The sequence below is a fragment of the Pelodiscus sinensis genome, unplaced genomic scaffold (assembly GCF_049634645.1).
Source record: "Pelodiscus sinensis isolate JC-2024 unplaced genomic scaffold, ASM4963464v1 ctg34, whole genome shotgun sequence".
NCBI classification, from domain to species: domain Eukaryota; kingdom Metazoa; phylum Chordata; order Testudines; family Trionychidae; genus Pelodiscus; species Pelodiscus sinensis.
This window is the reverse complement of record NW_027465849.1, coordinates 4,001,428-4,107,218: the sequence shown is the minus strand read 5'-3', so window position 1 is coordinate 4,107,218 and position 105,791 is coordinate 4,001,428. Positions and strand designations below refer to the sequence as shown.

Below are 105,791 nucleotides of genomic sequence, written 5' to 3'. Positions count from 1 at the left end.
CCTCATCGGCAAAGTGGTTTCCTACTGACACGGGATTCGTTTGTTTGGTGTGAGCCCTGCAGTGAATAACTGCAATTTTTTGAGGGGCTCGAATGGCTTGCAATAATTCAGCTATTTCCTTCCCGTGACCCCGAGGAAGTAATAAATCCTCTCTCTTTCCAAATGGCTCCAGTAGCATGACACACGCCGAAGGCATATTTAGAGTCAGTATAAATGTTAACCCTTTTTCCTTTAGCATACAAACAGGCAGCTGTTAGAGCTTGCAATTCGGCTGACTAAGCGCTTGTCCCAGGTGACAAGGGTTTTCCTATTAATACTGTATGTCCATCTGTAACTGCATACCCAGAATGTCAAACTCCATCCCGAACAACGGCAGATTCATCAACAAACAAGTCTAATTCCGGATCAGATAGAGGAACCTCAGTAAGATCAGGTCGCGGAGTGGATACCTGATCCAGGCAATTATGTACTTGTTCCTGACCCTCCTCAAGGGGTAGTAGGGAAGCCGGGTTTAAATTTGCACATTTATTTAAGGTAACGCCATGAGTCATTAACAGAGTTACCTCATACTTAGACAGCCTCTGGTGAGTTAAATGTTGGTGCTGCCGAGAGTTCAACAAGCTGGCTACAGCATGTGGAGTGTGAACAGTTAGAGGGTGTCCCAAAACAATTTCTTGAGCCTTTTCTACTAATAGTGCAGCCTCTGCCACATTTCTAAGGCAGCCTGGGTGTCCCTTAGCCACCAGGTCCGATTGTCCTGAAAGGTATGCAACAGGCCTAGGAGCCAAGTATCAGAGGGGTAGCCGTGTTAGTCTGAATCTGCAAAAGCGACGAGGAGTCCTGTGGCACCTTATAGACTAACTGAAGTGTAGGAGCATAAGCTTTCGTGGGCAAAGACCCACTTCGTCAGATGCATTCGTCACATGCATCTGACGAAATGGGTCTTTGCCCACGAAGGCCTAGGAGCATTTCCAAAAGATTGTGTTAGTACTCCAGATGCCACTCCCTTTACCTTATGGACATACAAGTCAAAAGGCTTGCTGTAATTGGGGATGAGAGATTCCTTTAGTGCTTTAAAAGCTCTTATTTGCTCAGAGTTGGGATGTAACGGCTCTTTAGCCTCCTCCCTTGTTAGTTCATGCAAGGGTTTTAGCAATTTTCCAGTTGAAATAATCCAAGGGCAACAAAATCCAGTCATGCCAATAAAGCCCCGTATACCCTGCTTCGTGGTGGGAAACGAGATATTAACCATGGCTTCAATCCGCTTAGGATCCAGACTACGTATTCCAGGACCCAATGTATACCCGAGGTACTTTACCTCCTGTTGGGCCCGCTGTAATTTTGTGGGGCTGACTTTATGGCCTTTGAGTGCCTGCTGATTAAGTAAATAGACAGAGTCCCGCTTATTATTCTCTTGAAGCCACCAAAATGTCATTAACATAGGTCACCAAAGTAGAGGCAGTCGGCAACTGGACATCCTTTAAATCTTCTGCTGAAACCCTGGCAAACACACCCGGTGCTTCCACATAACCTCGGGGCATTCTAGTCCAAGTGAGTTGTCCCTTTCCTGGCTGTACTGGGGATCCCCCAAGTAAATGCAAAAAGATACTGTTTTTCTGGGGCAACCAGTACAGAAAAGAAAGCGTTCCTTAAGTCCATACATGTAAACCATTCCGCTTCCGGCGGTACCATTGCCAAAATAGTGCTTGGGTTCGGTACTACAGGATGTTCTGGAATCACATACTGATTGATAAGTCTTAAATCCTGCACCATTCTATAGACAGGTTTTCCATCAGGGCCAGGCTGTGGGTTTTTTTACAGCTAGAATGGGGGTGTTACAAGGAGAGATGCACGGCACTAAAACTCCTCTCTTCTTAAGATCCTGTACAAGGGATTCAAGTCCTTGTAGAGCCTCGATTTTAAGAGGGTATTGTCTCTGAGCAGGGGGAGGCATAGTGCTCTTCACAACCGGATTTAAAGGTGAGGCAGATTTTACCAGGCCCACGTCATGTTTCCCTCCCCACACTATAGGGTTCATTTCATTTTGAACTCGGAGGGGAAGTATTTCACAGTTGCTGCCGGCGAGTTGTGTCAGCAAATAAGCTTTTTCCACCAGGAATCAAAGGGAAATACTTTCGGGAGTACAAATAATTTGTGCATGCAGTTTACACAACAAATCTCTTCCCGGTAGATTTACCGGACTGTTCATTAACAGGAAAGAGTGCTGAACAGAAATAGGACCCAATGTAGCCATACAAGCATTAGTCATGACATGACGTGCAGGCTTACCAGTGACTCCCACTACATGTTTTTCCACTTCACCCTTCGGTGCCGCTCCCTCAGATATAGCCGAATGAGAGGATCCCATATCCACTAATAATTCAACAGTCTTTTGTCCTAATTTAAGGGGAACCACTGGAAATTGCGCATCACACTTAAGCTGTATTATTCCGGCCTCATAAACCTCAGGATCCTAGGAGAGCGGCGCCTCCCTTCATTCATGATCCACAGAGAACTGACCCATCATCTCAGGCTTGTAATTAGATTTTGGTCTGAACGGGCATTCCCTTTTCCAGTGTCCTACCTCACCACAATAGTGGCACGCATTGCAGCCAGGGTCCATACTACCTCCGCGTCCTCGTCCTCTAGCTACTCCACCCCTTCCCCTTCCAATAGGTCCTCCCCAGTTCCCGCGACTCCACCCGCGGCCCCCTCCTCTGCCTCCCGACAGGGCCACTGCCAACAGCGACGCTTGATCCCTCATATCCTTCTGTTTTTCCTTCCTTCTCTTTTTCTTTTTCTTCTCCTCTCTTCCGTTGTAAACCTGTGTCGCAATGCTAACCATTTCGGGTAAGCTTTTCCCTTGCATCCCGTCCGGGTGTTCCCTAAACCTTCTTGCAATATCCTCCGCACACTGTGCCATAAAAATTATTTTTATCATTTCTTTTCCAGAGTCTGGCTTAGGATCCAAGTTACTATGTTTTCTAATTTTATTAGTCAATCGCATACAAAAATCGGAGGGGTGCTCATCAGGGAGTTGGACACAAGCAGTAACCTCACCCCAGTTAGGGGTAACCTCTCCCGCTGCCCTTAGCCCATGCAAAATAGCTTGTCGATAACGACTTAAACTTTCCTTTCCCCCAGCTTCATTCGGATTCCAATTGGGCTCAGAGGTGGGCATGGTTCCCCAAGCTTGGTCCTGGTAATATGCTGCAGCTTTTTCTTTAACCGTTTGACATTCATCCTCGGTTAGGAGGATATCCAACAGCTGATTCACATCTGCCCATATTGGTAGATAGACAGAGAAAATGGTTCGAAACGTTCTCGGGATTGTCCTGAAGGCATGGCATAGAACGCTGCCAATTAAGTAAATCTGTTGTTGTGAACGCAATATGGGTAAACACCATTTGAGCTTGTCCATTACTCTGGGGAACAGGGTAGGCTCGCAAAGGAAGCATGAAACTGCCTGGCGGGTCCCCAGAAGACCCCTCAAAGAAGCTCTCCTCCTTACTCTCCTTCCCACCTCCCTGAACATGTCTTTGACTCTGCCACCTCGGTACGCAAAGGGGAAGATACTCCTCATTTTCTGGCTGTGTTTCCGGGACATAGGGTGGGGGAGATTTGCTAGATTCTTCCATACAGACGGCTTCAAAGGCCGTTGGCCCCTCTTTTGGCTTATAATTATACCAAACAAACAAATAATCCATTTGTCCCGGTCTAAGATTGACCAGTATATCTCTTAAGGAATTCATCCTTTCTGCGGAAAAGGTTCCGCACCCTGGCCAGTCTTTAGTCGGGGACAAATGGGCAGTAAAGGAAGGCCATTGAATTTGACATAAATTTCTCATTTTTGACTTAGCTAAACCGGTTGTTCCAGAGATACCCTTCCAATCTCTGAGTATCAGGGACAACGGGGCGTCCCCCGGGCATTTACTGCCAACTTCTCCCATTTTCAACGGTCAAGGGACTCGAATCCCGACCTCTCAATACCGAGCGCTCGCTTACCTTTTCAGGGATTCGAACCCTGAAGACCTAGATCCTACACAACGGGTAGGTTGACGTTGCTGGATTTCTATGGCTGGTTCACAGGACACGCCTTATCACCGACGCAGGGATCAGGCCACCGGGCAAGGATCCTCAAAAGCCGGAGGATGTGTGCTGCATTGCTTGGAAGTCTGATCCCGCGCTGGAGAGTCAGACAGGTCCCATCTGGGGTGCCAAATTTGTCGGGGACTCGAACCCTGATGGCTTCGGTTTGTTGTCTGACCGCAAAGAGACAGGCAACACCAGCAAGGTCCAATCACAAAGCTCTTTATTGAAGAGTGTACACGACAATAGAGAGCGACCCGTCTTCACTGAGAACCAGCCACGATTTCAATAACAAGTAGGTTTATATAGACAGTTCCGTCGCGTCATAGACTATTCACCCAAGCAACCCACCCCCCTCTTATCAGTCAGAAACTTTTAGTATTCATGCATTTCTAGCCAACTATACACTGTGGCCTTAAGCAATTCATAATGCCTCGGCAACTTTCTTATCTGCACAGGAGACAAGCACCAGAAAACAGGGAGACAGGGAGTTAAGAACAGGCAGAGAACAGAAACAGGGAGTTTAGGGAGTTTTCTTATCAGTTCTCCAAACAAGCCGTTCCCCCAGCACAGCAGGTACAAGAATGCAGCTTTCCACTGATCGCACCTTTTGCAGCTTAAGCAAGTATCTAAAATACACCCCTGCTAAAGTCATGTCTCCAGTTCTGCTCAGGGCCTACCCAGAAACCTTTGTTAGCCTCTTTTCGGTCTGTTTTAGCATAACCGCTCTAGGCCCAATTTTCTGAGGCCTCACATGAACAACTGTGTCCTTCTTCCCATGTGCGGCATGATTGTGTAGTGTTACTAGATGTGCCCAATACACTGGGGTAGGTTCATTGATTAGGGTTATTCTTATGGGGCTGGGGGGAAAGTTAACAATTCTATCCGTGTGCGGCTTGTGCTTACTGGTGCTCTCATATGGAGCTGAATTCTCCCTGCTGCCAATTCCCCCTCCCATTGGAGCTCTCCTGCAGGGGGTAGGTTCTCAGGACGGGGTGCTTCCCACCTTAGCAAGACACACAGACACGCACCCCCACTTACAGCACGCCTGAGAGGACTGGGTCATCAGCACTCACACGCTGACCCCTCATATGTCCCTGGACTCAGCAGGCTGCTTTCACAGCGATGCCAAACTGCACCCTCCTGTGCCTTTGGACTCAGAGGGCTGGATTAAACAGCACTTTAACCTGCCATCCTCATATGCCCCCAGGTCCAGCACTTCCCTATCCCCACTTTCACACCACAATCATTCGCTGGTAAACCACGCTATGATCAAACCCCACAGGATGTTTGGGGCCCTACAAGGATCTTTAGCTTGGGTACAAGAAGGGTTGTTGCAGAGCGAATGGGGAAGCCCAAACAACACCCCTGAGGGAGAATGATCAAAGACAAAGAAAAAGTGAGAGACGCATCCTGCTTACAACGAAAGTGATTTATTTCTGGGTAGTGAAAATATATATACGAGGAGCCAAACACACAAAACAGTTACAATATTAAATCTAAATTGGAACTGATTACAAATGTTAGGGCTTGCTAACCATAGAACAGTTCACACAGGGCAGGGTCGGGAGACTATGCTTAGAGAGAGGTAGTGGCGGGGGGCGGGGGGAGAGAGAGACCTCACTGGTAGAAAAAAAACTGCTTCCCCAGTAAAAAAGTTTGGCCAGGCCGCTCTTGCTATAGTGGGCTGCAGTATTCCCTGGGTGAAACCGGCCGCACCCTTCCTGCATACCATTGCCTTTAGAAAAAGGGAAGGTGTGAAAAGGGGAAAATAGCTTCAGACTCTCCCACCTGTCACCTTGGCCTGAGAACTGCGGGGCTTACCTGGTCGCATGAAACCTGCACAGTTTCCACCCAACTCCTGGGACACAGACCCCCCACTTGGTGACCATTGGGCCATACATGGTAATATACAAGCGCAGAAAAGCGATGTGCAGATTTGCGGATAAATACCATCACACAGTTCGCTCTAGGAGGTCTTCGCAACACACGTACCACCGTGCGTGTGCCTTCCCGTATACTCCAAAGCGCTGCCGGCCTGATCAACCGACCAGCCACCTCCCCCGACTCTCGGGCGTAACCAAAGCCTTTGCAACTGAACCGGTATCTTTGAAATGTTCCGTGTGCTGTGTACGTTGGTATGTAGGATTTGATTTTCTTTGTTGTATAAGCTTAGTGTTGTAGTTGTTTTGGGTAGTACATAGAGTTTGTAGTTATTTAATTAGTGTAGCTGGATATTGTTAGAATAGAGACTATTCCCCTTGCCATTCCCATCCTTATATCTCTGACACATATAACTAGAAATCGTAGAATAAATATAATAAATACTGTAAATTCATCACTGTCATAAATAAATAGCCTTTATTTGCTAAAACTGTCCACATGGTTCTGTCTTTCCCCCCTTGGGTATGCATCATCGGACCTGTGATTCTCGCGACACTCACCTCTCCGTTGAGCTTACACTAATCGGGGTTCCCAGGTGGTGATGGGAGCCGGGGGTCCAGAGGGCAGGAGACAAGCAGAGCAGAGCCCCCAGCACGATCAGGCAGGAGATGAAGATGTCTCAATGGAACGGACACAGTTTAAATCCAGGTATCAGAGCAGTTTTTCTTGGGCACGGGTAGGAGTTTTTGTAGGTTCAGGACAATAGTTGGAGGAGGACACTGGATTTGTTTCTGGGTAAACAGAGGTGAGACAATAGACTGATCACCCCTGGCTGTGGGTGATGCTCCTTGAAGGAGCTCACAAAGCAACTAGGCAGTTTCAGTTTTTGGATGTCAATAGGATCCATGACTAGAATGGGTCTGATCATGACTAATTTGGGTGTGAGCAGGCCTGGGTTCATTAGCATCTGGAGCAGAGATTTTCCATCAGGCCGTGCTTCTCTGCTTTCGGTATCCCAGAGTTCAGTGCGGATCCTGCTTTGCAAGAACTGGTCTCCATGCTGGATGCTAATGGAGATGTCTCTAGGTTCTGTCTTCCATGTAGAGGAGGCTGGACTGTTTTCTTAATTCTATCCCCCTTGTCTGGAGTAGTTTAGCTGGGTCTTCCCCGGCCTTTCCATTGCTTTGTCTGTGATTTCAAGCAGAGGCCTGGGGGAGAGGGTTTGTTTTCCATGAGTGCCACTCCCTGCCTTCCCAAGAGCACAGGGCTGGCAGCGGCGAGGAGTCCTGTGGCACCTTATTGTCAGCCGACGGTCAGGGCAGTGTGTATGTACTATACACCCAAGACTTCAACTGCTGGGACCGGGGTCCCTTGCAGCAGGCAACCTGGAGGAGGTTGACAGGCGCCCAATAAGTTTACAGGGAGAGCTTATAACACCTTGGATTTCAGCTGCTAGAATTCGTAATTCCTTCGTAGCGGGCAGCCTTAGGGAAAGACTGAAAGGTGCCCCAGTGGATCTGCCACCTGGGAGTGACACAAATCCAAACGCCCAAGCTCTCCCTATATCTGTCCCTTAAGACCGGCTGAAGTTCTTTTAAATTGTGCCTGGTTCTGTTTCAGCAACTGAAGGAGTCAGGTTAAAGCTTAAACAGTTACAGGTTTATTGAGGAAGCTTATAAATCATATGGTTGCAATGGCTATTCTATTTCTTAACTGCTGGCAAATATATATGTATATATAGATCTTAAAAAAAAATGGTTACAAAGAAAAATAAAGATAGGAAATAGAAAATAATGGTACCAAATGACAGCTTAATCTTTAAAGAGCTCTATTCTATGCATGCACTAAAACAAAAGGACACATACAGGTACAATTTTTACCCCCTTCTGCGTCGCTCGGTCCTAGCGTGTCAGGCCAGGATCGGTCCCTCAATTCCTCAAAAAGACAAAAATACGAGGTGGGCGTCCCCGTGGAACCTCGGGAGGTCAAACACCTAACCCGACCAGCAGGTAGAGGGTAGAATGACACTCAAAAGTGAGTGCGCTGCTGTACCCACCTTTATACCCATTGGGTCACGTATTTCTCTTTCTTATCTGTGATGCCAAATGGTGCTGGTCTGTCTTTTGTGACACCAGTTCTTACAAGGGAGTTGTGAACTTAATTTACACTTGTAAGAGAGAGTTGAGAGGATTAAATTGGAAGTACTGGGCATTCTTTTCTCGGTGGGGCATTCCTCTCCCAGGGACGGCTGTGTGTGTTCGTATCAACATGGGTGCCAGCCGGGCACTTCTTGCAGCCTTGAGCTCAGCTTATTGCCTTAATCGTTACTCAGAGTCAGAGAAAAACTCGCATATCCTGATCTCGCATCAAAGCAGATCAAAGCTTAATGGCTATGCTGATTTTCCTTATTGTTCCTTCTCTGCCCTGTATACAGACATCTCAGAGGGCAAGCAAGCTTGATGTGACAAGGGGGAGGGGTCTGTCTGGCTACACTTATAGACTAGCAGAAGTGTTGGAGCATAAGCTTTCGTGGGCAAAGACCCACTTTGTCAGATGCATCAGGTCTATAAGGTGCCGTAGGACTCCTCACCGCTGGGAGGGGTTGCAAGTGCATTGGAGGATAGGATTAAAATTCAAAATGACCTTTACAAACCGGAGAAGTGGCCTGAGGTTAATAGGATGAGGTCCAATGAGGACAAATGCAAAGTGCTCCACTTAGGAGGAACAACCCGTTTCACACACACAGCATGAGAAGCGACTGTCTAGGCGGGGTACTGCAGAAAGCGATCTAGGGTCATAGTGGACTATAAGCTAAATATGAGTCAAGTGTGACACTGTTGCAAAAAAAACCCAACAAAACACATCATTGTGGGATGCATTAACAGGAATGTCATGAGCCAGGCATGAGAAGTCATTCTGCTGCTCTACTATAAGCTGATGAGGCCCCAGTTAGAGTATTGTGTCTATTTCTGGGCACCACATTTCAGAAAAGATGTGGAGGAATTGGAGATGGTCGCGAGAAGAGCAACAAGAATGATGAAAGGCGAAGAAAACATGAGCTGTGAGGGGAGATTGAAAGAATTGGGCTTGTTTAGTTTAGAAAAGAGAAGGAGAGGGGACATGATTGTAGTTTTCAAGTACCTAAAAGGGTGTTACAGGGAGGAGGGAGAAAAATTGTGTTCCTTGGCCTCTGAGGACAGGACAAGAAGCAACGGGCTTCAATTACAGCAAGGGAGGTTGAGGTTGGACATTAGGTAAAACTTCCTAACTGTCAGGGTGGTGAAACACTGGAATAAATTGCCTCAGGGGGTTGTGGAATCTCTATCCCTGGAGATATTTAAGAGCAGGTTGGACAGGCATCTAGCAGGGATGCTCTAGATCAGCAGCCTTTCCGAAGTGGCGGAAGATTTAACGTATTCACTTCTGTTTACGGGTCAGCCTGCTGGTGATACTTTTTAAAGTCCGTAATCGTCCTGCCTGCAGCAGCTTCGTTCACAAATAAAGTAAGATGAAGATCTAACCGTTCAGGGTGCTCCTTGGCCTGGCTGGGTTCTCCGATCTCGGACTCGTAGTTTGATGCTTTAAGCAGCACACAACTGAGTCAGGGCTTGGTAACCGACAGCAGGACACAGTGGCCACGGGCCCATCCCCATCTCCAACCCGCCTGCCCGCAGCTCCAATCCTAGGCGGCAGCAACCAGCCTGACCTCAGCTTCAACACCCTCCCCAACCCTGGCAACAACCCGCCCGGCTGAAGCTTCAACCCCCTGGCAGCAACCCGTTAGTTTGCGGCCAGTGGTGCAGTTTGGGTTTATGGTGTGGTTTGGGCTGATATGTGCTTTAATAGTTAAATACCTGGACTGTTGTGAAGCCAAAACAAAAAAGTCATCACTATAATGGTCTCCTGTTGATATGCCTTTTGGAAGTTCAATTCCTGGACTATCATTGCTCATTCAAAGTGCTGTCCTATGGGTGGAAATTGGGTAATTGTTGCATTTTATTAATATCAGCAGAACTGACTTGAATGGGGCCTGCGTGTTGTGTAGTCTTGCCTTGATCTCTGTAGTCTTGCCTTCATGTGTATTCATGCCTGTCCGTGTGAAAGAAGCTATTTGCATATATTTGCATGTATATGCAACCACACTTCAGTTGTGGCCTTCGGTATGTGCTGGGAGTATCATTGTGGCCCCCCGGGCTTCCAAAGTTGAGTAGCCTTGGTCTAGGTTTACTACGTCCACCGCTCCATCTTGCCCCTACTCACTTGCACTGCTCCCTTTGAAACATCACCTATGCTCTTGGGCCCAGTTTGAAGGCCCCCGCCCACCGGGGCTGACCGCACCCTGTTTAGGGTGTTGGCCAAGAGGTGTGCATTGCCAAAAGTCAGTGGGAACACGGCCGCTATGTTACAAGAGCTGTATTTGTCTGTAATGATTCAGGGCTAGACGTGAATTAATAACCGTGCTTCTGTGTATTGTTCCTTGTGCTTCTGCAGACAAAAGCTGGGGCAGACAGGAGAGTGCAGAGCGCGTGCAAAAGACCCATCAGCAGAGGATAAAAGTCAGGGGGGAGAAGAGGCTGAAGTCCTTCAACACACTTCTACAGATGTGTGCTCGTCTCTCTCCCCCCCATCCTCGGCCGCTGATGCGGAACCATTTTCCATGTCCTCCCCAAACTCTTTCCGCAGGTTCCTTCCAACTTTCCAGAGCATCTTGGCAACCCAGTCACTCCCCCCTTTCAGACAGCTTCCAAAACGCTAGCTGCACTGACACACCCCTATGACAGCCGCCACTGTCCTGTACCACTACCTCCGTTCACCCCGCCTTTTGTGTGTCCTCACTGCTGTTTAATAATGACAAGCTCTCCAAAAGATAACCAGTCTTTACTTTGTGTCCTCCCTGAAGCGATTGAAGCTGGTAGCAAAACAGATCAATGCAGGTAATCATTTGCTTATCCGAAATCCCACTCCAGGTGCACCACTGGTGTTAGGCAAAATAAGAAAACTCAAATAATGAATCACAGCAGGTAGCTGAAAAGAAATACACATTACTGGGGCTCATTATTAAAATGCTCTCTCAAAGCCTCCCTGAGTCAAATCACCCTCCACGGTACCCCTATAAAAGCCCTGGTATCAGGCTGCTCAAAATCATATAACCATAGAGCTGGAAGAGACCTCAGGAGTCATCAAGTCCAGCCCCCTGCCCAAGGCAGGACCAATCCCAACTAAATCAACCCGGCCAGGGCTTCATCAAGCCAGGACTTAAAAACCTCTAGGGATGGAGATTCCACCACCTCCCTAGGGAACCCATTCCAGTGCTTCCCCACCCTCCTAGGGAAATAGTTTTTCCAAATATCCAACCTGGACCTCTCCCACCACAATTTGAGACCATTGCTCCTTGTTCTGCCATCCGTCACTACTGAGAACAGCCTCTCTCCATCCTCTTTGGAACCTCCCTTCAGGAAGTTGCAGGCTGCTCTCAAATCCCCCCTCACTGGTCTCTTCTGCAGACTAAACAAACCCAGATCCCTCAGTCTCTCCTCATAAGTCATATGCTCCAGCCCCCTCATCATTTTGGTCTCCCTCCGCTGGACCCTCTCCAATGCGTCCACATCCTTCCTGTAGTGGGGGGCCCAGAACTGGACACAATACTCCAGATGTGGCCTCACCAGAGCCGAATAAAGGGGAATAATCACTTCCCTAGAGCTGCTGGCAATGCTCCTCCTAATGCACCCTAAAATGCCGTTAGCCTTCTTGGCTACAAGGGCACACATCAGTCAGGCTCCTGTCTCTCTGCCCCTCCCCCAGGCACATTTCGCCACCCTCAGCATCGCAAAGATCATGGGGTGTGCAGCAGGCAGCTATCCCCATGGGAATGTTTTCCTCACTTGGATCCAACCTGCCACAAAGGCGTCACCAGGGAGCTTTTAATCTGCCAAAGGCACTTTCCAAGGTCAGGCTGCACCTGCTCAGCCTTCTGTAGAAGGGCTCCTTGCTGCTTTCCAGATTTCCTGTGTTAGGTTTCACGAGCCGAGGGGAGTAAATGGTATGCAGGATCTCCCGGAATCACAGTGGGCATTTCAACATCCCCAACCAGAGTCTTCTAGTCTGGAAAGACAGAATCTGCTTGCAGCTTTCTCCTGCAGGCAGTGTTCCTGAAGACATACCCTCCCGAACCACCCCGCATCGATGTCGGTGAAACACCCGCGGCGATCCACAAGTGCCTGCAATGCCATGACGAAGTACCCCAGGTGGCCGAGAGCCTCTATCGCCCCGGAACAGTCAGCGAATCCTGTTCCCGCAGAACCCATCCAATATTTCACACACACTGCCAAGAGTCACGGTCCTCGTAGGAAGATGAGACGAACGGCTCTGCACGCTGGTGTGAATGCGGCCCTCCTTCTAAACTGACTGAAAGGAGTCTGGAATCGCCAGCTTCCACACTACGACCACCAGCAGCTTTTCCGGCAAGAGATCAGCTCTTATCTTCATGTTGCTGCACCACGGGGTCAAGCTGAGCACCACACACAGTTCCAGGAAGGCAGCTTCCTGCAGCTGAAAGTTCTGCCGCCACAGCTGGTCACAGGCGGCGGGTAACTGCAGATGACGGGGGTGGGGAGGGGGAAGGGAATTACTGCCACAGTCAGCTTCCCGGTGTCTGCGGAGGCTCCTTCCAGCAACACCCTCATGTTCCCAGTGTAACCTTGGGTGGGCGAGACTTCACTGCCCTTCTCCAGTGCCTAAAAAAACCTCCCACTCCCACGGCCATACAGTACTGGAGACCCAGCGTTCAGTCTGGAAGGAGTTTCAGCAAAGATTGCTTGGTGTCAGCCTCCCTACATTCAAGTTCCAAAAGAAACTAAAGAAATGGATTTAATTAAATAACTGGATAACATCTTACGAAGAAACAAATCATCTAATGCTTACAACAGAGCCCAGCTATGTCATCCCCCAGAGATAATGTCCATTGTTACTGGAAACATAAGTCAAAAGAAAAGTAAAAGTAAAAGTTGAACAGTTCAGTTCACACACACACAGAAAGAAGAGACGGAGAGGTCCCGAAAGCTCAGATTTAGTTCACCAAAGCCTCAGCTTGTGCCTCTGACCGTCAAATCTGCCCCACATGCTGAGTCTGAACCGTCGCTCCACGTGCTTGTAGGGAATCCTCAGTTGAAGTCCAGGCAGCCTCTTCCTCTGCTGTGGATTGGGTTGCCAGATGGTTTAACAAAAAATACTAACACCCCCACCCCCCGCCAAAAAACAGGAAAAAAGGGAGAGACCAAAGTTGTTGAGCAAAAAAAAAAAAGAAAAGGGGAGGGGCGCTGCGCCTTTAAGAATATGTCTAGACTACATGCCTCTGTCGTCAGAGGCATGTAGATTAGGCTACCCGGCATAGGGAAATGAAGCCTCAATTTAAATAATCGCAGCTTCATTTAAATTAAAATGGCTACCGCGCTCTGCCGACCAGCTGATGATCAGCTGTTTGTCGGCAGATCGGGAAACCAGGTTTACCTGTGCCGGTCGACAAAGGCTTCCTTGTCGACCGCGGCGCGTCTAGACTGCCCTGCTCCCCCGCTCCCTGTGCCCCTCTGGCTCTGCGCTGCCCGTTCCCCACGCCGCCCCTGCACTCCGCTCCCCTGCACCCTGGTCCTCCTGCTCTCCCTGTTCCCTGCAACTCTCTGGCTCTGTGCCACCCTTGCTCCCCGCTCCCCCCGATCCCTGTGCCCCTCTGGCTCTGCACTGCCCATTCCCCACGCCGCCCCTGCACTCCGCTCCCCTGCACCCTGGTCCTCCTGCTCTCCCTGTTCCCTGCGACTCTCTGGCTCTGTGCCACCCTTGCTCCCCGCTCCCCCCGATCCCTGTGCCCCTCTGGCTCTGCACTGCCTGTTCCCCGTGCCACCCCTGCACCCTGGTCCCCGCGTCCCTCTGGCTCTGTGCCCCTCTGCACCCTGCAGCCCCTTTTCGCTGCACCCCTCTGGGTCTGTGCTCCCCATTTCCTGGTCTGCCCTGGACCCCGATCCCTCTGCCCCTCCCATTCCCCGCGTCCCATTCCCCGTGCCTCCCCTGCACCCCGCACTCTGCTCCCCCCACTCCCCGCGCCCCTTTGGCTCTGTGCCTCCCATTCCCCACGGTGAACCCTGCTCCCCCTGTTCCCTACGCCCCTCTGGCTCTGCGCTGTCCCTGCACCCTGTTCCCCCTGTGGGTCGTGAGTGAGGGGTGCTTGTCCATAGGGAGTGGCTGGACAGGGCAGGTAAAACGCTGTTGTGACCCAGCAGCAAGCAAAAGGGGCGGGGGAGTTTACTTGAAGTGCCTTTGCCTTTCTGTTCCTCCGTTAGTCACTATTCATCTTCTCTGAAAGTCTACAGAATTGTTGGGTGTGAGTGGAGGATGTCTACATGGCACCAAATCTTGCTCTAAAACGCTATTCCGACACATCCCTTAATCCTCGTGGCACGAGGGTTACAGGGACGTCGGAATAGCGAGCCTATTATTGCAAAATCAATTTTGAAGTAACAGGCTACTTCCAAAGATGTGGAATAGCTATTTTGGGATCGCGCCCCCGAAATCACACCGCCGTCTAGACGGACCCTGAGGGTATGTCTGCCCAGCGGTGTTATTTCAAAATAACACAGAGCACATCTACAGAGCAAGCCCGTTATTTCAAAATAAAATTTGAAATAACGGGCTTCGTACGCCGACTCCTGCAACCCTTGCTGTGCGAGGGGAAAGGGAAGTTGCGGGGAAGAAGGTTTGGTTTCAAAATCACAGCTATGCAGGCAGCGCCAAAAGTCAAAGTAAGCAATTTCGACTCGCACTATGCAATTAGCGAAGCTTAAGTTGCGTCGCTTATTTCAAGGTTAGCCCTGCTGTGTAGACGCGCTCGGAGGGGTCCCAGGGTTGTTTCAATTGCCGGACAAAGATCTATTCTGGTTGTAGTGGACATAATGGAATGACCCAAGTGGTTTCAACAGTAGGCTCACAAGTGAGAGACTGGCGGTGGAGAACCTAGTAGGAAAAGTAGCCACCAGCCTCCCGACGTAGATCCGGCGCATCTCGGAAGCTACTTTCCGAAGTCCATCAAGCCGACTGCAGTAATTTTAAGTCCACGGCCAAGGACTGCGTGTGAGAAAGCCAGCGGGTTTTCCTGGGCTGGACTGATCTGAACTGGTCATGGGCGCTGGGTGGACCCCTGGCTGGAGGAGACTGGCCCCTCAACCTGCCCCTTTGGGGAAAAGGCAGCAGAGAATTCTATGGGGAGAATGTTGCGTGGGGAGCAGAGACTCAAGCAGTGTCAGAGCAGGCAAGACGCTACAGGGTGCTGGGCTGCAGGGGGCTCGGTAGGGGGCGCTGCTTCTCATCAGCGCAGCACTAGGGGGCGCTGTCTGGTCCAGCTTGACCATCATTTCCAGTGCACTCCCCCCCTTCCCCCCCCCCACACATTATACCATGGCACTAGCCGGGGCCTGGCCACCCCATCTCCAGCCAACGGGCCCATCTGGCCCGGCGTCCCGCCTGCCATGCTGGCTGCTTTGCAGGGAGTTCAGGACACGCCCGTGGTGACAGAGAGACCCAGCTGCCCCCAGAGGGAGCCTCCGGCTGTCCTGTCAGAGAGGGGTCTGTGGCTGAGCGGCAGTTTTGCTCCCTGCCCAAGTCCATTAGCGGGGTGGGGGGAGAGTCACTGCCCCTGTGAGCAGCTTCCATCCCTCCCCCGGCAACCCCTGCAGGAGCTGCAGCCCCAGAGCCCCAATTTCATGCATCTCCAGAGCAGGGACATCCTGGGCCTCCCCCTGGGAAAAGCCCCTGGCTCTGCAGCTCCCACAGGGGCAGGGACCCTTCGGCCCCGAATCTCCCGCAGCCGCTGCTCCCCACAGCTGGCAAAGCCCCTCATGACGCTGTCCCAGCTCCCTGGGCCCGTGGCGCTCTGCGGGGCCCAGGGCTTGGGGCAGAGCCTGGCTCTGAGTATCCTCTCGTGCAGGGGAACCCCCCCCCCAAAGCATCTGGCCCGGGCAGGGCTGGGAGCAGGGACATGGGGGCGCTGGGCTCCCACCACTCAGTCAGTTCGGATTTGGTGTGAGAGGGGGCAGGTGCAGCTCCCTCGGTCGCCCGGCCCCAGGCCGGGGAGGGGAACTAGGCCTCTGGCCACCCGGCTCCCGCTTGGCTGTTCCCCTGCACACCAGCAGGCAACGTTTCCCCCAGTTCAGACAGCCCCCCCCCGGGGGCTCACGGACGGAGGGTTTGGGCAAGTTTCTCTCCTGATTAAAAAAGAACCAGGAGGTGAGTGATGCAGGGGCCAGCCCTGCCCCATTGGCGTCTGTCTGTCCTGCCCCTACCTTGCCCCATTGGCGTCTGTCTGTCCTGCCCCTACCTTGCCCCATTAGTGTCTGTCTGTCCTGCCCCTACCCTGCCCCATTGGCGTCTGTCTGTCCTGCCCCTACCTTGCCCCATTGGCGTCTGTCTGTCCTGCCCCTACCTTGCCCATTGGCGTCTGTCTGTCCTGCCCCCACCTTGCCCCATTGGCGTCTGTCTGTCCTGCCCCTACCTTGCCCCATTGGCGTCTGTCTGTCCTGCTCCCACCCTGCCCCATTGGCGTCTGTCTGTCCTGCCCCTACCTTGCCCCATTGGCGTCTGTCTGTCCTGCTCCCACCCTGCCCATTGGCGTCTGTCTGTCCTGCCCCTACCTTGCCCCATTGGCGTCTGTCTGTCCTGCCCCAACCCGTTGGTGTCTGTCTGTCTGTCCTGCCCCCACCTTGCCCCGTTGGTGTCTGTCTGTCTGTCCTGCTCCCACCCTGCCCCATTGGCGTCTGTCTGTCCTGCCCCTACCTTGCCCTGTTGGTGTCTGCCTGTCCTGCCCCCACCTTGCCCCATTGGCGTCTGTCTGTCCTGCCCCACCTTGCCCTGTTGGTGTCTGCCTGTCCTGCCCCCACCTTGCCCTGTTGGTATCTGTCTGTCCTGCCCCAACCCGTTGGTGTCTGTCTGTCTGTCCTGCCCCCACCTTGCCCCGTTGGTGTCTGTCTGTCTGTCCTGCTCCCACCCCTGCCCCATTGGCGTCTGTCTGTCCTGCCCCTACCTTGCCCTGTTGGTGTCTGCCTGTCCTGCCCCACCTTGCCCCATTGGCGTCTGTCTGTCCTGCCCCCACCTTGCCCTGTTGGTGTCTGCCTGTCCTGCCCCCACCTTGCCCTGTTGGTATCTGTCTGTCCTGCCCCAACCCGTTGGTGTCTGTCTGTCTGTCCTGCCCCCACCTTGCCCTGTTGGTGTCTGTCTATCCTGCCCCCCACCCTGCCTTGTTGGTGTCTGTCTATCCTGCCCCCACCCTGCCTTGTTGGTGTCTGTCTGTCTGTCCAGTCCCTGGGTGTCCAGAGACAGCCCCGTCCTCACAGCCCTGGGAAACATGGAGCAGGGTGAGCTGGGCATTTCAGCTCTGCCGCCTCTGTGAGCCACCTCGTCAGACTCTGATCTCGGAGTCCCCCCGGACTGCGCTGGAGGCTTGGCTGGGGTCTCATCTTGCTCCTCCCACGGTGAATCCAGATGAACTCTTGCATCAGCTCTGGATTCTGGGTTTATTCTGGGTCCTCCACAGCCGGGCGTGGGACACTCTGTGACCTGGGGAACCGTGGTGGAGGGTGTCAATGAGAGTCTGCAGTGAAGGTTAGAATTTGGTTTCCTTTTCCCTCCCTCTACCCCACCATCCTGCATGGTAACATCCCCCCACGCCCACCCCCCACCAATACTCACCCCACCCCACCCCCCCTCCGCCCGGCCAGCCAGCAGCCTGGAAAGGAGACGGCTCGTTAGGGGCCAGATCACAGAGCAACTGGATCCCACAGATCTCAGATCCACCCCCTCCCCTGACATATGCCTCAGTCCCCCCCCCCCCCCCCCCGATGGGCACACACCCTGGTCTCAGATCCACCCCACATGGGCACACGCCCTGGTCTCAGGCCCCTCAATGGGCACACGCCCTGGCTGTCTCCAATACTCACAGAGGAGGAGGACAGTGGGAGCAGACGCCATGACAGGGCAGTGGGGGCCCCTCAGTGGTCCCACCAATGCCCCGGTGCCCAGCTGCACCCTGTCCGAGTAAGAGCGGAATGAGGAACCGCACTGGGGCTGCAGCTCCAGAAAGCCGGCGAGTCGCTCGGCCCCTTTCTTCCCCGTCAGATGGTTTCTCTGCAACCTCCAGGCCAAATCTACAGTGGGCAGAGCAAAGCCAGAGCCCTGCAGCACCCAGCAAACCACATCCCCCCGTAGCCGCCTGCTCCCTCCTGCAGCACCGCCCAGTGTCCGGAGGGGCCCAGGCTGCCCTGGCCTGTCTAGCCTGTTTGCAGCCACAATGCTGAGCAGAGACGGCACCCCCCCCCCAGTCACCGCTTCCCTCCCTCCAAACACCTCTCTCCCACAGCAGGGCTGAGATTCCTTCCTGACCCGGCTGGGTAGGACTCAGTGTCCGCCCTGGAGCATGAGGGTGAAGCAACTCAGCCAGCCTCCTTCCCAGCGTGCATGACAGCAGATGCTCCTCTTAGCCCAGTGGTACAAGACAGAGGCAGGCCAGATGGGCGGGGGCTTGTAGTTTCCAGTTCCCACAAGGCCCTGAATCAAACCCTGACAGGAAGCCAGCGATGGACAATGGCTCCTCATTCCTGAGTCCTCTCACCTTGTGTTCAATAGGCCGGGCAGAGCTCCTGTGGTCAGAGGCAGCAGAGATCCCTGCAACATCCAGAAAACTGTGGGATCCTCAGCCTGGCCAAGTGTCATGTAGTTCTCAGCTTGTCTGTCTGCAGGAGGGTGGACCGGGGGGGAGGGGAGGGTCACGTGCCGTGCACCCTGCAGCCGGGGGCCGAGGCACCGGGCTGGGAGCCAGGAGAACCCTGGGGCTGGTCTGCGGGTCCACTGACCCCTGCACCTATTTCCACACAGATCCCCCTGGGTTACCGTCCCGGCTCCAACCCGGCGGACGAGCCACGTGGGGAAAACTGACCGGCGGGCTTTGCCGGGGGGAGTCGGCAGCAGCCGGGGCCGGGTTCCGTGTCAGAGTCCCTCCTGCCAACGCAACAGAACCGGCCCGAGGCCCCAGCCAGTCACCGGGGGAAAGTCGAGTCCCGCGGGGGCGCCTCGCGGCGTCTGTGTGTCCCGCTCGCGAGCTCTGAGCCGGTCCAGAGCAGAGACCCCGTCCCGCTGCCGCTATGGAGCGCCAGGGCCTTCCCCGCGTCCTCGTCTTCCGCTGCCACCTGCCTCCTCGTCCAATTGCGCCCGAGACTCCCCCAGTGACTGCAGCTCCTGGGGGCCCCCAGGAACGCTGCTGTCCCGTGGCAGGTCTGAGCCTCACCCCGACCCACCCATTCCAGCCTGGGCAGATCTCCGTGAACAGGGGAGGGGGCAGAGCCCACCCCTCAGCCTTCCCCACCCTCTGTCATTCCTCACAGGGATCCTGCCCCCACGCCCACCCCCCCCCCCCCCCCCCGGCGCAGCGTGTCCGGTTCAAACAAGGGAGCCCCGCAGCCAGGTCGGGCTACGCACTCGGTAACCCCCAGGACGGCTGCATCATTTTTAACTAGGGATGTAAAATGTCAGCTAACTAGTTAAACGTTACGTTTAGCGGGTTAGCCACTTAACCGCAATCCCTGGTTGGGGCACCGTTAACCAGTTAAGCATCACCCGGTAAGGGTGATCCCTACCCGTTCATCGGTTACATTCCTATTTTAAACAGTGACCCTTTAATCCACAGACACCTTTTAGCACAATTTCAAAAGAACCGTTGATATTAGCCATCAGAAGAATGACTAGAAAGTCCAGAAGACACGAGCTAGGAGGGAAGACTGAAAGAGCGGGATTTGTTTTGTTTGGAAAAGAGAAGGAGAGGGGACGTGAGAGCAGCTTTCAAGTATCTAAAAGGGAGTTGTGATAGAAATGTAGCCGTGTTAGTCTGGGGTAGCTGAAGCAAAATGCAGGACAATGTAGCACTTTAAAGACTAACAAGATGGTTTATTAGATGATGAGCTTTCCTGGGCCAGACCCACTTCCTCAGATCAAAAAAGGGAGTTGAGAGGAGGGAGAGAAATTGTTCTCCTTGGCCTCTGATGGCAGGACAAGCAGCAAGGAGCTTAAACTGCAGCAAGGGAGGTTTAGGGTGGACACTAGGAAAAACTTCCTGCCTGTCGGGGTGGTGAAACACTGGAATCAATTGCCCCAGGGAGGGGGGGGGGTTGTGGAGTCTCCACCTGTGACGTAGTGGGGGGGCTGTACACGCTTATGGGTCTGGATCCTGTCTGGTTGAATTCACTGGTTGCTGTGGGTTGTGGGTGACCCCTACTGGTCTGTGTCTGTGAGCACTGGCAGGGGTTTGAACAAAGGAAGGGGCGTGACTAGCTGGGGGGGTGAGTGTTCTGTGGGGTGTGACTAGCTGGGGGGGTGAGTGTTCTGTGGGGTGTGACTAGCTGGGGGGATGAGTGTTCTGTGTTTTGGAGAAGGGGCAGTGTCAGCATGGAGCAAGCAGATCCAAACCAGTCTAGGGGGTTCAGGGGCCTGTGAACCCCTTCCCCCCAAGGGGCTGTCGGCCTCTCCCCCTGCGCCTCCATTGAGCCTGAGCTGTGCTGTTTCTTGGAGAAGCAATAAACCCACGTTTACGCCACTGGCTGGCGGAGCGTCACATCTGGCTGCGGACGGGGGCTCCCCGACGCGCCGTCACACCCCCACTGCAGATACTGAAGAGCTGGTTGGACAGACACCTGTCAGGGATGGTGTACGTGGATGGTGCCTGGTCCGGCGGTGCGGGCAGCGGACGGGACTTGATGACCCCCCGAGGTCCCTTCCAATTCTATGACTCTATGAGAAATAACCACTGGCCGGCCGCGGGCTCTACATTTTGTGGAATGGCTCTGGCGACCCCTGCTGGCCACTCGCTCTGCGTCCCCCCCCCCCCCCCCCCTTCCCCTCCTCTGTGTTTTTAGATACCTCAGTTGCTTAACCACTTAAAACAGGGGTGGGGAACCTCTGGCCCCCGACTTGCCTGACTCTGGCCCGCGTGGCTCGGGGCTCCCCCCTTCCCAGCACTGGAGGGCTGGAGCGCTGGGTCCCCCCTGCAGGAGGGGAGCCCCGAGCCACGCGGGCCGGAGTCAGGCAAGCAGGGACTGGATCTGATCAACGGGGGGGGGGGGGGGAGGGGGCAAAGTGGCTGCCAGTTCCTACCCCCCGCACACCGGCTGGGGAAACGTCATGGCAGTAATCGCGGCCAACGGGAGCAGCGGGAGGCGGTGCCTAGGAATGGCCAGGGAACTCGGAGCCACGTGCATCCCTGGGGAGCTGCACCAGGTAAGTCCCCCCCCCCACCATCTAGACCCTGCACCCCCAGACCACTCCTGCACCCTCCCTCCCACCCAGACTCCACATCCCAAGCCCCTTCCCATACACTGAACCCCTCATTTTTGGCCCCGCCCCAAAACCCAGGGGCCCCCCTAAACGTGTGAGGGGGCTGTGGGCAGTGTCTTTCTGCTTCTCAGGGGCCACATGACTGAGGTGGGTTTTTTTTTTTTTTTTTGCTTCTCACTCCTGTGCGATCCCCAGCTGAGTTTTCTGTGGGTCGGGGCCCCCAACCCCATCCCTGGCTTAAAACATTCCCGGTACCTCGCCGGAGGCAGCGGCAGAGTCACGCAACAAATGCACTGGACCGAGAATCCCTCCCTGCCTTTCCTGGCCCCAGCGCGGCCGCCCTCCTGCCGCCGCTTCAGCGGCAGAGTGGCCAGCCAGGGGCTGCAGCCAGCCTGCCCATTTCTAACCGTCAGCCCGTGGTTGGGTGGTGCCGGGCTCTGCCTATCCGGGGATCGCGCCATTCCACCCCCATCGCCTGCCCGGGGCAGCGGGTTACCTCAGCCTCCGGGGCGGGGGTGGAGACTCCGTTGCCATGGGTGGGCATTTTAGTTATCCCTTCGCCACCCGCCGCGAGGCCTGGGGTGACAGAGGCTCAGACCGTAGAGGGGGAGGACTGGGAAGTGGCAGGCGTGATGGGGACCCTGATTTCAGTCATGGGGGGAGGGATGTGTGGCACCCTGGGCCACGGGGTCTTGGCCACGGAGGCAGGGGGCAGCACCCAGCACGGGGGGCCCCGATCTCAGCCAGGAAGGCCGGGGCGATGCCCCATGCAGCAGGGGCCCCGATCTCGGTCCAGGGGCAGCCCAGCGTGACGGGGGCCCTGCCTCGGTCCAGGCACTAACCGTGGGAACGTGACAATAACGGTGCGGGGGGGACACAAGCTGCCAGTCACCGGAAACACCCCCCCCGGGGGGCATCACGCTCTTTATTGAGGCCCAGTCCCCGGGCCGTATGAGGGGCTGGGCTGTGTAATCCCAGGAGGTGCCGGGCAGCAGGGAAGCCCCACACTGGCGGCCCCAGAGGCTGGTGACATGGTACCATCCCTCTCGCCATGGTAGCTCCCCTGCCTGCCTGCGGGGGGGGGGGGGGCGCAGTTCGACCAACTGCCCCAGGAACCAGGCTGGCCCCCACTGGGCTCCTCCAGGACCCCTCTGCGCCAAGACACGTTTGCTGCGTCCTTTGCCCTGGAGACACAGGACCCAGCCTGGATCCCAGGGCAGCCATAACCCGGGGGGGGGGGGGGGGCACGGTGGTGGGAGAGACTGGGATAGCCCAGGCTGGGGGGAAGGGGAGGGGGTGGGGGGTCCCAGCAGAGGGGGAGCTGGGGAGCTGGCCAGAGGGGCTGGGATAGCCCAGGGTGGAGAGGATGATGTGGGGGGGGGGGGGCATGGGGGATGGAGAAGACAGAGGGCTGGCTTGGACAGGAGAGGGGTGATTGGTGGGCAGGAGCCGAAGGACTGGGAGGGAGGGGATGGGGCACACTGGGCTGTGGGGGCTGTGGGGGAGGATCCCAGCGGGGGAAGACGGGGAGTGTCCATGCAGTGGAGGGGACAGTGGCTCCACCTTCCTTTAGTTGCCTGCGGACCCACAACAGCCTGTGAGGGGAGAGAGGACCCTGTTAGCTGCACCCCTGAGAACCTCCCCTTTTTGGATAGCAGGGCTCCCAACCCCCCCTCCCTGAGAGCGGGGCGGCTCAGCCCTGCTCCTCCCACCAGGGGCCTGGCCAGACCCCAGCCCTCCCCTGAGCGTGGGGAGCCGTGAGAGGGCACCAAGCATGCAACAGACTGGGGGGGGGGGGGACTTTCCCCCAAACAACGCCTGGAGGCTGGGCTGCAGTGGGAGGTGGCAGAAATCAAGGGGATGGCATTGCAGGGGGGTGCAGGTACCCTATCGGACTGCTGGGTTCTCTCCCTGGCTCTGGGAGGGGAGTGAGGTCTAGTGGTTAGAGGGGGGAGGGGCCTGCGATGTAGGAATCTGTAGCATGGCTCCATCCCCACCCGAGCACCCACTCACCAGCCTCAGCCTCGCCGGCGTCTCTCCTCCCAGCAGGCCTGGGCGACGAAGAGCAGAGCCAGCAGCAGAACAGCGGCCCCCAGACTCAGCCGCAGCGCGTTGATCCGGCTGCAATCGGTCCCCCCCGACTGTGAGCCTGGGGGGCGGGATAAATACCTGGCTAGAGATCGGCCGTCGCCACTAGTGTCCCATGGCGGGTGGGGGAAAAAAGGGAGAGGGGAGAGAACCCAGGTGTCCTGCTCCCCCCCCCCCCCAGGCTCAGACCCCCTAGACTCCCACACCCATCCCAGAGCTGGGTACACTCAGCCCGTCTCCCCCCCCCCCCCACATGCCTTCTCCATCTGCTAGAAGCCGCCGGTCCAGCCGCTCCCTCACCTTCAGTCCACACCTCTGTGTCGTTGACAGCCAGGTCCCCACGGCTGCCCGGAGCCTCCCGCCCGTATTGGCAGCTGAAGGCCTCGTGGGGGCCCAGGGCCTGCTCTTCCGGGAGATCGAAGCTGGCCGGCTCGCCGTCCCCACTGGCTGCGATCCAGCCCAGGGGCTCGGGGTCCCCGACTCTGTACAGGAGGAACCAGCCGCCCGGGCCGTCGGGGACGGAGCAATTCACCCGGAGCGTCCTGGCCACGTCCACAAACCGCTCCCAGGGGCTGGGAACATCTGGAAGAGCCGAGAGCCCCCATGAGACGCTGCTGCCTCTCCGCGTGGCCCTGTCGGGACCCGACCCGAACCGGGTCACTGGTCTGCAGGAGGGGCTTCCAGCCACGGAGCCCACGGGGCCACCCCACAATGCACCGGGGGCATCGCCCACCCTCCCTGGCTCGCCCTGCCGAGCACCCACAATGCACCGGGGGCATCACCCACCCTCCCTCGCTCGCCCTGCCAAGCACCCACAATGCACCGGGGGCATCACCCACCCTCCCTCGTTCGCCCTGCCGAGCACCCACAATGCACCGGGGGCATCACCCACCCTCCCTCGTTCGCCCTGCCGAGCACCCACAATGCACCTGGGGCATCACCCACCCTCCCTCGCTCGCCCTGCCGAGCACCCACAATGCACCGGGGGCATCGCCCACCCTCCCTCGTTCGCCCTGCCGAGCACCCACAATGCACCGGGGGCATCGCCCACCCTCCCTCGCTCACCCTGCCGAGCACCCACAATGCACCGGGGGCATCGCCCACCCTCCCTCGCTCGCCCTGCCGAGCACCCACAATGCACTGGGGGTATTAGCCTTCCACATTCCTCCAGCCAACCCCCATTTCCTCCATCCCTCCATTTTTCCTCGTCTACCCCCTCCCCGTCCATCCCTGCCTCCCTCCCTCCATCCACAAACTCTCCCGCCTGTGCCCCATTCCCTGACCCCCCGAGCCAACCAGTCGCTCTCCTGGGGTCGGGTGGGAGCTGGCGCCCCCTAAAGGGAGGGGCCCGGTGTCCCACCCCCGCATACCTGTGACCCTGAGCTCCAGGGGGTCGCTGGCGTTGGACCAGACGAAGGGCTCGTGGACGGTGTGATAGTAGCAGGTGTATCTCCCCGTGTCGGTGGCGCTGGCATTGGCCAGGTGAAACTCGGCGGTGGGGGGGTCCCCGCGGGGCGCCCGCTCGGTCCGGAACTCCCGCGCCTGGTACAGCACGAAGCTCATGCCCGCATACGGGGCCCAGCACCGGATCGTCCAGGTCTGGCCAGCCATGACCCCCGCACCAGGGCTGACGGCAATGGACGGCTTGGGGTAACGATCCGGCCCTGGCGCTGGGGAAAGCAGCGTGTCAGGATGAGCTCCTAGGTACCCCGAGCTGCAGGTGGGGGGCAGTGGGGAGACCCTGGTATCCCCCACCTGGGTCAGCCCCATGGGGCCATCTACCCCGGTATCCTGCTCCCTCCCTGCCCCCAGGATCAGACCCTCGGACTCACCGCTGGTGATGTTGGCAGGGTCGCTGAGCGGAGACTCCACCCGCCCCCCGGCCGCATCCCGGTTCCAGTAGCCGCAGCGGTACTGCTCGCCGGGGCCAGTAGCGGGCAGCAGGAAGGTGACCTCCGAGCCCTGCACGGGGGCCCGCTGCTCAGCCACAGAGCCCGGTGCGCCCTCTCGGTGCAGGGTGAACCAGCCGCGGCGGAGCGGCTGCGGGACGGAGCAGCGCAGCCGGACCCCCCCCTCCACACCTGGGGTCGGGTCCCAGATCAGCGATGGTTTGGGCAGGGCTGGAGACAGAGAGCAGGGCGGGGAGTAGTGAGGCCTCTGGGTGACCCCGAAACAAGCCTCCCTTTTCTCCTCCCCCTCCCCCCCGCAATCTGCCAGCTACACCCCCTTCCTGCTCTGGATTCCCCTCACCCCGCCCCACACACACCCCTCCAGCCCTACCCCTCACAACCTGCACCTTTCCTTCATTCCTCCACCCAACCGAGGGGCCTCCATGAATCCCGGGGGTCACCCCCCCTTTATAGAAGAGTTTCAATGGCCTGTTTAGCCCTCATCTGTTCTGACAGAAATAGAACCCAGGCATCCTAGCTCCCAGCCACCACCACCCCCCCCCACCACTAGACCCAACTACCCTCCCACAGCCAGGGGTAGACTCCTGGTGTCTGGGCTCCCAACCCTCCCGCGCCAGCCCCCTTCCCAGCTGTGGGGCTGGATGCTGATGGGGGGCCGGGGCAGCGGCACTCACCAACAGTCAAGAGGAGGACTGGCAAAGTCACGGCCATGCTGAGCAGCAGCCGGGCTAGCGATAGGGAAGTAGCAGGGATGGGACAAGGCACCCAGGGCAAACCCTGCCCTAGGAAATGAGCCACCAGCCACGATGGAAAAACCTCCACTTCCCATTCTGAAGGGGGCCAAACAGTGTGGGGGGGGGGGGGGAGGAAAGTGACAAGGCTGCTGCACTTCTATTAGGTGCATTACGGTAGTGCCAACCAAACTGGGCCCCCTCATGTCAGTCACCACCCGGGCCACCCTCCCACTGAGCTCTGGGTCCCCCCCAAAAGCTGCACAGACACCCCCCTCCCCCACTGAGCTGGGGGCCCCGTCACGCTGGACGCTCCTTAGGGCTCACAAAGGAAACTGAGGCACGGAGCAATTCAGAGATTTGCCCAGGAGCACATGGGATGAAGTGGGGGAGGGGTGTGGCACCAGGAACGGGACCCAGGTATCCTGAGCCGCAGCCCTGTGCCTTACCAAGCCTTAGGCTGCCATGCACGAGGCCAGCCAGCCAGCCAGCCCCGGGAGGGGAGTGGAGGGGAGTGGTTGGAGCAGGGGAGCTGAGTGCCAGGGCTTCTGGGGTCTCTTCCCAGGTGAGGCAGAGCAGTGGGGACTAGTGGTAAGAATGGAGGGGGAGGGGGCTCGGACACCGGGGTTATTTTTCTGGCCCTGGAAAAGCAGTGGAGTCTAGTGATGAGAGCAGGGGGACTGGGCACCAGGATTCCAGGTGCTCTGGGAAGGGAGTGGGGGCTAGTGGTTAGAGTGGGAAGGGGCTTGGGGCCTGGACTCCAGGTTTCTCTCCCCAGCCCTGGGAGGGCAGTGGAGGCTAGTGGTTAGAGCAGGGAGGAGGGCCGGGGCTGGGGGCCAAGACTCCAGGTTTCTCTCCCCAGCCCTGGGAGGGCAGTGGGGGCTAGTGGTTAGAGCAGGGACGGGGGCTGGGGGCCAAGACTCCAGGTTTCTCTCCCCAGCCCTGGGAGGGCAGTGGGGGCTAGTGGTTAGAGCAGGGAGGAGGGCCGGGGCTGGGGGCCAAGACTCCAGGTTTCTCTCCCCAGCCGTGGGAGGGCAGTGGGGGCTAGTGGTTAGAGCAGGGAGGAGGGCCGGGGCTGGGGGCCAAGACTCCAGGTTTCTCTCCCCAGCCCTGGGAGGGCAGTGGGGGCTAGTGGTTAGAGCAGGGACGGGGGCTGGGGGCCAAGACTCCAGGTTTCTCTCCCCAGCCCTGGGAGGGCAGTGGGGGCTAGTGGTTAGAGCAGGGCCGGGGGCTGGGGGCCAAGACTCCAGGTTTCTCTCCCCAGCCCTGGGAGGGCAGTGGGGGCTAGTGGTTAGAGCAGGGACGGGGGCTGGGGGCCAAGACTCCAGGTTTCTCTCCCCAGCCCTGGGAGGGCAGTGGGGGCTAGTGGTTAGAGGGGCTGTCTCCAGGAGTCCTGTGCCCAAGGCTGGGTGCCCCCCAGCGGGCTCAGAAAGTCCCGGCTGACTCAGAGGAAACAGCTGCGTGATGGGGGGGGCCGGGGTTCCCCCCGTGGGGGGAGGGGCTCACGACTGCCCCAGCCCCCGGGGCTCAGGTTTTGGGGGGAGGGGAACCCCCCAGGCGCCCCCACCCCGCGCAGGCCCAGGGCGGGTCTGGGAGCAGGGCGCCCGGTCCCCCCCCCCCCCCCCCCGGCTGTGGGCGGGCCCGGGGCGGGCGGACACTACAAGTCCCAGGCTGCCCGGCCCGGCGCTTCCTGCCGGGGCGGCGTGAAGATGGCGGCGCTGAGCAGTGAGCGTCTCCTTGGGGCTGCCCCGGCGGGGGGGGAAGGGAGCTGTGCTGGGGGGGCTGCTCCAGCTGGGGGGGGAAGGGAGCTGTGCTGGGGGGGCTGCTCCACCTGGGGGGGAAGGGAGCTGTGCTGGGGGGGGCTGCTCCAGCTGGGGGGGAAGGGAGCTGTGCTGGGGGGGCTGCTCCAGCTGGGGGGGAAGGGAGCTGTGCTGGGGGGGCTGCTCCACCTGGGGGGGAAGGGAGCTGTGCTGGGGGGGCTGCTCCACCTGGGGGAGAAGGGAGCTGTGCTGGGGGGGCTGCTCCACCTGGGGGAGAAGGGAGCTGTGCTGGGGGGGCTGCTCCACCTGGGGGGGGAAGGGAGCTGTGCTGGGGGGGCTGCTCCACCTGGGGGGGGAAGGGAGCTGTGCAGGGGGGGCTGCTCCAGCTGGGGGGGAAGGGAGCTGTGCTGGGGGGGCTGCTCCACCTGGGGGGGGAAGGGAACTGTGCTGGGGGGGCTGCTCCACCTGGGGGGGGAAGGGAGCTGTGCTGGGGGGGCTGCTCCACCTGGGGGGGGAAGGGAGCTGTGCTGGGGGGGCTGCTCCACCTGGGGGGGAAGGGAGCTGTGCTGGGGGGGCTGCTCCACCTGGGGGGGGAAGGGAGCTGTGCTGGGGGGGCTGCTCCAGCTGGGGGGGAAGGGAGCTGTGCTGGGGGGGCTGCTCCAGCTGGGGGGGAAGGGAGCTGTGCTGGGGGGGGCTGCTCCACCTGGGGGGGAAGGGAGCTGTGCTGGGGGGGCTGCTCCACCTGGGGGGGAAGGGAGCTGTGCTGGGGGGGCTGCTCCACCTGGGGGGGGAAGGGAGCTGTGCTGGGGGGGCTGCTCCACCTGGGGGAGAAGGGAGCTGTGCTGGGGGGGCTGCTCCACCTGGGGGAGAAGGGAGCTGTGCTGGGGGGGGCTGCTCCACCTGGGGGGGGAAGGGAGCTGTGCTGGGGGGGGCTGCTCCACCTGGGGGGGGAAGGGAGCTGTGCTGGGGGGGGCTGCTCCACCTGGGGGGGGAAGGGAGCTGTGCTGGGGGGGGCTGCTCCACCTGGGGGGGGAAGGGAGCTGTGCTGGGGGGGGCTGCTCCACCTGGGGGGGGAAGGGAGCTGTGCTGGGGGGGGCTGCTCCACCTGGGGGGGGAAGGGAGCTGTGCTGGGGGGGGCTGCTCCAGCTGGGGGGGAAGGGAGCTGTGCTGGGGGGGCTGCTCCAGCTGGGGGGGAAGGGAGCTGTGCTGGGGGGGGCTGCTCCAGCTGGGGGGGAAGGGAGCTGTGCTGGGGGGGGCTGCTCCACCTGGGGGGGAAGGGAGCTGTGCTGGGGGGGGCTGCTCCACCTGGGGGGGAAGGGAGCTGTGCTGGGGGGGGCTGCTCCACCTGGGGGGGAAGGGAGCTGTGCTGGGGGGGGCTGCTCCAGCTGGGGGGGAAGGGAGCTGTGCTGGGGGGGGCTGCTCCACCTGGGGGGGGAAGGGAGCTGTGCTGGGGGGGGCTGCTCCACCTGGGGGGGGAAGGGAGCTGTGCTGGGGGGGGCTGCTCCACCTGGGGGGGGAAGGGAGCTGTGCTGGGGGGGGCTGCTCCAGCTGGGGGGGAAGGGAGCTGTGCAGGGGGGGCTGCTCCAGCTGGGGGGGAAGGGAGCTGTGCTGGGGGGGCTGCTCCAGCTGGGGGGGAAGGGAGCTGTGCAGGGGGGGCTGCTCCAGCTGGGGGGGAAGGGAGCTGTGCGGGGGGGGGCTGCTCCACCTGGGGGGGAAGGGAGCTGTGCGGGGGGGGCTGCTCCACCTGGGGGGGAAGGGAGCTGTGCGGGGGGGGCTGCTCCAAAGAAACGGGATCCCTGCAGAGGGAGCTGGGGAAGCACTGATCTAGGGGAGGGGGGAGGGTTTTGGTGGGGGCCAGGTCTGGGGGGGGGGCTGAGAGTACCAGGGAAGCTGTATGGAGAGGGGGCAAGGAGAGCGCTCAGAGGGGGGAGGGCAGAGGTCAGCCCAGATTGTGCCTCCCCCCCACCCAGAGCCAGGTGGGGTTCAGCCACCAGGGCCGCAGCGGGGTAGGGGGGAATTAACCCTTGGTGCTCCCTTCGGCCCACCAGAGATTGGCGCCTTCCTGAAGAACAGCTGGGACAAGGAGCCCGTCCTCACAGTCTCCGTCGCCATTGGCATCCTGGGTGAGTAGGTCCTGCTCCTCCACCTGCCCCACAGCCGCCTCCTCCCTGCTCTTCCTGGCACCTCCCACCTCTGTGGGGCTGCGCTGATGCTATCCCTGCCCCTCTCCCTGCAGCCCTCGTGGTGCCACTGATCAGCCCCTACTCGAAGTACTCAGGGATGATCAACCGAGCAACTCCCTACATCTACCCAGGTGAGGGCTTGTGGGGGGGCGGGGGGGCATGGGCTTTGACCCACCTCACCAGCTGAAGGACTCCTGGTGTCAAGGGAGAGCACCCCCTGCTGATCCCTCCCCCACAGTGCCCCTTGGGGCAATGGGCCAGCCCAGGCTGGCAAGGGAGAGAGCCCCATCCTGCCCCCTGCAACAGGCCCCTGGGAGCCACATGTCTCACCTGCTGGCCCTCATGGCTGCAACTTCAGGGTGCTCCTTAGGCTGGGCTGAACGCAGTGGGGTACTGACCCCTAGGAAAGGGGGTGAGCCCCAGCTGACTTAAGTGCATCTTCATGTCACATCATCCCTTGGGGGAGCCCCCTAAAACCCTCTAAGCCTTCTCTGCCTCTGTCCCCAGTGCCTGTGCGAGATGATGGCAACATGCCCGACATCCCTTCCCATCCCTGCGACAAGGAGGGGCCCAGTCTGGAGTGGCTGAAGAAGCTGTGACGCATCCCAGGCTGCGGAGGGAACCTTCCCCCAGGGCCGGGTCAGCATGCTGCCCCCTGCCTGCTACAGGTGGTTCGGTTCTCTCGGCCTCCCCCTCCTTCCTGTGGCTGTAATAAAGAATTTGACTCAAGGAGCAAGCGTGTCCTCTGCTGCCCCCTGCTGGAGGGACAGTGCTCTGCTGGCTACCAGCAGGTGCCCCTCCGCTGCCCCCTGCTGGAGGGACAGTACTCTGCTGGCTCCCTGCAGGTGCCCCTCCATTGCCCCCTGCTGGAGGGACAGTGCTCTGCTGGCTCTCTGCAGGTGCCCCTCCATTGCCCCCTGCTGGAGGGACAGTGCTCTGCTGGCTCCCAGCAGGTGCCCCTCTACTGCCCCCTGCTGGAGGGACAGTGCTCTGCTGGCTCTCTGCAGGTGCCCCTCCATTGCCCCCTGCTGGAGGGACAGTGCTCTGCTGGCTCTCTGCAGGTGCCCCTCCATTGCCTCCTGCTGGAGGGACAGTGCTCTGCTGGCTCTCTGCAGGTGCCCCTCCATTGCCCCCTGCTGGAGGGACAGTGCTCTGCTGGCTCCCTGCAGGTGCCCCTCCATTGCCCCCTGCTGGAGGGACAGTACTCTGCTGGCTCCCTGCAGGTGCCCCTCTAGTGCCCCCTGCTGGAGGGACAGTGCTCTACTGGCTCCATGCAGGTACCCCTCTAGTGCCCCCTGCTGGAGGGACAGTGCTCTACTGGCTCCATGCAGGTGCCCCTCTACTGCCCCCTGCTGGAGGGACAGTGCTCTACTGGCTCTGTCCTCTCTGCAGGGATTCATTGTGTTGAAGGGGCGGGAGAGACGTTTGGGACAAAGGACAGGGCCCAGGCCCTGCCCTCACTCTCCACATCCCTGCAGCTCAGGCAGAATTACCAAAGCTTTGCTCTGATTTTTGAGGGGGGAAGAGCAGTAGAGAATTAGGGACAAGGACTAGAACGCAGGCACCCTGATTCCATTTATTACTTTTTGCGGGGGGAGGGGAGTATGGCACAACAATTCTAGACCAACCTCCCCTCTGAGGGGGGAGAAGCCAGGAGTCCTTCCTACCCAGCCCAGGTGTTCAACACCCCTCCCCTCAGTTCAGCAGAGTCCTCTCGGTATCAGGGCACCCAGACCACAATCCCGAGCAGTCTGGTGTGTGACCAGCTCAGCACGGCACTTGCAAGCCTGATGCCAGCTGCCCAGGAGCCATTTTACCCCTGTGGGGACGCTCCCCTTGTCCCAGCCTGCACTTGCTGTCAATCCTGCAGCACAGTGCGCTGGTGTAGAAGGGGTTAACCCCTCCAGTCCGCAGGGGGGGGAACCCCTCCTGGTTTAACTCCTTGAGAGACAGAGGGTCAGTTCCTGGAAGGCTCAGTCGAAATCAGCACAGGGCCCAGGGCTGGAGAACTTGGGGTAATGGAGGAGTTTGTCCCGGGGCGGAGGCCAGCTGGGGCCAAGTATGGTGTCTTGGTCGCAGGGGAACTCGTCCTCGCTTTTGAGCTGGAAGGAGGGGAAAAGGTCAGAACTGCCAGTACCCCACTCCCAAGTCATAGGCCCAGGTATCCTGCCCCCTCCCCATATCAGCCTCACGGGCCTGGAGAAGCTGCCACCCACCCGCATCAGCCCCACAGGCCCGGAGATCCTGCCACCCACCTGCATCAGCCCCATGGGCCTGGAGATCCTGTCCCCTACCCACTTCAGCCCCATAGGCCTGGAGATCCTGCCCCTCACCCGCATCACCCCATGGGGTCCATCTAGCTGCCTTCCCAGCAGCGAGGGGACTGTTCCGTACCTGTGAGGGGAAGTCATCCATGGAGAGGAGGGCAGGGGGTGGCCGCCTGCCCCGCGGCTCCTTGTCCTCCCGCCCATGCCGCCGCCGCTTCTTCCCGACGGGGGTCTCCACCTGGGAGGGGCTCTTGGGCTCTGGGCCAGCTGGAGGGGGACCAGGGAAACGCCGGGGGGTCTCCTTCTCTGGAGGCTCATTCTCAGTGTTGCCAGGGGTGGGGGCTTCTGTGCTGGGGCTGCCTTCGTCCTGGGGAGGGGGACAGAGCTGTTGAGGGGGTCCTGCTCTGGGCTCTCCAGAGCGGGGTAACTAACAGGCCAGCTTCTGGCAGCTCCAAAACAGGGTCTCCTCTGCTTCAGGAGGAACCCCTCGTGGGGAGAGGAGTGCCTACCTCTAGGACAAAGGTGAGCTGGCTCTGTCTATAGTCATCGCCATAGGAATCCAGGACCCTCATAAGGAATCTGTAAGGGAGACAAAGAGAGACACAGGCTGGGATCAGGGCCCCGCTGGGATCAGGGCCCCGACGGAGTCACTGAGCATGGTGCACCAGGCTCTTACTTCCTCTCCTGCTTGAGCCGTCGCGTGATCTTCTGCACGTGGTGGAGCCTGTTCAACACCCTCTCGTTGACCTGGAACCAGGGACACAGACGCATTAGGCCACTGACTCACCCCAGGCCAGAACCCTCCCCCCCAGCACCTCACCTGCCCCAACCGCAGCACCTCATCAGGGGTTGCCCCACGAGTGAGGTGAGTCTTGGGGGACTTCAGGGGGGTGTGAGATGCAGTTCACCCCCTCCACCAGGGGTGAAGAATCATTTCTGATGGGAGGGCAACGCCAAGATTTTGGAAAGTGGTCGAGGGTCACACTCTTCCTGGATATTAATGAAGGAGGTGAGGGGTCTAGGGTGCAGAAGGGAGCTTGGGATAAGGGACTGGGGTTCAGGAGGGAGACTGGAGTCTGGGATGCAGTTGGGGTGAAGGAAGCAGTTATAACGTAGGGCAGGGGACTGGGATGCAGGATTTTGAGATGTGACCTAGGCTAGGAGGGGATTGTGTGGGGCAGGAGATTGCGGTGCCAGATCTAAGAGGGGGTATGGGTGCAGGAGGGGGCAGAGGGCTGGGGAAGGGAGAGGCTGGAGTATGAGAGGCAGGCTATGGCTGAAGGTGGCTCGCTGCTCCATGGGCTCAGCAGTTTTTTGGTTAGCGTGAGCTCTAATGAGGCTCCTGAGGTCGGAGTGCCACTGCCCTCCACGTGACTGTAACAATCTTGGCTCAAAGCCCGGTGAGAGGCCATTTGAAGACTCAGCATGCGGATCAGCGCGATCATGGCCAACACCCGGCAGCGTTACGTGCAGTGAGCTGAGACCACCACAGACGTGTTTCCGAGCTAAGTCTGGGGAACAGTTAGACCAGGTTCTCAAAGACCAGGGGAAGGGGATGCCCCAGCTCGGTGTCAATGAAGCCGCCGGGGCAGCACCTAGCAAGTGGCCAGTCTTGGGCAAGAAAGGTGGCAGAGACAGAGACCAGACCTACACTACAGACCCTGATGAATGTAACTCGGGGGCTGTGGGGGGTAAGTCCGTCTCTTCAGCCGTTTGAGATTGCCACTCCATGCTGCCTCCCCACCTGCTCGATCTCCTTGCAGCGCCGGGTCAGTGCCTGGATCTTCCGGCGGCCCAGCTCACGCTGCCGCTGCTGGCTCTCCTCCTCCTCCTCCTCTTGCAGGTTGTCCCCGCTCAGCCCCCCATCCACGAACTCCACCTCCGTCTCCAGCTCGCTCTCCAGGATGTTCCCTCCGAAGAGCGGGGGCAACGCCAGCTCCGAGCCCGGGGGCACCGAGAACTCCTCAAAGCCCACTCCGGCCATGGTGCTGGAGGAGCAGGGCAACAGTGAAACAGGGGAGGGGGATGGGGAAACCATGGGTCTCCCCCCCCACCAAAGAAACCACCACTGCCCTGCTGCTAACTCCCCATGGACCCATTCTCCCACTGTTAACGCCCCCCATGGATCCATCCCCCCACTGGTATCCAACCCCCGCACTGGTAACCCCCCCATGGACCCATCCCCACCACTGCTAACCCCCCGTGGATCCATCCCCCCACTGGTATCCAACCTCCCACTGCTAACCCCCATGGATCCATCCCCCCACTGGTATCCAACCTCCCACTGCTAACCCCCATGGATCCATCCCCCCACTGGTATCCAACCTCCCACTGCTAACCCCCATGGATCCATCCCCCCACTGGTATCCAACCTCCCACTGCTAACCCCCATGGATCCATCCCCCCACGGGTATCCAACCCCCCCCATGGCCCCATCCCCCCACGGGTATCCAACCCCCCCCCATGGCCCCATCCCCCCACTGGTATCCAACCCCCCCCCATGGCCCCATCCCCCCACGGGTATCCAACCCCCCCCATGGCCCCATCCCCCCACGGGTATCCAACCCCCCCCATGGCCCCATCCCCCCACTGGTATCCAACCCCCCCCCCCATGGCCCCATCCCCCCACTGGTATCCAACCCCCCCCCCATGGCCCCATCCCCCCACTGGTATCCAACCCCCCCCCCCATGGCCCCATCCCCCCACTGCTGACAGCCCCAGACACTTCCCTGCCCGGGGGGGGGGGGGAGCTAAGCGCCGAGGTGCTCACCTGCCTGCAGGCGCAGCGAGCCGGGCGCGCGCTGATGACGCCACGAGCGGGGCGGGACAAGGGGCCGGCTAAAGGCATCGGCCGCGAGCCCCGGAGGGGGGAGGTGACGTCATCCGCGCGGGCCGGAAGTGACGCGCCTCGCCTCGCCTCGCCTCGCGGGGAGCCCAGATCGCAGCCGAGGGGGAGGAGCGCGAGCCGGTAACGGGCCGCCCCGGTTCCTTCCTGTCTGTGTCCCTCCGTGTGCGGAATGAATTTTGTGCTTTGCACGGCGGCCTGTGCGGGTGCGCACCACCCGTAGGAGCAGGCCAGCTGCGAGCCCCCGGGGGGGGCAGGGGGGAGCCCCGGGGAGTCCGGGGGGGGGGGCGGGGGGAGCCCCGGGGAGGCGGGGTTGGAGTCCGGGGGGGGGGCAGGGGGGAGCCCCGGGGAGGCGGGGTTGGAGTCCGGGGGGGGGTCGCCATAGGGACCTGGGCCGCAGCCCCCCCAGGCTCCCCTCCCCTCTGCTCTGGCCCCAGGCCTGAAGGATGTCTCTGGCGGACGAGCTGCTGGCCGACCTGGAGGAGGCGGCGGAGGAGGAGGAGAACTTTGTGGACGAGGAAGATGAGCCGGCCATCGAAGACGTGCAGGAGGAGATGCAGCTGGACCTCAGCGTGGACTCGGTCAAGAGCATCGCCAAGCTCTGGGACAGCAAGATGGTGAGAGACGGAGCCTTTCCCCTCTCGGGGGGCGGCTGCCATCCCGCCCCGGGGCAGGGACTGGCTGGCTTGGGAGGATGGTGGGGGAATGAGAGATGGGGCCTCTTTTCTCTCTTTGGGGTGTGGGGGTCAGTCCTGATTCCGAGGGGAGAGCACCTCCTGCTGCCCTACTCGCTTCGCCTTTTCTCAGTACGAAAGAGCCTGTTGTGTTTTCTCTCGGCAGTTTGCGGAGATCATGGTGAAGATTGAGGAGTATATCAGCAAACAGTCCAAAGCCACAGAAGGTACCGGGGGTGGGGGAGATGGGAGGGAATCCCTTGGAATCCAACATCATAGTGCTTATATGTCAGCACTGTCTATGGGGACAGAAAACCCCCTACTGAGCCCTCAACCCTGCTCCACAGCACCCCTAGCATCCTGTAGGACACTGGGATCATCCCTGACTGCCAGGGGGAGAGGGCCCCCTGCTGAGCCTCCACCCCATCTCCTGAAGCACAGTGCCCCTTAGCACTGCACAGGGCATTGAACCCAGCCCTGACTTAGCTGAGAGCAGTCCCTGCTGAGTGCTCCCCCTCCCCCAGCTCCCTGCAGCACTGCACCCCCAGTACCTCAAACAGCCCCGGTGCATTCTCCCCTCAGTGATGGGGCCAGTGGAAGCAGCTCCGGAGTATCGGGTCATCGTTGATGCCAATAACCTGACAGTGGAGATCGAGAATGAACTGAGTGAGTAGGTGCCTTGAGGCGGGTGTTGCCATAAGAGAAATTTGTGGGGTGAGGAGCCAGTGTATTGGGGGGGGGGGGAGGGCTCCATCCCCTTTGGCTGGTGCTCCCTGCGATGGATTCACTCAGAGAGATCCCCTTGACACGGTCACTTGATGTGCTGAAATACCACTGGGCCCACCTGCCCTGTGGGACACCCCACCACCCTGTCCTGCTGAGCTAGGCCGTCTGGTCTCCTCCAGTGTTGGCATAGGGGCGGGGTCACGGCCCACAGCAGAACAACACAGGCACTAAGATCACATCAGCTCTGGGAAGACTCAGTCACAAGAACTTGCCACAGCCCCAGATAAAACTTTATATGGAGTAAGATGGGTTTATGCAGAGCAAGCTCATAAGTTGTTTGCCCCCTTTATCAATGAAAGAGAAATGTGCAGCGGTTATATCCCCCTCCTGCCAGTATTTACACTGGGTTTATTAATACACAAAATGATTTTACAAAGTATGAGAAGTAGGATTTGAGTTGTTGTTGCAAGTGATAGCAGACAGATCAAAGGAAGTTACTAAGCAAAATGGGTCAGCTAAGCCTAATACTCTTAAGAAACTTGTTACATTCACTCTTACCCTAACAGTCATCCTAATCCTCTTTTCTCACAAGCTGGGAAGCCTCCCAACTTGGGCCTAATCCTTCCTCCTGTGGTGAGCCATTTTTGGGGGCAAGAAGGGGTGTCCTGAGGACTGCCAGCCACTCTGTTTGATTTCCTGCCTTTATATCCTTTTTGCCAAAGGCAGGAACCCTTTGTGTTCAGTTTAATTTTTTTCACACTTCCCATAGAGAAGTACAGCATGCAAAATGGGTTCTGGCATTCGGTGGCCTGGCCCCATGCCTTGGCAGGACCAACCATAGTCCAGGCTTACAAGAAAACCAAGACTATTCCCAGCTTGTGCTGAGTTCTAGGCCATTAAGTTCCTCGAATACTACTCCCGGCCCTCCTTTAGCATGTCTAGATTAGTAAACAGGTTTATACCTCACATTTCTAAGTTCAAATGCAGGAATGGTGCAGGCACACAATTGGAATACAGGCAGTCCCCGGGTTATGTACAAGATAGGGACTGTAGGATTGTTCTTAAGTTGAACAATGGTCTCCCTGGTCTGCCGTGGTGGGGGGGCGCTAGCTTCGCGTCTCCCTGGTCTGCTGGGGGGAAGCAGCTAGTGCGGGGTTGCCTCACCCCGTTTGTAAGTAGGGATCCGATGTAAGTCGGATCCATGTAACCCGGGGACTGCCTGTATACACATTCAGCGGATTGTTCCTCTTCTAGTATCTTACAAGATGTATTTTGCATTAAGCATCTTCCAGTTATGCATATTCATAAGCATATTTCCATAAAGAATATGGGGTGCAATGTCCCACTTCAAGTCTCTCATTGTGTGAGCCCATGGGAGCATGGACTGGTCCCCAGTTGGGGAGAGGAGCCGTGCTCCTTTCTTCTGGCTGTTTGCAGGGGCAGCTGCATCTCCAGCCATCGGGCCCTCGATCTCTTCTCAGCCTCGACATCAGAGCTCAGAAAGTCCAGGGTCTTGGTCTTCCACCCTGCCCAGAGCACCTGCGCCCCTTTCCCAGTCAGTGAGGGCTTGGGTGAAATGGTCCTGTTCGTCATCTCAGCCCCAGCCCACCTATGTCACTGGAGGTTAGGCAGCACCTCAGCCTTGCTCAGGGAGGAAGGCTGCTGGTCCAGGGCCCCTCAGTGGGGGGCTGTGCCCCTTGTGGGGCTGGGACTGGCCGCTTCAAACAAGCGGGAAGTTCTCTGGCCTGCCTTGTGCGGGTCACATCTGATGAACTCCAGGCCCCTTCTGCGAGCCTACAGAGCACCTGCCCCTGTAGGGATGCGCTCCTGGCAGACCCAGCTGTGCGGCCTCTCCTTGCTCTGACTTGGAATGAGAAGCCAAAACTTCCATTTTGGGGCTTTGAGCTTGTGAGAGCCGAGAACAGGCAGCGGAAGGGTGAATTCTGCTGGAAAGGCAGACTGCGTGGCCTTGTGGTTAGAGCAAGTGGGAGCTAGGTTTATTCCCAGCTGTGCCGCTGGCCTCCTGGGAAACCATGTGCCGGGCTCTGTGCCTCTGTTTCCCCACCTGTGAAATGGAGATAAAGAAGGGCGGAGCAGTTCAGTGCCTAGAGATGGCGTTGGTGAGCTAGCCAGAGGGGGTAATCCCCAGTGCTCGTCTACATACAGCCACACAGGACCTGGGTGCTAGACCGAGCTGCTCTGCAAGTCTGGGGCCTTCTGTAACAGAAGTCAAAGACCCCCCCCCCCCCCCCCCCAGGAGGATTTTCAGGGCTGCACCCCCAATTTTCATCTGCCCCAGTAACTAACCGGGTGAGGTGTCTTCCCCTCCCCCTTCGTGTCCCATCAGACATCATCCACAAGTTCATCCGGGATAAGTACTCCAAGCGATTCCCCGAGCTGGAGTCCCTGGTCCCCAACGCCCTGGATTACATCCGCACGGTCAAGGTGTGTGCTGCTCCTGCCCGGCAGAGGGACGAGGGACTGGCAGTGCTGGATGGAAGGGGGGCAGAGGGGTGCTGGGGGACAGGGAGGGGTTGGGGGTGGGCACAGCGGGAGGAGAGCAAGGTAGGACCTGATGGTCTGGGGGAAGCGAGCACTGAACAGCCACACACTTGGGGGGTCCCTTGGCCATACAGACCTCACTCTATCAGGAGCTGGGCAGTGGCAGGTCCTGAGGGTCTGGGTAGCCAGGCTGGGGAGGGGGAGGAGCCAGTAGGTACGGAAGAGCCAGAGGGGAGGGGGTAGCTGGATTGGGGGGTGGGCACTAGGGGTCTGGGTGACATGGTGGTAGCCAGGAGGCGGCAGGCTCTGGCTGGGGACCGGCTGCCCTGTCTCCCCCCACCCTGCTGACTGATCCCCCTCCCCCCACCCCATCTGTGTCTGCATCCCCCCCCCCCCCCCCCCCCGCAGGAGCTGGGCAACAGCCTGGACAAGTGCAAGAACAACGAGAACGTGCAGCAGATCCTGACGAACGCCACCATCATGGTGGTCAGCGTCACGGCCTCCACCACGCAAGGGTACGCTGGCCCCGGCCCCCTTCCCTGGTCCCCACCCTGCTGCGGGGGGGGGGGGGGGGTGCCAGGCTCTGGGGACCCTCCTTCCCTCACCCTGCTGGGTGGGGGGGCATGGCCAGCTGCGGTACCTCCCCTTCCCCAGTTCTCTCCCCCCACCCTCCTTCCATGGGGGGAGGGGGCTTTGATCCTGCCCACTGTGCCGGCAGTGAGGCTCTGGGCTGCAGGTCTCCCTTCCCCTCCCTCCTTCTGTTCTTTCTATCTCTGGCTGCTCCTGCACCTGGGTCCCCATACACAGGGACTGGCCACCGGATTGTCGGGTGGGGGGCCAGGAGACGTGACTGCCGGACTCTGGCCCTGGCTTTCAGCGGCTTTCTCCCCTCCTACCTCTGAGGGTCTCTGCTGCCGGGTCTGTGCCTGGGAGCCCAGGGGGCTGCTTGACAGGTCTGGCAGGAGGAGCCTTAGGCTGGGGAAGGGGAAGACGGACCATGTACATGCACCACCCCAGAAGCCCGGGGAGGAGGGGCTTTGGCTGGGCCCACTGGGGACACAGAACTGCCTGCCCTGCACCGGGGGCCCTGTCACGGCCCAGGCTGGGTGCCGGGGTCTGCAGAGCCCCCAGGAGGCCAGACGCGGGGGGGTTACCTGTCGTCCATGCCCCGCAGGCAGCAGCTGACGGAGGAGGAGCTGGAACGCATCGAGGAAGCCTGTGACATGGCCCTGGAGCTCAACCAATCCAAGCACCGCATCTACGAGTACGTGGAGTCCCGCATGTCCTTCATCGCCCCCAACCTGTCCATCATCGTCGGCGCCTCCACTGCTGCCAAGGTCATGGGTGAGGGGCCGCGTCCGACAGGGCCGGGAGAAGGGGCACGGGACCTGGATCCTCGGGGGGGGGGCGGGGGGACTGCTTCCCATCCAGCATCAGGGTTTTGATTGGCTGGTTTGGGGGGCAGGGAATGGGGCGCACCGCTCTAGGGGGCGCTAGCTCCTGTCCTGCCCCACGGCGGGGATGGCTCTGGCTGGGGGCAGCGAATGGGGCACGAGGCCTCTCTCTTCTAGAGGGTACCGGCACCCGGGCAGAGCTGGGTCCTCCCCCTGCGGTGCCAGGCAGCGGGTGTCTAACTCTGCCTGTCCAACGCGCAGGCATCGCCGGGGGCCTCACCAACCTCTCCAAGATGCCGGCCTGCAACATTATGCTCCTGGGAGCCCAGCGCAGGACCCTCTCCGGCTTCTCCAGCACCTCGGTGCTGCCCCACACCGGCTACATCTACCACAGCGACATCGTGCAGTCCCTGCCCCCGGTATGGACTCTCTGCCCCGTCCCCTGGCTTCCAGCTCCCTGACGCTGCTCCATCCCCCCTGGACTCCCTGCCTGGCCTCACTCCCGGTTCTGGCCCCCTGCATCCCAGCAGCCTGACGCCCGTGTCTCCGCGCATCCCAGGGCGCCGATTCCCCTCTGCATCTCCCTGCGGTGCGCTCTGGCTTGGACCACCCCGACTCCTCCGTCCCCCTGCTCTGCCCCAAGGGTCTCAGCGCCCTGGTTCTTCTGTCCCCCTTGATGCCAGCGCCCCGGTGCCCTCCCCCAGGCTCTGTCTCCCAGCACTCTGACCCCCCCCCCCTTCTCTTTCCCCAGGACCTGCGGAGGAAGGCTGCTCGTCTGGTGGCTGCCAAGTGCACGCTGGCGGCTCGGGTCGACAGCTTCCACGAGAGCCAGGAGGGGAAGGTGGGTATCAAAGCGACGAGTGTGGGGGGCGGCTGGGAGCGCTAGTGGGGCCAAGGGGTAAGAGCAGCCCCCTCCATGTGGGACCTGCCCCCCCTCCCCCAACTTGCTTTGGTTGTGCCCTCCCTGTGCCCAGGGCAGGGTGGCGGCCGCCTGGCTAGTTCATCCCTCCCCTTTCCTCCCCCGGCAGGTGGGCTACGAGCTCAAGGAGGAGATTGAGCGGAAGTTTGACAAGTGGCAGGAGCCTCCCCCTGTGAAGCAGGTGAAGCCCCTGCCAGCCCCCCTGGACGGCCAGCGGAAGAAACGAGGAGGCCGCAGGTGAGAGGATCGAGTGGGAGGCCTCCCGGGGGCACTGGCACCGGGGCGGGCTGGCTGGAAGGTGGGGGATGGGGCTTAAGGCCTCTCCTCTCTAGGGGGTGCCCCAGTCCCAGAATTCAACCTAAGTGCTGGGCGCCGCAGTCGCCCCAGGACTGATCCACTGGCCATTCCCTCCCAGGTATCGGAAGATGAAGGAGCGACTGGGGCTCACGGAGATCCGGAAACAGGCCAACAGGATGAGCTTCGGGGAGGTGAGTGTCCCCCGACCTTCCTCCGCCTCCCCACAGAGCTGCCTCTGAGCCAAGGTTCTGTCCCCGGCTCTGGGAGGGCAGTGGGATCTAGCGGTTAGTGCTGGAGGGGCGGGGGGGCAGGAGGCCTGCCTCCCAATGCCCAGCTCGCCTCGGGTTATGGTGGTTCGGGCTCGTCCGTGCAGGCACGTGGGTGACAAGGCAGCTGATAGCTGGGCCTGGCGTGTTGCCTGTGGGTGCTCGTCGGGGCCTTCGGGCGGTGCCGACCCGTACTCGCTGGGGGGGTGCGAGTCCCCTCCTCCAATGGAGCTGGTGGTCCCCCTCGGCAGTGCAACGAGGGCGCTTTGAGCTCTTGTTTATCGTCCATCCTTGTGTGATGTCCCCTCTCCCCCCAGATCGAGGAAGACGCCTACCAAGAGGACTTGGGCTTCAGCCTCGGCCACCTGGGCAAGTCGGGCAGCGGCCGGGTGCGGCAGACACAAGTCAACGAGGCCACTAAAGCCCGGATCTCCAAGACCTTACAGGTAGCGAGCAGCGGGGGGTGGAGCTGTGGGGGCTGGGTCCCCCCTCAGGCCCGCGGGTTCCACGCTACTGTGGCTCTGGAGCTGATCCCCCTGATCCAGCCCGGCGGCCGCATGGCGCTGATCAGAGCCCTGTCCCATCCGGACCCAGTAGAGACCCCTCTCCCCACCCCTGCACCGCTGCTGCACTAACCCCCTGCCCCTCCGCCTCCGACCAGCGCACGCTGCAGAAGCAGAGCATGGTGTACGGCGGGAAGTCGACAATCCGGGACCGCTCCTCCGGCACCGCCTCCAGCGTGGCCTTCACTCCGCTCCAGGTAAGCCCCGCAGTGGCCTCCTGCCCCCCAGGCCAGAGCCCTGCTTGCTGCCATTGATCTGGGCTCACAGGAAGAGTTGGGGGGAGGCAAAATTGATGTAGCCTTTGACACCCCCCTCCCCAACATCTCTGCATGAATGAGGGGAAATAAATTGCTCAAGAGCGGGGGGAGAACACACCTTTCTGGCCCCTTTCCTGAGGTATCCGGGTGCTGGCAGCTGAGGGCTCTTGCAGCTCTCGTTCCATCTAAACGCTCGTCTCCCCGGGAGAACCACTTCCTCTCCTAAACTGCACTGAAATGCAGCTGGTAAAAGCCTCCCCCCGCAGCACCCGGTCACTGTAGGAGCAGCCTTCCCGCCCACCCCCGAGGGGCCGCGTCTCTGTGCCCGGCATGCAGGGCACGTCTGAGCCCCTTGCCTCTCCGTTTCAGGGGCTGGAGATCGTGAACCCGCAGGCGGCGGAGAAGAAGGTGGCGGAGGCCAATCAGAAATACTTCTCCAGCATGGCGGAGTTCGTAAAGGTGAAGAGCGAGAAAAGCGGCATCCTGTCCAGCACATGAGCCTCGGCCAGAGCCCCGCCGAGCTGGGAAGCAGCAGGAAATGGCGGCGCTTTCGCTCGAACTTCTTCGCTCAGCCCGACCCAGCCCTTCCAGCTGCGCGGAAGCTGGGCTGAGTCAACCTGCTGGCCCCTGAACATGGGGGTGGACCGACAGCGGGGCTCAGCGCAGGCTTGGGAGCTCTGAGAGTGAGTTGGGTGGGGGTCCCTTGCGGCGTTAACTGTCTAATGTGTGAGATACACCTGTTACCTGTGTATATATTAGCAGGGGGGTGCAGCAGAGGAACGGAGGGTACAAGTCAAGAAGAGGGCTGACATGACATGGGGAGGGGGGGCATTTAGGGGGTGATTCTCTGTCTCTTTTTAACTTTGTTTTTGGAAGAATTAAACAGGCTACAGCCAAGTGTCTCTGGTTCTCCTGAAAGTGCAGGGAAGAGAATGAGCGGGTGGGGCCGGGTGCGGGGAGGCCTTTGCGCGTGGAGCTGTATGTTCTTATAGTGGGCATGACCCTGCAGCCCCATTCAGCACAGGCGGAAGTGGGCTGAAGCAGTGCCCTGACAGCAGGTGCCTGTCCCCCTGGATGCTGCCTACCCCGTCACCAAGATTGGGGGGCCCTTTGAAGGGCAGAGCGGCCTGGGCCCAGAAGAGGAAGCTAGGGGGCCCCCCAGGACAGCTACAGTGACCAAGGCAGCCTGCTGTGGGCTGCCCAGCCAGTCCCTGAGGGAGGGGGCCAGGGTAGCGGCATGGCCATAGGGCCAATGGGTGCTTGTCCTCAAGGGTGTAGTCTAAAGAGTTTCAGCCTAGTGGAAACTGAGGGTAGGGTGCTGCCCAAGATCACCTGGGGGAGGGGAGCCCAGGTCTAGGGAGTCCCTGGACAGAGCCCTCCCCCCTGATGCCACAGATGGGGGTGGGGACTAGTGTAGCGTCACATTTTTCATGTGCAGAATGGGGCATGTCACTGTCAAGCTGATGCCTGCACCGGAGCACATCACCAACCCCACTCTGTACATGGAGAGCGGGGGTGGGTTGAGTGTGGGAGGAGGCTCAGGTGGGGCGGAGGGTGACTGAGAATGCAGTCAGGGCTGGTGCTGGGGGAGGGGAGGATGCTTCCCCCCCCCCCCCCCCCTCCGCTGCTGTGTCAGCTGTACCATAGGGCTGGAGTGGGGCTGCCAGCCAGAAGTGCCTCTTCCCTACAGCAGGTCTGAGACCCTGTGCAAGGCTCGCTGGGGCGCGTGGGGCTATGCAGCACAGGGGGAACGCAGTTGGGGACCCCTGCTGCAGCTGCTGTCCTTGGCTCTCACTGTTTTGGGGGTCATGCTGATTCCTGACTGCAGGAACAGGTGTGTGGCTGGTGGGGGTTGGCTCTTGCTCCTACCTCTGGGAGAGGATTTGAGGGCCACTGGTTGGAATTGGGGGAGGAGAGAGGAGGGGTGTGGGAATCAGGCTGGGAGCTGCTTTTCTGAAAGGGAAGGGGCATCCAGCGTTGCCATTAGCCCAGATCAGTCACCTAGGGCTTAGGCCACCGGGGCATAGGAGCAGTGGCCCCTTGTCCTATGGACGTGACTGGTGCTGTTTTAGCCTGACCCCCTTACCCCCTACACCTGTGTTATAGCACTCTGATGCCATTCAAAGGAGCACGTTTATTTTAGGGATTCAGAGGGGGAACTGAGTGAATCTGTAACAGGAAAAAGTTAAACAAATCGTCTAGTCGCACCTTAACGACCCACAACACATGTGGACAGGAGCGGGGTCTGAGCATCCCCACCCTGCCGGCCAAGGCCTTTGCCCTCCTGGGGTACAGGGGCAGTCCCCCTTGTATGGAAACTCCACCGCCCCGCTGTGCACACATACTACTGCCCTAGTCTGCCTCTCCCCCTGCCCCTCGCCCAGGGCTGGGGGCTGCTCTTGGCCTAGCCCGGCCAGGATCCCCATCCCATCCCCAAGGCAAGGGCTCCTGTGCTGTGGCATATACCCTTGCACACACACTCCCCCCCTCCAGGGTGCCTGGGGGGGGTGGTCACAGCAGCCCTTAAGGCCTGGTCCCTATAACTCAATATTGCCCAGAAGGGGGGAGGGGCTTTGCCAGGCCTTCAACTGAATTGGCTCCTTAGGATTTGAGTGACAACCACGGTGGACCAATGACCCGTTTGTTTTAACTCCGCCTCCCCGTTGCACTCTACTATAGTTGGTTCGTCGCCCGTCGTCTCAGCCAATCAGCGTCTGGCGAATCCACTAACCCGCCTCCCCTGCTTCGGCGGTTCGCTGCGATCGAGCAAGCCGCCCTCCCCGCCTAAGCCAATCAGCTAGGAGAGCGGCTTTATGGGCGGCCCTGCCGACTAATGGGGGAGACCGCACTTCAACGCGAACCGCCGCTTGCTTCCTTTTCCCTTGGGGGCGTGCCTCCCTTAGGCCACGCCCCGCACAGCCAATAAACGGGGAGGATAGCTGACGGGTGCGTGCCGAGGCCAATAGAAAGGAAGCTGCCAAGTGATTGACGGACCGAGGTGTAGGCAGTCCCCTCTGTGGCCGCGCCCTCCGCTCCTTCCACCAATAGGAGACCACAGCGGCGTAACGAGCGTTCCGCAGACCCAATGGGATGCGGCCGAGGGGGCGGGGCACTGCCCCGGGGCGGAGAGGCGGACGGAGGCAGCTGGCCGCCATCTTGGATGCCGCGGAGCCCGAGAGACGGCGGCGAGTGGGGGGAGGGGGTCGCGACCCGGCGGATCGGCGGCAGCATCGCGACAGGCGGCCCGCGAGCGGGGGGAGGGGACCGATCCCCGGGGCCCGGCCGGCCCGCAGGAGCCTCCGGTGAGGGGGGCCGGGGGGAGGGGCTATAGGGGCTGATGGGGGAGGGGCTATAGGGGCTGATGGGGGAGGGGCTATAGGGGCCGGGGATCTTGAGAAGGGGATGCGATGGAGGTCGCGGCTATAGGGGCGGGGAGGATCCGTGGGGGAGGGGCTATAGGGGCTGGAGGTTCCATAGGGGAGGGGGGGCTGGAGGATCGGTGGGGGAGGGGCTATAGGGGCTGGAGGTTCCATAGGGGAGGGGCTGGAGGCTCTGTGGGGGAGGGGCTATAGGGGCTGGAGGTTCCATAGGGGAGGGGGGGCTGGAGGCTCTGTGGGGGAGGGGCTATAGGGGCTGGAGGTTCCATAGGGGAGGGAGGGCTGGAGGATCGGTGGGGGAGGGGCTATAGGGGCTGGAGGATCCATAGGGGAGGGGTATAGCCGGCGAGGGGCTCTAAGGGCAGGGAGGAGCTGTGGGGCAGAGGTCTGGGGATATTTGGGGAGGGCTATAGGGGGCTGGGGGAGCTATAGGGGAGGTGGCTGTAGCGGTCTGGGGAGAACCTGTAGGGGGAGGGTCCCTGGGATCCGGCGTGAGAGGGGGGCCGTAGGGTCCATGCCAGGAGGTATTGGGATGCGATGGGGGGGGGGCACAGTGAGCAAGGCGGGAGGGAAAGGGGAAGGTGTGTTGCAGCGGGGAGAGGGGGCAGCGCTGGAGGTTCCTGGGGGTGAGGTGTTGCTGGGGCTGTAGGGGACGCACCGCTGTTGGGAAGTTGTACGGCAGTTCAGCAGAGGAGACTGGAGCAAGGGATCAGGGGTGTCTATCAGGACACCTAGGTTCCCCTCCCCCCTCACACAGGTTTGTCACTGGAGTCATTTCAGGGCACAGCACCCTCATGGACCATGGATGGGATTGTGTGTGTTGGGGGGGGGGGGTACAACCCTGGCCATGATGCCCGGAGGACAGGATGCCCATGAGAATTGTCCCTAAACCCCTCCATTGACCCTCCCTCCACTCCGCAGGGAGCTTGTCCCAGGAGCTTGCACCAGGGCAGGGAGGGGGGTGTCTGGAGAAACAGGCAATTGCTCACGTCTGCTCCTAGCCAGTTCTGGGGTTTATTTGCAGTGGCTGAAGCCCTGTATCCCATTCTAAGGCTGGCCAGTCCAGGGCCCTGGAGGGGTGAGACCTCCTGTCCATTTCTTACTCCCACCAGCCGCTCCCTCACTCTGGGACCATATCAGAGGTGGCACCCAGTCTAGAGGGCAGCCTCCCTTCCCCCAACCTCCTTTAGGGCTAAAACCTACAAGGCCTGTCCAACTCTTCTTCTCCTGACCTTCCCATCCACACCGGCCTCAAGGGATTTGATTTTGAGGCTCCCTCCCTGGGCATTTGCATCCCTCCTGGGGAGCCAGGACCCCAGCTTCAGAGCAGCAGCTAAACCCTTTTCCTTTTGGAAGCAGTCTGTGATTTTGGGCTTTCAGAGGCTGCCAGGCCACAGCCCCTTCCAAAAGCCTGCGCTTCCTTCGGGAGAACCGGCCTGTGGGTCTTCAAGTGACTTGAACCAAATAGCTGGTTTCTAGGAGGCTTACAGCCTGTTTTAAAGAGGTAGCCTCAGTCTGATCAATTTTGGGGCTTGCCTGGCTAGGGGGAAAGTGAGTGGGTAGCTTCCCCGATGGGCCCCTACCTCAGCTGTGTTGGAATCCCTCTGCAGGCCAGTTTCATCGGGTCTCCAAAGGATCTAAATCACTTTCCAGAGGCACCACCTGATGCTGCTCCCCCACGTGGCTCGACAGCTAACGTGTTTTCCTCATGCCAGTCACAGGGCAGGGTCTCTCTGCACCGTACAGACACAGGACAGCCCCTGCCCCACAGGGTGGGCAGCTTTACAGGCTTACTGAGGGAGGGTGGGGTACTTATGGGTAAGGTAGGGGATGGGGATGCCCTTTGCCAGCTTGCTTGCTGGGATTCACCAGGGTGCTGCAGTTTTCAGCGGGACATGGAGGCTGAGGTTCTCCCTAGGTCCTTGGGTGGAATGCCAGACCCCCAGGAAAAGCAGTGAGCAAATGCCTCCACAGTACCAGTCCGAGAGCCCCCTGCCCCTCACAACCGCAGTCCAGAAGCCCAGCTCCCACGCCTAAGCAAAGGGGCGGCAGGATGGAATCTAAAATGAGCAAATTTGTTCATGCCACTTGGTGCGTGATGGGCAGCGTGTGGCGTAACTGGAGGGAAGTGTAGGCTAGTGGTTAGAGCAGAGGCTGGGAGTCAGAACTCCTGGGTTCTCTGCCTGGCCTCTGGGAGGGAAGTGGAGGCCAGTAGCTAGAGCAGGAGGAAATGGGAGGGAACTCACACATTCTACTCCAGCCCCCTTTGTGCCCTGAGGTACAACCCCTCCCCAGCTTAGTTATGCCTCAGTTTCCCCCATCTGCAAAGCAGGCCTAGTAACACTCACCTCTCTCCATAAGCCTTGTACAAAGGGTACCCCCCCTGTACTGTTATTCTCCCCCAGAGCCTAGTCCCTGAGTCTTTATAACCTGGTCCTTTCCCAGCATCCCTTGCTGCAGTGCAGGTTGTGGTGGGGGGAGGGGCTCTCATGCTGCCTCCCAGTCATGTGTCTCTTTCACCTGTGTAGGAGCCACCCCCTTGCAGGCCCTAGACAGCCAGGGCACCTGTAGGTAAGCCAGAGCCCCTGGGCCTCTTGCTTTTGGGGGGCACAGGGGCTAATCAGTAGCCACGTGGGATGGTGGGAGGCACGTGCAGGGGCCCCTGGGGAGGGCTGCTGGGATCCTGGGGGCAGCTGGGGGTGGATCAGTGCCAGAGGGGCAGCAGGTCCCAGCAGCTTCCTCTGTGCGGCTTAACAAAGAGGAGGCTCGGGGCGGGGGAGGGGGGGGTGACTGTTCTCCGCCTGTGACACCCCCATGGGGAGCGAACAGCAGGCACCCGCCTCCCCAAGGCCCTGGCTGGGATTGGAAATAAAGGGCTGGTTATTACTGGGGGGAGGAAATGAATCCCTGGAAGGATTGGCTGGGGCGGGGCTGGCTTCTCCCTCAGTGGCAATTAGCCAATCGGGCCAGGCTGTGTGCCCTGGGGGGCAGAGGAGGTGATCCTTTGGGGAGCTGGCTGACAACTGTCCCCTTAAGCCTCGCGGGGGGTGTCAGATTAAGGGGCACGGCCAGCACCCTGAGGCCTCCCAGGTGTTGTTCAAAAGCAAAGGGCAGGACCCCAGGCCTCGGGGAGGGTCTGTGGTGTGTAAACCCCTCCGCCGGGGACGAGGAAGTGAAACTGAGGGAGCTGGTAATGGCCAGGCCCCCCAGGGAGGATAAACAGCCCCCCAGGGAGGATAAACAGCCCCCCTGTGAATCACCTGCCCCCCAGCTAGGGCACTGCTGGGGTGAGGGGCCCACGAGAGACATGGGCAGGGCGTATTGTGCTGGGGCTGTTCTCTGCTTCCCCCTGCCCCGGGCCCATAGGGAGCAGATCAGGGGCCTGGCTGAGCACCCGGCCCTGGGGCTGTTCTGCTTCCCCCCAGCCCCGGGCCCATAGGGAGCAGATCAGGGGCCTGGCTGAGCACCCGGCCCTGGGGCTGTTCTCTGTGCCCCACGGGCTGGAGAGTATCGTGAACTGCTCTGGGGCAGCTCTGACTCGCTCTGGGGGGCAGCAACTCACAATCCAAGGCAGGAAAGTGGCTTCAAGCTGCCGCCCCTACCTAAGAATCAGCCCTCAGGTAGGAAGTGGCCCAGGAAAAACAAGCACCGGCCCCACCTCTACCTCCTTCTGCCCAGCCACAGACGGAAGGGAGGAGGGTCCGGGCTAGCCAGGAGGCTGACCCAGCCCTGTCTCTGCGCTGTGTGAACACACGGGCTCAGACATCCCCCTGCCCCCCAGTCGCCCCCAGGGTAGCTGGTCCTGAGAGCCGGGCTGGCTCAGCTCAGACTCCAGTGTGATCGGTTGGGGACTAGCAGCCAGCCCCCCCGAACCCTGCTCTGGCCTCTGCCCCCCGCCTCTGGGCAGCTCACGAGCCGTGTTCCCTTGAAGCCAGTCCCAGGGCCACCAGCTGCCACCCCCTGGTGTGGGGCCTGGAGTAGGGCCAGGAAGGGATGGTAACCTGCAGGCCCCTGGTTGGCCAGGCCTCTGCCAGGCCAGCCACATGGTCCTCCAAGCCCACTGTTCCTGGCTTGTCTGGAAGGCTGCGGTGTGGGGCTGTGTGCACAGCGCTGCCCCCTGCTGGCGTGGGGTGGGGGTGAGCGTGTGGCTGTGTGCACAGCGCTGCCCCCTGCTGGTGGGGGGGAGTGAGTGTGTGCGTGTGCACAGCGCTGCCCCCTGCTGGCGTGGGGTGGGGGTGAGCGTGTGGCTGTGTGCACAGCGCTGCCCCCTGCTGGTGTGGGGGGGGGTGAGTGTGTGGCTGTGTGCGCGGTGCTGCCCCCTGCTGGTGTGTGGGGGATGAGTTTGTGGCTGTGTGCGTGGCGCTGCCCCCTGCTGGTCAGTGGGGGGATGCGCATGTGGCTGTGTGTGCAGCGCTGCCCCCTGCTGGTGGGGGGGATGAGTGTGTGGCTGTGTGCGCAGCGCTGCCCCCTGCTGGTGGGGGGGATGAGTGTGTGGCTGTGTGCGCAGCGCTGCCCCCTGCTGGTGGGGGGATGCGCATGTGGCTGTGTGCGCAGCGCTGCCCCCTGCTGGTGGGGGGATGCGCATGTGGCTGTGTGCGCAGCGCTGCCCCCTGCTGGTGGGGGGATGCGCATGTGGCTGTGTGCGCAGCGCTGCCCCCTGCTGGTGGGGGGATGCGCATGTGGCTGTGTGCGCAGCGCTGCCCCCTGCTGGTGGGGGGATGCGCATGTGGCTGTGTGCGCAGCGCTGCCCCCAGCTGGTCAGTGGGGGGATGCGCGTGTGGCTGTGCGCAGCGCTGCCCCCTGCTGGTGGGGGTGTGAATTAACAGCTGTAGTAAGGGCTAGGAGGAGGGCCTGGCTGGCTCCGGGGCAGGGCAGTGGGGGGGGTGGCTGGTTGCTGGCCGAGGACACGTTGCCATAAGCCCTGCTTGCCGTTCCCTGCAGCGTTGGAGCTTTCTGAAGCATGAGGAGAGCCCCTCGCCAGTGACCGAACATGGCTGACAAGAGGAAATTGCAAGGTAGGGCGGCTCTCCCCTCCGGCTGCCCCCCACCCTTCTTGGGTGTGAAGTGGGCGCATGTGGCAGGGGGCAAAGAGAGAGGGGCCTCTTCCCCCTCCCTGTGTGTGTTCCCTGCCTTGTGAGAGCCGCAGTGGCGGGGCTGCCTTAGAGCGGGGGGCCTGGGCACCAGGACTCCCGGGTTCTCTCCCTGGCCCCGAGGAGAGTGGTGTGTAGTGGTTGGAGCTGGGACTCCCGGGTTCTCTCCCTGGCCCCGAGGGGAGTGGTGTGTAGTGGTTGGAGCTGGGACTCCCGGGTTTTATTTGTGGTTCAGATCACTGTGACCACAGAGCTGTCCCTTCTCCCGCCCCCACGCTTCGTGCTGGGCTGAGGGGTGTCAGGGCAGTAATTGGGCCAGGCTGGGGCTGGGGCTGACTCCTGCCCCCTGCCCCCCCAGGTGAAATCGATCGGTGTCTGAAGAAGGTCTCCGAGGGGGTGGAGCAGTTTGAGGATATCTGGCAGAAGGTGAGAGCTCCCCCCTTTGACTTGCTCGCCCCCCCCCCTTGGCTCGACCCCTGACCCCTTCCCCCTCCCCCCCCGGCTCCTGCTTCCCTGGCTCGGTCCCCCTCCCCATTCCCCCAGCTCAGTGCTCGCTGCCTGCCTGTCTTGTTCTCCCCCCCTGCATCCTCCGTCTGCTGCCCCACGCTCATCACCCTCCACCTCCCTCCCTGTCCCCATCGCCCCAGAATGGGCAGCCCCTCCCCCTTCTCGCTGTGGCTAGGGCAGCCCAGCCTGTCAGGCCTCAGCCCACCCTGGGGCACCTGGGCTCCCATAGACACCCCACCCCGACCCTACGTGGGCTCAGGCACCGCCAGCCTGCCAAGCGCTCTCTGCCCCCCGCCCGTCTCTCGCCCGCAGCTCCACAATGCGGCCAACGCCAACCAGAAGGAGAAGTACGAAGCTGACCTGAAGAAGGAGATCAAGAAGCTCCAGGTGGGTCCCGCGCGGCGGCTGGCTGAGCCCGGGGCCACCCACCCCCGAGAGACAGTCCCTGGAGCCCTGCCTGCGCTCACCACTGCACTTCACTCCCCTCCCCAGCCACAGGGAGAGACCCCAGGAGGGCTAGCGCCCCGCCTCCTGCTCTAACCGCTAGGCCCCACTGCCTTCTCAGAGCTTGGGGACAGAGCGCAGGCGTCCTGACCCCACCTGTCTCTCCCTGGCCTGCCTTTCTGCCCCCCCTCCGAGTCTCCAGTGAGATCCGTGTGCTCCCTGGTACATCGGAGTCTCACCCCGCCTGGCAGGGGGCCGCCTCGCTATGGGGTGAACTTTCCAGGAGCCGGACGTCCCCGCTCCCTCCCCCATGTCTGTGCCGGGTCCAAGTCAAGCGAGGAGAGGGGCGGGCGCTAAGGGCCTGTGTCTCTCTTCCCCCCCTCCCCCCCCGTCCACCCCTCCCTTCTCTCCACCCCATCTCCGCAGAGGCTGAGGGACCAGATCAAGACGTGGGTGGCTTCGAACGAGATCAAGGACAAGAGGCAGCTGATCGACAACCGGAAACTCATTGAGACGGTAGGAGGCTGCTGTGGTAATGGTCAGGCTGCAGGGCGGCTGCCTGTCGGGGTCAGGAGGGAAGTTTTCCCTCCACTCCAGGGCTGCAACCGGTGGGTTTTTTGAGCAGCTGAGCTGGTCCCAAGAGCTGCCTGCTGGGTGTTTCTTGCTCGCTTGCAAGAACGTGTCAGATTTGGGGGGTGGAGAGCGTCTCCCTCCAGCGTACGGGGCAGAGACCCGGGGAATTTTCTGGCCCCTCCTGCCCAGCCTGGGGCATGACTCCAGCTGTGTGGATCCCAGGATCGGTGGCCCCTTGGTTTTAAAGTCTCGGGGCGAGGGATGGGGGATCAAAGGGCTGGCCAGCTGATCTGTGAAGTCTGGTGGGGGCGGGGGCATGCTGTGCCCCACTTCCCGACTGTCAGGGAGGGGCGGGGGAGCAGGCCTGCTAGCCGGCTGTGTCTGGAGCTGGTGCCTCACGGGCCAGCTGAGACCGGCCCTGGCGATACTGCACTGGGGGAGGCTCAGCCCTGCAGCAGTGGCAGCGGTGGAATCACTAGAGGAATGCCAGCATGCTTGGGCTCTCCTCTCTGCTCTGGGAGAGCGGTGCGGTCTAGTGGTTAGAGTGGGGGGGGGCTGGGTGCCAGGTCGCCTGGGGTCTCTCCCCATCTCTGGGAAGGCAGTGGGGGTCTAGTGGTTAGAGTGGGGGGGGCTGGGTGCCAGGTCGCCTGGGGTCTCTCCCCATCTCTGGGAAGGCAGTGGGGGTCTAGTGGTTAGAGTGGGGGGGGGCTGGGTGCCATGACGCCTGGGGTCTCTCCCCCTCTCTGGGAAGGCAGTGGGGGTCTAGTGGTTAGAGTGGGGGGGGGCTGGGTGCCATGACGCCTGGGGTCTCTTCCCCTCTCTGGGAAGGCAGTGGGGGTCTAGTGATTAGAGTGTGGGGGGGGGGCTGGGTGCCATGACGCCTGGGGTCTCTCCCCCTCTCTGGGAAGGCAGTGGGGGTCTAGTGCTTAGAGCAGAGGGCTGGGTGCCAGGATGCCTGGGGTCTCTCCCCCTCTCTGGGAAGGCAGTGGGGGTCTAGTGGTTAGAGTGTGGGGGGGGGGCTGGGTGCCATGACGCCTGGGGTCTCTCCCCCTCTCTGGGAAGGCAGTGGGGGTCTAGTGGTTAGAGTGGGGGGGGGGGCTGGGTGCCATGACGCCTGGGGTCTCTCCCCCTCTCTGGGAAGGCAGTGGGGGTCTAGTGGTTAGAGTGCGGGGGGCTGGGTGCCAGGTTGCCTGGGGTCTCTCCCCCTCTCTGGGAAGGCAGTGGGGGTCTAGTGGTTAGAGTGGGGGGGGGGCTGGGTGCCATGACGCCTGGGGTCTCTCCCCCTCTCTGGGAAGGCAGTGGGGGTCTAGTGGTTAGAGTGCGGGGGGCTGGGTGCCAGGTTGCCTGGGGTCTCTCCCCCTCTCTGGGAAGGCAGTGGGGGTCTAGTGGTTAGAGTGGGGGGGGGCTGGGTGCCATGACGCCTGGGGTCTCTCCCCCTCTCTGGGAAGGCAGTGGGGGTCTAGTGGTTAGAGTGGGGGGGGGGGGGGGCTGGGTGCCAGGTTGCCTGGGGTCTCTCCCCCTCTCTGGGAAGGCAGTGGGGGTCTAGTGGTTAGAGTGGGGGGGGGCTGGGTGCCATGACGCCTGGGGTCTCTCCCCCTCTCTGGGAAGGCAGTGGGGGTCTAGTGGTTAGAGTGGGGGGGGGGCTGGGTGCCAGGTCGCCTGGGGTCTCTCCCCCTCTCTGGGAAGGCAGTGGGGGTCTAGTGGTTAGAGTGGGGGGGGGCTGGGTGCCAGGTCGCCTGGGGTCTCTCCCCCTCTCTGGGAAGGCAGTGGGGGTCTAGTGGTTAGAGTGGGGGGGGGCTGGGTGCCAGGTCGCCTGGGGTCTCTCCCCCTCTCTGGGAAGGCAGTGGGGGTCTAGTGGTTAGAGTGGGGGGGGCTGGGTGCCAGGTTGCCTGGGGTCTCTCCCCCTCTCTGGGAAGGCAGTGGGGGTCTAGTGCTTAGAGTGGGGGGGGGGGGCTGGGTGCCATGACGCCTGGGAGCGGGGTCTAGTGGTTAAAGCAGTGGGGGGCCAGCTCTCCCTGTGGCACTGCCACCCTAGCACCTTTTCTGTGGGGCCAGCCTCCCCGAATGCCCACGGCAGGTCTCCAAGCACCGGGGAGGGATCCGTGTGTTGGTCATTCCAGCGATGCCCCTGGGATCCCGGAGCCGGTCCCTGCCCTCCGCACAACCGTCCCGGGGAGCCGGGCCGGGGGACTGGACGCGGGGTTAGAGCGCGGGGACTCGGCGACGGCGGGGATCACGCCCCGCGGGCACCGGGGTTCTCTCCCCTCCGGGAATCGGCGTCTGCTCACCTGAGCCCGCCCTCCTTGCGGCTAAGCCACGCCTCCTGCAGTGATTGGCTGATGGGGCAGTGTGACATCACAGAGGGCAGCCAGCTGGCAGGGCGGGGCCGAGGAGTGGGCTCTGGAAGGGGCAGGGCTGGGGCCCCGAATGACAGGGGGCGACATGGGCTAGCGGTAGGGGCTGGCTGCCTGGACTCGGGGCGGGGAGTGGGGAGGAGAGGAGCCAGGGAGAGGCCGTCAGGCGTGGCCACCCCTGTGCTAAATCTGCCTTGCCCAGGACATGACTGGGGGGAGAGGGCAGCCCCTGTGTGTCTTGGGACCCCCCCCCCCCCCCACATTCCCAGCCACTGAGCTCCACCCCCCGCCCCGCTCTCTGCTTCCAGCAAATGGAGCGGTTCAAGGTGGTGGAGCGGGAGACCAAGACCAAAGCCTACTCCAAGGAAGGGCTGGGGCTGGCGCAGAAGGTCGACCCGGCGCAGAAGGAGAAGGAGGAGGTCGGCCAGTGGTTAACGGTGAGGCTGGGGGGGGCACAGGGAGGGGCCAGAGCTCAGAGGGAACGGGGGCGGTTCGTCCTGAGCAGCCCCCACCCTAGAGGGGCAGCGTCTCAGCGCCGGGCAAGGTGTCTGCGTATAACCGGCCCTCAGGCCCGCCCCCAGAGGAGCCGGGTCTCCGTGCTGGGTGAGGGGTCTTCATGCCCCACCCCAGAGGCGGTTGCACCCCAGTGCCGGGCGTCTGGGTTGCTGCCTTTCTGCCAGGCAATTGCAGGTTCGTTATTTGCCTGCGATCTTCAGCTAGGGACCACCAGAAACGGGGGTGCGACTGCCGGGGCTTCGGGGGGGCTGCAGGTGGCCAGCAGCCGGCCTGGGTGAGCCCCCCAGGACTGTGCTGGGAGTGACTGTGGTTCCCCCCCCCCCCTTAGAACACCATTGACACGCTGAACATGCAGGTGGATCAGTTTGAGAGTGAAGTGGAGTCGCTCTCGGTGCAGACGCGCAAGAAGAAAGGGGACAAGGATGTGAGTGGCCGGGGCACCGGGCGGCTGGGTGCGGGGAGGCGGCACGGTAAGAGGTGAGGGCAGGATCCAGGACTCCTGGGTTCTAGGAGGGGAGTGGGAGGCAGTGGTTAGAGCAGGGGCTGGCCACCAGGGCTCATGGGTTCTCCCCGGCTCTGGGAGGGCGTGGGGGCTAGTGGAGATGAAGGGGTGGTCAGTCTGGCCTGTGTGCTGAGAGCAATGGGGTTCTGTGGGCCGTGGCGGGAGCAGAGGCAGGGTGTGAACCGGGCGGGGGGTGTTCGTGGGCCCGTGTCCATCCACCCCCACCACCTCCCCGCAGAAGCAGGACCGGATTGAGGGGCTGAAGCGGCACATCGAGAAGCACCGGTACCACATCCGCATGCTGGAGACCATCCTGCGCATGCTGGACAACGACTCTATCCAGGTGGACTCGATCCGCAAGATCAAGGACGACGTGGAGTATTACGTGGACTCCTCGCAGGACCCCGACTTCGAGGAGAACGAATTCCTCTACGACGACCTTGACCTCGAAGACATTCGTAAGTGTCCCGGCCCCGGCGGGGCAGAGATGGGGCGGGCGCCCAGGTCGTCCGCACGGCTTGGCCCGGGCCCCCCAGCTGATATCGGCATCCTGCTTGGGCTAGAGACCCCCGAACCAGAGAGAGGATGGGGGCAGCTGAGCTCGTTTATCCCTGTTCGGCCCGGTGCCACCCCACACTGTTCCCCCAGAGACCCCTCTGCCTGCTGCTTTTCTCGTCCCACGGAGCCTCCGTTCCCCCTTCGTCCCCACTGCCCTGTCTGCGGTCACACGAGGGCATCCCGGTGGATTCCCAGCTCCCCTTGCTCGGCTGCGGGTGCCTTCGAGGGTTGGGATTGGCCCTGCCTTGGGCAGGGGCCTGGACTTGATGACTTTCTGAGGTCTCCTCCGACTCTATGGTTCTATGAGGGTGGCTTTTTCCACGGTCCAGCGGTGGCTCGGCTTTGGGGGGTGGGGTGGGGAATCCACCCCCTGCTGGCAGCAGAAATCCTCCTCCCCTTGCAGTTTGGGGTCCTTCAGGCCAGCCCGTCCCCCCTCTGGGAAACTCTGTTCCTCCCCTGCAGTGACGCCGCCCCCGACCGCGTCAGCCGAGTTCACTAGCGCCCCCTGCTCTCCAGATCTTGTTCCCTCCTCCCCCAATCCCTTGTCCGTTTCACACCCTCGATCCGCCCCCTGGGGGTCAAGCCGGGGGAGCTGCTGCTCGGAAACCCTGGCCCGGCTTCCCCCCTGGGCTGTGATGGATTCCCCCCTCCCCGCAGTGACCCCCCAGGGCTCCGAGGTGCCCTGTGTCTGGCAGCGGCTTTGCAGACAGGCCAGGACACGTTCCCGGGCGTCTGGAGGAGCTGGGGCGCTTTGCAGCAGCTAGCGGTTGGGCGACAGGCCTTAGGGGTTGCACCCAGAGCGGTTTTCTCCGAGGTGTGCTCAGGCCATTTGAGTTGCCAAAAGTGAGCTTCGAAGAAAGCCCCCCCCCACCCAAGCCCTATTGCCCGGCCAGAGCCAAGTGTCCCCCAGGCAAGCAGGGAAGCCGGCCCAGACCGGGGAGGTGTCGCGAGGCCTGGGAGACCTCCGCTTCCCGGGAAGGCCCCAGGCCCTGGTGGGATCCCGGCGTCCGACTCCCAGCCCGGCTGCCTAACTGCGTCTCGTTCTGGTCCCCCCCTTTCCAGCACAGGCTCTGGTAGCCACCTCCCCACCCGGCCACAGCCACATGGAGGATGAGATCTTCAACCAGTCCAGCAGCACTCCCACCTCCACCACCTCCAGCTCGCCCATTCCGCCCAGCCCTGCCAACTGCACCACGGTACGGCCCCAGCGCACCCCTGGGCACGAGGGGACTGGCCGAGGCCCCAGCGCCCCCAGCCAGCCGGGGGCTGGGTCAGGGCCCTTTAAGGAAGGCAGCAGTGCCCTGAAGATGGCTGAGACGCAGGACACCTGGCTCTGGGCGGGGGTGGAGTCTAGTAGATAGAGCTGAGAGCCAGGAGGCCTGGGTTCTCTCCCTGGCTGAGAGAGGAGAGTAGGTTCTAGTGGTTAGAGTGGGGCTGGGGGGCTAGGATCTCCTAAAACTCTGGGTGGGGAGTGGGGCCTGGTGGTTAGAGCGGGCAGGCGGGGGGGAGCCAGAGGTAGGGGGTTAGAATGGGGGGGCCCCAAATAACTGCCCATGGCTGAGCCAGACCAGGCCTCCGGCGCCATGGGCAGGCGTCGCCCAGCAGAGGCCCCCCAAAGACAGGAGGGGGACCAGCGTGTCGTGTGCGGGGTGACTGGGTCCTGCCCCCCCGGGGCGTGAGGGGGCGAGCGCCGGCCAACCCCCATTTCCTCCCCCCCAGGAGAATTCGGAAGACGACAAGAAGAGGGGGCGGTCGACGGACAGCGAGGTCAGTCAGGTGAGTGACGCGGCAGGAGCCGGGGGCCTGCCCCAGGACTCCTGGGGTCTCGGCCCGGCTGGGGGAGGGAGCAGGGTGCAGTGGTTAGAGCAGGGAGCTGGGCTCCCTTGGGGCTGGGCCTCATGAGGGTTTGGTGGGGACTTCGTGAGGAAGCCCAGGAACATGGCAGCTGCAGCTGGGAGTGGGTGGGGCTGCCTTAGCCCCGCCTCCTCCGGCTCCTTGTTGGGGGGTTTGGATCACATGGGCCCTTGGCCCCGCCCCCTCCCAGCTTCCTTCCAGTGAGGCAGAGGGAGGGGCGGGGCTGCCTGGGCTGGCCCTGGGAGGCTGCAGGGATGGCAGCCATGGGGCTGGGCTGCCCACCTGCAGTGAGCTGGGGGAAGGGCTGGGCATGGGGGTGGGGTTAGAGTTGGGGGAGGATTCGGGGGGGTTCAGAATGGGGGGCTATGGGACTCATAGGGTAAGCTCAGAGTGGGGGGCTGTGGGGTTGTGGAGCTGGGAGAGGGCTCAGAGGGAGGGGACCGTGGGGAGCCATGGGGCTGGGGAGGGCTCAGGGGGAGGGGGCTGTGGGGAGCCATGGGGCTGGGGAGGGCTTGAGGAGGGGGCCGTGGGGAGCCATGGGGCTGGGGAGCCATGGGGCTGGGGAGAGCTCAGAGGGAGGGGGCCGTGGGGAGCCATGGGGCTGGGGAAGGCTCAGAGGGAGGGGGCCGTGGGGAGCCATGGGGCTGGGGAGGGCTCAGAGGGAGGGGGCCGTGGGGAGCCATGGGGCTGGGGAGGGCTCAGAGGGAGGGGGCTGTGGGGAGCCATGGGGCTGGGGAGGGCTCAGGGGGAGGGGGCCGTGGGGAGCCATGGGGCTGGGGAGGGCTTGAGGAGGGGGCCGTGGGGAGCCATGGGGCTGGGGAGCCATGGGGCTGGGGAGGGCTCAGAGGGAGGGGGCCGTGGGGAGCCATGGGGCTGGGGAGGGCTCAGAGGGAGGGGGCCGTGGGGAGCCATGGGGCTGGGGAGGGCTCAGGGGGAGGGGGCCGTGGGGAGCCATGGGGCTGGGGAGGGCTCAGGGGGAGGGGGCCGTGGGGAGCCATGGGGCTGGGGAGGGCTCAGGGGGAGGGGGCTGTGGGGAGCCATGGGGCTGGGGAGGGCTCAAGGGGAGGGGGCTGTGGGGAGCCATGGGGCTGGGGAGGGCTCAGGGAGAGGGGGCCGTGGAGAGCCATGGGTCTGGGGAGGGCTCAGAGGGAGGGGGCCGTGGGGAGCCATGGGGCTGGGGAGGGCTCAGAGGGAGGGGGCCGTGGGGAGCCATGGGGCTGGGGAGGGCTCAGAGGGAAGGGTCACATTGGGGGCGGGGCGTGGGGAGCCATGGGACTGGGGAGGGCTCAGGGGGAGGGGGCTATGGGGAGCCATGGGGCGGGGGAGGGCTCAGAGGGAGGGGGCCGTGGGGAGCCATGGGGCTGGGGAGGGCTCAGAGGGAGGGGGCACATTGGGGGCGGGGTGTGGGGAGCCATGGGGCTAGAAGAAGGGACCATGCCCCCCCAGCATGGCTCGGTTGCATGGAGGCTGTGGGGCCCGTGGCTCCCTGTGGCAGGGCCATTGGGCTCTCAGGTCCCTTGCATGGCAGGTTCCCGCTTGCGGCTCTGGGGGCCAGGCAGGGGCGTCCTGTGGCCCCAAGTCCCCCTCCCCCCCCATGCTGTGGCCAGCGCGTTTGTACAGGGCCCGGCCCCACGGAACCGTCACGGAGCCAGGCCGGAGGGAACGGCGCCGGGTCCCACCAAGGCCCTGGGTCAGGCCCAGCCCCCTCAGCGAGTCTGCCTGGGAGCCAGGCCGCCTGGGTCCCCTCTACATCTCTGGGAGGGGAGTGGGGACTAGTGGTTAGAGCTGAATGTCTTAGTTCAACCCTTGGCTCAGAGGGCAGGGGGGCCTAGTGGGCAGAGCAGCGGGACTCCTGGGTTCTCCCCCCAGCTCTTGGGGGGCGGGACTAATCCCCGTCTGTCCCCGCAGTCTCCCGCGAAGAACGGTTCGAAAAGCGTCCACAACAACCACCCCCCACCGTCGCCGGCCGTCACCCCCAGCTACCAGCTGGGCAGCAGCTCCAGCACCTCCTCCTCGCTGGGCAACGGCCCCGGCTCCGGCAGCAACGGGGCCCTGTCCAACAGCGGCGGGAGCGGGAGCGCGGGGGCCAAGGCCCTCCCGGCCCCCGGCCACACGCCCAGCACCCCCACCCCCTACGCCCAGGCTGTGGCGCCCCCGCCCCCCGGTGCCAACGCTTCGCAGCCCCGGCCTCCCAGTGCCCAGCAGAACGCCAGCAAGCAGAACGGCGCCACCAGTGAGTGCCCGCGCAGAGACGAGCTCCCCGGTGTGGTTAGAGCCGGGACGCCTGGGTTTTCTTCCCAGGTCTGGGAGGGGAGTAGGGCCTAGTGGTTAGAGCAAGTGGGATTGGGAGGCAGGATTCCTGGGAGAGGGGGCTAGTGGTTAGAGCGGGGGAGGGAGGAGGGTCAGGAGTCAGGACTCCTGGGTTCTGTCCTCAGCTCTGGGAGGGAGTAGGGACTAGTGGTTAGAGCCGGGGGTGGGGCGTGCTGGACTCATAATGGCCAGGGGGTTAGAATAAGGGGAGCTTCCCTGCCCCCCCCGAGGTGCTCCCCCCTCAGCTGTGTGCCACCTGCCCAGGTTACAGCTCCGTGGTGGCTGACAGCTCGTCCGACTCCGTTCTCAGCAGCAGCGGCCCAGCGCTCCCCAGCCAGCCGGTGGCCCACAACCCGCCCAGCAGCACTGCGTGAGTACCCGCCCGGTGGCCTCACCCCCAGGGCCCCGCCAGCCACCTGCTGACGCGCTCTCCTCTCCCCCAGGAAAGAGCCCAGCGGCGTCCCCGCCCCCCCCAGCGCCAGCTCCGGCCTCCTGGTCCCCATGACGGTGAATGCCCCGAGCTCCCCGACCCCCCCCTTCTCCGAGGCCAAGCCGGGCCAGCCGCTGCTCAACGGGCCGCCCCAGTTCAGCTCCACGCCGGAGATCAAGGTGAGCGCCCCTTCCACGTGGGGGGGGTGGGGGGGGCACCAGGCTCCCACCCACCCATCCTGTTTGTCGCTTTCAGGCACCCGAGCCCCTGAGCAGCTTGAAATCCATGGCAGAGCGAGCAGCCATCGGATCCAGTATAGAGGACCCAGTGCCATCGCTCCACCTGGCAGAAAGGGGTGAGGGCTTCTGGGTTCTCTCCCCAGCTCTGGGAGGGGAGCGGGGTCTAGTGGTTAGAGCCGGGGGGTGGGGGCTGGGAGCCTGGACTCCTGGGTTCTCTTCCAGGCTCTGGGAGGGGAGCGGGGTCTAGTGGTTAGAGCGGGAGGCAGGACACCTTGGTTCTCTCCCAGGCTCTGGGAGGGGAGCGGGGGTCCAGTGGTTAGAGCCAGGGGGCGGGGGCTGGGAGCTGGACTCCTGGGTTCTGTCCCAGGCTCTGGGAGGGGAGCAGGGGTCTAGTGGTTAGAGTAGCAGGGAGCTTCCTGCAGTCCCATCTGCAGCTTTCATGCCTTGCTAGAGGACAGGAAGGGATCTCACCCGTGCACGTGGTGTCCCAGCCCAGCAGGCTGCATTCGGAGTCCCAGGAGAGGGGTCCCTCCGTGTGCAGCCCCTTGCCCCATCCCAGAGGGGGGGCCAGGGGAGGGAACGCTGTGTGGATGGGTTTGGATGCTTAGCGCCCCCACGGCTCTGTGGAATCTAACAGGCTGTCACCTGCCCCTTCCCCCGTAGATATTTTAATTAGCAGCACGACCTCCCAGCCGGCCTCCAGCCAGCCGCCCATCCAGCTGTCGGAAGTGAACATCCCTCTCTCGCTGGGTGTCTGCCCCCTGGGGCCGGTGCCCCTCACCAAGGAGCAGCTCTACCAGCAGGCCATGGAGGAGGCAGCCTGGCATCACATGCCTCACCCCTCCGACTCGGAGAGGATCCGGTAAGATGCAGCCCCCCCCAGGAGCGTTGGGGACTGGGGGAGAGCAGGATGCCTGGGGTTGGTCTTTGGCTTTGCAAGGGGAGTGAGGTTGGGAGGGGCGAAGGGGGGCTGGAAGTCAGGATAACTGCGCTCTTTCCCAGCTCCGGGGGAGAAGTGGGGTCTAGTGGTTAGAACAAGGAAGCCGCAAACCAGGACTTCTGGGTTCTATCCCCAGATCTGGAATGGGAGTGGAGTCTAGTGGTTTGAGGCAGGGGGTGCACCTGGGTTCTCTCCCTGACTGTGGAATGGTCATGGAGTTTAGTAGTTAGGTGTGGTGGGGGGGCTGATCGGGAGCCAGGTCTATACGGTTCTGTTCCCGGAAAAATCATGGAGGGGATCCTCAAGGAATCCATTTTGAAGCACTTGGAAGAGGGGAAAGCGATTGGGAATAGTCAACATGGATTCACCAAGGGCAAGTCCTGCCTGACCAACCTGATTAGCTTCTGTGATGAGGTAACTGGCTCTGTGGACATGGGGAAGTCAGTGGATGTGATATACCTGGACTTTAGCAAAGCTTTTGATATGATCTCCCATGGTATTCTTGCCAGCAAGTTAAGGGAGTATGGATTGGAGAAATGGACTGTAAAGCAGATAGAAAGCTGGCTAGATTGTCCGGCCTAACAGGGAGTGATCAACGGCTCGGAGTCTGGTTGGCGATCGGTTTCAAGCGGGGTTCCCCAAGGATCTGTTCTAGCGCCGGTTTTGTTCAACGTCTTTATTAATGACCTGGGAGATGGCAAACCTCAGCAAGGTTGCAGATGACACTAAGCCGGGGGAGAGGTAAATTGCAAGTTCATTGGATTTTAATGAATCTCTAAACTCAGGGGTTGTACCATTTGACTGGAGAATTGCTAATATAGTTCCTATTTTTAAGAAAGAGGGAAAAAAAGTGACCCGGGTAACTACAGGCCTGTTAGTTTGACATCTGTAGTATTCAAGGTCTTGGAAAAAAATGTGAAGGAGAAAGTAGTTAGGGATATTGAAGTTAATGGCAATTGGGACAAATTACAACATGGTTTTACAAAAGGTAGATCGTGCCAAACCAACCTGATCTCCTTCTTTGAGAAAGTAACAGATTTTTTTTAGATAAAGGAAATGCAGTGGATCTAATCTACCTCGATTTTAGTAAAGCATTTGATACAATACCTCCTGGGGAATTATTGGTTACATTGGAAAAGATGGGGATCAATATGAAAATTGAGAGGTGGATAAGCAACTGGTTAAAGGGGAGACTACAGCGGGTCATACTGAAAGGTGAACTGTCAGGTTGGAGGGAGATTACTAGCGGCGTTCCTCAGGGATCAGTTTTGGGACCAATCTTATTTAATCTTTTTATTACTGACCTCGGCACCAAAAGTGGGAGTGTGCTAATAAAGTTTGCGGATGACACAAAGTTGGGAGCTATTGCCAATTCAGTAAAGGATCGGGATATCATACAGGAAGATCTGGATGATCTTGTAAATTGGAGTGATAGCAATAGGATGAAATTTAATAGTGAGAAGTGTAAGGTTATGCATTTAGGGATTAATAAGAAGAATTTTAGTTATAGGCTGGGGACACATCAGTTGGAAGTGACGGAAGAGGAGAAGGACCTCGGAGTCCTGGTTGGTCACAGGATGACTATGAGCCGCCATTGTGCCATGGCCGTGAAAAAAGCAAATACGGTCTTGGGATGTATTAGGCGAGGTATTTCCAGTAGGCATAAGGAGGTGTTAGTGCCGTTATACAAGGCACTGATGAGACCCCATTTGGAATACTGGGTGCAGTTCTGGTCTCCCATGTTTAAGAAGGATGAATTCAAACTGGAACAGGTACAAAGAAGGGCTACTAGGATGATCCGAGGAATGGAAAACCTGTCTTATGAAAGGAGACTCAAGGAGCTTGGCTTGTTTACCTTAACCAAAAGAAGGCTGAGGGGAGACATGATTGCTCTCTTTAAATATATTGAGGGATAAATACCAGGAAGGGAGAGGAATTATTTAAGCTCAATACCAATGTGGACACAAGAACAAATGGATATAAACTGGCTACCAGGAAGTTTAGACTCGAAATTAGATGAAGGTTTCTAACCATTAGAGGAGTGAGGTTCTGGAACAGCCTTCCAAGAGAAGTAGTGGGGGCAAAAGACCTGTCTGGTTTTAAGATTAAGCTAGATGGGTTTATGAAGGGGATGGTTTTATGGGATAACATGATCTTGGCAACTAATTGACCTTTCACTATTAGTGGTAAAAAGGCCAATGGTGGGATGATAGGAGTTACTGAAGAGAACTTTTCCTGGGTGTCCGGCTGGTGAGTCTTGCCCACATGCTCAGGGTTCAGCTGATCACCATATTTGGGGTCGGGAAGGAATTTTCCTCCTGGGTAGATTGGCTGAGGCCCTGGAGGTTTTTCACCTTCCTCTGTAGCATGGGGCATGGGTCAGTTGCTGGAGGATTCTCTGCATCTTGGGGTCGTTAAACCATCATTTGAGGACTTCAATATCGGAACTATGGGTGAGAGGATTATTCCAGGAGTGGGTGGGTGAGATTCTGTGGCCTGCATTGTGTGGGGGGTCAGACTAGATGGTCATAATGGTCCCTTCTGACCTTAAAGTCTATGAGGTAGGTACGTTGGAGGGCAGGGGTGGGGTCCAGAGTGACCCAGACACATTGGACGATTGGACCAAAAGAAATCAGATGAGGTTCAACAAGGACAAGTGCAGAGTGCTGCCCTTGGGATGGAAAAATCCCAAGTATTGTTACAGGGTGGGGACCGACAGGCTAAGCTGCAGTTCCCAGGTCCTCTTCTGCTGGATAACAGCAGATGAGAAGCTGGATGAGAGTCAACAGTGGGCCCTTGTAGCCAAGAAGGCTAATGGCATATTAGGGGGCATTAGGAGGAGCATTTCCAGCAGGTTTAGAGAAGTGATTATTCCCCTTTATTTCGTACTCGGGGGGCCACATCTGGGCTACGTCTAGACTGGCATGATTTTCCACAAATGCTTTTAACGGAAAATTTTTCCGTTAAAAGCATTTGCGGAAAAGGGCGTCTAGATTGGCACGGACGCTTTTCCGCAAAAGCACTTTTTGCAGAAAAGCGTCCGTGCCAATCTAGACGCGGTTTTGTGCAAAAAAAAAACCCCGATCGCCATTTTCGCGATCGGGGCTTTTTTGCACAAAACAAATCAGAGCTGTCTACACTGGCCCTTTCGTACAAAAGTTTTGTGCAAAAGGACTTTTGCCCGAACGAGAGCAGCATAGTATTTCCACAAGAAGCACTGATTTCAGACAGTAGGAAGTCAGTGTTCTTGCAGAAATTCAAGTGGCCAGTGTAGACAGCTGGCAAGCTTTTCCGCAAAAGCAGGTGCTTTTGTGGAAAAACTTGCCAGTCTAGACACAGCCCTGGAGTATTGCGTCCAGTTCTGGGCCCCCCACTACGGAAAGGATGTGGACACATTGGAGAGGGTCCAGCGGGGAGCAACCAAAATGATTCAAGGGCTGGAGCATACGACCTACGAGGTGAGGCTGAGGGATTTCAGCTTCTTTAGTCTGCAGAAGAGAAGAGTGGGGGGGGGGGGGTGTTTGATAGCAGCCTTCAACTATCTGAAGGGGGGTTCCTGAGTGGAGAGAGGCTGTTCTCAGTGGTGGCAGATGGCAGAACGAGGAGTCTCAAGTTGCAGTGGGGGAGGTCTGAGTTGGAGATTAGGAGAAACTCTCCCCCTAGGAGGGTGGGGAAGCACTGGGATGGGTTCCCAAGAGCGGGGATGGAATCTCCATCCCTAGAGGTTTTTAAGTCCCGGCTTGAGAGAGAGGCCTGGCTGGGCTGATTTGAGTTGGGGTTCGTCCTGGTTTGGCCAGGGGGCTGGACTCGCTGACTCCTGAGGTCTCTTGGAGCCCTGTCCTGTTTCCAGTAGACCCGGTGTTGCACCTCCTCCCATAAGGCTGTCTAACACTCTTCCCCCCTTTGCAGACAGTACCTGCCCCGGAACCCCTGCCCGACCCCTCCTTACCACCACCAGATGCCTCCGCAGCACTCGGACACGGTGGAGTTCTACCAGCGGCTCTCCACGGAGACGCTCTTCTTCATCTTCTACTATCTGGAGGTACAGAAGGGTCCCCTCTGCAGGCTAGAGCGCTCTATAATCCCGCCCTGCCTGGCCGCCGCTGCCGCCTTTCCCTCGGGCAGGAGGGGCGAGGTGGGTGAATGCTGCCAACATGCCCCCCCTCCTGCTGGCTTTGTGCATTGTCCACCTGGCACCCCACTCCCTCCCTTGTGCCCCCCCCCCCCATACCTCTACCACTGGTACCTGCAGAGATTCACACCCCCGTTAGCCACCAGAGATTGGTATGTGCAAGGGGAACTCCCCTCCCTGCAGGTGGGAATGGTACGTGCCAAGCCCCCCCCACACACACACGCACACCTCTGTCCACCTTTCCCTGGTATGTGGGAGGGGCTGATGCACAGTTCCCATTGGCCATTCCTGTGACTGGTACATGCCCACCCCCATAGATGGACCGCATGGGACAAGTGTGTGTGTGGGGGGGGGGGTATGTCTCCTCCCCACCCTGCACTTGGTACATGCTGACTGGTGTTACTGCCCTATGTCACTAGTCAGTTGCTTTCCTCCCAAGCAGGCTGCTAATGGTACATTCCCCTTCAGCCCTGCTGCCTTGGGTACTTAGCAAGCCCACCCCCATGCTAGTGGTATGGGCTGAGCCGCTCCCCACCCCCAATGTCCTATGGTCTGTTCCCAGCTGCCTCCTGTGTCAATGGTACTTGCCAAGCCATTTACCATCTCCCACCATGTCCAGGGGCACGTTCCCAGCACCTCCCCCCTCCCCAACCAGTGGCACATGCTATTTGCTCCCGAGTCCCATAATAGGGTCCCTGGGCCCCCCCATCCCGAGCCAGTGGCACGAGCCGTCTGCTCCCCCAGGCCCCGGGGTGGGGTCCCTCTGCCCCCGCTGTGAGATGCCCGGTTCTCTCGCAGGGTACCAAGGCGCAGTACCTCGCAGCCAAAGCCCTGAAGAAGCAGTCCTGGCGCTTCCACACCAAGTACATGATGTGGTTCCAGCGGCACGAGGAGCCCAAGACCATCACGGATGAGTTTGAGCAGGTGGGTGCTCGGCCTCTATCCCTTCCTCTCCCAGGGTACTGCCCCACTGGGGAATGCAGCCACCTCTGGGGTGGGGCCACTGACGTGGTGGAAGGGATTCAGGGAGGCCCTACCATAACAAGCCAGTCTGCTCCCCAAGGCAGGCTCCTCCATAACAAAGCAGCCCTCTGAGCCCCAGCCCCCATGGAGCAACCCTACAATAACAGTGGGAGGTGTGCCGTGCTCTACACGCAGCTGAGACCTGGCCATGCCCAGCCAGCACCATAGGCTCCTTCTGTCTGTCCGCCTCCATCTGCTGATGCCTTGTCTCCCACCCCTCAGGGCACGTACATCTACTTCGACTATGAGAAATGGGGCCAGCGGAAGAAGGAAGGGTTCACTTTCGAGTACCGCTATCTAGAAGACCGCGACCTGCAGTGACGCCTGCTCACCCCCTATGGGGCGCCAGCCTTCCAGTCACGCGGGCGGGACATTGGGGTGTGGGGGAAGGAACAAGAACCAAACTTGCTGCCTCCACCCCCTTCTACCATCCCCCCGGGCGGGGGCCCCTCCAGCCATCCGAACCCTTTAAATGCATGCAGTTTTAAAAGACAAGAACAAGGGGCGGGGGGAGGAATCAGCCATTCCCTGCCCCCCTTCTGGGGTGTGTTGAGGGGCGGGCAGAGGGACATGCGCAGATGCAGAAAGTGAACAAAGAAATCTCGGAGGGGGGAGGGGTTAAAATCATTTGGCTTTTTTTAAAAATTAAAGCAGCAAAAAAATTCAGCAGAATTATTGTAACCCCCAAAAAATCCTACTGGGGGACCTCAGACCCCACCTCTCTCAATTCTCCCCCCCCCCCCCCTCCCATTTGCCTGTTTTTTGTCTCTTCCCCCTTTCATGAGCTTTCGATCCAGCCCCAGAGCAGCTCGGCTGGGTTTATCTTGGGGGGAGGGACGGATAGGAATTCATAAGGGGGGGCTGTTTCTCCAGATTGCTTTCCCCCCCTTCTCCCGAGGTGCTATGCAGCCGTTGTGAGGGCCGGGTGTTTAAAATATTTTTCGTAACCCTATTTTCATTTTGGAAAATATTTATGAATAAATAGTTTTATATGATGTCTTCTCACACAAGAAATGGGGGGGAAGGGGGGGGGAAAGGCACCAGCAACCTGCAGCTTTTCTTTCTGCACTGCGGACAGCGTCGGAGAGGTAAGGGCAGGGATGAGACACGAGTCCTGCTGTAGGGTTCGCTAGACATGCAGAGCCAGGACTCCTGGGTTCTCTCCCTGGCGAGGGGAGTGGGGCCTAATGGTTGCAGCAGAGGGGGTTGGTAGCCAGGTTCTCTCTGTGGCTCGGGGGAGGGGTTGGGTGGTGGGAGTGAGTCTTGTCCCTTTTCCCCTGTGGATATAATGGGCGCATGCACCCAGCCACTGGGCTTGTGGGGGTAGAAGGACCACATTTTGCTCTCGTTTTATTCTGAAAATATCGTAGGACATGGCCGGGGATCACCCTCAGCGAGTCAGTGGTACATGACCCCCCTGCCCCCTCTGCAGACAGTAACAGGATGGTATGTACTGGGAGGGGGGAGCTTCTGCAGGAGACGATGGCTGGTATTTTTCCAGGGGGGAACTTCCCCAGCTCTGGGCTCAGAGCTGAACCTGCTTGGTGCAGCTAACCAACCCCTGGGGGGCAGTTGCAGCCGCGCCACCTGCTCCAGGCTCACTGGCAGAGGAGCTGTCAGAGCCCACTGCACAGGAGTCCAAGCTGAGGACTGGAGAGCGCAGTCTGCTATCCCTGCCTCAGTTTCCCCATCAGATGGTGGACACTGCAGGGAGCCACACCACAATCCCCTGCCAGGGAGGGGGCACAAGGGACTCCAATACAGGCTGGGGTTCAGTGGAGGGACGGAGCCACCTTTTATTCTCCATAGCTAAAGGGCCAGGCCTCCTCAGCAGCCACACTGCATGGTGGGCACCATTGGGGGTGGGGACATAAGAAACCAGAGGCAGAAGTGGAACTTGAAAGCCAGGAGTCCTGACTCCCAGCCCCCTTCCTGTAACCACTACACCCTGCTCCCCTCCCAGAGCCAGGAGCTAGACTTCCTTGCCCCCCCAACCACTAAATCCACAAGCCGGGCCTAGAGCACAGTGATTCTGAGGCTTTGCACTGTTCTTCCACCGCTGCAGCCGGAACCCAGGCCAGGCCAGGCACCCCCCTCCTGTGAGTAAATGTGACCGGAGCCCCTGCCTTGGAGGCATTCAGGTCGCCCCTGGTACCTGCTGCTGCTAACACTGGGTGCTAAGGGGGGAGAGAGTCTAACATGGGACCCTGGCAGAGCAGCCAGCACCCTCCTTTAGAAGTGAGAAGGGCTCTGGCTCTTAAGGCCCCGGCCCAGCCAACCTTCCTGACCTGGGGGTGGCAAAGAGGGCAGCAGTCAGTGCTGGGACATCCCACCGGCTGCCGTGCTGTGATGCCCGTGTCCCTGCTGGGCCTGCCATGTGGCCCTGGTGCAGGGGCCACTGTGCCCAGGGCCTGCTGTTCAGCCCCCAGAGCTCAGTGCTTTTCCCTCTCGTCCCAGGCACGGGGCCTGCGCGCTAGCTGCGGATTGAACTGGGAGTTGTAGCGACGTTTCCTGTCATCCGCCTCCTCTTCTTCCTTGGGCTGTGGCTCCCCCAGCCGCCCAGCCAGCAGGACTTCCGCCCGGGCTCGCTCAGCCTGCTCCCGCCGCAGCCGCTCCCGCCGCAGCTGCTCCAGGGAGAGGGAGGCAGAGCTGCAAGGACAAGCAGAAGGCAACCATAGACCTCTAAGCCCTGGGCTACCAGCTGGCCGCATGGTCCATGAGAACTACAACTCCCAGCATGCAATTCTCTCTCTCTCTCTCTCTCTCTCTCTCTGCAGGAGAGAGGTGATGCATGCTGGGACATGTAGGCTTCTATTTCCACACCTCCTTCCCAATATACCTGCAGCTGGGAACAAGGGAAGTAAATTGCATGCTGGTAAGTGTAGTCCTTGTGGCCTGCAGCATTGCATGCTGGGACTCTTAGTCCCTGAATCCCCTCTATGGTGCTACTCTTACTAGGTCACTGAAACCTAGCTCTGCCGGTATCCAGCTCACCCCACTGCCACTTTCTCCTCCGCTGGCCCCTCTTTCTCCTTCTTGCGCTTCTTCCCCTCCCCTTTCTTCTTGCGCAGGTGACTTTCCATCTCCCGCAGCGGGTCCAGCATGCCCTTCAGCTTTTCCTGCTTGGTCACAGCTGCTGCCTCCAGGCTACGGTCAGGGGCTTCCTGGTACCATGGCCGGCTGGTCTGCGCCTCAGCGGCGCTCTGCCCCAGATAGGTCAGCAGCCCAATAGCCTTCTCCTGGCGCTCCTGGTTGGGACAAAGCAGAACTGAATTGCCTAGAAGAGGGGGCAGCCTCATCTGTAAGGGGGCAGGGTGGGGCCGATCATGGCTCTGGGTGAGACTGAGTGTTTGCAGCGAGGGAAGAGGAACTGGAGGGCAGCCAACGGGATGGAGAACCGGTGGATGGGGGGAGCCAGCGTGCAGGGCATGGAGCAGCACTGCCTTCTAGTGGTGTAAGAGCATGTTGTGGGGGAAGAGGGAGCCCTCAATTCTGTACACAGCCTCTTCCTCCTACAGGGAGCTGTGTTCATACCCACCCTCATCCCCTCTCCTCCAAGACACCAGGATCTGAAACTCAGCTGTACCCCAGCTCCTGTAACAGGGCAGGTGTAGCTACTCTATTGCACGACCCCCCACCCATCAATGCAGCTATGCGGGGGCAACGTAAGCCAGGGTGGAGCTCCCAGAGAATGCAGGTGCTGCTCCCCACCTCACCCCCCCTTTACCTTTTCCTTGCGCTTCTCCTCCTCATATTCCTTGTTCCTGGCCTTGGAGCCCTTGCCCTCCTCCAGGTCCCGGAAGAGGTCGACGTGACGCGGCTCCTCATCGCAGGGGACCAGCGCCGAGCTGCCATCGGGCCCTGGCAGGGCAGACAGCCGCGCCTTCTTCCTCAGGAACTCGGTCCGTGCCTACAGGGCGAATTGGGGGCTGGGTGTGGGGCCAGCTCCACCGGGGGTGGCGGGGGCCCGGGTGGCCATGAGCTCAGTGCAGGGGATCTGGGGGGCCGTGGGGCTGAGGCCTAACGCACTCCCCTCACCTGGGGCAAGGGCAGAGTGGGCAGGGGCCAGTGATGTTACTGGTGCAGCATCTGCCACGCCAGCCCCCCATCCACTGAGGCATGTGGGATTAGAGACCTACCCCATGGAAGATGGTTTAGCTCAACCCCCCCTCCCCATTGGAATGGTTCAGCCCAGCTCCCTTCTGGTCTGCTTCACTCCCCCTGCCTTTGGAAATGGTTCAGCCCAGCTCCCTTCTGGTCTGCTTCACTCCCCCTGCCTTTGGAAATGGTTCAGCCCAGCTCCCTTCTGGTCTGCTTCACTCCCCCTGCCTTTGGAAATGGTTCAGCCCAGTTCCCCTTTCTTCTGCTTTCCCTCCCATATTTGAAAACGGTAAATCCCAGAGCTCCCTGCCTCTTTATCCCTACGCCGTTTAGAAATGGCTCAGCCCCGCTCCCGTTTCGTTTTCACTCCTTTTGGAAATGGTTTAACCCAGGTTCTTACCCCCCCAGACGCTTAAAAATAGTTCAACCCATGACCCCATGGCACGAGTGTTCACTGTCACGCATGCGCACTCGCGGCCGCTTGATGGCGTGCGCATGCGCAGTCATTCACCTCCTGTTCGGCCAGCAGCGCCCGAGCCTCCCGCTGTCGCTGCTCCTCCTGCGCCTGCGCCTCGTCCCGCCGCACGCGGGCCACATTGTCCTTGTTCCGCACGTGCCACGACTTCTTCGGCAGGATGTTCATGGTCCCCGCTCGGGTCCGCCCGGCGCCGCGCCACTTCAGCTTCCGGGTCAGCTCCGCGTTCCAGAGCCGCCCCCTTTCCCCCGCTCTGAATCCTGATTCGCGGGTCCTAGTCCCGCCCTCGCTCCCTGATTGGAGACCCAACGCAGCACCGCCCCTTTTGCCTGATTGGTCCCCATCCAACCTCCCGCCCGAGCTCTTCTCTCATTGGCCTATTGTAGCCACGCCCCTCAGCCAAGCTCTGATTGGGCCAAGCTGGACACAGGCACAGCCCCTTGTAGCCCATTGGACGGGCCAAGGCCCCATTTTCACACCTCCCCTCCCCCACCCTGGAGCTGTTGCCCCCCCAGAGGAGTGAGACACCCCGGCCCCCTCCCCCATCTCTGTCCTCCCCCGCCCCCTCCCCCCTTCTCTGTCTGCCCCCCAGTGCCAGCCCCATCTGCAAACCAGCGGAACTCCTCGCCGCAGGACCCGCCCTTCCCCCAACACCAATGGGGAGACCAGCCTGAGCCTCCCCTCACCCCCACCCCCTGCGCTGCACCCCAGCTCTGGCAGCAGCCGGGTCACACGACGCTGCCAGGTGACCAGCCATTGGTCTGACACCGTATGGCCCTTCCTGGGTACCCAGCATGCACAGAATCACACGGCCTCCCTTGCAGCCGGGGGGAGAGCAGGGCAGAGATGTGAACAGTGGGCTCATTGGATAACCTTCACAGTTACACCCAGTCCCCCCCCCCTTCCCCTCTTTATCAGAGGCTGCAGTGTCGGGGGAGAGGTGGGAGCCAGCTTTTAAGCCTGCTTCCCACACGTACCAGCTCCCACAGATCCACCTGCCTCCCTCCATCCACCCCACTGCTGCTTCTGAGAGAGGCAGCAGCAAGGTGGGGGGGGGGGGGGGAGTCAAGCATGCAGGAGCCAATGCTCACAGGCAGCACGCACAAGCCAGCTCCTGCCTCCATGAAACTTTAAGCGGTTACATGTTTACCTAAATAAACACATTCATTTTAACATCCCTAGGGCAGGAGACCAAGCACTCGCTGAAACAGTGGAAGTAGCAGGATGGATGGGACAAACCCACCACTACTTGCCTCTAGCCCTGAACGTAAGAACGGCCACACTGGGTCAGACCAAAGGTCCATCTAGCCCAGGATCTTATCTGCCGACAGTGGCCAATGGCAGATGCCCCAGAGGGAATGAACAAAACAGGAAATCATCAAATGAGCCCTCCCTTGTCACTCATTCCCAGCTTCTGACAGAGACTAGGGGGGAGAGCAAATTTACCTAATCTCCATAAATTTGCCTAGTTGTTGAACCTTGTCCTCAGACAGGGAGTTCCACAGATTGTGCACTGGGTGAAGAAAAACTTCCTTTTGTTTGTTTTAAACCTGCTACCTATTCATTTCATTTGGTGACCCCTAGTTCTTATGGGAACAAGTAAATGACTTTTCCTTATTCACTTTTTCCACACCAGTCATAATTTTATAGACCTCTCCTTATCCTCCCTTAGTCTCCTCGTTTCTAAGTTGACAAATCCCAGTCTTTTCAATCTCTCTTCGACAAGAATGATTAAAGGTTTAGAGAACATGACCTATGAAGCCAGGCTTCATGAACTGGGCTTGTTTAGTTTGGAAAAAAGAAGATTAAGGGGGGACATGATAGCGGCTTTCAAATATCTAAAAGGGTGTCACAAGGAGGAAGGAGAAAATTTGTTCCTCTTGGTTTCTGAGGACAGGACAAGGAGTAATGGGCTTAAAGTGCAGCAGGGGAGGTTTAGATTGGACATTAGGAAAAAATTCCTAACTGTCAGGGTGGTCAAATATTGGAATAAATTGCCAAGGGAGGTGGTGGAATCTCCCTTTCTGGAGATATTTAAGAACAGGTTAGATAGACATCTGTCAGGGATGGTGTAGACGGAGCTTGATCCTGCCTTGAGGGCAGGGGGCTGGACTCGATGACCTCTCGAGGTCCCTTCCAGTCCTATGATTCTATGATTCTATATGGGACCCATTCCAAATGCTCGATCCTTTTTGTTGCCCTTTTCTGAGCCCTGCACACCAGGCCTCCCCCCCCCCCCCCCCCCCCCGTGGCCACCTTGATTACTTACCCTTTGACCAAGTAGCATTCTATTTTTACTTTTTAATTTCAACCAAAAATGGTGCTTTCGTTGTAACTTTTTCCCACCACTTTTCCCAGCTGCAGAAAAATCAGAAGAGGGTTAAAAAATGTCTGGGGCAGGAGGTTGGGGGTGGGCGTCACACAGTGATTTAATAACATTAGGTGTGAGAGACTCAAAAAGTTACAATTTTATAAGATGTTAAATTGTTATCATTGGGGCACAAAATACACCTAGAAAGGGGCCTGAAATCAAACGCTGGGAAGTTCTCACGCAGGGTTTCTCGGGCTTGGCCTAGTTGTAAATGCCAATGATTGTCAATAGCAGTATCTCTTTTGGGGTTTGGGTGTGTGTGTACGATGAAATCAGCCTGAAAACCCCCAATCAGGGAGGGAGAGACGCAGGTCTCTGCCAAAACGGGGAGACGGATCAGGTCTTGTAGCTGGGGAATACCAGCGCAGCTACCCTGGACTGCGCCAGTGGAGTTCTGCAGCCAGCTGGCGGCAGGAGATTCACATGGGTCCACCGTTTGGAGGATGTGGGGCTAGCCCGGGGCGGGAAAGAGAACACGAGAATGGAGTGTGGAATCCGGGCTCATTTCAAACACAAGGAATAACACCTCTCCTGAAAGAATGTCAGTCACGCGCCGGGTTCTACTTCACTTCCTGTCTGAAACTGAACAGTGGTGCTGGCTGGTGGTAAAGAGAAGCTGGTTCTTAGCACCAGGTCTCTGTATAAATGCCCTTGGGCACCACCTCAGAGGGGCCGTGTCGGGCGAGGGGACAGAAACAAGCTCTGGGCTCTTTGGGGGTTTCTGTCATTCCCCTCCAGCAGGGGGCAGTCTCGGCGCACAGGGAATCGGTGTCGCTGGCCGGGGAGGGATGGTCCAACAAGTTAGGTCAAGAACCCTCCGCAAATCAGCTGGCGGAGTTGTCTTGTTCCGGGAGGGGAAATCGTGGCGTCTGCTGCGCTCTCCTTAACTCAGCTCTGTGATCTGAGTCACTAAGAAAACTTTATTCCGCCCCTCCTGTGGGAGAAGAAAGGGTTAAAAAGCAGTGGGGAAACCCTAGGCATGGGTTCCCAAACTGGGGTGCGTACCCCCCTGGGGGGGGGTGAAGAAATTCCAGGGGGGATGCGAGGCAACCCAGCCTCCTCCCCCCCCATCAAGTTTTGCTGCCCTGGTCAGTTCCTTTTTTTTTTTTTTGCTCAACAAGTTTTGCTGTTATTTTTTGGGGGAGGGGGGGCGTGAAGGTTTTTCAAAAATCAAAAAGGGGGCGTGATGCCGAAAAGTTTGGGAACCACTGTCCTAGAGAATAAGTACAGCCATCTAGGGCACTCCGAGGGCCCCTCTACCCTGGCATCCTGCCTCTGCCACAGCCCCGTCCCATCCACTTCGGAGCAGGTACCACGGCAGCCCCTAGTGGCCGAAGTGGGGCGTACACTGTTCCTCATTTATCCCTGTCAGTGTCCCATCCTGCCAGGCAGATCATCTTGCAGCAGGGAGTCCCACCGGCTAACGGTGATTTGAGACGGGAACCGGCTCTCCCGCAGCAGTGAAAAGCCCCGGGGCCCAATCTCCGCCCTTCTGTGCCAGCCAGTCCTCACCCTGAGGCCAGAGGGGAGCCAACGCCCCTAAAGGGGAAAGGCCCTGGGCCCCATTCTCTGAGCCAGCCAGCCACCCTAGAGGGGACAGGCGCCCTGACGTCACTCACCAGCCGGAGCTGCCCTTTGAGTTCCTTCACCAGGCGGCTGTAGGAATTAGCCAGGGCCATCAGGTAGAACATGAGGATGCTGCAGTGGGGGAAGGGAAGAGCAAAGGTCAGGAGGCTCGTGAGAGATGGGGGGTAGGGGCCGTGAGGCAGGGACCTGGCAAGGGGGGAATGTCAGAAGGGGGATTATCTGCGGAGCCAGCACAGAATTCTGTGTGTGTGTCTGTCCGTCCATCCCTGCTGGAGGGGACAGGCCCTGCTGTGTGTCCGTGTCCCTGCTGTCCAGGGTCAGACCTGCCCCCCTCCCCCCGAACCCCTGTGTGTCCTATCCCCCCTAGCGCCCCCGGCCCAGGGGGATTCCGCAGTGGCCCCTCACCACAGCAGCAGGAAGAGCGGCACGGCGAAGGCCAGCGAGCCCACAAACTGCAGGAACTCCCGGGCCACGCGGGGCAGGGCGTCGACGGCTGCCGAGAGGATGCTCCACATAGTCGGCTCACCCCGGAAGGGGCCACAGGCCTGGGAGGGCTGGAGGCTGCGGGGGAGGGGGGGAGGAGGAGAGTGTGAGCTGGAAGCAGAGGGGGAGGGGAGCAGAGTCCAGACCCAGTGCTGGTCAGGGGCGGAGCAGCAGCAGCATCCTGGGGGATGGTCAGGGGAGGGGAGGGGGGGAGTTGTGACCTGTGGAGGGGGAAGATCAGGAGGGGTCAGGTTCTCAGGGTCACTCCAGAGCTGGGGGGGGAGAACTCTCAGGGTGGGGGCAACCAGAGGAGCTGAGGGGCTGAGTGAGGGGGCAGAGAACCCCATGGAGCTGCGGGGAAATCTTGGGACCAGATGAGGGGGTGGGGGCCCCAGGAAGCTGGGGAGGGGGTGGGGGACCTTGCAGGGGGGGCTAGGCAAGGGGGGGCAGGGACCCAGGGACCAGATGAGAGGGTGGGGGCCCCAGGAAGCTGGGGAGGAGGTGGGGGACCTTGCCAGGGGGGCTAGGCAAGGGGGGGCAGGGACCCCAGGGAGCTGAGGGGGGGTGGAGACCCCAGAGAACTGTGGGAACAGGGCCGGGGGAGGGCACTCACACAAAGACGCTGTAGAGGACGGGCACCCAGGAGATGGCCAGGCCCAGCAGCAGAACCAGCAGGAAGAAGAAGCTGGAGCTGGAGGCGCGGAAGGTGCGGTCGGCCGGGCGGCAGTTCGAGAACAGGGTGAACTGGGGGCGGAGGGAGACACGTGGGCCTGGGGCCATGAGCCCCCCGCCCGGAGCCAGGAGAGAACCCAGGCTGCCGAGCTCCCAGCCTGCTCCGCTCTAACCGCTAGGCCCCACCCCCGTCCCCAAGCTGGGGACCCAGGCGCCCGGTTCTCACCTTCTTGAGGTAGAAGAGCAGGACGAACTTGGCGCTGTTGAGCAAGGGCAGCAGAGGGGAGAAGGCGGCGCCCACCCAGCACACGGTCTGGCTGTACACCAGGTCCAGCACGTTGGGGGGCACCAGGAACTCCTGCGGGCCCAACAGCCGGGCCAGGGGGGCGGGGCCATGGGTCACCAGCAGCCTGGGGGCAGCAAGAGGGGGTGAGGGGCTGGTGGAGACCCCCCCAGCCCTACCCCACAGCTCCCCACCCCAGCCACTGCCCCCCACCCCGAGCCCTGCCTCCTGCCCCAACCCCGGCCTAGCCCTGCCCTCTGGCCTGCCCCCAACCCCATAGCTACCCCACTCTCTCTAGGGCCTCCCCTGTATGGCCACTGATCCTCACCCCCACCCCTAGAACACCCCCCAACGCCCACCACTCACTTCCTGGGGAATTCCACCAGCAGCAGCACCAGCAGCACCACGAGGAAGTCGAAGAGCAGCAGTTTGTACATCTCCCGCCCCACGCTGGTCTCCCAACACTGCGGGGAGACGAGGCCTGTCAGCGCCCTAGGACCCAGGCGCTCAGGTTCCCAGCCCTGCCCCCACCACTAGACCTCACTGCCCGCCCCGCACCAGGAGAGAACCCGGGCTCCCAGTCCTCCCCGCTCCAACCACCAGGCCCCACTGCCCTCCCCAAGCCAGGACGTCCGGCGCTGACCGGGTGCTCCTGGTGGTTGTAGCGGCAGGTCAGGCAGGCGGCGCTGTCCAGGTCCCCGTGGCAGGTGATCTGGGTCCAAAGCGAGACGAGCAGAACCACGAGGCTGGAGAGACGCAGGAACACGGTCCTGCCAGAGAGAGAGGGGCTGAGTCTGCGCAAGTGGGACCCCCCGGCCCGGCTCCGGACAAGGCCCCTCTGGGGAGCTGGTTTTACAGAGACCCCTGGGGGTGGGGCCAGAGCTGGGTATCTGGGACCCCCGGCTCAGCCCTGTCCCTGGGGAAGGGGTGGGGTGGGGGTGAGTATCCGGGACCCCTGGCCTGGCGTTGCCCCTGGGGGTGGGGTGGGCTGGGGTGGGGGTGAGTATCCGGGACCCCTGGCCTGGCATTGCCCTGGGGGTGGGGTGGGCTGGGGTGGGGGTGAGTATCCGGGACCCCTGGCCTGGCATTGCCCCTGGGGGTGGGGTGGGCTGGGGTGGGGGTGAGTATCCGGGACCCCTGGCCTGGCGTTGCCCCATGGGCTGGCTGCGCCCCCGCCGGTACCTCAGCAGGGTGAGTTTGATCTCCAGGCTCAGCGGGTATTTCTCCAGGCGGACGAGCAGGCCGAAGGCCAGCGGCACCAGCTGGTTGGCGACCGTGATGACTATGGAGGGCAGATAGGCCACCAGCAGCCCCAGGAAGAACCCCTGCTGGCTAGGGCCAGTGTCCTGCGGGGAAGCGGGGGGGGGGGTCACTGTGGGTCAGAGCAGAATCCCCTCCCCCTACAAGGGCGGGGAGCCAGGTTAGCGCCAGTGCCCCCCACTGCAGGAGGCCTGTCGGCTCTGGGGCGAGGGGCCACAGGGGCGTGGCCGAGCTGGGGGCTGCGGGTGAAGAGTGGAGGGGGCCTGTGGGGGGACACGGGGGCTGTGGGGGGCGCAGGGGCGGGTGGGGAGTGGTGTGCGGCGTGGGGGGGACTGTGGGGGGGGCAGGGGTTTTGGGGGTGCAGGGGTCGTGGGGGATGCGGAGGTTGGGGGGGGCTCACCTGGGCGTACTGGGTGGCCCGGTAGATGCAGTAGAAGGCCGCCCCCAGCAGCAGCAGCACCAGCAGGTTGAGGACCCCGCGCAGGCCGTACAGGGCGGCTCGCTGGCCCATGGTGCGCTGGGCCATGCGGCGCCGCAAGGTCTGCTCCTCCAAGTCCATCTGGGGGAGATGCCGTCAGAGCCGCCCCGCCCCCATGCCCGGCCCCCTCCCTGCCCCCCATACCCGGCCCCCTTTTTTCCCCCATGCCCGGCCCCCTCCCTGCCCCCCATACCTGGCCCCCTTTTTTCCCCCATGCCTGGACCCCTCCCCGCCCCCCATACCCATCCCCTTCCCTCTTTGCCCTCCCACTGCTAATCCTCTTCCTGCCCTGGACCCCCGTACCCAGCCCCCCCCACCCTATTCCTGCCCCCCAGCCATGCCTCCCTCGGTACCCATCAGCCCCCTCTCCAGCCCCCCAATCACACTCCAACCCCCACCCTCCTCTGCCCCAGAGCCCCGGCCATTCCCACTCCCTGACCCGCAGCTCGTAGCGGAGGCTGTTGTGTTTCATGTGTACTGCGGTGCCCGGCGCCAGGCAGAAATCCCAGCCGGCGAAGACCTTGTTGCTGTAGGTGCTGAGTGCCCCGCTCTCGCTCACCAGGCTGCGCTTCAGGAGCTGGACGGCCCTGGGGGGAGAGCCACGAGGCCAGGGTGACGGTCTCCAGGAGATGGCGAAATGCAGCCAGACAGTGGCTGGGTATACGGTGACCCCTCCCCCAGCCCTGGGCTATGGGCCCTTTGGGGCGGGGCTGGCCCCACGCAGGCAGGCGTCTCACCTGTAGACCACCAAGAGCAGGCAGACGGACAAGTAGCCGAGGATGCTGAGGAGATAGGCCAGCGGCAGGTTGTAGGAGAAGCCCACGAAATCCACGGCCGAGTTTCGGTAATAACCGTAGAACAGGTAGGTGAGCTCCATGAACCCCTGAAAGAGACCCGGCCTGAGTGGGGGGCACCACTAGGGGGCGCTGCCTGGGAGGGTGGGGAATGGGGCAGGGGCCTGTCCCCTCCAGGGGGCGCCAGCTCCCATCCACGGGATCCTTGGGAGACGCCCGAAGGCGGGATGGGCCAGGGCTGGGGGTCTCACCGTGCCAGAGAGCAGGTCCATGATGTAGGTGAAGTAGCTGACCAGGCCGTGCTTGGTGGGGTCGTATTGCAGGCAGACGCTGTTCACTGGAGGGGAGAGAAGGGGGTGAGAGCCCCACAACCAAACACCCTCTGGGTCACCCCCTGTTCCTGGACTGGGGACCCAGGTGTTCGAGTGCCAGTCAAGAAGCTATTCCTCCCCCACCCTTTTTTTTGCAGGGGATGGGACCCAGGCGTCCGGGCTGCCATATGGGGTGGGGGAATCTCCCCGGGGGGGGCGGGGGCAGGCATCCAGGCTGCTATATGGGGTGGGGGACTCCCCCGGGAGGAGCAGGTGTCCAGGCTGCCATGGGGGGTGGGGGAGGATCTCCCATGGGGGAACCTGGCGTCCGGGGCGGCCATGCCTGTGGCGTTCTGCCCGCGCTGGGTCTGGTTCAGCTGCAGCGCCTCGAAGGCGGCGTTGGGGGCCACCACAAAGCCCAGCTGCAGCAGGGCCCCCCCGAGGTTCAGCAGCACCAGGAAGCGCAGGAAGTTGAAATACGACTGGATCCCGGTGCCGAAGTGACCTGAGGGGGCAAAGGGCAGCGTCACCCCAGCAGTGAGTCTCAAGCGCCGGGCTCCCCCGCACGAGGGGGGCCCAGCAGAGAGAGGGCCCCAGGGCTCCCAACGCGGGGGGGGGCCTCCTACCTTCAATGCGGTGCAGGGAATTCCTCCACACCTGGGCGTAGAGCAAGGCGCCCCCCACCTGCCCCTGGAGGCGGCGCGTCCCCAGCCGCCACCGCTCCCAGCGGCTCCGTCTCCAGGCCGCCTGCTGCTCCCGGAGCCTGCCGGGGTGTGGGGCAGTCAGAGGGGGGGAGACCAGGGCACACCCGTGCCCCCCCGCTCTAACCACTAGACCCCACTCCCCTCCCAGGGCCAGAAGATAACACCCAGGCATCCTGGCTCCCAGCTGCCCCCCAGCCAGGAAGGAACCCAGGCGTCCGGCTGGGCAGGGAGTACCTGAGCCTCCGTTTCTCCACCATGCAGAGGGGCAGCTGCTTCAAGGGAACCGATTCCTGCTCCCCAGCTCCATCCCCGTCCGGCTCCTGGGGGGGCCCCGAGGGATCCCCCTGGTCCAGGGCAGCCCCCCATGCCTTGGCCGCGTTGCCACGGAAACGCAGGGTGGCGTTGCTTGGCAACTGGAGGAAGAGGGATGAGGGGGGCTGCTGCCCCCAGTCGCCATCATCTGGGCAGGGAGCAAAAGGGGTTAGTGGGGAGAGAAAGTGAGCCCCTCCCCCCGCACTGTGTGTCCAGGGAGGGGACCCAGGAGTCCAGGTCCTAGGGGGGGGGGGTGTGCTGGGGGCAGGACCCAGGAGTCCAGGTACGGGGGGGGGCTGTGTGTGCTGGGGGCAGGACCCAGGAGTCCAGGTACGGGGGGGGGGGGCTGTGTGTGCTGGGGGCAGGACCCAGGAGTCCAGGTACGGGGGGGGGGCTGTGTGTGCTGGGGGCAGGACCCAGGAGTCCAGGTACGGGGGGGGGGCTGTGTGTGCTGGGGGCAGGACGCAGGAGTCCAGGTACGGGGGGGGGGGCTGTGTGTGCTGGGGGCAGGACCCAGGAGTCCAGGTATGGGGGGGGGGGCTGTGTGTGCTGGGGGCAGGACCCAGGAGTCCAGGTACCGGGGGAGGGGAGGCTGTGTGTGCTGGGGACAGGACCCAGGAGTCCAGGTACGGGGGGGGGGGCTGTGTGTGCTGGGGACAGGACCCAGGAGTCCAGGTACTGGAGGGGGGGCTGTGTGTGCTGGGGACAGGACCCAGGAGTCCAGGTACAGGAGGGGGGGCTGTGTGTGCTGGGGGCAGGACCCAGGAGTCCAGGTACAGGAGGGGGGGCTGTGTGTGCTGGGGGCAGGACCCAGGAGTCCAGGTACAGGAGGGGGGGCTGTGTGTGCTGGGGGCAGGACCCAGGAGTCCAGGTACTGGAGGGGGGGCTGTGTGTGCTGGGGGCAGGACCCAGGAGTCCAGGTACAGGAGGGGGGGCTGTGTGTGCTGGGGGCAGGACCCATGAGTCCAGGTACAGGAGGGGGGGCTGTGTGTGCTGGGGGCAGGACCCAGGAGTCCAGGTACTGGAGGGGGGCTGTGTGTGCTGGGGACAGGACCCAGGAGTCCAGGTACAGGAGGGGGGGCTGTGTGTGCTGGGGGTAGGACCCAGGAGTCCAGGTACTGGAGGGGGGGCTGTGTGTGCTGGGGGCAGGACCCAGGAGTCCAGGTACAGGAGGGAGGGCTGTGTGTGCTGGGGACAGGACCCAGGAGTCCAGGTACTGGGGGGGGCTGTGTGTGCTGGGGGCAGGACCCAGGAGTCCAGGTACTGGGGGGGGGGGCTGTGTGTGCTGGGGGCAGGACCCAGGAGTCCAGGTACTGGGGGGGGGGGCTGTGTGTGCTGGGGACAGGACCCAGGAGTCCAGGTACTGGGGAGGGGGGCTGTGTGTGCTGGGGGCAGGACCCGGAGTCCAGGTACTGGGGGGGGGGGGGGCTGTGTGTGCTGGGGGCAGGACCCAGGAGTCCAGGTACAGGAGGGGGGGCTGTGTGTGCTGGGGGCAGGACCCAGGAGTCCAGGTACAGGAGGGGGGGCTGTGTGTGCTGGGGGCAGGACCCAGGAGTCCAGGTACAGGAGGGGGGGCTGTGTGTGCTGGGGGCAGGACCCGGAGTCCAGGTACAGGAGGGGGGGCTGTGTGTGCTGGGGACAGGACCCAGGAGTCCAGGTACTGGGGGGGGGGGGGCTGTGTGTGCTGGGGGCAGGACCCAGGAGTCCAGGTACTGGGGGGGGGGGGGGGGCTGTGTGTGCTGGGGGCAGGACCCAGGAGTCCAGGTACAGGAGGGGGGGCTGTGTGTGCTGGGGGCAGGACCCAGGAGTCCAGGTACAGGAGGGGGGGCTGTGTGTGCTGGGGGCAGGACCCAGGAGTCCAGGTACAGGAGGGGGGGCTGTGTGTGCTGGGGGCAGGACCCAGGAGTCCAGGTACAGGAGGGGGGGCTGTGTGTGCTGGGGGCAGGACCCAGGAGTCCAGGTACTGGGGGGGGGGGCTGTGTGTGCTGGGGGCAGGACCCAGGAGTCCAGGTACAGGAGGGGGGGCTGTGTGTGCTGGGGGCAGGACCCAGGAGTCCAGGTACTGGGGGGGGGGCTGTGTGTGCTGGGGGCAGGACCCAGGAGTCCAGGTACTGGGGGGGGGGGGGCTGTGTGTGCTGGGGGCAGGACCCAGGAGTCCAGGATACGGGGGGGGGGGGGGACCCAGAGGTCCGGGATATCCGGGGGATAGTCTGGGACCCAAGTCCATGTACGGGGGGGGTTGCTGGGGGCAGGACCCAGACTTCGGGTTAGTTGGGGCGGGAGGCTGAGACCCAGGAGTCCCGGGGGGGGGGGGGGGTCTGGGACCCAGGGCTTCCGGAGGGGGGGGGGGGGGGGCTCCGCACCTGTCCCGTCGCGGCCCGGCTGCCCCCGTCGCGGCTCCATTGCCTCCGGGAAGCAGGAAACGCGGCGGCTTAATCATTGTCCCGGCGGCGGGGCGCGGCGCAGCCCGGGGGGGGGGGGGGGGGCGGACTGGCCCCGACCCCTTTGATAGAGCTGGGGGTCAGTGGGGGCTGGTGCACGGGGATCAAATGGGGGTTCGGGGGGGCTGGTGCACGAGGATCAAATGGGGGTTCGGGGGGGCTGGTGCATGGGGATCAAATGGGGGTTCGGGGGGCTGGTGCACGAGGATCAAATGGGGGTTCGGGGGGCTGGTGAATGGGGATCAAATGGGGGTTCGGGGGGGGCTGGTGCACGGGGATCAAATGGGGGTTCGGGGGGCTGGTGCACGGGGATCAAATGGGGGTTCGGGGGGGTTGGTGAACGGGGATCAAATGGGGGTTCGGGGGGGCTGGTGCACGAGGATCAAATGGGGGTTCGGGGGGCTGGTGAATGGGGTCAGAGGGGGGCAATGAGACACAGACACTGGGGTTGTTTTCAGCTGTTTATTTGCTCCAGCTGCTGTCCCCGCGGCATAGAAATACCCCCAGGGGCGAGTACAGGACCCTCCTGCCCTAAGCCCTCCCCCCATCCCCCAATTTCAGAATCCCCCTCCCCTGCTGAGCACAGACCAGCTGCCTCTAATGGGGGACATTCTCATTGCCCCCCCATGGGGAGGGTTTTTGGCCCCATTTAGGCTCACCCCGCCCCTTCGGCTCCACACCCCACTGGCTGAGAACCTCCGGCTGTTTCAAGCCAGACGAGGGAGCTTGGCTCAAAATGGGGGACCCCCCCTAACGAGGGGGGCCAGGTGTCCGGTTTTGAACCATTTGAGCTTTGTGCCCAGGAAACAAATTGTGAAAACAGAACCGGGGGGTGTTTCCTGGATCGCTGACTGGGGATTGGGATGTAACGTCAGGTGTGTCTGGTATTTTTGTTGAAACCATCTGGCAACCCCACGCCGCTTCCCCTTAAGGCCACAGGGCAGCACTGGCTGGCTGGGGGTAGAAACCCCCCTTACGTTTGGGGGGGGGGGCGGAGTGTCTCCTGCCTTTACAGGGAAAGGTATCACAGGAAGTGGGGGAGGGGCAGGCCTGCAAGCATAGCGGTCCCCCCCCCCCAATATCTGGGGCAGCTTCCCCCTCCCAGCCAGGGAAGCGAGGGCCTGGAGAAAGGGGAGGATTAGGGCTCCCCATTTGCCTTTCCCCACAACTTCCTGCCCCCTCCCTGGCAGGCATGGCGCTATGTGTGGGGCCTAACCCCCAACCTCCAGGATGGGGCGACCCCCTGGGCCCCAAAGAGGGCAGCTCAGAGGCTATTTCTGGCCCCCCATAGAGGCCCCATGACTAGGGCTGGATTAAGACACACCGAAGCCCTAAATTATGTCAAATTTAAGGGGCCCCCCAGCACGGCCCCAAAACACAAAACTGAGTAATAATCTGAGGCGCTACTTGGCTTGTGCGTAAATCCGGCCCTGCCTGCCCCCCAGGGCCCATGGGGCCGATCGCAGGCACCCTGCACTGTGGCTGTGCCCTGCCCGGCCGCCGGGGTCCAAAGGAGAGGATTGGGGGGGGCCCTGTGCAGTGGGTGGTCCCTGCCCCCCCAGGCCTTTGGTGACCCTGGCAGTGGGGTGGGCTGCTGCCCCTCACGTGCCGTGCGGCCCCACAGCAGCCAGTGGGGGTGGGGCCCCTCACTCGCGGTGCAGCCCCTCAGCGGGGGCCCCCTGCGGCCGGGGGGCTGGGCGGCCCAGGGCGCGGCCCAGGAGCAGCAGGGCCAGGGCGCCCCCGTGGACACAGAAGTAGATGGAGCGCCAGTAATGCAGGGTGGGCCCCAGGTCCAGCAGCACGAAGCCCATGCACATGTAGTCGTACGCCCGCATCTTGAGGAACCAGTGGAGCCAGGCGCCCCAGGAGCGGTCCGACTCCGGCGCCGCCCCCCGGCGCCCACGCAGCCCAGCCTCCATCGCCCCCTCGGCCGCCAGGCACAGCGGGATGGTCAGGAAGCTGAGGTAGTAGCCGGGGTGCAGGCCGTGCCAGTAGGCAGAGATCAGCATGGTCCAGGCGCTCCTGGGGGGGACGGAGGGGTTAACCAAAGGGGGGGGGAAGGAATGTGCCTGCTGGACTCTGCCCGGTCTGAGCCCCACCCCCATTTTCTCACCCCTCCCCTGCCGATTGCACCCCCAATTCCTGACCTAAGCCCCCTCCCAGCCACTCCCCCTCCCCGTTCCTCAGCCCCCTGGAGATTTCACCTCTAATCCCCCTTGTGCCTGAGCCCCCCACAATTCCCGCCCCCACATCGTCCGAGGCCCCCTCCTCATGCACCTGAGATTTCCCAACCAAACCCTGGCCTGCCCCCCCCCCCCATATCTGAATCCCCCTCCCCCATCACCCCCTTTCCCGGAATCCCCAAGCCTGGCCACCGCGACGCCCTCCCCCCTTTTTTGAGCTTCCCCCCTCCCCCAATGTCGGAGCCGCGCCCCCCACCTCAGGACGTAGGAGCGGAAGGGGGCGCTCTTGTAGATGTACTGGGCCAGCCACCACTGCACCGTCATGTTCCAGTAGCGCATGCCGTCCCGCACCCGCACGCAGAAGTCGGTGCCGTGCGGGTCGATGTTCTTGATGGTCTCGTAGTCGTACGCGGGGGGAGCCTCCCCAGGCGCCCCGTCCTCCGCGCTGGGGGTGTGGGGAACCAGTCAGTGACCGCACATGAGAGCCCATCCCTGGGGGCGCCCCCCAGAGGGGAAAGGCCCCCGCCCCATTGAGATAGCACCCCCTAGTGGGGAGAGGCCTTATCACCCGCCCTCCCTGCGCCAGCCAATCTCTGCCCTGGGGCTGGGTGGGGGCTGGCGCCCCCTGGAGGAGACAGGCCCCAGGCCGCCTTCCCTGCCCCCCATAGCCAGCCAGTGCCTGCCCCAGGCCGGGTGGCAGCCGGCGTCCCTAGAGGGCAGGGCCGTGGCGCACCTGGGGCAATGGAGAGTGGGGCCCCCGCCGGGGCGGGCGCGGGCGGCCGTGGGGTAGGCCCCGAAGGCGGCGGCGATGCAGGCGCTCTCGGCGCACAGCCAGGCCACGTAGAAGCGCATGCGGAAGACGAAGAAGACGGGCACCATGTAGAAGAGGCGGAAGGGCAGCGCCCGGGCCGGGAAGGCCTCGGTCTGCACGTAGTCCAGCGGGAAGAGCCGCGACACCCCCAGGAAGAGCAGCCCGAAGACCGGGGCCAGCCTGACCCGCGCCAGCAGGGGGCGCCAGCTGGGGATGGCCCGCGAGTCCGGCTGCTGCAGCCAGTCCAGGTAGGTCCTGTAGCGGTAGAAGGGACCTGGGGGGGTATAGGGGGATGGAGGGGGAGGGCAGAGGAGGCGTGGGAGGAGTGGGGAAAGGAGGGAAATGCAGTCATATGTAAGCTAGGGGGCTGTGCCCTTTGCTCGCTATACCCGCCAACCCCCCGTCTCTGGGGGGTAGGCAGGCCCGGCTCTCCCCCCAGCTGCCGGGGAAGGGAGGGCCACACCAGCCCCAGCCTCTCACCCCCCACCCCAGCCTCTCAGCCCCTCCACTCCTCCCCCACTGCAGGCCAAGGTCTCTAGGCCCCCCTCCAGCTGCTGGAGGAGGGTCGGGGCAGCGGAGGAGAGTCAGGGGTTAAGCCAGTTAGGACGGAAAGGGGAGGGCCTGGCAGCCCAGGGCCACAGCACCCAGGCTGGGAGGGGGTGGGACTTGTGGCGTGATGACGTCCCTCTGTCGTCCCATGGGAAAAGTTTTTTATACACATAGCGAGAGAGAGGAAAGAGGAAAAGGCTCCTTCCGCAAGGCCCCACTCCCAGCGTTCCCTCTCAGAGTTTCCGTCCGCGAACCGAGCGAGTTTTTCCTTGGGCTTTTGTTTTGGACATGTGCCGCACCCAAGTTACGCACGAATTCCTACGTGCGTTTCAAATGTTATGGGAGAACAGGGCCAAAACCCATTCGAAACGAAAGTGAAAATCTGCGACTGCAACTCAGCGCAACTCGAATCTTCTGTTCAGCGCTTTCACGCCGTCGTACTTCCAGCCTGCCCAGCTTGGCCCAAGCCACACTCACGTCAGAGCCCAAAACATCTGATTTCCTTTGTCTCCTCCCATGCAGGAAACTGATGGGGTTTTCTCCCCTTCCCCTTACAGTCTGGTAAACAGTTAAAATGTATTTTTCTGAAGTGCATCCCTAGATAAAACTCCTTCCCCCTACTAGGTGTAAAAACCGCGCTGTCTGCTGTAGACCCCGGCTTGGCTTGCTTGCGACTGTGAGAATATCAAATGAACTTCCTGCAAGCTCCAACTTGCTGGCCTTGGCCACATCTGGCTGGTGGAGTCAGACCCTTGCTTTTGTCTGGAAAAACCTACTGAATTTCACTTGACATGCCTGATTTAATCATATCTTAGTTACATATTTCCAGCACACCTGTATCACGTGCCAGGGAACATAATAGAGCAAGTAATTAAGGAATCCATCTGCAAACATCTGGAAGATAATAAGGTGAGAGGTAACAGCCAGCATGGATTTGTAAAGAACAAATCACACAAACCAAACAGAGCTTTCTTTGCTAGGATAAGCCTTGTGGATAAAGGAGAAGTGGTGGATGTGGTATATCTAGACTTTAGTAAAGCATCTGATACAGTCTCGCATGACCTTTTTATCAGTAAACTATGGAAATGCAACTTAGATGGGGCTACTATCAGGTGGGTGCATAACTGGCTGGATAACTGTTCTCAGAGAGTAGTTATTAATGGTTCACAATCATGCTGGAAGGGCATAACAAGTGGGGTTCCACAGGGGTCTGTTTCGGGGGGCAGTTCTGTTCAATATCTTCATCAATGAATGATGGCATAGAATGCACACTTATTAAGTTTGCAGATGATACCAAGCTGGGAGGGGTTGCGACTGCTTTGGAGGAGGGATCCTAATTCAAACTGGACAAGCTGGAGAACGGGTCTGAGGTAAACAGGATGAGGTTTAATAAGGACAAATGCAAAGCGCTCCCCTAAGGAAGGAACAATCCGTTTCACACACAGAATGGGAAGCGACTGTCTAGGAAGGAGCACTGCCGAAAGGGATCTAAGGCTCAGAGTGGACCACAAGCTAAATACGAGTCTACAGTGCGACGCTGTTGCAAAAAAAGCAAACGTGATACTGGGCTGCATGAACAGGAGTGTTGTGAGCCAGACACGAGGAGTCGTTCTTCCGCTCTACTCTGCGCTGATTAGGCCTCAGTTGGAGGATTGTGTCCAGTTCTGGGCAGCACATTTCCAGAGAGATGTGGAGAAATCGGAGAAGATCCAGAGAAGAGCAACACAAAGGATGAAAGGTCTAGAAAACATGAGCTACAAGGGAAGGCTGAAAGAACTGAGCTTGTTTGAACTGAGCTTGTTTAGTTTAGAAAGGAGTAGACTGAGAGGGGACGTGATAACTCCCTTTTAGGTACCTGAAAACTGCTATCAGTAGGGATGTAATAGTGTAGTCGAATAACCGATTAGCAACAGCGTATAGGTTAATGCTATAGACTACACGCATTTCCCTCTCCCCGCCCTTGCCAGTACATTTTGGAGCAGGCTGGCCAGCAGTCCAACTCAGTTCCGATTTGCACCAGGTCCAGAACCTACCCCTGCTGCAGCTCTGCTTTTAAAGTGTATTAGGAGCCAGGCGGGCAGGCAACCTGGCTCAGTTCTGGCTCATGCCGAATCCAGGAGCTCAGGCCCACCCTAGGCAGGGGCTGCTGCCTCCCTATTCCCTATTCTGCTGCCTCTGTATCAGAGGCAGCAATGGGTGACAGGCAGCCAGTTCACAAGGGGATCTAATTTTTATACCGGTTCCCCTCATGGATCGTCTCCCGCCAGGCACCCGGCACTGCTGCCTCTGATACAGCGGCTGCCGGCCCTGCCTCCAGGACTATAGAACAGTCAACTAACCGATAAGAATTAATGAGGTTACTCGACTCTTCAATGAACCGATATTTAACATCCCTAGGTACAAGGAGGAGGGAGAAAAACTGTTCTCCTTGGCCCCTGAGGACAGGACAAGAAGCAAGGGGCTTAAACGGCAGCAAGGGAGGCTGAGCTTGGACATTGGGTAAAACTTCCTAACTGTCCAGGGGGTTCAACACGGGAACAAATTGCCGAGGGCGGTTGTGGAATCTCCGTCCCTGGAGATATTGAAGAGCAGGTTGGACAGACGCCTGCCAGGGATGCTCTAGCTCAGGGGTGCTCAACCCTTTTTTAATTTGCGACCCCCAGGGCTGGGAACATTTTTGTCGAGAGAAAAAAAAAAAAAAGGCCCTGAGAACATTTTGTTTCGGCCCCTTTAATTTAAAGTGGCGGTCCGCTCCCCTGCCGCTCCCCCCGCCACGTGTACATCGGGCGCCGAGCCGAGAAAACAAAACGGAGTTGAGCAGTAGCTCTAGCTGGTGCTTGGTCCTGCCGTGAGGGCAGGGGACGGGACTCGATGTCCTTGCGAGGTCCCTTCCCGTTCCAGCGCTCTGTGATTCTACGAATCCTTTCTAGGTGACCCCGCACATCCCCACACAAGCCTATTAGCGGGGGAGTCAGTTTGCAACGACACCTTATGCATTCTACACACCGACAAGTCCAACAGCAAGGGGGGCAGACTCAGTACGTCAGGCCTCACAAAAGGATTCGTGAAGCACCGGCGGACCTCAGTTTCCCAACCCCGTCGGCGAGGCGCTCAGCACCTGTGGGGCCGTCCCACCGACCTGAGTGGGAACCAAAGCCACTCAGCACATTTCAGGGTTGGACTCGTGTGCAGTCCGGGTCGTGTTGATTCCTGCTTTTAGCTGGCCCGGTGGATCCGGCCTTATTAGTGCCATTGTTTTCATGAATTGTGCACCAACCTCTTTGGGGAGAAGGGACTCCCAGAAGTGGGGAGGGAAAAACCCTGTAACGTTTCACTCTGCAATCTGTACGACCCTCAATAATAGACACATAAATCATAGAGCTGGAAGGGACCTTACAAGGGCATCAAGTCCAGCCCCCTGCCCAAGGCAGGACCAATCCCAACTAAATCAACCCGGCCAGGGCTTTGTCAAGCTGAGACTTAAACACCTCTAGGGATGGAGACTCCACTACCTCCCTAGGGAACCCATCCCAGCGCTTCCCCTCCCTCCTAGGGAAATAGTTTTTCCTAATATCCAACCTGGACCTCTCCCACCACAACTTGAGACCATTGCTCCTTGTTCTGCCATTTGTCACTACTGTGAACAGCCTCTCTCCATCCTCTTTGGAACCTCCCTTCAGGAAGTTGCAGGCTGCTCTCAAATCCCCCCTCACTCATCTCTTCTGCAGACTAAACAGACCCAAGTCCCTCAGCCTCTCCTCGCAGGTCGTGTGCTCCAGCCCCTACTTGTTACTGAATGTACATTTCTTCACAGATATACACCAACAAACACACACAAAATGTCCCTGGCCCCTAGAGCAACCGCGCCGTACCCCGGCTCCGGCTCCAGCAGCCCACTCCCCACCCAGAGCCGGGACCAGAGCCCAGGAGTCCTGGCTCCCAGCTCCCCTCCCCCCGGTCTTGCCATTAGATACCATCCCCCACCCCCCAGTACCTGTCAGGAGCCCCACGTAGCAGTAGCTGTAGCAGAGGATCTGGCCCAGCCCCGGCACGCTGGGGATCAGCCCAACCATGGGGCCCTTGGAGAATGAGGCCACGTCCTGCTTCTTGGCCTGGCTGAGCTCCTGCACCTCATTGGCCAGGCTCACCATCTAGGGCAGGGCGAAACACCAGGGTGAGTGACCCCTACTGGAGCACTGCCGCTGCACGGCATCTACCTGCCCCCAGCACAGTGCCCCCTCCCACAGCGCAGCGCCCCACGGCGTCCCCCTCCCGCAGCGCAGCGCCCCACGGCGGCGGCCCCCTCCCACAGTGCACACCCCCATGGCACCCTCTGTCACAGTGCAGTGCCCCACAGCATCCCAATGAAGCCAACACCGAGTGGGAGGGCAACACAACCCCCCCCACACACACACACAGAGCACCTTGAGGGTCAGCAGCAGCTGCATGGCGTTGGTGAAGGGCGTCGGGGCCGGCAGCCCAAAGAAGGTCACCGTCCGGAAGAAGAGCAGGTAGGAGAAGGTCCAGCCGAGGGTCAGGTAGTGACAGGACCTGGGGGCAGAGGACAGGCTATATGGCCTCACTCCCAGAACCCCCTGCTCCTGTCACCTCCCCCCCCCCCAATCTTCCTCCCTGGATCCCAGAATTCTCTGCTCCCTTCTGTCTCGCCCCCCCCCTCCAGCTTTCCACAGCTCTCAAAATCCCCCCATCCCCTCCTCCAACCACTAGCCCCCGCTTCCACCCAAGCCAGGATAGAACCCAGGTGTCCTGGCTCCCAGCCCCCAGCACTAACCATTAGGTTCCACTACCCCTCCCAGAGCCAGGGAGAGAACCCAAGTGTCCTGGCTCTTAGCTCACCGGGGGGAGAGGCTGAGGATCACCCATGTGCCCAGGATGGTGACCAGGGAGTGCCAGGTGTGGATGTTGCAAGTGACCAGCGTCAGGAGCAGCCCCACGGCTGCCCCCCCCAACTGCTTCTCTCGGTATCCTGGGGGGGGGGGCAGGAAAGAAACAAATCAGATCTCAGCTCCCCTTCCCAACCAGAGCCCCCCACAGCAAATTCACCTGGCACTTAGGACAACACAGGGTGGGGACTGGCTGGTTCGGGGGAGGGGGGCAGGGAATGGGGAATGAAGTCTGTCCCCTCTAGGGGGTGCTGGCTCCCATCCAGGGCAGGGCCTGGCTGGCTTAGGGCGATGGGCCAGGGGCCTGTCCCCTCTAGGGGAACTGGCCCCCACCCAGAGCCACGGTGGAGGGGCTGGCTTGGCGTGCAGGGAAATCCTGAACCCCCAAACCCCTATCCCCTATATGTAGGACCCCAGAATCCAGGAGCTTTTACTGTAGCCCCTCACAAGAAGATTGGCAGGGGGAGGCTTGTGCGAGGGTCCCCCACACCCGTGCACACCTCCCCCCCAATATCTCCAAATTCCTGCTGGCTTGAGACACAGTCCAGCCTCCCCCCTGCCTCCGCCCCCGTAATCAAGAGAAGAAATCTTGCAAGAGGAAGCTGAGGTGAGGAAATGCCGGATGGGAGGGGTGGCCGGCGACGGAGGGGATGGGGGGAGGGAGGAGCTGGGAGGAAGGGCCCTCGCGGGAGGGGAAGAGGGTCTTTTTAGTGGGATTTTCTCTAGCCCCCATCCCTGTCCCCACTCCCAGCCATAGCACGAAGGGGAGGGGCCAGCGCTGCTCCCACATCCGCCCCCCCCCCTCAGAGTCACTCACCCCCCCTCTTGAAGAGAAAGCCGATGGGGATGGAGAAAAGCAGCACGGCCAGGTAGGTCCACTCCTGCGGGGTCATCCCAGCTCTGTCGGGGGACAAAACCCAGTGTCGGGCAGTTCCACAGGCCACACAGGCACCAGCGGCTGCAGGGGGGGCACTGTGGGCTCAGTCCCGCAGGTGGGAAGGGAAGTGCAGGCAGAGGACATCCGGCCCCAGGGCGGCGATTGGCTGGCTCAGTAGGGGCGGGGAATGGGACATGGAGACTCTCCCCTGCAGGGGGCGCTGGCTCCGCATTGGCAGCATCCCCCATTGTCCAATCCAGCTGAGCGCCCCTGGCCCCCCACAGGGCCATGGGCTGGATTGGCCAGCCTGGGGAAAGGGCAGTAAAGGCAGCACAGTGCGGGGAGGGGGCGAGTTAATACACCAGGGCTTATATAGGGAACATCAAACTGCCTTGTTGCCCCCAGTAGCCACTGGACAGCCCCCCCCCCCGACACCCCGCATATCCGAGAGCAGAGCCACATTCACATTCATTACGGTAGCTTCTAGCCCCACTCCCCATTGCACCAGGCACTGTGTGCTATTTATTAGGTGTATTATGGTAGCTGCTAGCACCACTCCCCATTGCACCAGGCACTGTGTGCTATTTATTAGGTGTATTATGGTAGCTTCTAGCCCCACTCCCCATTGCACCAGGCACTGTGTGCTATTTATTAGGTGTATTATGGTAGCTGCTAGCACCACTCCCCATTGCACCAGGCACTGTGTGCTATTTATTAGGTGTACTACAGTAGCTGCTAGCCCCATCCCATTGCGCCATGGTGTACTAGGTATTTTACGGTAACTGCTAGCTCCGCTAGTGCCAGGCACTGTACAATATGTATTAGGCGTATTACGGTAACTGCTAGCCTCATCCCCATTGTACCAGGCACTGTACAATATGTATTAGGTGTATTACGGTAACTGCTAGCCTCATCCCCATTATACCAGGCACTGTACATTATTATGTGCAGATAGTCCCCGACTTACGGACGAGTTACGTACCAAACTCTTGGTCGTAACTTGATCTGTTTGTAAGTCGGACCCCTTTCATTTAAATGTGACCGCGCTGTTCGTAAGCACAGATCGTGCGTTTGTAACTTGGGGACTGGCTGTAATGCGCTTAATGGGAGATTGGTCGTAAGTACGAACGGTTGTAAGTCGATGCGTTCATAACTCGGGGACCACCTGTATATTGCAGTAGCTCCTAGCCCCGCCCCATGGCACCAGGCGCTGCACGTCATTAGATGCGTTACGGTAACTCCTAGCCCCACCCACGTCACCCGGCGCTGCCTGTCATTAGGTGCATTACGGTAGCCCCGCCTCCCAGCGCCAGGCACTGCTCGTTATTAAGTGCATTACGGTAGCCCTTAGCCCTGCGCCACGGCGCCAGGCGCTGCACATCATTCTTCTTGGACTGAGCCATCGATTGACGGATCTCATCTTCTAGGACTTCATTGATGAGTGACTAACTCAATCCTTGATCGGCAGAGCCAATTACAGATGTCACATAAAAACCCGCCTACTGCAGGTGTTGTACGTTCCTTTCAGATCCTGCGCTTTTCCTGCAATGCCTGGCTACGCCGACTCTCAAAGCAATGAAGAGCCAGTACAGCGGTTTGCCAGGACAATCTGTCCTGAACTAGAGTATCCAGATCATTGGGAGATAAGCCGCGTGACTTCATGTTGGCCTTTAAAATATCTTTATGGTGCTTTTACTGACCAATGATTGAGCGCTTTCCATGAGCAAGCCGGCCATAGAAGACCATCTTTGGTATCCGCGTGTCATCCAGTGAAACTGTTTGTTCATGGGCATTGCTTCCATGCTCATGACGCCACACAGCCTAAGAACCTCCGTTTTAGGAATTTTGTCCCAATTCACATGGGCAATCGTCCTCAGACCACGCATATGGACTCGATCGAGCTTCAAAACATGGCAACGATATATTGTCCATGACTCCGAGCGATACGGCAGGATATTCAGGACAACTGGCTGATATACCACTACGTTGGTCTGCAGTTTGATACCAGGGTCATTCCACAGGCATTTGGTCAATTTTCCAAAGGCAGCGCTGGCTTTGGCTAGTTGAGCAGATACGACATGATCCACGTTTAGCTAGAAGCCAGTACACTTCCCAGGCAGCAGAACTTGTCAACAGCCTTAAGGACGGTGCCAGCAGCAGTAATCACTGGAGGGCTGGGCTCCTTCCAAACAGACTGATGCAGAACTTCTGTCTTCTTGAGATTCACTGTGAGTCCAAAGCGGTGAACAGACGTGACAAAGCGATCAAAAAGCTTTTGTGCATCCTTCACTGAATGAGCCAACAGTGCACAGTCATCAGCAAACTGAAGATCACGGATAGTTGTAGTAACCACTTTGCTGCGAGCCTGAAGTCTCCGGAGACTGAAAATGCTGCCATCTGTTCGGAACAGAATAGGCAAGCCCAACGATAAAAGCAACGAACAGCATCACTGAAAAATAGATGTTGAACAGGAGAGGAGCAAGGACAGATGCTTTGTGCCGCTTGAGATTTCAAAAGGTGCTGCTGTCTCTCCATAGTCAAGGACGCGACCCGGCATGCCATCGTGAAAGGACTGAACAATGCTGACACATTTTTCAGGACAGCCAATTCGCCCAAGTATTTTCCATCTCTGTTACTGTGACGGCGTGTCAGGGAGCCCCCGACCCTGCACCCCCATCCGCAGCCAGATGTGACTCTCAGCCGGCCAGTAGAGCAGAGGTCTTATTGGTTCTCAGGGACAAAGCCTAGCATAGAGTGACATTAGCTAGGACATCATGAGCAGAAAGCCTTATTCCTCTCGGGCCATGTCTATCAGCCACATCTTGGAGTTTAACTGCTTGAAGAGGACACCAGTTCTCTTTCATTTGCCATAATTTGACTTGTGCCTCCTGCTTAGCTCGAATATATGCTGATTTCCTGGCATTCTCTTTGTCATTATTAAGAAGAGCTTCGGCATCTCTGTCCTTGTCGTCAAACCAGTCCTTGTCCCTGGTGTTTTGGAAACCGAGGATCTCGACAGCAATTCTGTAGGTTGTTTCTTTGATGTTAATTCAATCATTCTCAATAGTGGGTGACCTTTCTGGACCTTCATTGCTGATGACTAAGGAAGCATCAAGACTGCGTTGAAACAGCACTTGTGTCTCGGATATTTCAAGTTTGCCTACATCCAACTTTTTTCAGCTTACAGCAGAATGATGGCATATTGGTGGACAAAGATTCAAGGAGACAACACTGTGTACCATGTAGTGGTCAGACCAGGAGCCAGAGCCACGCAGAAAGTTCTCTTTGTTTTGTGACGAAATAGCCAATCATACGCCAATGCTTAGACAGAGGGTGCATCTAAGTTGCTTTGTATTTGTTTGCTTGTTGGAAGAAAGTGCTTGTGACAGCAAGCTCATGCTGCGCACAAGCTGGAAGAAGAAAAGTGCCATTTGAGTTCTCACTGCGAATACCATGATATCCAAGCTCCTTTGACCATTTGGTGTCATCCTGACCAACTGTAGCATTAAAATCACCGAGGATGTATAGCTTGGATTTGAAAGGCCTGGAACTGCACATCATTAGGTGCATTACGGTAGCTCCTAGCTCCATCCTGCCCCTCATTAGGTGCATTACAGTAGCTCCTAGCCCCGCCCCGCCCGTCATTAGGTGCATTACGGTAGCTCCTAGCCCCGCCCGTCATTAGGTGCATTACGGTAGCTCCTAGCCCCGCCCCTGCTGCACATCATTAGGTGCATTACGGTAGCTCCTAGCCCCGCCCCGCGCTGCACGTCATTAGGTGCATTACGGTAGCTCCTAGCCCCGCCCCGCGCTGCACGTCATTAGGTGCATTACGGTAGCTCCTAGCCCCGCCCCGCCCACACTCAGAACTCGCCCTCCCCCGCCTGGCAGCGCCCCCTGGATGGGGGGGGGGAATGAGGGGCCGCGCGGAGCCCAAACGGGGGGGGCGGGGGGATGAAAAACAGCCTGGAGCGGCCCCTCCCCCCGCGCGCTCCCCGCGCCACTCACCGCCCGGGCCCCGCCTCTCCCGGCAGGGTCGGTGCCGAACTTACTCCTGGGGCAGCCCCGCCCCCCCGCCCCCGCGGGGATTGGCCAATGGGGCCGTCGCTCAGCGCAAGCCCCGCCCCCTGCTGGAGCTCTGGCCGCGGCCGCCGGCAAAGGCCCCGCCCCGGAGCTGGGAGTCCAGGCGGGCAGGTGAGTGCGCGCGGGCAGGGGGCCGCGCTGCGTCTGGCCCTTTAAGAACCTGCTTCCCAGAATCCCCGGGGAGGGCAGCCCCGGCGCGGCTCGGCAAGAATGGATTACCCAGCATCCCTTGCGGGGAGGTGGTCCCAGAATCCCCTGGGTGCGCACGCGCTGGGGGGAGGGGTGGATGGAGCGGTTTTTAAGAATGGGACTCCCAGAGTGCCTTGCGGCAGGGGGCGGGGTTTGGTCCTGCAAGGGATTCCCAGGTGGCCAGATCCAGGCTCCCTGAAAAGGGTCTTTCCCGGCATCCTCTGGGGCATCAGCTCTGCTTGGGACCCAGCCCCAAGGGCATGCTGGGATTGCAGCACCCTGCCCCCCCAGCTAGGGACCCCAAGCCCCAGGGCATGCTGGGATTGCAGCACCCTGCCCCCCCAGCTAGGGACCCCCAGCTCCAGGGCATGCTGGGCTTGCAGCACCCTGCCCCCCCAGCTAGAGAGCCCCAGCCCCAGGGCATGCTGGGATTGCAGCACCCTGCCCCCCCAGCTAGGGACCCCCAGCCCCAGGGCATGCTGGGATTGCAGCACCCTGCCCCCCCAGCTAGGGACCCCCAGCCCCAAGGGCATGCTGGGATTGCAGCACCCTGCCCCCCCAGCTAGAGAGCCCCAGCCCCAGGGCATGCTGGGATTGCAGCACCCTGCCCCCCCAGCTAGGGACCCCCAGCTCCAGGGCATGCTGGGCTTACAGCACCCTGCCCCCCCAGCTAGGGACCCCCAGCCCCAGGGCATGCTGGGATTGCAGCACCCTGCCCCCCCAGCTAGGGACCCCCAGCTCCAGGGCATGCTGGGATTACAGCACCCTGCCCCCCCAGCTAGGGACCCCCAGCCCCATGGCATGCTGGGATTGCAGCACCCTGCCCCCCCAGCTAGGGACCCCCAGCCCCAGGGCATGCTGGGATTGCAGCACCCTGCCCCCCCAGCTAGGGACCCCCAGCTCCAGGGCATGCTGGGATTACAGCACCCTGCCCCCCCAGCTAGGGACCCCCAGCCCCATGGCATGCTGGGATTGCAGCACCCTGCCCCCCCAGCTAGGGACCCCCAGCCCCAGGGCATGCTGGGATTGCAGCACCCTGCCCCCCCTCAGCTAGGGACCCCCAGCCCCAGGGCATGCTGGGATTGCAGCACCCTGCCCCCCCAGCTAGGGACCCCCAGCCCCAGGGCATGCTGGGCTTGCAGCACCCTGCCCCTCCTCAGCTAGAGAGCCCCAGGGCATGCTGGGATTGCAGCACTCTGCCCCCCCCAGCTAGAGATCCCCAGCCCCAGGGCATGCTGGGCTTGCAGCACCCTGCCCCCCCCCAGCTAGAGAGCCCCAGGGCATGCTGGGCTTGCAGAACCCTGCCCCTCCTCAGCTAGGGTCCCCCATCCCCAGGGCATGCTGGGATTGCAGCACCCTGCCCCTCCTCAGCTAGGGACCCCCACCCCCAGGGCATGCTGGGCTTGCAGCACCCTGCCCCCCCTCAGCTAGAGAGCCCCAGGGCATGCTGGGATTGCAGTGCCCCACCTCAGAAGTGGCTGTATCTCAGCAGCAGGCTAAGGGTCCCCATATAACCAGCCCTCATGCCCCCACACCAGGGGGCTGCGTCCCTAACCCTTTCTGCTTCCCTCCCTGCAGGGGCCGGGGTGCCATGATCCAGATCCACGTGCTGCAGGGGGCAGCTCTCGTGTGGAGCGCTGAGGATGCCCGGGAGATCCGAGAGCGGTTCCGGCTGGTGGGAACCCTGGTGGGGGCACTGGCCCGCAAGCCCCGGCAGAACACTCGCCTAGGCCTTCCCCTGCAGCTGCTCCCCGAGGAGGCCCGGCTGCTCGCCGAGCTGGGGGAAGCCATCCTGGTGAGGAGCACCGAGACCCAGCCCCTGGCGGAGGGGGAAGAACTGAACCAGGTGAGGGGCCTGGGTCTTTTCTCCTGCAGGGATTGGCTGGCTCGGGGGTGGGGAATAGGGCGGGGGGGGGGGGGGTCTTTCCCCTCTAGGCAGTGCTGGCTCGGGGCTAGGCCAAGGTGCAGCAGCAGCAGTGTGGAGCGTGTTTGGAGCAGGGCCGCTTACCCCATAATGGTGCTAACCACGTGTCCCCCTAAACCCAGGCATCCGAGGTGGAGGCCTACAAGCAAGAGCTGGAGGAGAGCTACCAAGAGCAGCAGCGCCTGGCCGGAGCAGAGAGAGGGGCCCTGCTGGCCCGGCTGGCCGACCACATTGCCGAGGGCCGAGCTCGCCGCCGACAGGAGCGTGGGGAGGCGCCAGGTGGGGCTGGTGCGTGCCTGGGGCTCGGAGGGGAAATCCAGGGGCTGCAGAGAAGGGGGAGGGGGGTCAGTAAGGGGTGTTTTCCTCTAGCTGTCAGTGCTCAGCGCAGGGCCTGTGTGGCAGGGAGCATGGGTAGGGGCTCAGCTGCAGGAGACTCCTTTGTGGATCAATGTCAGGTCCCCCTATAACAAGCCTCGCCCCAGAGCTGACTGCATCTCAGTGTCTGGTGAGGGGCTCACGGATAACCAGCCCCAGCTCCTCCTAGCCTGTTGCTCTCTCCACTCCCAGATGCTGGAGAGGATTTGGGGCTCCTGGATTCACCTTTCATCCTGCCCCGCGGCTCCATGATGGTCCAGCTGCCCACGGCCCGATGCCACTCGGGGCGGATCGAGCGAGTGGACTGGACCTCCCCCTCCCCGGACTGGCCTCATGCCAACTGCCCAGCCCACGAGGCCCGGTACCACGTCTTCCGTGAGCTGTGGGACCGGGGTTACTACCTGTCTGGGGGGAGCAAGTTTGGGGGAGACTTCCTCGTGTACCCAGGTATGGGGGAACTGGACCAGAGCTGGGCGGGGGGAAATGGGGTAGGAGGAGCTGAGCAGGCTTGGGGAGGGGTACCGGGGGGGGGGGGCACTATTGGCTTCAAATGGGGAAGGGTTGGATGGGGGGGTCAAGGAGAGGAGGATTAAAGGGAGTAGGGGGGCAGAGAGCAGCTAGCCTGACCCCTCCCCTTTGGCCTTTTCCCTGCAGGAGACCCCCTGCGGTTCCATGCCCACTACATCGCGCTGTGCTGCCCCCCGGGGGCTCCCCTCCCCCTCTGCGCCCTGGTGGCAGCTGCCCGCCTGGGCACCAGCGTCAAGAAGACCGTGTTGCTCTGCTCCCCGAGCCCGAGCGGCACCGTTGCCTTCACCTCCCTGCAGTGGAGCGGGCTGCAGTGACGCCCGCCCGGCCAGCATCAGCGGACACAGTCCACACCCCCAACCCAGCCTGCTCCCCAGTCTGCTGAGTCAGCTGGGGACGCTGCTGGGGGCATCTGCCAGATTGGGGCTGAGCAGTTCACGGATGTTACTTAAAAAAAGGGTCCTGGCAGAGCTGTAGGGTAGGGGCTGGAGGGTGGGAGGGGCACCAGCAAGGGTATGGAAAGCCCAGGGCTGGGCTGGCAGGGGCTACGGGTCAGGAGTGAGGGGCACCAGCAGGGCCGGAGGAAGCCTGTGCAGAGCCATCCCCTCTGGTCCAATGGATAGTTTGGGGCAGCTGCCCCAGGCCTTGTGGACAGCTTTGGGTATTACCAGGGGGCCTGGTGTGGGCATCGGGGTTCCCCCCACCCCACTTACCAGAAACCCATGGCAGCAAGTGCTCTGCCACACACCGCTGGGACCCACTGCTGCCAGCATGAAGCCCCTCAATAGTTCCCAGGCCATGGTGCTGAGGGGAAGGGGTTTGGGGGCAGGGATGATATAGAGGGGGGGGCATGGAGGGCGCTGTCCCTGGCCCCACAGCCCTTAGGGACAGCACTGAGCCCACAGCTAGGCAAGCAGGGGCTGTGGGGCGCGAGTAAGGGGGGACCCAGGCAGGACTGGGATAAGGGGAGATGTGGGTCTGGCCCTTCTCTCTACAGACTGGCCAGACTCCAACAGCCTTCATATGTTTTTTCTTTAATTAAAACTTGTCAGAAAATAGATATTATTATTTACTAACTCTCCTGCCCCTGCCCCCAACTGGGGGAAGGCACCTCTGGGAGGCAACAGCCAACCCTTCCCCCAATCTGGGATGCAAATGGGAGGGGCCTGGGTGTGTGCACAACCCCCCCCCCCCCCCCCGGCATTTGGGGGAGGGGGTTGTTTGCCATCTCACATTGCAGGGATTTGTGCAGCCAGCTGAGAGCCAGCCCCCCTTCTCCTCCCAATCAGTGCATGGTGGCAAAGCCCAAAATACATTGGGAACAAACCCAATTTCCCCCCCCCCCCAACAGAACTAGTAGCCTCCAGCGCAATCCATTTCACACAGAATGGGGGTGACCACACTCTCCCATCCCAAGGGGTAGTAAACAAATTCAGACCAAGCCAATATACAATTGAGGGGAAGCCAGCAGGAATCAACTGCCCCCATACCCACGTTAGGCAGCAATTACCCAAATCAACCTGCAGAACATCCCTTTTGCTGGAAACAGGGACACCCCTCATGAAAATGGAAGGGTCCAGACGCAGTGCCACCAGCCACCCTCAAGTTCTGGCCAATTATAGTAATTGGAATAGTCCATCTGCGAGGAGGGGGTACGTAACAGTAAATATAGCTGGAGCACATCATTCCCTCCACCCCAGTTTCATGTAGATAGCAGCCACTGTCTGGAAGAGTCCAACCGCATGAAGCAAGGAGGGGGAAGTTTGTGTTGAAGCTAACTGGGGCACTGGCCCCTCTTGTCTGTCCAATGGGAGCAGCCACCACATGGAAACTGCCCCCCCCCCCTTAGAAAAAGCTGTGCAGTCTGTGCAATGGGAGCAGCCCACACCTGGAATAGTCCATCTGCAAGGGGGGAGGCTCCAGGCTCAGGGGATCTGCACCCCCCCGGCTGCGCTCGTCAGACACTGATGGTGCGGAAGATGTTGAAGCCGGACAGGGCCGTGGTGATCAGCACCCCAGGGCACTGTGGGTGCCAGTGCAGCTCCTTGATGTCAGTCTCACCCTGGTGCACGAAGAGCAGCTGAGGGGGGATGGAGGCCAGGGCTGGGTCGTCCTCGCTCTCCCCTTCCCCCTCCTGGTCCCGCTCCACCGCCAGGTCCCACTGGGTCACCTGGTCGTCAGCGCCGGCGGCCGCAAACACCCCCGCGTCTGTGGGGTGCCACTCCACCGACGTGATGGGCGCTGTGTGCTGCTTGAAGGTTGCCACACTCTTGCCCGTCTGTGGGGGGAGAAAGCAGCAGTGGGGGGGCTGCCGGTGGGGAGGGAGGGGCACCGGCAGAGAAGGGGGGAAGCCCAGGACTGGAAGGGGGATTAGAAGTGAGGAGCCTGGGCAGGATTGGGCGCAGGGCTGGGCTGGCCGGGGCTGTGGGGTGGGAGTGAGGGGCGTTGGCAGAGCAGGTGTTGCCTGGGGGAGAGGGAAGAGGGCTGACCTTGAAGAGTCGCAGGTCCCAGATGTGCAGGGCCCCATCGTCCCCCCCGCTGAGGAGGAAGGGCTCATGGCGGTTCCAGCTGATGACGTTGACGTCGCTGGCGTGGGCCTGGCTGGCTGTCAGCATGCAGGCTCTGCTCGGTGCCGCCCGCACATCCCACACCCGGATGGACCCATCTGCTGAGCATGAGGCGAATACCTGGGGGAGAGAGGGTCAGGGCAGTCGCTAGGAGGGTTGTAAAACCCCAGTTAATCCGATAAATGTTAGGTTAACTGACTAGCGGGATCTCACGGCTACAGCCCATGGGGCTCCTGCTCCCAGCCCCCATCCTGGGTGTGCTGGGGGCAGTGAGCTGCTCCCTGGAGAACCATTCACATCCCTAATGGCTATCCCAGTATCCCGCCACCTCCCCAGGTTAGGCCAATATCCCATTTCTCTGGGCAGGGCTGTTCCTTACCGTGGCTTCCGTCGGTGACCACTGCAAGTCCTCCACGGAGGCGGTGTGGGCAGTGAACGGGCGCTGGTCCACATGCCACGTCCCGTCCGCCTTGGGGCTCCATAGGTGAATGTTCTTGTTTGAGTCACCAGTCACGAGACGGCCTGGGGGGAGCAGAAACAGGGTCACAGGAAGCTCCCCCAGCTCTGCCAACGCCCTTCACCCCCCCACCCACAGCCCCCTGCTGTCCCCAGCTCTGCCAACGCCCTTCACCCCCAACCCATAGCCCCCTGCTGCCCAGCACCCCCCAGCTCACCAGACACTATGGGGGACCAGTCCATGGCAAAGCCCTCGGTCATGTGTCCAGCAAAGGAGAAGAGGGGTTTGATTTTGGCTTGTTCCTCCCGCAGGAAGGTGGCCATGGCCTCAGGGTCGGAGATGGCCACCAGGGGGCGCTGCAAGTCATAGATCTCCACTTGCCCCTTCTCGGACCAGACTGCAGCCACCTGTGTCCCACCCAGCTGAGTCACCTGCCGGAAGGAAAGGGTTGACCCCAGGGTGGCAGTAGGGGGCACTGCACTGCAGGGGGTGGGGGGAGTTTGCACTGGGTAGGGGACCCAGCAGGAGGCTTGGCTGGGGGTGCTGGACTAGGGTGGGGGGGCTCAACAGAGGGATGGGGGTGCCACTCTTGGGGGCCGCGGGGCCCAGCAAGGTGCAGCACTGGGTAGGGTGTTCAGCAGGAGCCACGGCTGGGAAGGTAGGGGGCTTGGCAGGGGTACAGTACTACCCTGGGGGGCGCTGAGCTGGGAGGGGCCGTACCCGGACACGGTTGATGCCCCCGTAGTGGGGGATCATGGCCAGCTCCAGATGGGGTTTCTTCTCCTCCTCCTCGTCCTCCTCCTCCTCACTCTCGCTGCTCTCAGCGTCCGCGGCCTTTGCCCCCGTGCGGTGCAGGTTGTGCATCTTCATCACCAGCAGCCTGGCACAGAGAGGGATCACCTGAGCCGCCGCAGCGCCTGCGCCCCACAGAACCGGGCCTCTCCCTCTAGGGCACCAGCCTGACCCTGCCATCGGCTTACCACAGAAACCAAAGGCCAGAGGGGCCACAGGGAGCCAACTCCTTTTGGCAGCTCAGGGAGGAAGTAACCGGGAGGCACTGGGGCAGCCTTACGGGTGGGCACCAGGGTTGAGAGGGGAGCACCTGGGGGGTGGCTTAGCTGGCTCACTCTGTAGGGGTAGGGGCATGATGTTGGGGAGGTTATTGCACGGTGGGGCTGGGCTCCTCCCCACATGCCCATGTAGCTGGAGCGCCCCACGGTGCCCGGGAGGGGTGGGACTCGGAAGTGGGGCTCCTGGGCAGGCGTGTTGGTGGGCACACGGGGGACTCTCCAGGGAAGAATAAAGGAGTAAGGCGAGGGGTGGGGGAACTGTACCCCCGGTTCTGACCTGTTGGCCTGGGCGCTCTCAGCCTGGGTGCCCGCGCAGAGCCTCAGACTCAAGGGGAAACGTCCCAGCTCCGGGCCTGGCGAGTCGGGCACCAGGTCGAAACTCAGACAGGGGGCGCCTGTGGGGAGAAAGGGGTCACCCCACTGCTGGGGGAGCACCTCGCACCCCCCACCTGTCACACCCACCCTGGCCACACACTGCCCCCCCCATGCCTCCCATCTGCAGCTCTCTGCTGTGTACCCCCTCGTCAACCCGTCTGACTCCCCCACCGCCCCGTGCCCCCGTCTGACCCCCTGCCCCATGCATGCCCCTCTCTGCCCCGTTCTCTCATTTGACCGCCCGCCCCATACCCCTGTCTGACCCCCCCATCTGACCCCCCTCCCCATTGTCCCGTGCCCCCGTCTGGCCCCCTGCCCCATGCATGCCCCTCTCTGCCCCGTTCTCTCATTTGACCCCCCACCCCGTCTGACCCCCTCCCTGCCCCGCACCCCCGCCTGACCCCCCCTCCCCACCCCCCCCGTCTGACCCCCCCTCCCCACTGCCCCCCCGCCTGACCCCTCCCCCCCGCCTGACCCCCCCTCTCCCCTGCCCCGCACCGGTGCCCGCGCGCTGGTACAGCACATAGGCCTCCTCGTCCATCACCAGCTCCTCGCCCGGGCCCGGCGGGGGGCCCCGGCCCGGCAAATAGACCCGCCGCGGGGGGGCCCCCTGCTCCTGCCCCTCCTCCTCCCCGCTGCTGCTGCTGCTGCTCGCCCCGTCCACGTCCCAGCGCCACGCCGCCTCCGCCATCTTGGGTCCGGGCAGGGCACGATGCGCGCCGGCTTCACTTCCGCCCTCAGGAGGCGCGACGCCATCTGGGGCGGGGACGAGAATCGAAGGCGAGGCCATATTGGAAGAGGGCAATGGCCCCATCTTGGAGCCGGTGCTGGAGTGATGCCACCCCCGCCATTTTGAGAAAGGGCGGGCGAGCGGGCCGCCATCTTAGGAAGGGCGCACCTGGGGCCGGAGGTTCCGGGCGCCATATTGGGAAAGGGCAAGCGCGGCGCCATATTGACTGAGGGGAACTCGTCAGAGCCGCGGCCAGCGCCATGTTGAGAAAGGGAAATTCCCCAGCCCCGCCCCTGATGCCATGTTAACTGAGGGCACCTGAAGCCTCAACCGTCCCTG

General features: G+C 60.9%; 10 protein-coding genes across 20 annotated transcripts; 4 read left to right on the top strand and 6 right to left on the bottom strand.

The window, feature by feature from the left end:
- Nucleotides 1-22,697: 22,697 nt before the first annotated feature.
- Nucleotides 22,698-27,585, bottom strand: LOC142823811 (T-cell-interacting, activating receptor on myeloid cells protein 1-like). Its single transcript, XM_075915315.1, has 6 exons — nucleotides 26,003-27,585; nucleotides 25,251-25,538; nucleotides 24,789-25,088; nucleotides 23,719-24,000; nucleotides 23,344-23,479; nucleotides 22,698-22,925 (listed from the first exon to the last, which is right to left on the bottom strand). Exons 1-5 carry the CDS (start codon nucleotides 26,037-26,039, stop codon nucleotides 23,349-23,351), a joined length of 1,038 nt encoding a protein of 345 aa, XP_075771430.1. The 5' UTR covers nucleotides 26,040-27,585; the 3' UTR covers nucleotides 22,698-22,925; nucleotides 23,344-23,348.
- A 114-nt stretch (nucleotides 27,586-27,699) lies between these two features.
- Nucleotides 27,700-30,734, top strand: NDUFA3 (NADH:ubiquinone oxidoreductase subunit A3). Its single transcript, XM_075915340.1, has 4 exons — nucleotides 27,700-27,784; nucleotides 29,868-29,942; nucleotides 30,056-30,133; nucleotides 30,510-30,734. Exons 1-4 carry the CDS (start codon nucleotides 27,769-27,771, stop codon nucleotides 30,599-30,601), a joined length of 261 nt encoding a protein of 86 aa, XP_075771455.1. The 5' UTR covers nucleotides 27,700-27,768; the 3' UTR covers nucleotides 30,602-30,734.
- Nucleotides 30,735-31,560: 826 nt separating this feature from the next.
- TFPT (TCF3 fusion partner) lies at nucleotides 31,561-35,157 on the bottom strand. The gene is made up of 6 exons (XM_075915331.1): nucleotides 35,040-35,157; nucleotides 34,014-34,257; nucleotides 32,946-33,016; nucleotides 32,779-32,848; nucleotides 32,397-32,636; nucleotides 31,561-32,104 (listed from the first exon to the last, which is right to left on the bottom strand). Exons 2-6 carry the CDS (start codon nucleotides 34,251-34,253, stop codon nucleotides 31,976-31,978), a joined length of 750 nt encoding a protein of 249 aa, XP_075771446.1. The 5' UTR covers nucleotides 34,254-34,257; nucleotides 35,040-35,157; the 3' UTR covers nucleotides 31,561-31,975.
- PRPF31 (pre-mRNA processing factor 31) lies at nucleotides 35,139-43,540 on the top strand. 2 transcript variants are annotated; one of them, XM_075915306.1, is made up of 14 exons: nucleotides 35,139-35,237; nucleotides 35,552-35,731; nucleotides 35,955-36,015; nucleotides 36,371-36,454; nucleotides 38,862-38,959; nucleotides 39,425-39,531; nucleotides 40,191-40,360; nucleotides 40,672-40,829; nucleotides 41,162-41,251; nucleotides 41,439-41,566; nucleotides 41,745-41,817; nucleotides 42,210-42,338; nucleotides 42,554-42,652; nucleotides 43,082-43,539. In XM_075915306.1, the coding sequence occupies exons 2-14, from the start codon at nucleotides 35,561-35,563 to the stop codon at nucleotides 43,208-43,210; spliced, it is 1,497 nt and encodes a 498-aa protein (XP_075771421.1). In that variant the 5' UTR covers nucleotides 35,139-35,237; nucleotides 35,552-35,560; the 3' UTR covers nucleotides 43,211-43,539. The 2 variants fall into 2 exon arrangements, with proteins under 2 accessions (XP_075771421.1, XP_075771422.1); XM_075915307.1 differs by having other exon boundaries at nucleotides 35,186-35,320; nucleotides 43,082-43,540.
- Nucleotides 43,541-45,847: 2,307 nt separating this feature from the next.
- Nucleotides 45,848-68,556, top strand: CNOT3 (CCR4-NOT transcription complex subunit 3). 4 transcript variants are annotated; one of them, XM_075915292.1, is made up of 18 exons: nucleotides 45,848-46,014; nucleotides 51,031-51,104; nucleotides 51,538-51,605; nucleotides 51,999-52,073; nucleotides 52,557-52,646; nucleotides 55,366-55,494; nucleotides 55,902-55,997; nucleotides 56,314-56,533; nucleotides 57,696-57,829; nucleotides 58,353-58,400; nucleotides 60,396-60,720; nucleotides 61,062-61,167; nucleotides 61,241-61,406; nucleotides 61,483-61,582; nucleotides 62,130-62,328; nucleotides 66,316-66,541; nucleotides 67,337-67,462; nucleotides 67,784-68,556. In XM_075915292.1, the coding sequence occupies exons 2-18, from the start codon at nucleotides 51,080-51,082 to the stop codon at nucleotides 67,880-67,882; spliced, it is 2,232 nt and encodes a 743-aa protein (XP_075771407.1). In that variant the 5' UTR covers nucleotides 45,848-46,014; nucleotides 51,031-51,079; the 3' UTR covers nucleotides 67,883-68,556. The 4 variants fall into 4 exon arrangements, with proteins under 4 accessions (XP_075771407.1, XP_075771406.1, XP_075771409.1 ...); XM_075915291.1 differs by having other exon boundaries at nucleotides 45,849-46,014; nucleotides 58,353-58,409; XM_075915294.1 differs by having other exon boundaries at nucleotides 45,851-46,014; nucleotides 58,353-58,409; nucleotides 66,316-66,448.
- A 559-nt stretch (nucleotides 68,557-69,115) lies between these two features.
- Nucleotides 69,116-72,390, bottom strand: LENG1 (leukocyte receptor cluster member 1). The gene is made up of 4 exons (XM_075915330.1): nucleotides 72,174-72,390; nucleotides 71,289-71,471; nucleotides 70,556-70,809; nucleotides 69,116-70,210 (listed from the first exon to the last, which is right to left on the bottom strand). The coding sequence occupies exons 1-4, from the start codon at nucleotides 72,303-72,305 to the stop codon at nucleotides 69,994-69,996; spliced, it is 786 nt and encodes a 261-aa protein (XP_075771445.1). The 5' UTR covers nucleotides 72,306-72,390; the 3' UTR covers nucleotides 69,116-69,993.
- Nucleotides 72,391-74,541: 2,151 nt separating this feature from the next.
- On the bottom strand, nucleotides 74,542-83,856 carry TMC4 (transmembrane channel like 4). Its single transcript, XM_075915342.1, has 16 exons — nucleotides 83,756-83,856; nucleotides 81,315-81,540; nucleotides 81,003-81,139; nucleotides 80,720-80,881; nucleotides 80,317-80,402; nucleotides 80,009-80,154; nucleotides 79,711-79,858; nucleotides 79,194-79,352; nucleotides 78,716-78,879; nucleotides 78,177-78,303; nucleotides 77,900-77,997; nucleotides 77,477-77,660; nucleotides 77,192-77,322; nucleotides 76,501-76,656; nucleotides 76,128-76,206; nucleotides 74,542-75,442 (listed from the first exon to the last, which is right to left on the bottom strand). The coding sequence occupies exons 1-16, from the start codon at nucleotides 83,793-83,795 to the stop codon at nucleotides 75,392-75,394; spliced, it is 2,094 nt and encodes a 697-aa protein (XP_075771457.1). The 5' UTR covers nucleotides 83,796-83,856; the 3' UTR covers nucleotides 74,542-75,391.
- A 1,187-nt stretch (nucleotides 83,857-85,043) lies between these two features.
- Nucleotides 85,044-97,514, bottom strand: MBOAT7 (membrane bound acylglycerophosphatidylinositol O-acyltransferase MBOAT7). 4 transcript variants are annotated; one of them, XM_075915536.1, is made up of 8 exons: nucleotides 97,460-97,514; nucleotides 93,098-93,180; nucleotides 92,234-92,363; nucleotides 91,801-91,927; nucleotides 91,371-91,527; nucleotides 86,750-87,101; nucleotides 86,273-86,461; nucleotides 85,044-85,855 (listed from the first exon to the last, which is right to left on the bottom strand). In XM_075915536.1, the coding sequence occupies exons 2-8, from the start codon at nucleotides 93,171-93,173 to the stop codon at nucleotides 85,480-85,482; spliced, it is 1,407 nt and encodes a 468-aa protein (XP_075771651.1). In that variant the 5' UTR covers nucleotides 93,174-93,180; nucleotides 97,460-97,514; the 3' UTR covers nucleotides 85,044-85,479. The 4 variants fall into 4 exon arrangements, with proteins under 4 accessions (XP_075771651.1, XP_075771653.1, XP_075771654.1 ...); XM_075915538.1 differs by having other exon boundaries at nucleotides 97,401-97,461; XM_075915539.1 differs by lacking the exon at nucleotides 97,460-97,514 and adding an exon at nucleotides 97,210-97,344.
- On the top strand, nucleotides 97,219-101,124 carry TSEN34 (tRNA splicing endonuclease subunit 34). 4 transcript variants are annotated; one of them, XM_075915542.1, is made up of 5 exons: nucleotides 97,219-97,351; nucleotides 99,008-99,275; nucleotides 99,476-99,632; nucleotides 99,921-100,175; nucleotides 100,383-101,124. In XM_075915542.1, the coding sequence occupies exons 2-5, from the start codon at nucleotides 99,021-99,023 to the stop codon at nucleotides 100,568-100,570; spliced, it is 855 nt and encodes a 284-aa protein (XP_075771657.1). In that variant the 5' UTR covers nucleotides 97,219-97,351; nucleotides 99,008-99,020; the 3' UTR covers nucleotides 100,571-101,124. The 4 variants fall into 4 exon arrangements, with proteins under 4 accessions (XP_075771657.1, XP_075771658.1, XP_075771655.1 ...); XM_075915543.1 differs by having other exon boundaries at nucleotides 99,476-99,641; nucleotides 99,921-100,089; XM_075915540.1 differs by having other exon boundaries at nucleotides 99,476-99,641.
- A 143-nt stretch (nucleotides 101,125-101,267) lies between these two features.
- Nucleotides 101,268-105,527, bottom strand: GRWD1 (glutamate rich WD repeat containing 1). The gene is made up of 7 exons (XM_075915534.1): nucleotides 105,221-105,527; nucleotides 104,625-104,742; nucleotides 103,998-104,157; nucleotides 103,495-103,708; nucleotides 103,200-103,342; nucleotides 102,743-102,940; nucleotides 101,268-102,531 (listed from the first exon to the last, which is right to left on the bottom strand). Exons 1-7 carry the CDS (start codon nucleotides 105,510-105,512, stop codon nucleotides 102,211-102,213), a joined length of 1,446 nt encoding a protein of 481 aa, XP_075771649.1. The 5' UTR covers nucleotides 105,513-105,527; the 3' UTR covers nucleotides 101,268-102,210.
- Between the last annotated feature and the right edge of the window lie 264 nt (nucleotides 105,528-105,791).

Coding starts and splice junctions, on each gene's coding strand:
- LOC142823811 (XM_075915315.1), bottom strand. CDS start 26,039: ATGGCCGTGACTTTGCCAGTCCTCCTCTTGACTGTTG. Junction 25,539..26,002: donor AGTCCTCCTCTTGACTGTTG/GTGAGTGCCGCT, acceptor CTCTGTCTCCAG/CCCTGCCCAAACCATCGCTG. Junction 24,001..24,788: donor CCTGGAGCTCAGGGTCACAG/GTATGCGGGGGT, acceptor CGGCTCTTCCAG/ATGTTCCCAGCCCCTGGGAG.
- NDUFA3 (XM_075915340.1), top strand. Junction 29,943..30,055: donor CGTCGCCATTGGCATCCTGG/GTGAGTAGGTCC, acceptor CTCTCCCTGCAG/CCCTCGTGGTGCCACTGATC. Junction 30,134..30,509: donor AACTCCCTACATCTACCCAG/GTGAGGGCTTGT, acceptor CTCTGTCCCCAG/TGCCTGTGCGAGATGATGGC.
- TFPT (XM_075915331.1), bottom strand. CDS start 34,253: ATGGCCGGAGTGGGCTTTGAGGAGTTCTCGGTGCCCCCGGGCTCGGAG. Junction 33,017..34,013: donor GCTGCAAGGAGATCGAGCAG/GTGGGGAGGCAG, acceptor CCCTGGTTCCAG/GTCAACGAGAGGGTGTTGAA. Junction 32,105..32,396: donor TGGATGACTTCCCCTCACAG/GTACGGAACAGT, acceptor CCCTCCTTCCAG/CTCAAAAGCGAGGACGAGTT.
- PRPF31 (XM_075915307.1), top strand. CDS start 35,561: ATGTCTCTGGCGGACGAGCTGCTGGCCGACCTGGAGGAGGCGGCGGAG. Junction 40,361..40,671: donor CACTGCTGCCAAGGTCATGG/GTGAGGGGCCGC, acceptor TCCAACGCGCAG/GCATCGCCGGGGGCCTCACC. Junction 41,567..41,744: donor AAGAAACGAGGAGGCCGCAG/GTGAGAGGATCG, acceptor ATTCCCTCCCAG/GTATCGGAAGATGAAGGAGC.
- CNOT3 (XM_075915291.1), top strand. CDS start 51,080: ATGGCTGACAAGAGGAAATTGCAAG. Junction 51,105..51,537: donor TGACAAGAGGAAATTGCAAG/GTAGGGCGGCTC, acceptor CTGCCCCCCCAG/GTGAAATCGATCGGTGTCTG. Junction 52,074..52,556: donor AGGAGATCAAGAAGCTCCAG/GTGGGTCCCGCG, acceptor CCATCTCCGCAG/AGGCTGAGGGACCAGATCAA.
- LENG1 (XM_075915330.1), bottom strand. CDS start 72,305: ATGAACATCCTGCCGAAGAAGTCGTGGCACGTGCGGAACAAGGACAAT. Junction 70,810..71,288: donor AGGAGAAGCGCAAGGAAAAG/GTAAAGGGGGGG, acceptor TGTCCCAACCAG/GAGCGCCAGGAGAAGGCTAT. Junction 70,211..70,555: donor GAGGAGAAAGTGGCAGTGGG/GTGAGCTGGATA, acceptor TTGTCCTTGCAG/CTCTGCCTCCCTCTCCCTGG.
- TMC4 (XM_075915342.1), bottom strand. CDS start 83,795: ATGGAGCCGCGACGGGGGCAGCCGGGCCGCGACGGGACAG. Junction 80,882..81,002: donor TTCCCTGCACCGCATTGAAG/GTAGGAGGCCCC, acceptor TTGCCCCCTCAG/GTCACTTCGGCACCGGGATC. Junction 75,443..76,127: donor TCAAAGGGCAGCTCCGGCTG/GTGAGTGACGTC, acceptor CTTCTCCCACAG/GAGGGGCGGAATAAAGTTTT.
- MBOAT7 (XM_075915536.1), bottom strand. CDS start 93,173: ATGACCCCGCAGGAGTGGACCTACCTGGCCGTGCTGCTTTTCTCCATC. Junction 92,364..93,097: donor CTTTCTCTTCAAGAGGGGGG/GTGAGTGACTCT, acceptor CCCCCCCCCCAG/GATACCGAGAGAAGCAGTTG. Junction 86,462..86,749: donor CCCACTCTCCATTGCCCCAG/GTGCGCCACGGC, acceptor CCACACCCCCAG/CGCGGAGGACGGGGCGCCTG.
- TSEN34 (XM_075915540.1), top strand. CDS start 99,021: ATGATCCAGATCCACGTGCTGCAGGGGGCAGCTCTCGTGTGGAGCGCT. Junction 99,642..99,920: donor GGAGGCGCCAGGTGGGGCTG/GTGCGTGCCTGG, acceptor CTCCACTCCCAG/ATGCTGGAGAGGATTTGGGG. Junction 100,176..100,382: donor AGACTTCCTCGTGTACCCAG/GTATGGGGGAAC, acceptor TTTTCCCTGCAG/GAGACCCCCTGCGGTTCCAT.
- GRWD1 (XM_075915534.1), bottom strand. CDS start 105,512: ATGGCCTCGCCTTCGATTCTCGTCCCCGCCCCAGATGGCGTCGCGCCT. Junction 102,941..103,199: donor GGTCACCGACGGAAGCCACG/GTAAGGAACAGC, acceptor TCTCTCCCCCAG/GTATTCGCCTCATGCTCAGC. Junction 102,532..102,742: donor GGGACCTGCGACTCTTCAAG/GTCAGCCCTCTT, acceptor CTCCCCCCACAG/ACGGGCAAGAGTGTGGCAAC.